The sequence below is a fragment of the Tamandua tetradactyla genome, chromosome 2 (assembly GCF_023851605.1).
Source record: "Tamandua tetradactyla isolate mTamTet1 chromosome 2, mTamTet1.pri, whole genome shotgun sequence".
Classification (NCBI taxonomy): domain Eukaryota; kingdom Metazoa; phylum Chordata; class Mammalia; order Pilosa; family Myrmecophagidae; genus Tamandua; species Tamandua tetradactyla.
Window position 1 is genome coordinate 3,888,616 of NC_135328.1, and position 144,179 is coordinate 4,032,794.

At 38.8% G+C, this 144,179-nt stretch overlaps 2 protein-coding genes across 6 annotated transcripts; one reads left to right on the top strand and one right to left on the bottom strand.

Moving 5' to 3' along the window:
• Nucleotides 1-10,299: 10,299 nt before the first annotated feature.
• On the bottom strand, nt 10,300-21,944 carry LOC143655434 (uncharacterized). The gene is made up of 3 exons (XM_077126732.1): nt 21,922-21,944; nt 18,558-19,210; nt 10,300-10,584 (listed from the first exon to the last, which is right to left on the bottom strand). Exons 1-3 carry the CDS (start codon nt 21,942-21,944, stop codon nt 10,559-10,561), a joined length of 702 nt encoding a protein of 233 aa, XP_076982847.1. The 3' UTR covers nt 10,300-10,558.
• Nucleotides 18,727-77,246, top strand: LOC143665532 (zinc finger protein 879-like). 5 transcript variants are annotated; one of them, XM_077139027.1, is made up of 7 exons: nt 18,729-19,272; nt 71,276-71,368; nt 71,865-71,951; nt 73,535-73,661; nt 74,392-74,487; nt 75,044-75,114; nt 75,557-77,246. In XM_077139027.1, the coding sequence occupies exons 3-7, from the start codon at nt 71,940-71,942 to the stop codon at nt 76,286-76,288; spliced, it is 1,038 nt and encodes a 345-aa protein (XP_076995142.1). In that variant the 5' UTR covers nt 18,729-19,272; nt 71,276-71,368; nt 71,865-71,939; the 3' UTR covers nt 76,289-77,246. The 5 variants fall into 5 exon arrangements, with proteins under 5 accessions (XP_076995175.1, XP_076995154.1, XP_076995142.1 ...); XM_077139060.1 differs by lacking the exon at nt 71,276-71,368 and having other exon boundaries at nt 18,727-19,272; nt 75,560-77,246; XM_077139039.1 differs by lacking the exon at nt 71,276-71,368 and having other exon boundaries at nt 18,728-21,849.
• Nucleotides 77,247-144,179: the final 66,933 nt, after the last annotated feature.

The following is a 144,179-nucleotide window of genomic DNA, read 5'->3' on the forward strand; positions in this document are numbered from 1 at the left end:
CTTAAGTCAATTTAGTTCATTAGAGAATTTCTAGGAGCATTTCTATTTCCTCTAAGTTATCTAATACATTGATATATGATTGATGGTTCATGGTCTCTTATGATGCTTGTTATTTCTGTGAAGTCAGTAATGATACCACCGTTTTCATTTTTTATTTTAGTTATTTGTTTCTTTTCTCTTTTTTTCCTTTGTTAGTTGATAAATGCTTTATTAATATTCTTGTTTTTTTTAAAGAATGAATCTTTTGTTTTGTTGATTCTCTCAACTTTTTCTACTCTCTATTTCATTTATCTCCACTCTAACCTTAATTATTTCATTTTTTGTACTATCTTTGGACTTAATTTGCTCTTCCGTTTCTAGTTCTTCAAAATGTGATATTAGGTTATTATTTGAGATCTTTCTTCCTTTATAATACAGTCATTTACAGCAATAAATTTCCTTTGAGCACTGCCTTCACTACATCCCATGCATTTTGCTATATTGCATCTCATTTCCATTCATCTCTAATCATTTTCAAATTTTCCTTTCAATTTCTTTAACCTGTTGGTTGTTTAAGTTTTCTATTTAATTTCCTTATGTTTGCATATTTCCAATTTTCCTTGTTACTAATTTCTAGAATTATTATATTTTGGTTGCCGAGGTTTCTTTGTATGATTTAAATATTTTAAAATTTATTAAGACTTCACTTGTGCCTGAACATATGCTCTATCCTGGAGCATGATCCACATGCACTTGAAAAGATGTGTATTCTTCTGTTGTTGGGTAAAATATTCTACATACTTCTGTTAGATAGAATTGTTTTACATGTTGTTCACGACCTGTGTTTTCTTGTTGATCTTCTAACCAGAGGTTTTATATGATGTTGAAAATGGTGTATTGAAATCTCCAACTATTATTGTAGAGCTGTCTATTTCATGCTTTCAATTCTGTCAATGTTCGCTTCAAATATTTTGGGGTTTTGTTTCAGGTGCATATATGTTTATAGTTGTTAAATCTTCAAAATGAATTTATCCTTTTATCAATATAAAATGTCCTTCTTTGCCTTTTTTAATAGTTTATGCCTGAAAGCCTATTTTTTTTTGCTGTTAGTATAGCCACCCCATTTCTCTTTTGTTTACTAGTTGAATGAAATATTATTTCAACCTGTTTGTATCGATGGATCTCTTGTAAGGAGTACATTGTTTAGGTGCTGTTTCTTTAACCATTCTGCAAATTTCTGTCTCTAGATTAGAGAGTTTAATCCAATAATAATTAAGGTAATTACTTATAAGGCAAGGATTGCATTGCCATTATGCTAAGTGACTTCTGAATGGCATCACTTCTCCCCTCTCTTTTCCTCCATCACTGCTTCCCTTTTTGTGTAGGTGATCTTTTATAATGAACCATTTTCAATAGATTTTCCTTTGCTTTTTGTAGCTTTTTAAAGATATTTTATTTGTGGTTGTGATGGAGATTGTGCTTAACATCCTAAATCTATTACTATTCACTTTGCGTTGATACCAAGTCAATAGCCTACACATACTGGTTCTTCCTTTTCATGAAGTGCTTGTCACAAATTACATCTTTATGAACTAGGTGACAAGTAACAAAGATTTATGCTTTTTTGCATTTGAATTTTAAGCCATACGAAAGGTGATAACAGCATTACAAACAAAGATGCAATAATGCTGGTATATAGTTATCTACACTGGGGATCTTTCTTTATTCTAAATAAAGTTTCCATCTAACGTCCTTTCCTTTCAAAATGATTGATTTCCTTCAGCAGTTTCTATAAGGCAGTACAGTGGTGAGGAACTCCCTCAGCATTTGTTTGTCCCCAAATTCCTTACTTTATCCCTCATTTTTGAAGAATAGATTTGCCAGGTATATATTTTTCCGTCCCATTTTCTCTGTTTCTTCTGGGATAATGATCATGCATATACATCCTTCAATAATCACAAAATCTATTTTTAAGTGAAGAAAATATGATGAAATAATTTATTTAAACTATTAAGATAAAATCATGAATCCATTCCAGATTTTTAAAAATTATAAAATATGTAAAATGCCCACTAGCAATGAAACATCTCCTAAAATTGAAAGCATAAATGAAAAAATAATGAAATATTTAAAAACTTGTAGGGGCAAATAAAAACTAACATTTATGATTATGTTAACCCCGTGAAATATATGTCCATCCGTGAAAATTTGGGCAACATTTTAAAAGACACAGAGAGCATCAAGAGGTCAGGTTCAGAGTTTTGGAAAAGGATTAGGTTCAGAAAATGTGAGAGATAAGGAGGGACTGCTTAGCATCTGACAGAAATTTTCTTTGTTACTCAGGGTTTCACACGTCTCTAATTATAAACTTATGATTATCTTCCCTGCTTGATCATAAGACTGGCTTCCTTTCAAAAGGGAAGTCCAGTCTCAGTGTTCCAAGCCTGAGAAGACTTTTTCTTCTTTCACTCTATTCCTAAATCTTCTCACCATTTGACACCAATGAATCTTGAAGATAGACTTTCTCCCTTGAGAAACCTCAGTGTTACTGAAATGGGGACTGGAAATTTTTGAATTGTATAGATTTGCAAACATCCGAAAGGAAAATGACAGCACTCTTCATATCTCTAGCATAAAAGCTCCTCAGTAATTGCTTGTAGGAAGCTCAAGAAGGTACAGTGGAAAATTTGGGAAGCAGGTAGGGATGAGAATTGGGGTGAGAGAACATATATTTCTTCATGATGTTGAGTCTATGTACCAATGAATAGCTATGAACTCTCAGATTTCTGTATGTGACTGACAAACAGAGACATATAGTAAATCCTGTGTTTTACTTAGAGAGCGAAGGAGGATATTGTGAATTGTCATGCTTCCAAGCTGGAAATGGAGCTACTTACTGAGAATATAGAAATTCTGGAGTCCTTTTCATGCAGGAGAACTTTCTGGCCCATTTGCCTCTGTGATAGGTCATGATGGGCTGTGCAAGGGTAGGGCAATATGGACTTTCCAAGGCCTCATTTTCTATATGGATCTTCTCTAAATCCTGCTCTAGGTACAGAGGACAAAGATGTTGTCTTATAAGGAATATACAATGAAAATAATGTAACATCAAAATTAAAATTACCTCATGCTATATGATCTCCCATTCCAACCTCTATCCTCCCATTCCAACTTCTATGAGATGATCTTTGGCAGACAATTTCACATGCAAACTTCTTGGAAAGTTCTAAGTAAATGATATGCACATATGTGTATCTCTATATTGATCTATAGAGGATTCTTGGTCTTCAATTATCTTATACCAGGTAAAGGTATTTATATTTAATATTAAAATTTTGATAGAACAAATATATAATTGACAAAATTATCAACCATTATAATACATATCTTTTTATAGATATGAGTTTGTGTAACAATGGCTCTGTAAAATAACCCATCTTACCAAAAATATAGGAACACAGAAAATCTATTTCCTGGGTCATCCTTCCACTTCATGTGGTCGCAAGAGCAGTCATACAATGGAATTCTGTTCAGCTTTTATAAGCCTTGAGTGGCTTCACTCACTTGCCTGGTGCCTTGGAAAGGATGACTGGAAGAATGGACTCCGATGATCCTGTAACCAAAGGACCATGGCCCCTCTAGCATGGTTGTCTCAGGGTGGAAAGAATTCTCACATGGTGGTTTAGAATCACAAATAGTGTATTCCAAGAGATAGGAAGTGGGAAATGACCATGTAAATCAAGTAGTTGATGATACAAAACTCTTGTTACTGAAATAAAAACTTTCCATTTATTTTAATTTCTGAAGAGTTAATTTAAAAAAATAAAATGACAAAATATTCCTAATGAATCTATTGCCTGTGCCTTGAATTAAAATATATTGCTTAATTTTTCTTCAGAAATTTTTTTATATCTGAAGTGATTCCACATTCTTGTTAATGTTTAATTTCTTTTTAAATGATTCATTAATCTGCATCTTATTTATAGGAAAATAAAAAATGAAACCACATAATTTATTCTGAGGATCCTTAATATTTTGAAACCTTTGTATTTGTTGGGTCTTACAATTCTTAATGTATCAACTAAACATGATATACTGAGAAACGTTAACTTATGCCAGATAGTCTTTCCCTTTTGGTGGTAGTAAAATATGCACGCTCTAGAACCCTAAAACATACTTGTTAGTTGAACGCAAATCTTCAGCACAAATGCCTCTACTTATACAGTCATATCATGCCCACAGACTTAGAGAAAGTTGGTAGATTGCAAGTGTTCTCAGAAATAAAAAGCATTAATAATTCTCTTGCTGTAGATTTTCTTTATCACTACCCAGAAAAACTAAAATCCACAAAACAATGAGGCTTCTGGACAAAGGAATAAAGATTACCTTTGAAACTTTCAGAAGTATTATACAATAAAGGAAATAGTCTGTTTTCCCTAATTGCATCCATGTGATTTACCTCTTTAGAGTGAAAATATTTTGTTAATGAAGCTTACCTTGAGTAGTTCTATCTTGATTGGCATCCAAGTTAATCAGTATGCATTCTTTAGATTTTATGATTTATGAAGTTATTAGCTGTGTAAAAAGAATTCACCATGAAAGAAGTGGGGATTTTTTCCTTAAAAAGTAGCGCTGAGATATTCTGTTTGGTGACAGCAACCTCACTAAAGAATTGGATTTTCTGGCTTTTCCAGTCTATTTTGGTGCTGATGAGTACTGGACAGAATTTTCACTAGAATGATGAAGAGCCTTCATTTTGTAAATGAATTTTTAATTAGAAAATAATGCTTCTGATGGAGGCATTTTGGCCAGGTCTTCTGAGGGTGGGTTAGGTAACTGCGAAGATGGCATTTCTCCAGATTTAAAATGCATAAGTAATGGTCAAAAGGAAAGTTGTCTCATCTAATTGTTCAGAGGTGTTTTTCTGCATGTAGACCACTGGTAGAGACAGATTATGAATACGTTAGTTAACTCAAGATACAATAACAAATTATGTGAGTGCCCTGAGGGAATATTAGGATTACAATTAAGTCAAGGTGTAGGGAACTGGATATCCTAACTTTGCTATGGAGTGAAGGGATCTCAAAGAAATCAGCATTTAAACTTACACTGAAAGAAAATGAGTTTGGGACAGAAGGGTGTTTTGGTGGATTGTGGAAATGAAAGACAGAGATAATGCTCGGTGTAGATATAATAGCAATTTTTAATTGTGTCTCTTGATTTTGAGAGGCATATAAAAGATCAATCTTTGGATGACTGGTGGAGTCACTAGTTAAGATTGGGGATTAGATAATAGTGAAATGTACAAGGTACAATTTTAAAAATGTTTTTGCATGAGGAAGAACAAAGGAATGTCATTATTGCAGGGTACTGAAAATAGAAGGTAATTAATATTTTAAAATGTCACCTTCTGGGCGGGCCGCGGTGGCTCAGCGGGCGGGAGTGCTTGCCTGCCATGCCGGGGGGCCCCGGTTCGATTCCCGGCCCCAGCCCATGTAGAAAGCAAACAAACGGACAAAATATAATAAAAAAAACAAGAAGGTGTTTAAAGATGTTTCCCTTTCTTTCTCCCTTCCTTCCTTCCATCCTTCCTTCCTTCTCTGTCTTTCCTTCCCTTCCTCCCTCTCTCTTTAAAAAAAAAAAAAAAAAAAAAATGTCACCTTCTGTTTGAGACTAAAGCAAAAAATGTTTATTAGTTACAAAATTTATATTTTGACTAGTGCATTTCCTAATATACCTTATGTAGATAGTTTGATTGAACGCCATAAGTACTTGGAATCTCAGGTAGGACATGAGATTTTGCTGGTTTGTTCAGAGTGATGCCCCGATGAATCCCAGAGTGATTCGATCAGTGAGTAGAAAAGTATCTGCAAAGCCCCCTTCGGGGAGTGGTGAGAACGGGGAGAAATTCAACTTCCCCAAGTTGAATTCTTGATATTCTCACAAGCAGTGTGGACAACCAAAGCTATAGGCTGAGCCCCCAGTCTTGGGGGTTGTTCATATGAAACTTAACCCTGCAAAGGATAGGTCAAGTCTACTTAAAATTTAGGCCTAAGAGTCACCCCCAAGAGAGCATCTTTTGTTGCTCAGATGTGGCCCCTCTCTCCAGCCAACACAACAAGCAGTCTCACTACCCTACCCCTCTCTACGTGGGACATGACTTCCAGGGGTGTGGACCTTCCTGGCAATGTGGGACAGAGATCTTGGAATGAACGGAGACTCAGCATCAAGGGATTGAGAAAAACCCTAGAATGAGCTGAGATTTAGCATCAAGGGATTGAGAAAACCTTCTTGACCAAAAGGGGGAAGAGGGAAATAAGACATAGTGTCAATGGCTGAGAGATTCCAAACAGAGTTGAGAGGTTATCCTGGAGGTTATTCTTATGCATCAAGTAGATATCATCTTGTTATTCAAGATGTAATGGAGAGGCTGGAGGAAACTGCCTGAAAATGTAGAGCTGTGTTCCAGTAGCCATGTTTCTTGAGGATGATTGAATAATGATACAGCTGTCACAATGTGACTGTGTGATTGTGAAAACCTTGTGTCTGATGCTCCTTTTATCTACCTTGTCAACAAAGGAGTAGAACATATGGAATAAAAATAAACAATAGGGGGAACAAAGGCTAAAATAAATTTAGTTTAAATGCTAGTGATTAATGAAAGCAAGGGGTAAGGGGTATGGTAGGTATAATCTTTTTTTTTCTTTCCTGTGTTTGTTTTATTACTTTTTCTATTGTATTTTTATTTCTTTTTCTGAATTAATGCAAATGTTCTAAGAAATGATGAATATGCAACTAAGTGATGATATTGTGAATTACTGATTATGTATGTTGTTTTATTTTGTTTTTTTTTAATTAATAAATAAAAAGATTGGGGATTAAAGGAGAAATAATATTTATATTTTTTGTGGGGAGAAGCAAAGTTCTAAAATATATTCCATGTTGGGTGCACATAATTAAGAAAAGTAGTGATGACAGCTCAGTTACGGAGTTCAGACAAGGAAGTTGTCACTTTCAATTTAGGGATAGCAATGGAAGAAATTAAAGGAGGTGAATAAATGTGAGTGTACCCAGAATAGAGCATACAAAAATGAGAGAAGAGGGCCTATGGCAGAGTTTGAGGAGGTATTTCCAGAGGACATGGGGAAGGAATTGCTGGACTAGTTTGAAGTTAGGAGAGTAAGCTCTCAGAGAAGGACAGGAAAAACTTCGCTCCTGTAAAGAGGCCATGTTTCCATTCTTCTTTGGTTCCAAGTAAGGATTTAATTGTGGGGAGATTGATGATGTCAGCAAGGTTTATTTCTGAGGAGATCTTTCTTGATCATCAAAGGGTGGGGGGTAACAGGTTGAGGAAATGGTAACTGCACTTTCAGTTTGATGTGAAGGAAGGAACAGAAGAGCAAGGAGTTGAGGGAAAAGAGCATCAGAGGAGGTTTTTATTTCAAGATGGGAGAGAGAAAATGAAATTAAATAACCAGGAGATGTATTGAGAAGAAAGGGAGAAGTTTGTGGTAAAGGAGATTTAATTTATAATGAATCATAAGACTCATCAACAAAACCAAAGAGGAAGAGTTGAATTGGAGACATTGAACTTAGGCAGAGACAATATGACTTTTCAATTACTAAGAGGGAAGAAGTAGTCAGTGGGTATGACCTCATGGATATTTTTAAAAATTATGGTTTTAAAGGGTAATTTGTGAAATTCTATAATCCATTTGCTTAGTAGGAGGTAATCCCATCTGCTGAAAATGAGGGAAAATTTAAGTGTGAAATTCAAAAGCCTTAGAGAAGATTTTAAATATTAATGGAGAATGAAGGCATGATTTGATTAGGAAGACCTAGTAGAGTTACCAGATATATTTGAAGGCCACCAGGAATTGTGATACTTATTTAGACTAGGGAAAAAAATACCCTAGTCATATGCTATGTCAAATGCATTCATGGAAAATTGCAGGTATTTGGAGGCATTTCCTACTTAGGTGATGATTGGTAGCTATGCTAAATAGTCACTGGGATATAGCAAAAAAATGTTGGTCTTGGTAAATATCTGGCAAGATAAAAGTGGATATTTGATAAAAGGGGTAAATGTGCTGGAGATCCCCATGTAACAGGAGAATCTGGGTGTGGGCAGTATTTGTGTGGACAAACCTGGAGAGGTGCTTTAATGATCACAGTGCAGTCTGAGAGTGGGATCTCTAACAATTGATGTGAGAAAGGTCACTCCCCACAACCTGCGAAAGTTGTGTAACTCTCAAGGAATTTGACTTTAGCAGAAAGGCAGTGAAGAATCTGAATTCCACCTGTCTCATATTCTAGCCATGTAATTTTGGTATTAAAGTTTTATGAACCTCTCATTATGTCATTTGTTAAGTTGGTAAATAAACCATGAACAGCGGGATTATTGTAAGGATAAAATAAATCAATATATGTAAATCTTTGTATGGGGTCTGTTTTAGTTTGCTAAAGCGGCCAGAATGCGACACACCAGAGATGGATTAGCTTTTAATATGGGGATTTATTTAGTTAAAAATTTATAGTTCTCCAGGGGAAAGGCAGCTGGCTTTCATCTGAGGTTCTCGTTACATGGGCAGGCACATTGTGATGTCTGCTGGCCCTCACTCCTGGCTTCTGGGTTCCAACGGCCTCCCCCAGGGTGATTCCTTTCTGCATCTCCAGACATCTGGGCTGAGCTGTGAGTGCTGAGATGAGGTATGCTAAGCTGCTGAGCTCTCCTCTGACCTCTCTTCCTTAAGCCTTCAGCCAATAAAATCAAACCTCACCCATTGTGTAAGGCACTCCCCCCAGCTGGCTGCAGATGTAATCAGCCATAGATGAATTTTACATACTGATGATTTAAGTCCACAGAACCAGAACAATGGGCCATTATCATCTGGCCAAGTTGACACATGACTAACTACCACAGAGTCACATTTCATACAGTTTTGTTTTCTTTCTTCTAGACCTGAGGTAGAAATGAATGCTTAGCCCTACTTCTATTTATGAAGTATTATCATAATTTTTCATGAAATATATTTAATAATCAATGATATTTTAGGTAAGAATTATAAATGATTATACACACACACACACACATAAATGCAGGGATTTTGCAGGCCATGACAATTAATATAGGACAGGATTTCAGCAACCATATCCCTAAAATATCAGAGGAGGCAATCAGAGATCCTCCTAAACCCCTTCATCCTAAATTTTATGACCCAAACCCATTTATGAAACTTTTGGGATATGGAAGAAACATTACGACCCATGTACTCTGCTACTTTCTTTGTGATACAGAGTATTTTTTGGGGGGGGAGTTGCAGAAATATATTAAAATGTTTTAATCTTATATCCAGAGTATCCATCCCCCTGCCTTTCAAATAGTTAAAAACTGCATGGTTGCTGCCATGAAAATCACTGAAGCCTTCAGGCAAATGAAAAGTCTACCTGTGTTCTCCATAAAGGTGAATTCCAAATCCCTGCTTTCTAAACCGTCCCATGCATTGCAGTCCGGGTGTCTCTAACACCTTGTAAAAAGTCCTCACAATCTGCACCCAAGAAAGCTGTTCACGGGTAAAAACATACCATGGAGCAAAATACAAAGCTTGTGCAAACATGTCAGAGTCAGACCCACCTCTGGTTCTGGCTCTATTAGTGCCACTTTGCCTGTGCCTAGACTAGAGTGAGGCCTCTTATTAGGGTCTGGGAAGAAACAGTTTCATGTGATTTATGTTCATTCTCTCCATCTTCCCAAAACCAGTTGATACAGGGTATTTTAAGTGCCAGATTTGGAGAACGGGTTCCCCATGGAGGCATGGCCTCAGTGGCTCCATGGTATGTTTTTATCCATGAACAGCTTGCTTGGGTGCAGATTGTGAGGACCTTTTACAGGTGATAGAGACACCCTGGCTGCAGTGTATGGGGCAGTTTAGAAACCCTCAAAATGATGTAACTCCAAGATAAAATTGATTAACTCCAACTGAACTGATTAACTCCAAGACCAAATAGACTTTTAAGTTGCATGAATGATATCCAAATCCATGGAGGAAAATCTCAATGTCAGGGTTGGGAGAGCAATATTTCTAGAAACCAGATGTGTTAAAACCAAGATGAGGGTATCCAGAAGGGCAGAGGCAGGGTAAAGCAAGAAGGGAGTGAGAATTCAGAGGGCTTGGATGGAGGTTAGAGAACCTGTGTTATTGTATAAAGCAAGAACAGTTAATCTGCAAGTGTTAACAGAAACTAAAATCCACATGTGCCATGAGTTAGGGATTCCTGTTTCAGAATCTGAAAGGGAATGAAAAACTCTGAAACCATGGATGAATTAATATAAAACTCAGTGGTTTTCATGTTCATTTCTGTAAGCTATCCATATTGATATTTTCCTTATTACCAATCACAGCCAGAGTTTCTTTTGACACTTAAAGATGAGAGCCCTCTGATTATTTCTCTTAGAGCATACTGCACGTTCCAGTTGGTTGGCCTTGGGGATGCGTCCAGATGAAGGATCTTGTGTTTATTAGAGGTGGGTCTGGACATTGTGGACAAGTCTTGAGTCTCATAGCTTCTTTCTCCATGCTCAGCATTTCCTGCTCAGTACTTGGCCTGTTTGAAAGTGAAGAACCAGAGGAAGATTGTTGATGGCTGAGTGACTGATTAAAAATGCAACCACTGGGAAGGAGGAATTGCTATTTCTACTGAAATCACAACCCAATACCAGTATATGCACACTTCTCCTTTTGGCCTGGCTCTTCTAAATGCACTAGGAGATATTCAGGGGTCTGAGATCTACATAAGTTTGCCCAGGACTCTGGTATAATTATGGTGGATCAGGGACTGAATAAGAAATAGTCTCCATTCTAACATTTACACGAATTTGTTACAGCTCTATTAAGGCTGTGTATTCACGGGAGAGATATGAGCAGATTTCTTTTCCCCATCAGGCATGGCCTCAGTGGCTCCATGGTATGTTTTTATCCATGAACAGCTCTATTTCATGAAAGAAAAATGTTCTTTCATGAAATAGAGCAAATGCATGTCACTATTACAAGGTATTAATAATAGAATTGTATATGGCAAAAATACCCCAACTGTAAACTATAGACTATACTGAATAATATGTTAATATTTTTTCATCAACAGTAAAAAATGTACCACACTAATACCAAGGATCAATAGTAGGGAGGATAAGGAGTAGAGGATATGTCGTTTTTTTTTTTCTGGGGTAATGAAAATGTTCTAAAATTGACTGTGGTGAAGAATGCACAATCATGTATAATATTGTGAATCATTCATTGTATACTTTGGATGGATTGTATGATATAGAAATATATCTCAATACAGTTCCTGGGGAAAAAGAAAGATGTAAAGTTAGAGACCTAACCCCCAAACTGGAAGAACTGTGAGAAAATAAAATAAAACCAGCAAACTAAACCCATAACAAGCAGAAGGAAGGAAATAACAAAGATTGATGCTGGAGATAAATGAAATAGAGAATTAAAAAAAATAGAATCAGTGCAACCAAAAATTGATTCTAGGTAAAGATCAATAAAATCGATCCTTTATCTAGACTGATGAAGAAAAAAGTAGGGAGGATACAAATAATTAAAATTACAAATGAAAGGGGGACATTACTACTCATCCCACTGAAATAAAAGGACAATACTTTGAAAAAATACCAAAAATTTGGTGACATAGTTGAAGTGGTCTAGTAGCTTTGTTGGGTATTTTTCCGAATTTTCAGAATATAGAATCATGTCATATGTGAATAGCAAAATTCAAGAAAGTGGTGGTGTTACAAGAGAATATACAAAAATGAGAGTTGTTTCCATGCATTGTAATGAACAATCTGAAGGGGAAATCAAGAAAAAAAATCCATTCACAATAGCAACAAAAATAATCAAATATCCAGGAATATATTTTAACAAGGATGAAATGGACTTGTTCACAGAAAACTACAAATCATTACTGGAATAAATGAAAGAGAGTATAAATAAATGTAAGGACATTACGCATTCATGTTTTAGAAGACTATGTATTGTTGAGATGCTAATTCTATACGAAGCGATTTCCAGATCAGCACAATCCCAATAAAAATTCCAGCAGCCTACTTGCAGAAATGGAAAACCAATCATCAAATTAATATGGAAGAATAAGGGACCTGAAGACACAGAATCATCATATTTAGAAAACCAAAATGAAGTTAGAGCACTCAAATATGCCAATTTTAAAGCTTATTACAAAGCAATTGCAATCAAAACAGCATGATATTGGTACAAGAACAGACATGTACACCAATGGAGTTGAACTGAGTGTTCAGAAGTAAGGCATTACATTTATGGGCAATTGATTTTTGACAAGGCTTCCAAGTCCACGAAATGGGGGAAAAATACTGTGTTCAACAAATGGTGCTGGGAAAACTGGATATCCATATGCAAAAGAATGAAGGTTGACCCCTAGTGGAAGCAATATACAAAAGAACCCAATCTCAAAGTAGGTTAAAGACCTAAATATAAGAATCAAGACTATAAAACTCCAAGAAGAAAATATAAAGAAGCATCTTCAGGACCTTGTATTAGGCAATGTTTTCTTGGACTTTACACCCAACCCACAAACAACAAAAGAAAAATAATTGAAAAAATAGGACCTCATCAAAATTGTGACTTTTGTGCATCAAAGGACTTTATCAACAAAGTAAAAACATAACCTACAGAATGAAAGAAAATATTTGGAAACCATATATCTGATAAGAGTTTAATATCCAGAATATATAAAGAACACCTACACCTAAAAACAAGAAGACAAATAAGGCAATTAAAAATGGGCAAAAATACCTGCACAGTACATTTTGCCAATGGCTAAAAAAGCACATGGAAAGATGCTCAATATCATTATCCATTAGAGAAATGCAAATCAAAGCAAATATGAGATACCACTTCATATCCAGTAGAATGTCTACTGTTAAAAACAAGAAAAGAACAAATGCTGCAGAGGATATACAGAAACAGGAACTCATTCTGTGTTAGCATGAATGTAAAATGGTACATCGATTGTGGAAGAGTTTGGTGGTTTATCAGAAAGTTAGGGACAGTATTTCCATATGACTTGGTAATCACACTGCTATGCATATACATGAATTTAAGGAAAGCAGGTCTCAAACAGATAGTGGCATACCAATGTTTATAGCAGCATTATTAACAATAATTTATGGAAGCAATCCAAGTGTCCATCAACAGATAACTGGATATATAAAATGGAAAATTATTTGGTTGTAAAAAAAATGAAACGCTGATGCAGACAACAACATAGTCAAACCTTGAAGACATGTTATGTGAAATAAGCTAGACAGAAAAAGACAAATAGTTCATGATCTCATTTATATGAAATAATGACAATAAGCAAATTCATAGAGTCTGAAAGTAGAATACACCATACCAATAGGTGGGCAGGCATGTGAAATGGGCAGTTCATGCTTAATTGGTACAGTTTCTGAGGTGATTGAAAAATTTGGCAATAGATGTTGGTAATTGTGGCACAACTTTGTGGATATACTTAAGACCCCTGAATTATATTGGATGTGTATAAAATGGAAAATTCTAGGTTGTAAACATGTTACCAGAATAATAGCGTTCCCCTCTAGAAAAAGTGAGATAAGACACAATATTTGATTTATGGTTTGGAGTTGACAAGAAGAGGAGCATATTTTTAAAATTCAACCAGGCAATGAAGGATGAAATGGCTGCATTCCAGTGTGTATCACTTTTAGGGTGTTTTTTTGAAGGTGATTCAGCTCTTGCCCAAAGGATCTATTTCGTCAATGGTTATTAGGCAATATTAGCAGGTGAAAGAAGAGGGAGTAAGTTTAAAGGAATATGGAGATTTGTGGATAGAGATGTTTGGGTTTCTGGGAAAATGATTTTATTAGATAAACATGGACATCTTGGTTTCTGGGCAAGTTTATTGTCCATTTGGTATGTATATAAATTTGAATTTATGGTGATACTCTTGGGTCTCTTTTTGATGTTTTCTCCAGCAGTGCTCAGCTTTGTATTGAAATCATGCCAATGTAAGGCAAATGCAGGGGCACATCCACTGAATTTTGCCAGAGAAAGGAGAGAGCAGTCAGGGAGTTTAAGGTATTTACGCAAGAGAGTATCTAAAGAGAATGAGGAATGGTCCCAAAGTGAATGGAATGACTGGGCTCACAGGAGACGGGTCCTTTCCTAATCTGTGAAGCTGTAATCTATGATCTTCTGTCAAAATTTATTTGAAAATTAATGAAGATAATATTAACAATCTAACACTCAAATGGAATATTCCAGGACTTGTTCTAAGCATGTTACAAAATTAAACTTCTTATAAACTCTCTAAGATAAACATTGTTTTCATCAATTCCACTCCAAAGGGCAAATGAAAGGACAGAGAGGATAAGCAAATTACCCAAAGTGGGCTTATTTAAGAAATGGCAGACCTGGGGTTTGAAATTCAGGCAATGCAGGTGCAAACACTGAATTTAACACTGTACCAGGAACTGCCTGCCCAGCTTTTTCTTTATTGCTGTATCAAGAAGATCCCTGAGAGAACAAGCTCCAGGTACGACATGAGTGGTCCACTTACAGATGGAGGGTTAAATTTTCAAATCTTCATTATATGAATGGAAATGGCCATTTTTACACTCTTCATCTTAAAGAGTTAACACTCCTGTTATAAAAATGATTCACTCTGTTTGATTCCAGAATACATACATATATAAATGCACATATATATTTATTTGCATGTGCAATAAACACATACATATATTCACACACATATATCTACAGATATATTTATTATTGTTTTCTTAGTGCCATCTCTCCGAAATACTCTGTAAAATGAGCTATGAAGTGTAATTAAGAACAAACCCGGATGTCTGAGAAGCACAGAGCTGGGCTCTGAGTTAAGTGCACATTGTCTCCTCTCAAGGTTAGTTTTTCTCCTGAAAACAGCTCTGAAAACAGCACTGGTGTCTTAAAAGTGCACACATATTGCCCTTTCAGTGTACTCTGTACATTATGGTACATGCAGCTGATCCTGTTTTGTAGAAAACATAAGTTTCTTTGGAATAAATTCCCTTTCTTTTTTTTTCCTGTTCAACAAATACCTTGATATTTATGTATATAAAGTCATAGCTAGTATCATCCTTCCTCTGACAAGGAGATTACAGAGACCAGGGTTTTGTGGCTTCCTGTCTGGCTTATTGGCACGGAAGGCTCCCACGCTCCAGATCATAAGAGTCCCATGCCCCCTCCCCGCCGCCACCTCTCAATCACCATTCTCAGGATCCCCTGCACTTTTCTCAAAGTCGGAGTAGAAAGATCCATAAATAGAACTATATGCAAATGCTGTCCCAGAATAATTTCATTCCCAAAGATGGTAGTTTGGAGCTGTTATGTACCCCAAAAAGGACATGCTCTTTTAATCCATCCCTGTGGGGGCAGACCTATTGTGGGTGGGACCTTTAGTTTCAATTGAGATGCATCCCATCCCACCCAAGGTGGGTCTTAGTCCCTTTCCTGGTCTACTTTATGAGGACAAGAGAGAGAAAACACTCAGAGACACTGGGAGGGAGCTTGGAGAGAAATGCTCTGGAAAAAACAAGCAAGGACCCACAGAAACTGAAAGAGCTACAACCGAAAGCACCAAAAACGGGGAGTGAAGCATGGCAGATGCTACCCACATGCCTTCCTATGTCACAGATTAACCCCGGATGCCAGTGGCCTTTCATCAGAGAAGGTATCGTCCTATTAATGCCCTAATTGGGACATTTTCATGGCCTTAAATTTGTAAACCAATAAATCCCCATAGTAAAAGCCAACCTGTTTCTGGTATATTGCATTCTAGGAGCTTTAGCAAACGGAAACACCAAATACGTCACCAACCTGGCTACTTTGCCTGAAGCACCAAATGAATTTCAGTCCTGAAATGTTTTAACCTTTAATAGGTTTCTATAAGCACGTACTGGGTGGAGGTCCTGTGGACACCACTTTGGAGAACCTCCATCCTCCTCCCTTGGTGAGATTTCTGGTGGGGACAGGCATCCACAAGTTCTGACAAAAGGAACCTAGCTGTTTAGGGAGATTCTTCAGGCTTTCCTTTCCTGTGGCCACAAAACAGAGACCATTTACCCACAGAGACCAGGTTATGATATTGTATTTATATTCCCTAAGAAGCTTCTGACCTCAGATGGAAGGTTACCAAGACACTTTAGTTCAGGTTACAGAACAGGCTCTAACAATGTTCTGGTAATCTCCAGTGGATGGTTTCCTGTGGAATGGGGGCCTAGTTCACCCAGTAAAGTGACATTGTTTGTCTTTGTTCTCAAATCCACTAACTGATTTTAATTCCTTTCTTCAACTACAGGAATTCTGAAAGCTAGAAGCTCTCCTAGAGTTGGAGCTTGTGATATTGCGATATATCTTCAGGTTCTTCCCCATTAAAGGGCTTTTCCCACTATCCTAGCCCTATATTGAAGGCTAACAACTATAGGGCACCTAAGAAAATGCAACCATTGGGCAAATCCAATCCCTCATTTTTCCTAATCCAGAAAATACCTTTAAACTACCTGAGAGTTCATAATGTAGAGGAGACATTTTACTTGCCTTTCTTGGGTGTGGCCAAGTCAATGTGATGCTAAGCAGGATTTCGTGGAACCCTAGAGTTCACTTAAAACACAGGAGTGGAAAAATGAGGACAAAGCCTAGCACTTTATGATGCTTCCCCTGCAGCCGTGGGTTATGGGCCCAGCAAACTCCCATTAAAACACTGCAATAAATGCAGGTGTTATTTTTTTAATGACTACTCTTCAAATTAAATGATTCATTCTCACACTCCCAGGGGTTTCACACTAGAAATCTTGTTTAATTTCTCACACTTACAGCAATAACATCGTCAAGTGATTTCATTTGATTTGTCACTACCACAAAGATACAGGTGGAAAAACATGAATGAACTGCAAAAAATGACCTCTGAAGTAAGAACTGTGGCAAAATAAATTGGTACAGGTGGGCTCTCATACGGCAAACCCTTACTCTGAGAATTTATCAAGGGTTTCTAAAAAACAGAAATAGACCACAAAAGAGTCAACATGGAGCACAGGTAATATTCTGAGGCTTTTCCTGGGTTCCCACATGAACCTCAACATAACCCTCTGAGTCAGGTTTTGTTTGCTCCTTGTTTTAGTTTGTTAAAGCTGCTGAAATGCAATATACCAGAAACTGAAGGGTTTTAAAAAGTGAATTTATTAAGTTGCAAGTTTACAATTCTAAGACCATGAAAATGTCCAAATTAAGGCACCAACAAGAGGTTACCTTTACTCACGAAAGGCTGATGCCATCCATAACACCTCTGTCAGCTGGAGAGGCACATTGTGATGTGCTAGCTTTCTCTCTAGCCTTCTTCAATAGCTCCTTGGGGGCATTTTCTTTCATCTCCAGGGGTCTCTGGCTGTGTGGCCTCTAATGCTTTTTCCAAAATGGTTCCCTCTTAAAGTACTCCAGTAAGTCACCCCACCTTGAATGGGTGGAGACACAACTCCATGGAAACTATCTAATCCTATCTAATCAAAAGTTACTGCCCACAATTGGATGGGTCACATCTCCACGGAAACAATCAAAGAGATCCCATCCATCAGTGTTAAATGAGGATTAAAGAACATGGCTTTTCTGGGAACACAACAGTTTCAGACCAGCACACTCCTCTTTATACGATGGTGACAGGGAGGCAGAGAAACTTCAAGACACACTCCAGACAGTGTCAAGTGGAGATCATTCCTCAGGCAGCCCAGCTCCTTCTTGATTATTCCTTACCGGGTGTGGACATTGTAAACTCCAAGGAGCTGGGACATGGACCAGATCCCATGATGGGAAGCTCTGCAGGAACATAATTCAATTTCTCAATGTAATAAAGCCTTGGAATTCCAATGAGTTTGTCAATTTTTCACTCCTTGGGAACAATGTTCATTTATCATAGAGTTAGAATGTGAAGTCTACAAGAATGAAAAACAAAAGAAGTTTCTTTATCTACTTAGTAGAGACCTTCCACAGTGAGCGCATGCAGGGATTCCCGGGGGTGGTTTCCACGGAGCCATCAAGCGAGAAGGGGCCCAACCTCAGCACCCCTGGGTAAGCAGCTAGGCTCTGCGGGCTCTGCAGCTCTCTTAGCCTGAGCCTGCATCACTTCCAGCCTGTGATATGGTCCTGGACCTCTCACCCCCCTTGAGCCCCAATAAATTCTTCTAAAATCTGTGGACCTCTCCTGTGCGAACAGAGCAGAGGGAGGTTGGGAGAGAGGTGGGAGGATTTGGGTGGGCGGGTCTCCGCGGGAGCCACGCGGGACGTCATGGGCACGCACTGTGACACGCCAGGTGCATTCCCCAGGGATTGTCCAGACGGGTGGCGGCGGGTTATGGGCCTGGGTCCCAGGCCTGAGGTGGACAGAGGAGCCTTTGGGACGAGAGGAGGCTCCCTCACTTCCGGTCCTGCCGCGAGCCCTGCCTTCCCCAGCCCTTCAACGGTGACCCCGCGCTGAGGGGTCCACTTCACCTGGCTCCATCCCGGGCAGTGAAGAACCTGGACACAAAGCCAGTGATGCGCTAGAGGGCGGGGAGCAAAACCCGCAGCTCGCCGCTCCTGCGCCGCGCACCGCCGGCCGGCAGGGGGCGCGCGAACCCGTCTGCTCGGACCAACCGCCCGGAAACGCCTCCCTGTGAGCCGGGCCGTGCGGGGTCTCCACGGTGAGGGCGGGAGCCTGCTTCCGGCTGGGCGCGCCAGGGAGTCGCAGCTTCTGCAGGAGGGAAGGGCGCGGGGTCTCGGCTGTCACCTGTGTGGACCCTGCGGTTGTGGCACGGCTCAGGGCTGCCTCCGCCGTGAGGGCGACATCTGCGGTCCCTCCGCCCGCTGGGCAGTCGGCGCCGCAGTGAGGACAGAAGCTTGGTCTCGGCGGGGCCCGCGCGGGCGGCTCCGCTGTTCCGGCCAGCTCGGCCGTGTGAGTAAGAAGCCGCGGCTCCTGCTGTCCAGGGCGCTGCTCGTGCGGCTTCTGCGAGGTGCTTTTCTTGTGATCGCTGCTCCCACGTGCTTTATTCCTAGTACTTATGAAGCCACGCTTGACCGGAGTATCCGTTCCTTGAGGGACTTCCCGGCTGGAAGGGATGGCAAGCTGCGGGGTCAGAAGCTCAGGCTTGTTTTTGGAAGCAGTCCTGATACAGGTGCAGAGAGAGGAGTAAAGTAGAATATGTCAAATACTGGAATCTTACACTTGGTAAGTTGGGCACAGTCCTGCCCTGACTGAACCGTATCGGAGCCCCAGGGGACAGGGAAAATGGTGCTCCAATGTGTGTTTTGTTGTTGTTGTTGTTTGCCCCTTGTATATTTTATGAACTTTTTAATGACTCAATATTTTGCAGCCGTAACAGTTGAAAAAATTTTAAGAGTATGTACATGTATGGCTATTGCAGCGCCCAACATTATTTGAATTTTAAAAGTGCCATTTACTTATAAAAATAAAAATTTTCACTTTCCTGGCTTTCATGGAAGCTAAGTTGTCAACATTTTAAAAATATGCTTCTTAATTTATCTTGTTTTAAATTGAGAAAATTGTCACTTTGCACAGTTTATGACGCTGATGTTCTTAAATGATTTACTTCTTTGTAAGAGAAATTGTGGGTTTACGGATCATCATGTGTATAACAGAGGATTACCATAAACCACTTGGGCCACGTTGAAGGGATTTATGTACCCTAGAAAATCCGTGTTGTAATCCTGATCCGGTCTTTTGGAGCAACCTCTTCTCTTAATCCCTGTTCAATAATGCAGGTTGGACTCTTTTGACTAGATTATCTCCATGGAGATGTGACACACCCAGTTGTGGGTATTAACTCGATTAGCTGGAGATGTGACTCCACCCATTCCAGATGGATCTTAATTAGTTTACTGGAATCCTTTAAAAGAGGAAGCATTTTGGGAAGGCTGGAGATTCCAAGAGCGCAGAGCCATGACAGATGCACAAAACAGAATCCACCAGCCAGAGACCTTGGAAATGAAGAAGGAATATGCTCCCAGGAGAGCTTCGTGAAACAAGAAGCCCAGAGAGAAAACTAGCAGATACTGCCATGTTCGCCATGTGCCTTTCCAATTGAGAAAGAAATTCTGAACTTCATTGGCTTTCTTGAACCAAGGTATCTTTCCCTGGATGCCTTATATTGGATGTTTCTATAGACTTGCTTTATTTGGACATTTTCACAGCCTTAGAACATGTAAACTTGCAACTTAATAAATTACCCTCCTTTTTTTCATGGGCAGGCACTGCGAATTGAACCTGGGTCTCTGGGAAATTCCCCCTTTTAAAAGCTGTTCTATTTCTGGTATATCGCATTCTGGCAGCTAGCATACTAGAACGCCACCCCACCACCAATCCTTGTATTGATTTAGAACATTTACTATAACTGATGATAGCACATTTTTATAGTTGTATTATTAACTAATGTCCATGGTTTAATTAAGAATCCACTGTGTAGCATAGTTTGATGGATTTTTTATAGTATTTGTTCTGTTACCATATATACACTCTAACATTTGTCTGTTTACCCACATTCATGTATCTGTTTCAGTGCTATTGTGTTCCCAATGTTTCGCTACCATCCCCACCAACCATTACCAAAACATCTCCATCGTTCCAAATAGGAACCCTGTAAGACTTAAAACCCTGTATCATTCCCTCTCCCTACCCTGTCCCCTGATAACCTATATTCTAGACTTATTCTATGACTTTGCTTATTCTAATTGTTCCAAATCAGTGAGATCATGCAGAACTTGTCTTTTTGGTCTGCCTTATTTCACGCAACATGATGTCTTCAAGTTAATCTATGTTATTACCCCCCTTTTTTTCATGGGCAGGCACTGCGAATTGAACCCGGGTCTCCGGGAAATTCCCCCTTTTAAAAGCTGTTCTATTTCTGTTATATCACATTCTGGCAGCTAGCAAACTGGGTTATTTCCATTTTTTGGCAATTGTGAATAATACTACATTGAACAACGCTCACAAGTGGGCATGCCACATTTCTGTGGAGATTATCTAATCAAGGTTTCCAACCCACAGTATTAAATCAGGCTTAAAAGAAGGATTGTTCTCACAAGATTGGATCAGGATTAAAACATAGCTTTTCTAGGGTACATAATACTTTCAAACCAGCACATAAGGGTTTTCCTTTTTTTTTTTCGAATGAAGATACAGTTTTCCCAGCATTATCAAACCAAAACAACATACAAACATGAACATTCTTAACATACAGACATTCCATGTGTGGTGTACAGTCAGTAGCTTACAGTATCATCACTTTTAGTGGTATATTCGTGACCATGAGCATTTTTCAGAACATTTGCATCACTGCAGAAAAAAAAAAAAAAAAGACTCACACATACCATACACCTTACCCCTCCACCTTGTTGACCACTAGTACTTCCATCTACTCAATAGATTTTAGCCTTTGTTCCCCCCATTTTTTCTATACCCTTTTATTGTTCACTAGTATTTCAATCTACTCAATTTATTTTAACATTTGTTCCTCCTATTATTTATTTTTAATCCATTTTTTTTTACTCATCTGTCAGTATTGTAGATAAAAGGAGCATCAGACACAAGGTTTTCACAATCACACTCTACCTTGCAAGAATTATGTCATATATTCATCTTCAAGAAACATGCCAGCACCATTTCTTAAAGAAACTATTCCTTCCCAATTCAGTGATCTTTGGCACCTTTGCCTTGAGCAAAGGGTAATCAGTCAAGCTTCAGGACATGGAGCAGAGGAAGAGGTTCCTGTGAAAAACTGGAGTACAGGTAGCTGTTTTCACAAAGCCCTTGAACTTTTTGGTATACCCAAGGTATAGTGCTATTATATAATATTCACACGTTTCCTCCTTAGTAACATCCATGCTCTCAGAAGTACAATTACTTTCACAACTTTGGTTGAACTGCATTTGGGTAGTTTTGAACTCTGAATGCTTGCCTTAAAGACATGGTGGTAATATCAACATTTTTAAAAGTAATTTGTTTTGAAATAATATCAGATATATAAAAATTTGCAAGACCTGATCCCTTCACTCAGATTCCCCAGTTATCACTACTATATTTGCCTTTTAGCAAATATTTCTTTAAAATTACTCTAGTGTATTTATCTCCAAAGCAAGGATACTCTCCTAGAAAACTCCAAATTAGGAAATCAGTATTGCTAAACAGAGCAGTCCTGTCCACAGACCCCTTCAGTTTTGACACACTGTCCTAACCATTGCAAGCTGTCTCATCAGCATCTGTTTTTCCATTGCCATCCAGTCTACTTCAGTCCGGAACTCTTCTTGAGATGTTCCCTCACTTTTATATCTTTGACAGATATAAGGAGCACACAGGCCCCAACTGGGGTTTGCCCATTGTTTTCTCAAGCAAATTCAGCCCCTGCATTTCCCTGTTTAACACCCCTGCCTGAAGCTGGGGTCTTCTCAGTGTAGCGCATCAGAAGGGCCATAGGAGTCACCCACCCCACGTACTATTGATGTGAACTTAGCAGTCAGGTGAAATACCTGCCAGGTTTCTCCACACACACAAAAACGTATCAACTTTATAATGAATGGCATTTTATGGGAACATATTCTGACATTATGTTTCAGGATCGTGGTCCCTATCCAGCCTCAATCCACAGCCTTGATATCCATTGACTATTCTTGCCTGAATCGACCATCACTGGGCTGGTTGCCAAATGGTGATTTTATTTATCCATTTCCATCACTGCTCTTGTATTTCTTATTTGGCTTTCTACCATACAAAGGGCTTGCTCTTCTTATTTATTTCTTATAGCATTATGGATTCTGGAGTCCTATTATTTAATTCAGTATTTGTCATCTATTACCATTATTTATTTTAATGCTCAAATTATCCTGTATTGGACTATTGGTATCCCCTTCAAGCTGATCCAGTCAGGCCCAAATAAATCATCTGTTGTAGCAGAGGTGCCATATCTTTGATAAGGTTTGTGGGTAACCATATGGGATATTTAAAATCCACCAGTACTCTATGTTTTCTCTTGGTGTGAATTTTCTAGTTCTTCCTTCAGTGCACGCTGCACCTAAAAGGCTCTCATGAAAGCAGAATTCTTATCATGTCACACTTTCCTACTTTTTTTGTCAGTGAGTTCCTATGCCTTAGGACAACTCTTACTGTGGCCTTTAGACCCTGAATACTTCTTTCTGCTGCCTTCCCCAGTCTAGCCAACCCAGTTGCCCACAGTTCATTCTGCTCTCACTTTCTGGAAAGAGCATGCTCTCAGTTGTCTCAGGCATTTTGTTACATATTCCCATTAAACCAATTCATATTCCATGCAATAAATCCTTAAGGTTTTAGCCAACATACCTGTGATTTTCAAGGGATTTTTCCTACAATGAAGTCTTTCAGTATTATGTAGACATGTTAACCTTGTCATTTTGCTTTAAATGATCTCTTCTGGTTTAAACTTAAACCCTGCAGTGCAGGTGATTGTTTTATTTACTAGTATACTCCTAACTCAGCAGCACTGCCCTGGCTGAAAGTGATCATCACTTTCCTTAAGAATGCTGCAGAATAGCCAAACTAGGAAGATAAAGAATGGTGTAAAAATGTGTCACATTAAAAATATAATAACTCGCTACCTAAAATACCTGCTATTAAAAAATAAATGTTACAACTGGTTTTTCAGAACAGTGAATTTTTAAGAGCAAATATTGTAAGGAAGGCGAGGTGTGTTTCTAGGAATTTGTCATTTAAAAGATCATCTCATCTGTTGGCATGCAGTTGTTTATTTTATTCTCAAATAACCCATTTTATTTCTCTAAGATTTTTAATGAGGTCATTGTTCGTTATTGATTTTAATCACTTTTCCTCCTTTAATCAGTCTAGCTAAAGGTTTTTCTGTTTTGTTGAAATTTTCAATTTTACTGATTTTCTACCTCATTTTCTGTTATAATCTTATTTCCTTCCATCTGCTAAATTTGAGTTTAGTTCGCACTTTTTCTAATTTCTTAAGGTGTAAAATTTTATTATTGGTTTGAGATAGTTATTTTCTAATGTAGATTTTTATGGTTATACATTTCTCTATGATAAATGTTTTCATTGCATCCTAGAAGTTTTGATATGTTGTATATTCATTGCTGTTAATTTCAAAGTGTTTTCTAATGTCCCTTGTGATTTTTCTTATGTGACCTATTGGTTGTTTGAGTGTGTTTTTCAATTTCCACATTTTTATACATTTTCTGATTTCCCTTCTGATACTGACTTTTAGTTTCATTCCACTTTGGTTGAGAAAATACTGTTATTTCAGTAATTTTGCATATGTTGTTGGTTAATATATGGCCTATCCTAGGAATAGTCCATGTGCCCTTGAGAAGAATATATCATCTGCTGTGTCTAGTTGGTTTATAGTGTTGTTCATATCCTCTGTTTCGTTTTTCATCATCTGTTTGCGTTTTTTTTTACCCATTTTTGTTTTTGTTTTTGTTTTTATTTTTTATTGTATTTTTAAAACTTTTTCGTTGTATAATAACATATATACAAAGCAAAGAAATAAAAAGCAAGAGTTTTCAAAGCACTCTTCAACTAGCAGTTACAGGACAGATCCCAGGGTTTGTCATGGGCTACCATGCCATCATCTCAGATTTTTCCTTCTAGTTCTCTAGAACATTGGAGGCTAGAAGGAATAAATTTTTTTTTATCATCACAATCAGCTTTTTTTCTTTGTTGTGAAAAATTGCATATACAAAAAAGCAATAAATTTCAAATCATAGTGCAACAGTTAGTTGTAGAACAGATTTCAGAGTTTGGTAGGGGATACAATTCCACAATTTTAGGGTTTTACTTCTAGGTGCTCTAAGATACTGGAGACTTAAAGAAATATCAGCATAATGATTCAGCAGTCATACTCATATGTTAAACCCTACCTTCTCTGTATAACTCCATCCTCACTTTTGATCTTTCTGTCACCCTAGAAATATCAGCCTAATGATTCAGCACTCATACTCATGTGTTAAATGCTCCCTTCTTGGTAGAACGCGATCATCACCTTTGCTCTTTCTGCCCCACTCTTTAGGGATATTAGGGCTATGGCCATTCTAAATTTTTCATGTTGGAAGGGACTATCAGTAATATGAGGTAGGGAGATGGAACTATCTGATGTTCTGGAGAGGCTGACCCCTCTAGGTTTTAGGACTTATCTGGTCCAGGGACCCATCTGAAGTTGTAGGTTGCTGGAAAGTTACCCTAGTGCATGGAACCTTCATAGAATAAAGAACACCTTAGGTGTTCTTTAGGTTTGGCTGGAATAGTTTTGGTTAGGGTTTGGCAAGTTATAATAGATAGCAATGTCTAACCGAAGCTTGCATTAGAGGGACCTCCAGAGTAGCATCTCGACTCTATTTGAACTCTCTCTGCCACTTACACTCTTTTTAGTTACACTTGTTTTCCCCCTTTTGGTCAGAATGGCGTTGTTGATCCCATGGTTCCAGGGCTGGACTCATCCCTGGGAGTCATCTCCCATGCTCCCAGAGAGACTTTTACCCTTGGATATCATGTTCCATAAAGTGGGGAAGGCAATGATTTCACTTGTGGAGTTGGGCTTAGAGAGAGTGAGGCCACATCTGAGCCACAAAAGAGGTCCTCCAGAATACTTTTTCTACCCATTTTTGAATGTGGGAAATTGAACTTTCCAACTGTTATGGTAGATCTATTTCTGCCTTCAATTCTGTCAATTTTGTTTCCTCCATATATTTTGGTGCTCTGCTGTCCTTGCAGACATGTTCATAATTAAATCTTCATGATAGATTGGCCTTTTAACATAATGTAGGTCTTTGTCTTTTGTTAACAGTTTTTGAATTAATTTTGTCCATTACCATTGCCAGCTCAGGTCTCTCTTTAAATTACTATTTGCATACAGTGTAGTGTCACAGTATTTTCCAGACTGTCACCATATTTGTGCCATTGGATCTGTTGTAGGTAAAATATGTTTTTTTCCATTAAGTACTAATTAATAATTATTTAACATTAAAATCAAGTAAACTAATTAAAACAAGATTGGCATAATGAATGAAACTACATATAAGAAAAGGACTTACATCATCCATTCTGCTATTTGTTTTCTGTATGTATTTTTGGTTACTTACTTTCCTCCATTACAGCCTTTTTTGTGTGTGTTAAATTGACAGTTTATGGTGTACCATTTTAATTCCCTTCTCAGTTCCTTTTTTTACTTAACTTCCTTTGAAATAATTTCATACTTAGAGGACAATTGCAGAAGTGAAGAATGCCAACATACACCCCTGCTTCCGATAGTCACATTCATCAATTTTAACATTTTGTTTCATTTACTATATCCTTCTACCCATCCATCAATCTATCTATCCATCTTTTTTCTATCTATTTTCTAAACATTTGAGAACAGATTGGATCTATAATGTTCCTTGAAGAGAATATTTCAATGTGCATTTCATATGAACAAGAATGTTCACTAATTTATCTATTTTCAAAACAGTTGAAACAGATGGATACATAATGTTCCTTGAAGAGAATACTTCCATGTACATTTCCTATGAACAAGAATATTCACTAATTTAATTGCCTTGAGTACACTTATCAAAGAAATTTAGTCTTGCTGTAAAGCATAGACTATATTCACATTTTTTCATATGCCCCTATAATGTCCTTTTTTTTCTTGTTGACTTTAAAAATCTTTTTTAATTAGAGTTGTAGATTTACAGAAAAATCACGTGGTAAATACAGTGTTTCCATATATTCCACCTTCCGTTCTTAACATTTTGCATTTAGTATGCTGTCTTCTTGTTATACCACCCCATTATTAGCATTTTGTATTAATGTAGTGCTTCTGTTACAATTGATAAAAGAATATTATGATTGTACTATTAACTATAGTCCATATTTACATTAGGGTATACATTTTTTTCCATATAGCACCCTATTATCAACAGTTTGCATTAGTATGGAACATTTATTATAATTCATGAAAGAACATTTTTATAATTGTACTATTGTTCACAATAGAGTTCACTTTATTGTGCAGTCCAATGTTTTATTTTTCTTTTAGTAACATATATGTAACCTAAAATGTCTCCATTTAAGCACATTCATATATAATTCATTGCTGTTAATTACATCACAGTTTTGTGCTACCATCACCATCATCCATTTCCAAAACTTTATTATCAGTCCAAATAGAAATTCTGTGCAATTTAAGCATTAAGTCCTCATTCCCAACCCCTAACGCAGCCCGTGGTGATATATTCTAGAGTCTTATTCTATGAGTTTGCTTATCCCAGTTGTTTCAATTCAGTGAGATCATACAGTATTTGTCTTTTTGTGTCTGGTGTATTTCACTCGACATAATGTCTTCAAGGTTCATGTAGTCGCATGAATTAGAACTTCATTCCTTTTTAATGCTGAATAATATTCCACTGTATGTACCAGATTTTATCCATACATCAGTTGATGGACATTTGGGTTGCTTCCATCTTTTGGCAGTTATGACTGATATCACACACTGAACTTGGTATGCAATTATGTGTTTGTGCCCCAGCTTTCAGTTCTTCTGTGTATATATCTTTAGTGGGATTGCCATGTCATGTTAGCTCTGTACTTAACTTTGAGGGACTGCCAAGCTGTCTTCAGTAGCAGTTGTACCATTTTACATTGCCATGGGCAATGAATGCTCCTATTTCTCCACATCCTCTACAACACCTACTATTTTCTGTTTTTTTAATAACCGTTCTAATGGGTGTGAAATGGTACTCATTGTGTTTTTCAATTTCATTTCCTTGCTGTGTAATGATGTTGAGCGTCTTTTGATGTGTTTTCTGGCCATTCGTTTATCTGCTTTGGAGGCATGTTTAGTCATGCCCATTTTTTTAAGTTGGGTTGTTTGTCTTTTTGTTATTGAGTTGGAGGATTTCTTTATATATTCTGGATATTAAACTTTTATTGAATAGCAGTTTCCAAATATTTTCCCCTATTGTGTAGTTTGCCATTTTACATTCATGATAAAGTTCTTTGATGAGGTCCCATTTATCTCGATTTTTTTTTCATTGTTTGTGCTTTGGATGTGATGTCCAAGAAACCATTACCTAATACAATGTCCTGAGGATGCTTCCTTTTGTTATCTAGGAGTTTCATATTCCTAGTTCCTATAAATAGGACTTGGATCCATTTTGAGTTAATTTTTGTATAGTGTGTGAGATAGTTTCCTCTTCCTTTTTAAAATTTTTTATCTTTTGCATATGGATATACAGTTCTCCCAACACCATTTGTTGTAGAGCGTCCTTGCCTGCTGAGCCACCCTGGCCCGCCCTGGTTTTTTTCATGTATGCCCTTTTCATGTTGAGGAAGTTCTCGTCTATTCCTGTTTTTATAAGGGCTTTTATAAAGAAAGAATGCAGGATTTTGTTAAGTGCCTTTTCTGAGTCAGTTGAGAACATGTAGCTTTTTTTCTCTTTATTTTCTTAAAGTGTTGTGTTACTTTGATTTCCTTATGTTGGACCCTTATATGCCTGGGATAAAACCCACTTGATCATATTTACAGATTTCCCTTTAATTTCTTCTTTAACCCATTATTATTATTATATTCTGAAAGTGTTTCTTTTTAAAACTCTGATCATGGTGTATAATTCTTTTACTGTGTTGTTGGATTCAGTTTGCTAGTATTTTGTTCAGGAGTTTTGCATCGATATTCCTAAGAGAAAATGGCTTGTAATTTTCTTTTCTTGTACTTCTTTATCTGGCTTTCATTGAAAATGAATTTTGTTCATTTTCATGCTGTTGGCCTCATAGAATAAATGAATTAGTGTTTATTCTTCTTCAGTTTTTTGGGAGAGTTTGAGCATGATTGGCATTAATTCTTGGAATAATTTATTGAATTCACCTGTGATGCTATCTCGTCCCGGGCTTTTCTGTGTCAGGAGATGTTTGATGACTCAGTTTTACTTATAATTTTGTTTAAATCTTCTGTTTCTTCTAGAGTTAAAGTAGATTGTATGCTTCTAGGAATTTGTCCATTTCATTCCAGGGTTTAATTTGTTGGCATACAGTTTTCATAGGATTTCTATATGATCTTTTTTATTTCTTTGGGATCATTAATACTCCCTTCCCATTTCTTTCATTGTCAGTATGCCTCCCAATTTTATTGATCTTTTCAAAAAATCAACTTTTGATTTTGTTAATACTCTCTACTGTTATTGTTGGTTTGGTTCTCTGTTTCATTTTTTCTTTCTCTACCTGCTTTGTTTAATTTGCTGTTTGTTTGTTTTTGTAGTTCCTCTAGGTGTGTGTTTAGGTCTTTGATTTTAGCACTTTCTCTTTTTTTAATGTTTGCATTTGGAGCGCTGCATTTCCCTTTCAGTACTGCATCCCATAAATTTTGATATGCTGTGTTCTTATTTTCATTAGTTTGAGGGTATTTACAGATTTCCCTTTCATTTCTTCTTTAACCCCTTAGTTTTTTCTTTACAGTGTTTCTTTTTTAAACTTTGATATATTTGTGGATTTTCCATTTCTCTGCTTGTTATTGATTTCCAGCTACATTGTCATGTGGTCAGAGAAAATGTTTTGCATACATAGAATCTCTTAAAATTTATTGAGACTTGTTTTGTGACCCAACATGTGGTCTGTCCTGGAGAATGATCCATGTGCACTTGAGAAGAATGTGTATCCTGCTGTTTTGGGATGCAGTGTTCTGTGTATGTCTCATAGGTCTAGTTCATATATCACATTATTTAGGTTCTCTGTTTCTTTATTGATCCCCTGTTTAGATGTTCTGTCTTATCGAAGAGAATGGTGCGTTAAAGTCTCCCGCTTTTTATTGTGGAGACATCTATTATTCCCTTAGGTTTTGCCAGTGTTTGCCTCATGTACATTGGGGCATCTCGATTAAAAGAATATTATTTATGATTGTTATTTCTTCTTGGTGAATTGTCCCTTTTATTAATATGTAGTGTCTTTGTCTCATAACAGTTTTGCGTTTAAAGTCTATTTTGTCTGGTATTTATATAGCCACCCCTGCTTTTTTTTTTTTATTACTCCTTGCATGGACTATATTTTTCCATCCTTTACTTTCAACCTGTTTATATCTTTGGATCTAAAACGAGTCTCTTGCAAACCGTATATGGATGTATCATACTTTTTTATCCATTTTGCTGATCTGTCTTTTGAGTGGGTGTTTAATCCATTAACGTTCAATGTTATTGCTGTAAAGGAAGTACTAAAATCTTTTTATCCTTTGGCTTTTTTTTTGTCAGACATATTTTCCCTCTTTTTTTATCCTTTTAGTTATCTTACTAATATTCTCATTTCTGTACCCCTCCTCCAACCCTTTCTCTCCTGTCATTTTCTTTTTAGTCAGCAGAACTCCGTTTAGTAGTTCTTGTAGGGCAAGTCTCTTGTTAGTGAACTCTCTCAGTTTCTGTTTATCTGTGAATATTTTAAACTCTCCCTTATTTTTTTAGGGACACCTTTGCTGGATAGAGGATTCTGGGCTGGCAATTTTTCTCTTTCAGTATCTTAAATATGTCATAACACTGCGTTCTCACTCATCTCTCTGGGGTCTGATGATAAATCAACATTTAGTCTTATTTGACTTCCCTTGTATGTGGTGAATTGATTTTCTCTTGCTGCTTTCAGAATATTCTCCTTCTCTTTGGCATTTAACAGTCTGATTAGTATGTGTGCCTATTAGTAGTGGGCCTATTTGGATTTATTTCTGTTTGTAGTACATTTGCCTTCTTGGATTTGCATATTTATGTCTTTTATAAGGGTTGGGAAATTTTCAGCCATTATGTCTTCAAATACGCCTCCTGGCCCTTTTCCCTTCTCTTCTCTTTCTGAGAAAACCTATGATGTATATGCTTGTGCACTTTATGTTGTCAATCCTTTCCCTGAGATTCTACTCAATTTTTTCCATGTTTTTTCTCCATTTTTGTTTGTTTGAAATTGGTTCTTCTGTCTTCTAATTCACTGGTTCTTTCTTCTAACTCTTCAACTCTGCTATCGTGTGTCTCTAGTACATATTTAATTTCATCTACAGTATCTTTCATTTCCATCAGGTCTGTTATTTTGCTACATATTCTTTCAAATTCTTCTTTATGCATATCTTCCTTCATCTCCTTGAATTGATTTAGGAGCTTTATTTTAACATCTTTGATTAGTTCTAAATTCTGTGTCTCTGATTTTGATTTGCTCCTTTGGGCCGTATCTCTCTGTGTTTTAGTATGCTTTGTGAGTTTTTGCTGAAATCTATTCATTTGATTATCGTGATGGTTCTATTTTGAAGGTTGGTTTCTCTCACTTGTCTAGGATTTAATTGTTGCTTGGGTTTGTATTAGGGCAATGCTTTTGATCATTGGATTGTCAGTGTTCCCCAACTAAAACCAGGCCAGGTAGCCATGCAGGGTCTAGAAAGACTTCCAAAAGCCCTGCTTCCCCCACCCTGTAGATGGCATTCTTCAGTTATTTTATCGTCCTTAAAGCTCTTTAACTTGTGGGGCTCAGAAGCATCTTACTGGGCATGTCTGAAACTACAGGGTTCCAGTACTTTCTCTTCACTGGTCAATGTCTGGCTGCATCCTCTTCTTTATTTGGACTCTTGTAGCCATCCTTCAGCAAGGATTGGGGTGCCTTCTGCTACTTCCTTCCATAGTGGGGGATGGATGCTAGGAGCCACTGCCAGAATTAAAGTCTGCCCACCTTCTCTCACATTCTTTGTCCCACACTGAACTGGACATTGAAATGTCCTCTTCTCTCCTTGGGTTCCCAAACCAGTTGATTAGGACAGTCTCTGTGACTACTTGCTGATTTAGGGAAAGAAGTCGGTTCTGCAGTTTCCTACCCAATCTTCCATTTTGGAAGCTTCTCCTAGTTATGCCGTCATCAGTGGCTTGTGTTCTGCCGTGGATCTCTGTGTACTTGGGTTATTTGTAATCTCACAGAATGAGATTTTATATTCTGTATCCCTGGTGGGAGGTGGGAGAGATTCCAGCTGCTGCCTCCCAAACTGCATGGAACTGAATAGGGGAGAGAGAGGTGAACTGACTGATTTGGGATGGAAATTTCCTACCTGATATTTTTCTCTTTTTGCAATTTAGTGTTTGTGGGCTCCTTCTCTTGTCTTTACCTTCTTTCAGAGTTCTGAGCAAGTGAGATTTGTGCTTTTTTCCCCATTAAATCTCTGGGGAGAGGTTTTCAGTAGATATCTTATTTTTCCATATTGATGATGTCATTTCCTAAAGGATTTTTTCACTATTGGTTTTTGCATTTATCCATTTAGTTACCTTTACTGAAGATCTTCTTTTCTTCATACTATTCCAAGCCAGTCTCTCCTTTTTCAAAGTTCCAACCTTCAAAACTCCCTTTAGTAATTCTTAATAGGCAGGTTTTTTGTTGACAAACTCTCTCAGTTTCTGTTTATTTATGGATGCCTTAAACACCTCTTATTTTTGAAGGACAGTTTTGCTGGGCAAAGTATATTTGCCTGGCAGTTTTTCTCTTTTGGTACCTTTGCCTTCTTGTCTCCATGATTTCTGATGAGAAATTGGTACTTAGGCTCATTGAGGATCCCTTGTATGTGATGAATTGCTTTCTTTTGCAATCCTCTCTTTATCTTTGGCATTTGACATTGTGATTAATATGTATTTCATAATAGATCTGTTAGTGTTTATTCTGTTTGTAGTAAGTTGTACTTGTTAGACGTGTATATTTATGTCTTTCACAAGAGTTGGGGAATTTTGGGCCATTATTTCTTCAAATAATCTTTCTGCCCCTTTTCCATCTTTTTTCCAAGATGTGTATGATTGTATGCTTCATGATTCACTGAACTTCCTGAGACGTGCTTAATTTTTTCTATTCTTTTCTCTACCTTCTTCTGATTGTATTTTGATTATCCTATTCCAGTTCACTGATTCTTTTGCCTATTGAAATCTGTTGTTATATACTTCTAGTGTATTTTTTTAATTGTGAGAAATAGCATATATACAAAAAAAGCAATACATTTCTAAGCACACTGCAGCAATTATACCACAGATTTCAGAGTTTGGTATAGGTACAGTTCCACAATTTTAGATTTTGCATTCTAGCTGTTAAAGGACATTGGCGACTAAAGGAAATATCAATACATTCAGCAGTAATACTCATTTGTTAAATCCAATCTTCTCTGTTATAACCCCACCTTCTCTTTTAATCTTTTTCCCAATCTCTAGGGGTATTTGGACTATGCACATTGTAACATTTTCATTTGGAAAGTGCCATCAATTACATGGGTTAGGGGGTTGGAACTAATTGATGTTCTGGAGAGGATGGTCCTTCTGAGTTTCAGGACTTATCTGGCTTAGGAACCCATCTGGAGGTTGTTGAGGTTTCTGGGTAGTAATCATAGTGCATAGAACCTTTTTAGAATCTCAGATAGAGCCCTAGGTGTTTTTAGGTTTGTCAGGAATGGGTTTGGCAAACCATGGTTAATAGCAGTATCTAGATGAAGCTTGTATAAGAGTAGCCTCCAGAATAGGCTCTTGATTCTATTTCACCTCTCTCAGCCACTAATATGTTTATTTTGTTACAATTCTTTTCCCTCTTTGGGTTAGGAAGGCATTGTTGATCCCATGATGTCAGGGCCAGTCTCATTCTTGGAAATCATATTCTGTCTTACCAACGAGGCTTTCACCCCTTGATGGCATGTCCCACGTAGTAGGAAGTATAATGATTTTACTTGCACAATTGAGCTTTGAGAGACACAGGCCACATCTGAGCAACAAAAGAGGTCCCCTGGAAGTAATTTGTAGGCATAACTATAGATAGGCTTAGCTGCTACACTTCATAAATAAGCTTCACAAGAGCAAGCCTCACGATTAAGGGCTTGGTCTATTGATTGTGAGTCCCAAATGTTTGAGACAGTATGGGGGGTTTCCCTAGTGGTAAAGTTTAATAATTCCATATTTTTCCCCCATCCCTCAAGGGACTTTGCCAATACTTTTTAATTATCTACTCAACATAGTCTGGGATATATCTGAGCATTACATTAATCTGTACAGAATTACAAGCTTTCATTCTCATTCTGTGTTTGGGTTGTTTAAATGATCTATCCAGATAGGTTGAGTTAGATTATATGCTACAGGTTGAATTAGATTATATGCTACAGAAAATTTAGATTTTGGACAAAATAAACCTATTTCCTTTGGTCTCATGGAGTAGGTGAAATTCTGAAATACAATGTCCTCCTTACCCCTGTATTCAGATTTATCTTAGTCTTGACCTGATTGGCTTTGGTTTTATCTCTACTTGATGCCTGATCTCGATGCCTGATCTCTTTTTCAATTTCTTTAAGAGTTCAGTGTTGTGATACTGACCTTCAGAACTTCAGGATTCCTATTCCTGCTCTTAGGTATCAAGCAGGTGCCCAAAGTTCCAGGGAAATACTAGGGTATGCATATGTAGCACAACCTCTCAGAATCTAGAAATGACAATTACAGCTGCAGATTAAATGTGACTACATTTAACTATAAGAGCTTACAATCGAGGCCCCAATTTTCTTATAAGTACTTTCTAAATGTGACCATATAATATTTCTTCTTTTGTTTTTGGCTTTTTTTGTATCACATAACATCTCCTGGGTTCATTTACTTCATTGCATGCCTCATGACTTCATTCCTTTCTGTAGCAGTACAATATTCAATCATATGTATGCACCACAGTTCCCTATTCTGCTTCTCAGTCAGTGTATCCTTCAGCTACCTCCATCCATTCAGCATTAGGTATATGTTCAAAGTCAACACTCCATGTCTCACATTATCCTCATTTAGTTGAATAATCATCAGCACTCAATTTTAAGCAATTTTCATTGCTCTCAAGAGAAAAAATAACCTCACCTCAAGTGTCTTCTTGATCTCCTTTGTGTCATTACCCAACTCATTGTGTTTGTTTAATAGAATTCTATGAACATTTCTCACCGAATAGAAAATCCAAATCTCCCCTTAACATTTGTCCTACCTCCCAATTATTTACCCCAGGTTGTGGTACTGTTGATGTCTTCCTGTTAAACATAGCCCATTGTGTGCAGTAGTTTCCCCCTTTATCCCTCTATTATTTATTCTTTGTACAAGATTCATACCTTTGAAATAGTTCATGCAAGAACTTATATTTGTAATGATAATTGGTGGGATAATCGCGCCATACAATCCCTTTCAATCATGTTCATCTTCAATATGGTAATATTAGTTTTACTCCCACTAATGAAGTGCCGTCACTTCTATCCATTCCCTTACATTTAAGTTCAACCTTATTAGTTAATTGTCAACCCATCTCTAGCTTCCATATATCTCTAGGTCCCCTATATTCTCTGTTATAAGCCTCTGAGTTTTCCTTTATCGAGGTCATAAAAATGAAATCATGCGTTATCTATCCTTTTGTGCCTGCCATATTTCACTCAGTATTATGCCCTCAAGGTTCATCCATGTTGTCATATGCTTCAGAACATTATTTCTTTCTGCTGCATATTATTCCATTGTATGTATATATCACATTTTGTTGATCCATTTGTATGTTGATGGGCATTTGCTTGTTTCCATCTTTTAGCAATTGTGAATAATGCTGCTAAGAACATTAGTGTGCAAATATGTGTCACTACTTTCACCTCTTCTGGGTGATGGTATTGCTAGGTCATAGGCCAACTCAATATTTAGTTTTCTAAGGAACTGCCAAACAGTCTTCTGTAGCAGCGGTACCATTATACAGTCCCACCCTCTGTGCGTTAGTGTCCCAGTTTTTACGTTTATAATCTATTTTTGCTGATGTTGGTATAGGTTCTCCTGTTTTCTTTTAGTTGCAGCTTGTATGGGACATCTTTTTTCATCCTTTCACTTTCAATTAATTGTATCCTTGGGTCTAAGATGAGTCTCTTGTAGGCAGCATATAGAGGGATCATATATCTTAAAGCATTCTGCCAATATGTATCTTATAATTGGTGAGTTTAGTCCATTATCATTCAAAGTTACTACTGTAAAGGTATTTCTTGAATCTAACATCTTATGCTCTGGATTTTATTTATCAGTTCCATATGCTCTTTTCCTTCCTTCTCTTTTTATTCTTTAAGTTACCCTTGCTGGTACTCTTCACTTTGTCCTCCTCCAGACCTTCTTCTCCTGCCTTTTTTTTTGTTTAGCCAACAGAACTCCCTTCAGAATTTCTGGTAGGGCTGGTCTCTTGTTGATAGATTCTCTCAGTTTTGTTTGTCTGTGAAAATTCTAATCTCTCCTTCAGTTTTGAAGGACGGTTTGTCTGGTGTGGTAGTTAGATTCAGTTGTCAACTTGGCCAGGTGAAGGCACCCAGTTCTGTTGCTGTGTACATGAGCCAATGGTATGTGAAACTCATTTGTTGCTGATTACATCTGCAGTTGGCTAGGAGGCGTGCCTGCTGCAGTGAATGACATTTGACTTAATTGGCTGGTGCTTAAATGAGAGAGCACATCGTAGCACAGCCCAGGCTGCTCAGCATACCTCATCTCAGCACTCGCAGCTCAGCCCAGGCCTTTGGAGATGCAGAAAGAAAACACCCCAGGGAAAGTTGATGGAACCCAGAGGCCTGGAGAGAAGGCCAGCAGAGACCATCCTGTGCCTTCCCACATAAGAAAGAACCTCAGTTGAAAGTTAACTGCCTTTCCTCTGAAGAACTAACAAAATAAATCCCCTTTTATTAAAACCCAATCCATCTCTGGTGTGTTGCATTCCAGCAGCTAGCAAACTAGAACAGCTGGGTAAAAAATTCTTGGCTGGAAAACTTTCTCTTTCAGGATCTTAGATATATCATACCACTGCCTTCTCACCTCCATAATGTCAGTTGAGTAGTCTGAACTCGGTCTTATGTGGTTTCCCTTGTATGTAGTAGATTGTTTTTCTCTTGCCGCTTGCAGTATTTTCTGCTGCTCTTCAAAATTTGACAGACTGATTTGTATGTATCTTGGGGAAGGCCAGTTTGGATTTATTCTATTTGGAATTCATTGGGCTTCTTTGCTTTGCATATTTATGTATGTCTTTTATAAGTGTTGGGAAGTTTTCCCCCATTATCTCCCCAGCTACTCTTCCTAGCCCTTTACTCTTCTCCTGGGACACCTATGATTGTTTCACTTGTGCTGTTCATGTTGTCCATCATTTCCCTGAGTCCAGTTCACTTTTTCTTTTTGTTTATCTTTTTTGTCATTTATTTTGTGCACTTAAAATCAGTTGTTCTGGGCAGTGCGACAGTGGCTCAGTGACAGAATACTCACTTGTCTTGCCGGAGACCCAGGTTCGATTCCTGGTGCCTGCCCATGTGAAAAAACATCAGTTGTCCTTTCCTCTAGTTCGCTTAATCTTTCATTTGCCTCTTCAGATCTGCTATTAAGTATCTCTAGTATATATTTTTATTTAGTCTACAGTATCTGTCATCTCTGTGATTTCTGCTATTTTTCTATTCTTTCAAATTCTTCTTTATGTTCTTCTACTGCCTTCTTTTTGAACTTTTTTTATTGTTAAATATAGCATATATACAAACAAAAGAAAGAAAAAGCAGTAATTTTCAAAGTATATTTTCTGTTGTCTTCTTGATCTCCCTTATGTCATTAACCACCCTATTTTGCTTATTTAGTAGAGTTCTATGAACATCTTCATCAGTTGTTCCAAACACTGTCTTTTCTAGTATTTTAGTCTGTCTTCATCTTCTTATAGTTTGTGATTTTCTCTTGATTTTGAAGCATTTAATTATCTTGGTAGAATTTCTTTTAAAGTTGATTTCCCTCAGTTGTCTAAGGTTTTCTATTTGTGGGATGGGCATCAGGTGGGGTGTGGGCCCGGGTGAAGCAATGCAGTGGTGGAACATGGTGCAGGGCTAGGCATGGGGCAGGGGCATCATTCTGGCATCCGTGAGCATGTGGGGTTCAGGGCACAGGGTTGTGTGGGGGCAAGGTGCGGCTCAGGCAGGCCTTGGAGCACAGGGGTAGGATGCAGTGTTGGAGACAGAGGCAGGGTGCGGAGGGAGGTGTATTATGGGGTCTGTGCAGGTACGCGTGGCATGGGGGGGCTTGATGTGTGTGCCTGGGATCAGAGGCACATGCACGTGGAATGTGGGGTCCATGGAGTTCGTGGCACAGGTCACAGGGAGGGAAGAGGGTAGCGTGGGCAAGGTTCGGGGTGCTGGGAGGTGGGGCCAGGGCATGTTTGTGCATGGCATGCAGAGCTGGGGTGTGCATGCTCAGTATGGGGGCAGGGTTTGGATGCCCATGTGATGTCCATGAATGCTTGCAGGGGTGGTGGGGGACGGGTGTGACGGGGGACCAGGTCTTAGTGGTATGGATTGCAGGGTGGAACTTGAGGGCATAGATTGCAGGGGAACACTGAGCATGTGGGTGTAGTGCACTCAAGGAGCGGGTCTTGGCTTACTTCCCTATCCCTGCCTCCATGTCCATATATTCCTCGGGGTTCTGTGCTTTATTTTGAATGATGTGATAAGTTCTTTGCACTAACTGTATGTTCTCAGGTCTCTGCATCTCAGTTCCTTAGCTTTGTTATCCAGGACCTCCACATGTAGTGTAGGCAACCCTCCCAGGTTACTCACACCCTGGAACCACTGTCCTTACTCATGTTCTGCCACTTCTCTATGTATCCTCTAGTGTGTATATATATATATATATATATATATATATATATATATATATATATATAGTGTGTGTGTGTGTGTGTGTATACTTTTTTTTTTTAAATGTGCAAATTGAACCCGGGTCTCCGGCATGGCAGACGAGAACTCTGCCACTGTGGCCTGCCCTCTAGTATATTTTTAATGTTCATTATTGTGCCCTTCATCCAATTCCTGTTTTTTGTTAAACTTTGAATTTTTTTCTATGCTCACACATTGTCTTTTTAATATCCTTTAGCACTGTAATCTGCCATTAGTTTATTTGTAGCCATACTTTCCTTCATCTTCTTGAACTGATTTAGGAGATGTGTTTGAATTTGTTTGATTAGTTATTCCAAATTCTATGTCTCTGGAGTTTTAGTTTGTTCCTTTTACTGAGTTAAATCTAACTTTTTTTTGTATAGCTTGTAATATTTTATTGATATCTTGGAATCTTATTATTTACATGTGTTAATGTTGAACATTTTCTCCCTCTTGCCTAGTGTTTTATTGCTGATTGGCTTTGTATTAAGCCTCTTTTATAATTGTTCCAACTTATTCTGAAACTTTAGAGTAACCTTTGTTAAACTGTTCAGATTTTCTCAGCTTTTCTTCTCTTCATTCTTGCTCTAGCTGTGTGTTATCCATTTTTTTTACTTATATACAATTTTTTTATTAATTAAAGAAAAAAAGAATTTAACACATTTAGAAATCATTCCATTCTACATATGCAATCAGTAATTCCTAACATCATCGCATAGATGCATGATCATCATTTCTTAGTACATTTGCATCGATTTAGGAAAAGAACTAGCAAAACAACAGAAAAAGATATAGAATGTTAATATAGAGAAAAAGTAAAAATAATAATAATAATAAAAAAGAAAAGGAAAAAGAAAAAAACAAAAGACACAAACAAACAAACAAAAAAACTATAGCTCAGATGCAGCTTCATTCAGTGTTTTAACATAATTACATTACAATTAGGTATTATTGTGCTGTCCATTTTTGAGTTTTTGTATCTAGTCCTGTTGCACAGTCTGTATCCCTTCAGCTCCAATTACCCATTATCTTATCCTGTTTCTAACTCCTGCTGAACTCTGTTACCAATGACATATTCCAAGTTTATTCTCGAATGTCAGTTCACATCAGTGGGACCACACAGTATTTGTCCTTTAGTTTTTGGCTAGACTCACTCAGCATAATGTTCTCTAGGTCCATCCATGTTATTACATGCTTCATAAGTTTATTCTGTCTTAAAGCTGCATAATATTACATCGTAGTATATACCACAGTTTGTTTAGCCACTCGTCTGTTGATGGACATTTTGGCTGTTTCCATCTCTTTGCAATTGTAAATAATGCTGCTATAAACATTGGTGTGCAAATGTCCGTTTGTGTCTTTGCCCTTAAGTCCTTTGAGTAGATACCTAGCAATGGTATTGCTGGGTCATATGGCAATTCTATATTCAGTTTTTTGAGGAACCGCCAAACTGCCTTCCACAGTGGTTGCACCATTTGACATTCCCACCAACAGTGGATAAGTGTGCCTCTTTCTCCGCATCCTGTCCAGCACTTGTCATTTTCTGTTTTGTTGATAATGGCCATTCTGGTGGGTGTGAGATGATATCTCATTGTGGTTTTGATTTGCATTTCTCTAATGGCCAGGGACATTGAGCATCTCTTCATGTGCCTTTTGGCCATTTGTATTTCCTCTTCTGAGAGGTGTCTGTTCAAGTCTTTTTCCCATTTTGTAATTGGGTTGGCTGTCTTTTTGTTGTTGAGTTGAACAATCTCTTTATAAATTCTGGGTACTAGACCTTTATCTGATATGTCGTTTCCAAATATTGTCTCCCATTGTGTAGGCTGTCTTTCTACTTTCTTGATAAAGTTCTTTGATGCACGAAAGTGTTTAATTTTGAGGAGCTCCCATTTATTTATTTCTTTCAGTGCTCTTGCTTTAGGTTTAAGGTCCATAAAACCGCCTCCAATTGTAAGTTTCATAAGATATCTCCCTACATTTTCCTCTAACTGTTTTATGGTCTTAGACCTAATGTTTAGATCTTTGATCCATTTTGAGTTAACTTTTGTATAGTGTGTGAGATACGGGTCTTCTTTCATTGTTTTGCATATGGATATCCAGTTCTCTAGGCACCATTTATTGAAGAGACTGTTCTGTCCCAGGTGAGTTGGCTTGACTGCCTTATCAAAGATCAAATGTCCATAGATGAGAGGGTCTATATCTGAGCACTCCACTCGATTCCATTGGTCGATATATCTATCTTTATGCCAATACCATGCTGCTTTGACCACTGTGGCTTCATAATATGCCTTAAAGTCCGGCAGCGTGAGACCTCCAGCTTCGTTTTTTTTCCTCAAGATACTTTTAGCCATTCGGGGCACCCTGCCCTTCCAGATAAATTTGCTTATTGGTTTTTCTATTTCTGAAAAGTAAGTTGTTGGGATTTTGATTGGTATTGCATTGAATCTGTAAATCAATTTAGGTAGGATTGACATCTTAACTAGATTTAGTCTTCCAATCCATGAACATGGTATGCCCTTCCATCTATTTAGGTCTTCTGTGATTTCTTTTTTTTTTTTTATTATTAATTAAAAAAAGAATTAACAAAACAATTAGAAATCATTCCAATCTACATGTACAATCAGTAATTCTTAATAACATCAAATAGTTGCATATTCATCATTTCTTAGTACATTTGCATCAATTTAGAAAAAGAAATAAAAAGACAACAGAATAAGAATTAAAACAATAATAGAAAGAAAAAAAAACAAAAAAAAACAAAAACAAAAAACCTATACCTCACATGCAGCTTCATTCAGTGTTTTAATATAATTGCATTACAATTGGGTAGTATTGTGCTGTCCATTTCTGAGTTTTTATATCCAGTCCTGTTGTACAGTCTGTATCCCTTCATCTCCAATTATCCCTTCTCTTTTTTTTTTTTTTTTTAATTAACGGAAAAAAAGAAATTAACCCAACATTTAGAGATCATACCATTCTACACATGCAATCATTAATTCTTAACATCATCACATAGATGCATGATCATCATTTCTTAGTACATTTGCATTGGTTTAGAAGAACTAGCAACATAACCGAAAAAGATATAGAATGTTAATATAGAGAAAAAAATAAAAGTAATAATAGTAAAATCAAAACAAAACAAAACAAAACAAAACAAAAACCTATAGCTCAGATGCAGCTTCATTCAGTGTTTTAACATGATTACTTTACAATTAGGTATTATTGTGCTGTCCATTTTTGAGTTTTTGTATCTAGTCCTGTTGCACAGTCTGTATCCCTTCAGCTTCAATTACCCATTGTCTTACCCTGTTTCTAACTCCTGCTGAACTCTGTTACCAATGACATATTTCAAGTTTATTCTCGAATGTCCGTTCACATCAGTGGGACCATACAGTATTTGTCCTTTAGTTTTTGGCTGGATTCACTCAGCATAATATTCTCTAGGTCCATCCATGTTATTACATGGTTCATAAGTTTATCTTGTCTTAAAGCTGAATCCATTCTGCCATTCTATGTCTTTTGATTGGGAAATTCAGTCCATTAACTTTTAGTGTTATTACTGTTTGGATAATATTTTCCTCTACCATTTTTGCTTTTGTATTATATATATCATATCTGATTTTCCTTCTTTCTACACTTTACTCCATACCTCTCTCTTCTGTCTTTTCGTATCTGACTCTAGTGCTCCCTTTAGTATTTCTTGCAGAGCTGGTCTCTTGGTCACAAATTCTCTCAGTGACTTTTTGTCTATAAATGTTTTAATTTCTCCTTCATTTTTGAAGGACAATTTTGCTGGATATAGGAGTCTTGGTTGGCAGTTTTTCTCTTTTAGTGATTTAAATATATCATCCCACTGTCTTCTAGCTTCCATGGTTTCTGCTGAGAAATCTACACATAGTCTTATTGGGTTTCCCTTGTATGTGACAGATTGTTTTTCTCTTGCTGCTTTCAAGATCCTCTCTTTCTCTTTGACCTCTGACATTCTAACTAGTAAATGTCTTGGAGAACGCCTATTTGGGTCTATTCTCTTTGGGGTGCGCTGCACTTCTTGGATCTGTATATTTAGGTCTTTCATAAGAGTTGGGAAATTTTCAGTGATAATTTCTTCCATTAGTTTTTCTCCTCCTTTTCCCTTCTCTTCTCCTTCTGGGACACCCACAACACGTATATTTGTGCGCTTCATATTGTCATTCAGTTCCCTGATTCCCTGCTCAAGTTTTTCCATTCTTTTCCCTATAGTTTCTGTTTCTTTTTGGAATTCAGTTGTTCCATCCTCCAGTTCACTAATTGTAGCTTCTGTCTCTTTAGATCTACCATTGTAGGTATCCACTGTTTTTTCCATTTTTTCTTCTTTGTCCTTCACTCCCACAAGTTCTGTGATTTGTTTTTTCAGATTTTCTATTTCTTCTTTTTGTTCAGCCCATATCTTCTTCATGTCCTCCCTCAATTTATTGATTTGGTTTTTGAAGAGTTTTTCCATTTCTGTTCGTATATTCAGCATTAGTTGTCTCAGCTCCTGTATCTCATTTGAACTATTGGTTTGTTCCTTTGATTGGGCCATATCTTCAATTTTCCGAGCGTCATCCATTATTTTCTGCTGGTGTCTGGGCATTTGATCAGATCTCCCTGGGTGTGGGACCCAGCTGGTTGAAAGGTTTTTCTGTGGAATCTCTGGGCTCTGTTTTTCTTTTCCTGCCCAGTAGGTGGCGCTCGTGGCGGTCGTTTGTCTGCGGGGCAGTCGGCCCGGGAAACCGCGCGTGGAGGCGGGGATCGCTGGCCGCCGTGGCTTGGGGGAGTGCCGGTCCAAATTGCCCAGCTGGCCCGAGACGCCAAGTGTGACGGGAGGGCCCCGCTATCCAATGTTCCCAGTCAGACCGGGGAGCCACGTGCGTGGAGGGGACCCCAGACGCCAGCCACCCCAGCCGGGAAAACGTGCACCCCTCGGGTATCTCACAGCAGTGGATTCTCCCTACCCGTTCAGCCGTTCCAGAATGGGGTACGCTGTCTTTTTTGGTCTCTGTCGTGACTCCGGGAGCTGTTTTGTATTGTTTCTGTTTCTTTAGTTGCTTTTCTGGAGGAGGAACTAAGACCCGCGCGTCTTACTAAGCCGCCATCTTCTCCCTTCTGTGATTTCTTTTAACAGTTTTTTGTAGTTTTCTTTGTATAGGTTTTTTGTCTCTTTAGTTAAATTTATTCCTAGGTATTTTATTCTTTTAATTGCAATTGTAAATGGGATTCATTTCTTGATTTCCCCCTCAGCTTGTTCATTGCTAGTGTATAGAAATGCTACAGATTTTTGAATGTTGATCTTGTAACCTGCTACTTTGCTGTACTCATTTATTAGCTCTAGTAGTTTTGTTGTGGATTTTTCCGGGTTTTCGACGTATAATATCATATCGTCTGCAAACAGTGATAGTTTTACTTCTTCCTTTCCTATTTTGATGCCTTGTATTTCTTTTTCTTGTCTAATTGCTCTGGCTAGAACCTCCAACACGATGTTGATTAATAGTGGTGATAATGGACATCCTTGTCTTGTTCCTGATCTTAGGGGGAAAGTTTTCAATTTTTCCCTATTGAGGATGATATCAGCTGTGGGTTTTTCATATATCCCCTCTATCATTTTAAGGAAGTTCCCTTGTATTCCTATCTTTTGAAGTGTTTTCAGCAGGAAAGGATGTTGAATCTTGTCAAATGCCTTCTCTGCATCAATTGAGATGATCATGTGATTTTTCTGCTTTGATTTGTTGATATGGTGTATTACATTAATTGATTTTCTTATGTTGAACCATCCTTGCATACCTGGGATGAATCCTACTTGGTCATGATGTATAATTCTTTTAATGTATTGCTGGATTCGATTTGCTAGAATTTTGTTGAGGATTTTTGCATCTATATTCATTAGAGAGATTGGTCTGTAGTTTTCTTTTTTTGTAATATCTTTGCCTGGTTTTGGTATGAGGGTGATGTTGGCTTCATAGAATGAATTAGGTAGCTTTCCCTCCACTTCAATTTTTTTGAAGAGTTTGAGCAGAGTTGGTACTAATTCTTTCTGGAATGTTTGGTAGAATTCACATGTGAAGCCGTCTGCTCCTGGACTTTTCTTTTGGGAAGCTTTTGAATGACTGATTCAATTTCTTTACTTGTGATTGGTTTATTGAGGTCATCTATTTCTTCTTGAGTCAAAGTTGGTTGTTCATGCCTTTCTAGGAACTTGTCCATTTCATCTACATTGTTGTATTTATTAGCATAAAGTTGTTCATAGTATCCTGTTATTACCTCCTTTATTTCTGTGAGGTCAGTGATTATGTCTCCCCTTCCATTTCTGATCTTATTTATTTGCGTCCTCTCTCTTCTTCTTTTTCTCAGTCTTGCTAAGGGGCCCATCAATCTTGTTGATTTTCTCATAGAACCAACTTCTGGTCTTATTGATTTTCTCTATTGTTTTCATGCTCTCAATTTCATTTATTTCTGCTCTAATCTTTGTTATTTCTTTCCTTTTGCTTGCTTTGGGGTTAGTTTGCTGTTCTTTCTCCAGTTCTTCCAAGTGGACAGTTAATTCCTGAATTTTTGCCCTGTCTTCTTTTTTGATATAGGCATTTAGGGCGATAAATTTCCCTCTTAGCACTGCCTTTGCTGCGTCCCATAAGTTTTGATATGTTGTGTTTTCGTTTTCATTCGCCTCGAGATATTTACTGATTTCTCTTGTAATTTCTTCCTTGACCCACTCGTTGTTTAAGAGTGTGTTGTTGAGCCTCCACGTATTTGTGAATTTTCTGGCACTCCGCCTATTATTGATTTCCAACTTCATTCCTTTATGATCTGAGAAAGTGTTGTGTATGATTTCAATCTTTTTAAATTTGTTGAGACTTGCTTTGTGATCCAGCATATGGTCTATCTTTGAGAATGATCCATGAGCACTTGAGAAAAAGGTGTATCCTGCTGTTGTGGGATGTAATGTCCTATAAATGTCAGTTAAGTCTAGCTCATTTATTGTAATATTCAAATTCTCTGTTTCTTTATTGATCCTCTGTCTAGATGTTCTATCCATTGATGAGAGTGGGGAATTGAAGTCTCCAACTGTTATGGTAGATGTGTCTATTTCCCTTTTCAGTATTTGCTGTGTATTCCTCACGTATTTTGGGGCATTCTGGTTTGGTGCACAAATATTTATGATTGTTATTTCTTCTTGTTTAATTGTTCCTTTTATTAGTAGATAGTGTCCTTCTTTGTCTCTTTTAACTGTTTTACATTTGAAGTCTAATTTGTTGGATATTAGTATAGCTACTCCTGCTCTTTTCTGGTTGTTATTTGCATGAAATATCTTTTCCCAAGCTTTCACTTTCAACCTATGTATATCTTTGGGTCTAAGATGTGTTTCCTGTAGACAGCATGTAGAAGGATCCTGTTTTTTAATCCATTCTGCCAGTCTATGTCTTTTGATTGGGGAGTTCAGTCCATTAACATTAAGTGTTATTATTGTTTGGGTAGTACTTTCCTCTACCATTTTGCCTTTGTATTTTATATATCATATCTGACTTTCTTTCTACATTCTTCTCCATACCTCTCTCTTCTGTCTTTTCGTATCTGACTCTAGTGTTCCCTTTAGTATTTCTTGCAGAGCTGGTCTCTTGGTCACAAATTCTCTCAGTGACTTTTTGTCTGAAAATGTTTTAATTTCTCCCTCATTTTTGAAGGACATATTTGCTGGATATAGAATTCTTAGTTGGCAGTTTTTCTCTTTTAGTAATTTAAATATATCATCCCACTGTCTTCTTGCCTCCATGGTTTCTGCTGAGAAATCTACACATAGTCTTATTGGGTTTCCCTTGTATGTGATGAATTGCTTTTCTCTTGCTGCTTTCACGATCCTCTCTTTCTCTTTGACCTCTGACATTCTAACTAGTAAGTGTCTTGGAGAACATCTATTTGGATCTATTCTCTTTGGGGTGCGCTGCACTTCTTGGATCTGTAATTTTAGCTCTTTCCTAAGAGTTGGGAAATTTTCAGTGATAATTTCTTCCGTTAGTTTTTCTCCTCCTTTTCCCTTCTCTTCTCCTTCCGGGACACCCACAACATGTATATTTGTGCGCTTCATATTATCATTCAGTTCCCTGAGCCCCTGCTCATATTTTTCCATTCTTTTCCCTATAGTTTCTGTTTCTTTTTGGATTTCAGTTGTTCATTCCTCCAGTTCACTAATTCTAACTTCTACCTCTTGAAATCTACCATTGTAGGTTTCCATTGTTTTTTTCATCTCTTCTACTGTATCTTTCATTCCCATAAGTTCTGTGATTTGTTTTTTCAGACTTTCCATTTCTTCTTTTTGTTCATTCCTTGCCTTCTTCATGTCCTCCCTCAATTCATTGATTTGGTTTTTGAAGAGGTTTTCCATTTCTGCTCGTATATTCAGAATTAGTTGTTTCAGCTCCTGTATCTCATTTGAACTATTGGTTTGTTCCTTTGACTGGGCCATATCTCCCATTTTCCTGGTGTGATTTGTTATTTTTTGCTGAAATCTGGACATTTAATTACCTTAATTAGTTTATTCTGGAGATTGCTTTCTCTTATCTTACCTAGGGTTTTCTTGCTGGATGAGTTTGTTGTCTATCTGTTCTTTGACCTTCAGTTCAGCTTTTTCTGGGCCTCTAGCCTAAGTTTTGTTACACAGAGGGTAATTTTTCAGTTCTTGTTTTCTTGTTTCTTGTCCTGCTTGTAAGGTGCGTTTTCCCTCCCCACCCTTAGGAGGGCCTACATAGGTATTACAGACTCCAGCTGGGTTTTCCCGGACTAAACTGGCTTCCTTTTGGGGGGAAAGAGTCACTTGCGTCAGTTTTCCCTGAGGGTGAGACCCAGCAGGTTGAAAGACTTTCCTGTGAAGTCTCTGGGCTCTGTTTTTCTTATCCTGCCCAGTATGTGGCGCTTGTCTGTCTGTGGGTCCCACCAGCAAAAGATGTTGTGGCTCCTTTAACTTTGGAAGACTCTCCCTGCTGGGGGTGTGGTGGAGACAGAGGAGAGGTTGTAGGCTGGTTTTAATGGCTTCAAATTGCCAAGCCCTGGGATCTGAATTCCTTGAGAGAGAGATTCCACCTGTATTGCATTTCACCCCTCCCCTGGGGAAGGCTCAGGCGGGAGACACCCCTGAAAGCAGCCTGTTTCTGCGTATGCCTGGGGCAGTTGCAGCCTGTGTAATCCCACCGCTGAATCCAGAGGCCGCCAAGCTTCTGTAGAAACAGCCACAAAAGCCTCCGTTTCATCCTCTTTCCTCTTTTTCGGTTAGCCCAATAGACAACCTCCGCCTTAACCAGTTTCGCCTAAGCTGGGGGCCTATTTTTAGTAGTCAGAATTTGTTTATTAATACCACAATTGGTGTTTGTTTGGACTCAGTCCCTGCTACTGTTAGAGTCTCTTTCCTTTCCCTCCGGGAAGCCGCCTGTGAGGGAGGGGCGCCAGGCACCGGCCCCCGGCCGCCGTGGCTTGGGGAACTCACTGTTCCGGAGACTCGCAGCCGGTCCAGCTGGTCCAGATTGGGGTACGTTGTGTGTCTGGTCACTGTCGTGGCTCCGGGAGCTGTTCTGAACTGTTTCTGGTTATTTAGTAGTTGTTCTGGAGGACGCACTAAAACGCGCACATTACTAAGCCGCCATCTTGGCCCCTCCTCCTTTCTTGTTCTTTTTCCCTTCTAATATTCCTTTTAACTGTTTTTCTCTTTCTTCTCCTTCTGTGACTTCCATAACGTATCTTGTTGTGCTTGATGGTGTCCCAGAGGTTTCTTATGCTTGTTCACCTTTCTTTCTTCTTTCTGTTCTACCACTGAATCATTTCAGTTACTTTATCATTCTGTTCATAGATTCTTTCTTCTGCCATCTCCAATCTGCTATTAAACCTTTTTGGAATTTTGAATTTCAGTTACCGTGGTCATCATCTCTGTTTCTTTCCAAAATTTTCATATCTGTCTTTGCTGATATTCTCATTTTGTTCATATATAATTTTTTTATATCCTTTAGTTCTTTTTCCAAGTTTTGTTTTATCTTTTTGAGCATATCTAATATAATTTTTTAAAAGTTTTGTCTGATATGTCTGAAGTCTGTTTTTCTTTTTTTCCCCATGTTGTCTACCTGTGGACGGGCCACCATTTCCTGTTTCTTTGTTTTGTAATCTTTTGTTACATGCTGTGCATTTGAATATTTTAATGTGTTGTATGTATCTGGAATTTAGTTCCTGAGCTGTGTGTTCTTTAAGATTGTGTCTGGCAGAATTTTCCTTGTAACTGGCAGAGATTTTAGAGAGAAAAGCTATGTGGCACTATCATCTGTTGGAGTAGTTCCAATAAATCAAGTATAGGATTAAATTCCCTTTCAGTGATGCTAGACATGTTATAAATAGCCTCTTGCTTTTCATTTATCCTGATTCAGGGGATCAGGATCCACACTGCCTCATCGAAGGCACAGCTGTGTTGCAAGAAGCAATTACCTCTTATGTGATGGCTATGATGTACAAAAGAGGCCATGTTGGGGATTTTAGAGAATGATATGTTTTGTTTCTTTCTTGAGTGGTGTTAAGAGCTACATATCCTAAACTGCATTGCCTCCACTAGTATGGAAGGAAGATGTTATACAAGTGATTCCCACATGCACTAAGAATCAGACTTTTCTTAATGCCAGTGTTATTGTAGTCACCCTTGACCTACCAGTTGGTGACAAACAGGTATCTTTCTTTCTTTTTCATTAGCTGAGCATCAGCACTTTGCCATTATCCATAACATTCAGTAAAAGCCCATTTAACCACCTTGTTTGAACAGTACATGTTGATGTTGGTGATGTCTACTACCCCTTCTTCCTGACAGTGCAGCTAAATAGGGAGCTAACATTGCCAGGCAAGGTGAGCCCAGACTTAATGTCTGCCCAAGCAACTTTACAGTGCTGTGGCCCAGGGAGACACGTATAGATTTCTAGACCTTTGTTATGGTCAACATACTTGATTCTCCAGTGTCCCATCTGTAGGTTCCAGTTTTTGTACATTGGGTTACTTTTTCATATAGTGCAGTAGTGTTGCTTCCCATAGTAACATTAAAATTGGGCTCAAAGCTACCATCCTTGGAATCAAACCATACCATTTGGCTACAGTAGTAATTAGGAGCTTCTCCCAGGTATGGCCCAGTGCCATTTATGTTTTCATTGCATAGGGAACTGTTCTCCTCCAAGCTTGTGGTGCTCTTCATGGGAAATCCTTTGACTGCAAAAAAACAACTCCATTTCCAGTGGATTCTATCATACTCATCTAGAGAATGGTTTCTTTGAGACACTGAATTGTACATCCACTAGGCTTGTGTGATATACCACATTGAAAGTTTGGCTGGAATGAGGTGGAGAGAAAGCCCAATGTCTCACTTCAAATTCTGGCAAGAGGCAACAGTTGGTTTGGTTGGTGGCTCTAACAAATGCCTTTATCATTGGGACCCATGGGTGAGGAGTTGACCATTACTGTTAGCTAATTGGGAGGAGAAAGGGACAGTACATGCCCCTATCCCATCCCCACTCATACATAGATTCAAAGGTAAAGTTACTCTTGCCAGATGACTTGAGATGAGGATTGCCCAGGCTGTATGTCATGTCAAAGTCCCAAAGCAGCACTTCTGTGAAGATCCACTGCCTATGTTGTTTACTAAAGCTACTCTTGCCAGATGACTTGAGATGAGAATTGCCCAGGCTGTATGTCATGTCAAAGTCCCAAAGCAGCACTTCTGTGAAGATATACTGCCTATGTTGTTTAATCCATACTTTCCAGCCCTGATCATTTAATTCAGGAAGTGAAATCACCCACTGAACAAGTTTGGCAGAGCCTGTGATATTGCCTACCAGAACTGAAAAGTTGGTGTGTTATAGATGTAACCAGAGGAACCTTAGTACCTTGCCATTCTGTTGCTACCTCCTCTTGGAGTCCAGGAGTCCAGGATTGGAATCTGGGGTCCTTTACAGTAACACCCTTCAACCCAGACCACAAACCACCCTGGGGGAGCGCATGCCAGCAGGAAAAAGAAGAAAGAGTTGTAGCATATACTAAGATTGTGATTGCACAGGCATAGCCTATTCAAGCCACTCCCTGGATCTCCATTCTGTCCAGTTTCCCTATTTGCAGTGCAGTGTTTCTCTTCCACTGTGCTGTGTGTTTAATATCCAAGACTTTTTGATGGCCTTTGAATAATTGTAAGTTAAGTTTTCCATTCCATTCCAAGCAAATGACCCATTTTTGGGGGGGTTCGTAAGGATAATGAAATGTCCATGTTATGCCATGGGAATGTGGCCATTGCTGGGTTGCTTATGCTGGAAATTAGTATCTTTTTTTTTTTTTTTTTGCATGGGCAGGCACTGAGAATTTAACCTGGGTCTCTGGCATGGCAGGCAAGAACTTTCTTGCTCAGCCACCGTGGCCCACCTTGTAAATTAGTGTCTTGATTGACTGGTGTCTAGTTGGATATCCAAACACATAGCAGAGGTTTGCTATCCAAACCTAGGCTTTTCCGAGGTAGTCCTAGCAACCAAATATGGGATTGATGTCTCATATTCAGAGTATGTGTGTCTGGCAGTGAGACACTTCTGCAATGCGTGACCACAAATGAGTCCAGGTCACAAATGAGTTCAGGTCAAGTTGCCACACTCATTCAGGGAATAAGCCTTGACTGACAGGGCCCACTTTGTCAGGTTGTGTGTCCTGCACTCATTGGTAAGAGTCATAAGACTATGTTGTTTCTTGGGCCTCTATTTCTTCTAGAGTGAATCCTCATAATTTCCTTGCCCTCTTTTATAGTAGGTACAGCAGGCAATAATGGCAGCACAGAAACTTAATTCATTTTCTCCTTCAAATGGCTGTCAACATGGATGTCAAATAGCTCTCTTCCCAGTTGCAAGCTGTTGCAGTCCTTCCATTCCTCACATAGGGGAGTATCTGAAAGTATAATAATTGTTTTCTTGGTGACTGGACCATATGGCTAGCCCATTTGCAACAGCCCATGAGCCTGTAATTGTGCATCAGGAAGTGTTTTAGTCTGCCAAAGCTGCCAGAATGAAACACCAGAGATTGGATTGGCTTTTAATAAAAGGGGATTTATTTAGTTAAAAACTTGATAGTTCTTCAGAGGATAGGCAGCTAACTTTCATCTGAGTTTCTCTCTTACACAGGAAGGCATAGGGTGATGTCTGCTGGCCTTCTCTCCTAGCTTCTGGGTTCCAGCAGCTTTCCCTGGGGCAATTCCGTTCTGATTCTCCCAATGTCTGAGCTGAGCTGAGTGCTGAGATGAGGAATGCTGAGCTCTTGGGCTTTACTGGGTTGAGCACTCTTCTGACCTCTTTTATACCTCCAGCAAATTAAATTAAACATCATTCATTGAGGAAGGCACTCCAGTTAGTGGACTGCACATGTAATCAGCCATAGATGAGTTTCACATGCTAATGGTTCAAGTCCACAGCAGCAGAACTAGGCACCATCACCTGGCCAAGTTGACACCTGAGCCTAACTACCACAGGAAGTTTGTTGGAGTGTCCTGCACAGCCATCACTACTGCCATTGGGCAGAACATCCTTTTCTAGTCTCAGTCAGAAGGTGACCATCCTTGGAATGGATGGCTGTAGCATTCCACTGAACTCAAAACTCAGTTTTGAGTTTTCCAGTTTCCTACATGAATCAAGCCATAGCATCAGAAGAAATGTCCTCAGACTGTGGACTCCACTTAGCCAGGTGAGAGGCAGAACCATCCCCTGCAGTTTTATCATACCCCTCCAGTAAACCAGCTTTTTGTTCTTAGAGCCAGTTGCCTGCACTAGTGAGGACTGGCCTTGGATGAATGATTTCATGTAATGATGGAGCTTTGTTGAGCCTGTCCTGCTTTATTTGTAAGGTTAGTGAGTTCCCATGTGAGGATAGGCAGTTCTGGCTTTCATCCACATTGGCCACATCATTGGGTAAACAGTCTCCACTAAGACCCAGCAATACTTAAAAGCTACCGTTTGAAGGGGGGTGTACCTAGTGACCATCTTGCCGAATGTGTATCTCCAAAACCTGAGAGGTAGGTGCACTCTAGTAGTGGTTTCTTCTTCTACAGACTGCAGTCTACGTGGGTAGGAATTGCACAGACTGTAGAACATGCTATTGTTGGGGCCCAGTTAAAGGTAACTGCCTTTCTGACCTCAACTAAAAGAATGTCCAGATGTGGCACAAGTTGTCTCCATTAGCCAGACAGGCCTATTAGCTGTTGGTCCATGTTCTTGGTAGCGTGAGCTTCCAGTGACTGTAACTTCTGCTTGACTCTGTCTGGTATCCTTCTCTGAGTACTGGCCCAAGTGAACCCTAAAAGGTACATCTGTCCAGCAGACCTCTGGCCTGTCAGAATTGATTGCCCAATCTGCAATTGTCATAATATCTATGACTGTATATGGGACCTGCTCAACCAGTTCCTTAGTGGTACCTGCAAGGGGGATGTTATTGTTATAGTAGGTAACAAGTACTTATTGGGGTAATTGGGTTTATTGCAAGTCTGGCCCTACACGCTGGTGACATATTGCAGGAGAACTGAGATATCTCTGAGGAAAAACATTAAATGTATACTGCAGGCTGTTTCACATGAATAGAAATTGGCTCTGAGTTTTGTCCAGCCGAGGGATTGAAGAAAAGGTATCCACCAGGTCAGTAACAACATAGCTGTCCCCTGTGTAGGCTTCTACCACCTTGGTAGGCTTCTACCACCTTGGTGACAGCAGTGATATTGGGTACCCCAGAGGCCAAGGATGAACATCTCAGCATTTAATTAGCTGAAAATCTGTTGTCAGCCTTCAGGCTCTGAGGCCATTTTTCAGGCCAGAGTGGGCGGTTAAACTGTGACGAAATGTTTCTTAACACTCCTGCCTGCAGCACATGCTGAACCAGTATGGTAAATGTTCTTTTCCCCACCTTGTGTTCTGTATTACTTATGTTAAATAACCCAGTGGGGCTTGAGGAACACTACCTCCTCTGAGGGGTAATGCTCACTCACAACAAAGAATTCAAGACTAAGTATAGGGCATGTCCATTCCCATCTGCCACCCAAATTACTCAGGCAGCCAAGATGTTAATACGTATCATACATTCATTGGTAGTAACTGTGATCATCAGTGCCAGAAATGGCCCATTGGCCCCCACCCAAACCCTGCCATGTGCCACCATGTCTTGGCCCACATTCACTAATGCCACCAGTCTGTCTTTACCCCTGCAGGAGCACAACATTACTGTCACTTTGGCACATGTATCTAAGGGTTCCTTGAAGGTGTGGATTCTCCTCCCCCTTCCCTCTTCTACTGTAATGGGGCACAGGACCACCAAACCCCAGTTGGGACCTGGAGAACTAGGCCCCACCCATAACCATTTTTTTTTAAGGAAGTAAGAAGCGGTGTGGCTGAGGGAGATCAATGTCCTGTCCAACTCTTTATGTCCCCGCTTCGTATTGTCTTCCTCGTGGTCCCAGGTCAGAACACAGGAAAACCTTAGCAAACAATGTGTCCAACTTCTATGGGCTGTTTCTGTGGACGCAGGAGGCAACTATGCCAGATTCTAAGTCTTTCCAAACCTCTGAGTCCTCTTCTTCCTGCTCCTTTATGGCTCATATCAGGACCTTAACCTCTAATTTAAGAGGGACCCCTTCTGCCCGATAGCACAGGTGAGTTGTTCTGCAGGGATCCCATCAGTTTCCGCTTTGTCTTTCCCATTTTAGTAATCCACTGTGCCCCCTCCCAGGTCTTACCCTTGTCATTTTTGTTTTACCCTATGGTCCTCTTGCCTTCTTCCTCTGGGCTTCTGTCCATCTCAGCTGCCTCAGCTGTGAAAACAGCTGACACCATGCTGCTGTTTCTCCTTTGAAGCAGGACATTGCAGTGAAGCTGTACTACCAGATTCCTCGCTGTCAGCCTCAGAGACAACAAAAGGGAGCAGGGGTATCTTTTACTGGGGAACCCCTTGTTTCATGAACATCTGCAATGATGTCCAAGACTAGACCATATCATCTATATCCTACCCAAGGATGGGGTTATATATCCATAACTTTCACTTTTACCCTAAGGATAGTTATTGCCTCAGAAACAGTCTTCCTGGTGGGTTTACTATTTAGGATGTCCTCTGTGGTTCTGAATGCCACTGTCATGCTTCCATTAATCCAGACTGAGGCATGGATTTGTGTCTATTCCTGTTCTTTTGGTTTTCCTGCTAAAAGTGGGCAAAAATCACAGTAGGAGATCAGTGATTAGCTTCCCCAGGAGACATCTGTGTCTTTAATGCGCCCTCGTATAACACAGATACATTAACATAGCTGCATGGAAATCCCCTCGTTTTCACCCCATCTTTCTTTTAACTTTTGTATTTCCTTTTGTAAAAAAGATCTCATTTCAACAGCTGATTTATTTATTTATTTATATTTTTTTGTACGGGTAGGTACCGGGAATCAAACCTGGGTCTCTGGCATAGCAGGCAAGAACTCTGCCTGTTGAGCCTCCACGGCCCACCCAACAGTTAAATTTTAAATATTACCATGGATAGTATTGCCTTGAGTGAAAAACGTGTCTCACTAACAGCTACAAGCAGCCTAGTTTGGGCACAGTTCCCTGCATGGGACCCCAGCCTTCCCCTCAGGAGTCTTTACAAACTTTGAGATACTTTGGAGGTTGTTGGGTAGAGTAGGCGCACAGGTGGCCAGGAGTCAGGGTGTAGTTTTCCTGTTTGGCTCCCATCTCCCACATCTCTGTTCTCTTCCATAGCACCATTCCTTCTTGTTAACACTTGTTCCCATCTGGCTAGAGGGAGGTCAGCATCTCAGCCTGCCCACCATCCCTTAGTTATCTGACACAACACTGGGTTGACGAAACTGCCAATCCCTTGTCCTTCTACCATGCCTTGAGTGTTTGTTGGTGAACTAGTTTGCTGTCCCGTACTGCCAGGGGATGACACCAACTACCACTTTCAGAGAAGGATGGCAAAGAAGAGTCAACCTAGACCATGCAGGTGTCATGGTCACCAATGAAAGATGACTCATACAGGTATCAGAAAGATAAATATCTGCTCATATAGCTTTCTAGTGGGTATAAGGTGGTATCTCATTGTGGTTTGATTTACATTTCCCTAATGACTAAGAAAGTAGAGCTTATTGCCCATTTGTATGTCTTTTTTGGAGAAATATTTAATAATGTCCTTTGTTCATTTTTAATTTGTCTATTTGGTTATTGAGTTGTAGCAGTTCTACATTTATTCCTGGTCTTAAACCCTTATTCAATATTTGATTTGCAGCTATTTTCTCCCTTCTGTAGCTTAGGTTTTCATTTTCTTTGCAATGTCCTTTGATGAACAGTAGTTTTTTTTTTTTTTTTTGCTGATTTTATTGAGATATATTTATCATCTATTCCATCCAAAATATACACTCAGTATCTTACAGTATCATCACTTTGTTGTACAGTCATCATCACAGTCACTTTTAGACCATTTTCTTTACCCTGAGAAGAAAATTATGAATAGACACAAAGAAAGAAAACCAAACACCCCATAACATATAAGGCCACTATTAAACAGCAAATTATAAGTGTTGGAGAGGACATGGAGAAACAAGAACGCTTATTCACTGCTGGTGGGAATATAAAAAGGTACAGCCATTGTGGAAGACAGTTTGGCAGTTCCTCAGAAAACTAAATATTGAGTTGCCCTGTGACCCGGCAATTCTGCTACTCAGCATATACCCAGAAGATCTGAAAGCAGGGATGTGAACAGACATTTGCACACGATGTTCATAGTAGCATTATTCACAATTGCCAAAAGTTGGAAACAATCCAAATGCCATCAACAGATGAATGGATAAACAAAATGTGGTATATACCTCCGATTGCTAAGTCCTGAAGATGTTTTCCTGTATTTGCTTCTTAGGAGTTTTATGGTACTGGCTCTTACATTTAGGTTTTTGATCCACTTTGAGTTAATTTTTGCCTAGGGTGTGAAGTAGGAGTTCTCATTCATTCCTTTGAATATGGATATCCAGTTAGCCCAGCACCATTTATTAAAGAGACTTTTCAGTCCCTGCTCAGTGAATATGGAGGCCTTGTCAAAAATCAAATGATCAGGGCGGGCCGCGGTGGCTCAGCGGGCAAAGTGCTTGCCTGCTATGCCGGAGGACCTCGGTTCGATTCCCGGCCCCAGCCCATGTAACAAAAAACGGAAAAACAAAATACAATAAAACAAGAAAATGTTTAAAGATGTTTCCCTTCCTTCCTTCTATCCTTCCTTCCTTCTCTCTGTCTTTCCTTTAAAAAAAAAAAAAAAAAAAAAAAATCAAATGATCATAGATCTGAAAAATCTATTTCTGAACACTGAATTCAATTCCATTGATCATTATGTCTCTCTTTGTGCCAGTACCATGATGTTTTGACCACTGTGGCTTTATAATAAGCTTTAAAGTCAGGAATTGTAAGTCCTCCCACATCATCATTCTTCTTAGGGAGTTTTTATCTTTTCAAGACCCCTTCCCTTTCAAATAAATTTGATAACTAAATTGTTCAATTCTACAAAATAGATTGTTGGAATTTTGCTTGGTATTTTGTTGAATCTGCAGGCCAATTTTGGTACAATTAACATCTTAATGACATTTAGCAATAACTCTTTATACCTATTTAGGTTTATACCTATTTAGGTTTTCTTTGATTTCTTTAAGCAATGTTTTGTAGTTTTCTAAGTACAAGTCCTTTATATCCTTGGTTAAGTTTATTCTTAGGTACTTGATTCTTTTAATTGCTATTGGGAATGAAATGTTTTTTCTTAATTGCCTCCTCAGTTAGCCCACTCCTTGTGTATAGAAACACTACTGATTTTTGCATGTTGATCTTGCATCCCACCACTTTACTGAATGTGTTTGTTATCAAGTAGCTTTGTTGATTTCTTAGGATTTTCCAAATATAGGATCATGTCATCTGCAAATAATGAGTTTTACCTCTTCTCCTTTTTGGATGCCTTTTCTTTTTCTTGCCTGACTGTTCTCAATAGAACCTCTAACACAATGTTGAATAACAGAGGTGACAGTGAACATCCTTGTCTCGTTCCACATCTCAGAGGAAAGGCTTTCAGTCTCTCCCCATTGAGTACAATGTTTGTTGTGGGTTTTTCATATATGCCCTTTATTATATTGAGGAAATTTCCTTCAATACCTACCTTTTGAATTGTTTTTATCAAGAAATGAGGCTGAATTTTGTTGAATGCCTTTTAGTATCAATCGAGTTGATCATGTGATTTTATCCTTTCGATTCATTAATGTGGTATGTTATATTAATTAATTTTCTTGTGTTGAACCACTGTTGCATGCCTGGAATAAACCCCACTTGATCGTGGTGTGTATTTTTTTTTAATGTGCTGTTGAATTCAATTTGGAAGTATTTTGTTGAGAATTTTTGCATCTATATTCAATTAGGAGATTGGCCTTCAGTTTTCCTTTCTTGTAATCTCTATTAGGTTTTGGTATTAGAGTGATATTAGTATCATAGAATGAGTTAGATTTCCCTTTTTCTCCATTTTTTTGGAAGAATTTGAGCAGAAATAGTGTTAATGCTTCTTGTAATGTTGCTAAAATTCCCCTGTGAAGCCATCTGGTTCTGGGCTTTTCTTTGTAGGAAAGTTTATGATGACTGATTGAATCTCTTTACTTGTGATTGGTTTGTTGAGGTCTTCTGTTTCTTCTTGAGTCAGTATGGGATGTTTGTGTGTTTCTAAGAAGTTTTCCATTTCTTCTAGGTTGTTGGCATACAATTGTATTTTATTTTATTCATTTATTTTTGATTTTATTCATTTGCATCGTCTTTGTTTTAGACTTTGTTGATCTAGCTGTGCTGGTTCGAAAGGATGTATGAACCCTAGAAAAGCCATGTTTTAATCAAAATCCCATTTTGTAATGGCAGAATAATCCTTATTTAATACTGTATGTTTGAATCTGGATGATATTTGGATCATCTCCCTGGAGATGTAACCCAATCAAGAGTGGTTGTTAAGATGGATTAGGGGAGATGTGCCGCCACACATTTGGGTGGGTTTTGATTGGTTTACTGGAGTCCTATAAAAGAGGAAACATTTTAGAGAATAGGTGATTCAGAGAGAGTAGAGCAGAATGACATAGCCACGAGAAGCAGAGTCCACCAGCCAGTGACCCTTAGGAGATTAAGAAGGAAAATGCCTCCTGGGGAGCTTCATGAAACACGAAGCCAGGAGAAGAAGCTAGCAGGTGATGCCGTGTTTGCCATGTGCCCTTCCAGGTGAGAGAAAAACTCTGACTGTTTGCCATGTGCCCTTCCACTTGAGAGAGAAACCCTGAACTTCATCAGCCTTCATGAATCAAGGTATCTTTCCCTGGATGCCTGTTATTGTACATTTCTATAGACTTGCTTTAATTGGGACATTTTCTCGGCTTTAGAACTGTATACTAGCAACTTATTAAATTCCTCTTTTTAAAAGCCATTCGTTTCTGGTATATTGCATTCCGGCAGCTAGCAAACTAGAATACTAGCCTAAGGGTTTGACAGTCTTATTGATCTTCTCAAAGAACTAACTTTGGGTTTTACTCTGTTTTTTTTTGTTGTTGTTGTTCTCCAGTTATTTCCACTTTAATCTTACTTAATTTTTTTTTTACTTGTTTTAGGGTTAGATTGCAGCTCTTTGTCTAGTTTCTTGAGCTGGTCAGTTAGGCTTTTGGTTTTTGCTCTTTCTTCCTTTTTAATGTAGGTGTTGAGAGGTATAAATTTCCCTCTCCACTGCTGCATTCCGTAAGTTTTGATATGTTGTATTCTCGTTTTCTTTAATCTCCAGATACTTACTGATATCTCTCACTACTTCTTCTTTGACCTGCAGGTTGTTTAAGAATGTTGTTTAACCTCTATATATTTGTGAAAGTTTCGGTTCTTAGGTGATTATTGATTTCCAGCTTCATACTATTGTGATTGGAGAATGCGTTTTGAATAATTTCATTGTTTTTAAAATTATTAAGACCTGTTTTATGCTCCACTATATATATGATCTATCCTGGAGAATGTTCCATGAGGGCTTGGTAAGAATATATCCTGCTATTTGGGCATACAGTGATTTATATATGTCTGTTAGGTGTAATTCATTTTCATATTATTTAGGTTCACTATTTCCTTATTCTCTATTTCTGTCTATTGAAAAGAGTGGTGTGTTGAAATCTCCCACTTTTAATGTAAAGTCTCTAGTGCTTCCTTCAATTTTGCCAGTGTTTACTTGCCTCATGTACTTTGGAGCACCTTGATTGGGTGCATAAACATTTATGATGGTCATTTCTTCTTGGTGGGTTGCCCCTTTTATTAATTATATAGAGCCTTTCCTTGCCTTTGATAACATCTTTGCATTTAAAGTCTGTTTTTTGTGGTATTAGTGTAGCTACTCCTGCTTTTTAAAATGCAGTTATTGCTTGCGTGGAATATCTTTTTCCATCCATTCACTTTCGACTTATTTGTATCTTTGTGTCTAAAGTGAGCCTCTTGTAAACAGCATATGGATGGATCATATTTTTTTATCTGTTCTGTCAGTCTGTGTCCTTTTGTTGAGGAGTTTAATCCATTAACATTCAGTGTTATTACTGTAAAAGCTGTCCTTCAGCCATTTTATTCCTTGGCTTTTATTTATCAGATCTAATATTTTTCTGCCTTTCTGTCCTTTCGGTTACCCTTACCGATAATCATCATTTCTATATTGGCCTCCAAATCTCTCTCTCTTGTCTTTTTTTGTTGTTGTTCAGCTGACAGAATGCCCCTTAGTATTTCTTGTGGGTCATGTCTTTTCTTAACAGATTCTCTTAGCCTTTGTTTATCTGTGAAAATTTTAAACTCTCCCCCCTCACCTTTGGAGGTCAGCTTTGCAGGATAAAGAATTTTTGGCTTGCAATTTTTCTCTTTCAGAAATTTACATGTATCATATTACTGCTTTCTTGCCTCCATCTTGCCCTTACAAGTAGTCACCACTACTTAGTCTCATGTAGCTTCTTCCCTTGTATGTGGTGAATCATTTTCCTCTTCATGCTCTTGAGACACTCTCCTTCTCTTCAGTCAATTTGACAGCAGTTGATTAGTATGTATCTTGGAGTGGATCTTTATGGACTTACTCTGTTTGAAGTTTATTTGGCTTTTTTGACTTGCATATTTATGTCTTTTATAAGAGTTCAGGAATTTCCTCCAATTTTCTCCTCAAATAATCTTCCCAGCCCGTAAGTCTTCTTTTCTCTTAGAGCACCAACGATTCTTATATTTGTGCACTTCATATTGTCCATCATTTCCCTGAGATCTAATTCAAGTTTTTCCATCTTTTTCACCATTTGTTCTTTTTTGCATTTGGATTCAGTTGTTCAATCCTGTAGTTCACTTATTCTTTGTTCTGCCTCCTCAAATCTGTTGTGTGTTTCTGGTATATTTTTAATTTGTGAGCTACAGTGCCTTTCATTTTCATAAAATTTGTTTTTCTCTTTATTCTTTCATATTCTTCTTTACGCTCTTCTGTATGTTCTTGATATCCTCTATTTCTTTAGTCAACCCATTTAAGTTGTTTAAGAGGTTTGTTCGAACATCTTTGATTAGTTCCAAATTCTGTCTCCTCCAGTTTTTAAATTTGATCATTTGGCTTGGCCATATCTTCTTGTTTCTTCATATGACTTGTGATCTTCTGCTGTTTTCTTGGCATTTGATTATCTTTTTTTTTTTTTAGGTGCATGGTTCGGCAATCAAACCCAGGACATTTGATTATCTTGATAACGTTATTTTGAAAGTTGATTTCCCTCACTCACCTAATATTTTGTTTTTGCTCTGGTTGATTTGTCAGTAATTCCCAGTCAAATCCAGCCAGGTCCTCATTCAAGGGGTGCAGCCCTTTTCAGTAGTTTGTTGGAAGCTAGGCAGAGAAGCAGCTTGCCAGTTTGCACTTTCGCAGACTTCTCAGCAGATGGTGCTCTTGTGCTGCCTTATCTCCCCAGCTGTACCTTTCTCTGACTATGGCAGCCTGCTAGGCAGGGTCCAGACCAGGTGAAAATCCAGTCTGAATCTTGGACCCCCAGCTGTCCTGGAGGATGGGCACTGTGCACTGTGGCAAAGCCTCTGGCTTGTAGGTGCGATGAGTCTGGTGATTTCCAGACTCCTGTGTGGGAAGACTCTAGGCTGCAGGACTGGGAGGTTCAACTTCACTAGCTAGTAACCGTCCCAGGAGTGCTCTTCACCTGACAGCAAGACTGCCTCAGGGGTGGGTGGAAGGGTGCCTGGCATTGCAATGCAGCTCCCTCACCCCCAATTTCCTTCTCATGTACACAGCACCCTGAGCTCATGTGTATAAAGGATCAAGGCAGCAGGACCCAAAATGTCTCTCTTGCTTGCCAAATTGTCAGATCAGCTCTACTCTGCATCTCCCTCTGCTTCTGAGAGGTGAGCGTCCCAGATTCCTCCTCCCCCCACCCCCAGTACAGGTGCCTACAGCGGTCTGTGTCAGGGATGAGGGATAGAACTGGACACCACAGCTGGGTCTCTGTATATGGCTAAAATGAGTCTACTGTCTCCGGGTTCCCACACTAGAATTCTAGGCTGCAAGATTGAGGATTGCCTCCCCAGCCTCTTTGAAGCAGGGGTGTGTCACTTTTCAGCTGCTTGATCTGGCCATTGTATGGCAGTGGACCTTAGGGATGGTTACCACCTCAATTTGTCACTCATAGTTTCTCCACTTTTCCATCCAGGTTTCCTTATATAATGCAGAGGTCTTTCACTGGTTACCCAGTTTTGGGAACTGCTGCTTTGGACCTTTTCTGCCTGTTCTCTAGTTGTTTTGTGGTGGAGTATGTTTTGCCTGTTTATTCCGTTGTTTCCCAGAAGTTTACAGTTTTTAGTTTTAATGAAATCCAATTTGTTTACTTTTTCTTTTCTTACTCCTGATTCTGTCATATCTAAGCATCCATTGCTTAATAGTAGTTCTTAAATATTGTTTTCCTGGTATTTTCTTGTTAGAGTTTTATCATTTTAGCTCTTACATTTAGATCATTGATCTCTTTTAATTAATTTTTTTGTTGGCCATAGAGGTGTGGGTTATTTTTGGATTCTCATTTCTGTTCCATTGGTCTAAATGTCTGTCGTTAAGCCAGTACAATATTGTTTTGAATAATGTTGCTTTGAAATAAGTTTGGAAATTATAGTGTTAATCCTCCAACTTTGTCCTTTTTCAGGATGATTTTGGCTATTTGGGGCCATCTGCAATTCCATCTGAATTTGATGATAGTTTACCATTTTTGCAAAAAGGGTTCTGGAATGTTTATTGAGATTATGTTGAATATGTAAATTTGGGGGGGTAGTATAGACCTCTTAACAATATTAAATCTCCCAATCCATGAACATGGGTGTCTTTCCTTTTATTTAGTCTTCTTTAATTTCTTCCAACAACCTTTTTTTTTTTAATTTTTTTAAAGCTATTTTTATTTATTTTTTTATTTTTTTACATGGGCAGGCACCGGGAATCGGACCCAAGTCCTCTGGCATGGCAGGCATTCTTACCTGCTGAGCCACCGTGGCCTACCCTCTTCCAACAACCTTTTACAGTTTTCAGTGTGGAAGTCTTTCACGTCTTTAATGCCATGTTGTAAATAGAACTTTTCCTGGTTTCCATTTCCAGTCATTCTTGCTGGCATACAGAAATACAGCTGTTGTATCTGTTGGCTCTAAAGTTTTTTCCAAAATGGTTCCCTCCTAAAGGACTCCAGTAAGCAACACCACCTTGGATGCGTGGAGACACATCTCCATGGAAACCACCTAATCAAAAGTTACTACCCACAATTGGGTGGATCACATCTCCATGGAAACAATAAGAAAGATCCCACCCAGCAATATTGAATAAGGATTAAAGAGCATGGTTTATCTGGGGAACATGACAGTTTCAAATTGTCATAACAGGTTAGAAAACTTAAGTCTGCCATTTTATTTATTTATTTATTTTCCTGTTCTCTGTTTTTCCAGCCTTCTGTGAGTTACATTAAAATTTTTTTTTCAATTTTTTGAATTTCAGTTTTAGTGGTTTTGAATATACTTCTTTATTTAGCTATTTTAAAGTTTGCTCTGGATGGAACATTATACATGGGCAGCATATCACAGCTTACTGGTATCAGCATTTTATCATTTTAAGTAAAGTGTAGGAAACTTTCCTCATTTATTTCCCTTTGCTCTCCCCATTTATTATATATTTGTCTTAATATTTCCTCTGTAGACATCAATAACTACATTAGATAGTACTATAATTTTGTCTCAGTGGTCAAACATGAAGAAAATTCTGCCTCGTTCCTTTGCCCTCCCCATTTATTATATAATTGTCTTAATATTTCCTCTACAGACTTTGATAAAAGTATGCACTAGTACTGTAATTTTGCCTCAGTAGTCAAACATGAAGAAAACTCAAGAGAAAAAGAAAAAAGCTAATGTAATTGCATATATGTTATGTCTTCCTATTCTTTACTCAAAGCAAAGAAGTTTAAATTCCAATTAAGAAATTGAATATTCTGAAGTGTAAGATATATATATGGATTTTCTCTTTGGAAGAATTGAGTAAATATACTTTTTTGCTACTATATTTGTATTTGTAAAGAGTCATGTGATACCCACAGCCTTAGAAAATGTTGATAGGTCAGAAGTATTCTTAGCAGTAAAGAATATTAAGGATCCTCTTGCTGCATATTCTCTACACTACTGCTCAGAACAACCCAAATCCATAAAATAGTGAGACTTCTGAGCAAAGGTACAAGGGCTGAAATAAGGACATAGTTTGTTTTTCCCTCATTGTATCTGCATAATTTATCTAATTAGAGGGAAATTATTTTGTTAAAGAGACATTTTTATTAACCTTGTCTTAATTGATATCCAAGCTAATCAGGATATATTCTTTGGATTACATGAGTCATGAGGTTTATCAAAATGCATAAAAAAAGTTCACCAAGAAATTGTTTGTTTTCCTAGAAAGAGAAGTTCTGAGATCTCAGGTGTTGTGACAGCATCCTCAATAAAGACTTCTTGGCTTCTCAGCCTTTTCCAGTCTATTTTAGTTCTGGAGAGTACTGGAGAGAATTTTCACAGGATGAATGAGCCTCCTTCAGTTTGTAAATTAATTTCTAATCAGAAGATAACTGTGCAGACTGACTAGAGGCATTTGGAGTAGGTTTTTTGAAGGTACCAAGGTCATTGTGAACATGGCCTTCCTCCATATTTAAAATGAAAAAGTAGTAATCAAAAGAAACTTGGCTCATGTAATCATTCAGGGATTGATTTCCTGCATTTAGACCCGTGGAGGATCATAAGTAAATTACATAAGTAAAGGTGTAATGCCAAATTGGATGAGTGACCCAAAGAAATATTAGATATATGATTAAATCAAGAGGTAGGGGAATGGAAAGTCTAATGGTAGAGTTCAATGAAAGGATCTCTGAGGAAATGACATTTATATATAGAGCCCAAGTAAATGAGTATGACATGGTGTTTTACTTTGCTAATGCTGCTGGAGTGCAATAAACCAGAAATGGACTGATTTTTATAGGGGTATTTGTTTAGTTACCAGTTTATGGTTCCTCACAGGAAAGGCAGCTAACTTTCATCTGCCTTCTCACATCTGGGTGTGAGCCACCGAGCTCTCTTCTGACCTCTCCGTTTAAGCCTGGCTCATTGTTCTAGTTTGCAAGCTGCCAGAATGCGATATACCAGGAATGGAATGGCATTTACAAAGGGGAATTTAGTAAGTTGCAAGTTTACATGTTCATGAACATGTGCCAATTAAAGCAAGTCTATAAAAATGTCCAAATTAAGGCACCAACAAGAGGTTACCTTCATTCAAGAAAGGCCAATGACATTCAGGATTTCTCTGTCAACTGGAAAGGCATGTAGTGAACATGGTGATATTGCTAACTTCCTCTCCAGGCTTCTTGTCTCATGATGCTTCCATGGGGATGTTTTCCTTCTTCATCTCAGTGGTGTATGGCTTCATGGGCTCTGGTAGTTCTCGTGGCTATCTCATCATTCTGAAAAGGAACTCTCTCTAAAATGTCTCCTCTTTTAAAGACTTCTAGTAAACTAATGAAGATCCATCTGGAATGGGGGGGGGGTCACATCTCCCTCTATTCAGAAGTCAGTATCCACAGTTGGGCGAGCCACCACTCCATGGGGATAAACTAATCAAGCTTCCGACAGATAGCACTGAGTAGAGTTTAAAAGAAACTTCTTTCCTCCAAATTGGATTAAGGTAGGCTTTTCTGGGTTGTGTAAATCCTTTCAAACCAGCCCACTCATTGTGAGGAAGGCACTTCCCTTTGCCAGCTGCAAATGTTATCAGCCATAGATGGAATTCACATGCTGATGATTTAAGTCCTCAAGAACAGAATAACTGGGTACCAGAACCTGGCCAAGTTGACACTATCACATCTCCACCCCTTGGTAACTTGGCAACTATACACATCACCTTAAATCGTACTTAATCTTTAAATAGAAAACAATAGATATATTTTTTCATGTAGCAATGCTCATCTGTCCTGTATACAACATACTATGTCTTTCCATATTCAAAATGCATTCGTTTCATCACAATATCAAAAAATCCTTAAATAGATTCAGTAATACAGTACCAACTTAAAAATAGTACACAGTCTCATCAAAGTCAGTTACAGGCATTGTTTGTGTTATGGCATATTCCCTTCTGACTGTTGACCTCTGGACTTCGAGCATGTTTTCTGTTTCCAATATATAAAGAAGAAATAACCATAAGATAAACAATCCCATTGCCATTGGGAGAAATTGGAAGGAAAACAGGGGTCACTGGATCGACACAATTTTGAAAACCTGAAGGGTAAACTCCATTAGATTTCAAAGTCAGATAGTCATTCTTCCTCAGGGTTTTAGAAAGTGGCAGTCCCACCCTTTCCAAAAACCTGTGCAGTGGCCCTGTTTTTTCCAAACACTGGGATGAGGGTTGCAGTGTTGCAAAGACCATCTTTTTCTTGGCATCACCCTCCTCAAGTATCTGGGTAGCACCTGTATTTTCTGCCATCTCCAGGGCACATGTTCAACACCTTCAGAACAGTGAGGTGGCAGCAGGCTCACCCCAGTCCTCAGGAAATGTGCCTTACCCTCTCCAAGACCTGAGACACCAGAACTTTTCCTGAGCATCGAGGCAGAAGGTCTGCTCTCTGTCTCTGGAGCAAACTCACTCCCTCTAACAGGTGGATCTGCTCTCATGGCCCAAGGTTTATTGGCTTCAGACCTTAGTTTCCATGGTTCTGCCTCTGAGGCCAGTCTTCCTTCATCTGTCCCTTTTAGTCCAGATTGGCGGTGGTTCTGTTTATACAGGTCTTGCAAAAATTTATTGACTTGGCATGCAGTATATATGGTATCGATGGCAACAGGCAATAGGACTTTGTACAAGTCTTTTATGGATAATCCCATATCCAAACCTGGCTTGCCTTGTAATGACTGACTGTTCAATGTTTGATTAAATTCTCACATGGGACACTGTTCTCTGGGGTCTCAGTTTTGGGAAGCCCAGAATTTTCCAGACCATTGATTTCTGGTTTCTTTGCCCCCAAAAGTTCAGTCCTCAGCTTCTCCCTTTCTTGTGGCATTTTACTATAAACTGCAAAGAAAAACCAGGCTGCATCCTCCATATTTAGCTTAGATTTTCCTCAGCCAAATATCCCAGATCATCACATTCAGATTCAACATACAGCACCAGGAATCAATTTTGCCAAACTTTCTGCTGCTCCAAAACAAGGATCATCCTCCTTCTAATCTGCAACAACACATTCCTTAAAGTTTCATATTTCTACCAATAGTCTCTTCAGAGCAATCTAGGCTTTCTCTAACAAGCACCTCACCATTCTCCCAGAATCTTACCCTCAGCCATTTAAAAAGTCATTCCAGCATGTTTTTATATTTGCTAATGCTGCTGGAATGCAACACACCAGAAATGGACTGGCTTTTATAGGAGTATTTGTTTAGTTAGAAATTTACAGTTCCTCCGAGGAAAGGCAGCCAACTTTCATCTGGGTCTCTCTGTCACATGGGAAGGCACTCGGTTACAACTGTTGGCCCTCTCTCCTGGCTTCTGGGTTCAAACAGCTTTTACTAGAGTGTGTCCGTTCTGCATCTCCAAACATCTGGGTCTGAACTGCTGAGCTGTCTTTTGACCTCTTCATTTAAGCCTCACTCATTAAGGAAGGTGTGCCCCTTAGCCAACTGCACATGTATCAGCCGTAGATGAAATTCACATGATGATGATTTAAGTCCACAACAGCAGAAAACTAACTTGGCCAATTTAACATCTGAACCTAACTATCACAGGCGGAGAGATGTGTTTATAGATTGTGGTACAAATGAATGATGGAAATATGTTCAGTGAAGAGATAATAACAATGTTTAATTATATTTCTTAGTTTGCAGAGGTCATGTAAAAGATCAATCTCTGTATGGCCTAGTGTCACCCATTAACTAGGATTGGAGACTGGAGGAGTAGTAATGTTTGTATTTTGTGGGGCAGAGCTAATGTTCTGAAATATATTCCATTTTAGGTGCATGTAATTAAGTAATATTGATGATAGCCCAATAATGAATTCCAGACAACTGTTTTGTCACTTTCTATTTAGAAATAGCAGTGGAAGAAATTAAAGCAATCATTATATGTGTTTGCCTATTTGGATAGTTGTAAGAAAGAGAGAAAAGATGCTATGATGTAATTTGAGATACTCCTATTGTGCCAGTTTGAATCTGTTGTGTACCCCAGAATTTTAATTCTTTTGATTCAAGCTCTTTAATCTTCATTCAGTATTGCTGGGTGGGAGCTTTTTGATTATCTCGGGAGATCTGATCCACTCAATTGTGGGTGGTAGCTTTTGATTAGATGGTTTCCATAGATGTGTCTCCACCCATTCAAGGTGGGGTTTGCTTACTGGGACCCTTTAAGAGGGAACCATTTTGTAAAAAGTTTTAGAGCCACACACAGCCAGAGACCTTTGGAGATGAAGAAGGAAAATAACCCCAGGGTTGCTTAATGAAACAAGAAGCCTGGTGTATTAGTTAGGGTTCTATAGAGAAACAAAATCAACAGGGAACACTCACAAATATAAAATTTATTAAAGTGTCTCATGTGACTGTGGGAATGCAGAGTCCAAAATCCGCAGGGCAGGCTGTGAAGCCAATGATTCCAATGGAGGGTCTGGATGAACTCCACAGGAGAGGCTCGCCAGCCAGAGCAGGAAGAGAGCCTGTCTCTTCTGAATCCTCCTTAAAAGGCTTCCAGTGATTAGACTGAACATCATTCATTGCAGAATACACTCCCCTTGGCTGAATACAAATGGAATCAGCTGTGGATGCAGCTGACATGCTCGTGATCTAATTCTATGAAATGTCCTCATTGCAACAGACAGGACAGCACTTGCCCAACCAGGCAAACAGGTACCACCATTTGGCCAAGTTGACACATGAGCCTGTGTCAACTTGACATCTGGAGAGAAAACCAGCAAATACCACCATGTTCACCATGTGCCCTTCCAGCTGAGAGAAACACTGAATGTCATTGACCTTCTTGAACCAAAGTATCTATTCTCCGGATGCCTAAGATTAGACATTTCTATAACCTTGCTTTATTTTGGACATTTTCACAGCATTAGAACATAGAAACTTGCAACTTAATAAATTCCCCATTTTAAAAGCCATTCTGTTTCTGGTATATCGCATTCCGGCAGTTTGCAAACTAGAACACCCCTAGTGTTGTTTGAGGAAGTGTTTCCAGAGGACTCAAGCAAGGAATGACTAGAGTAGTTTGAAGACAGTCAGAAGACTGAAATTTCAGAGAAGCCCAGGAAAATTAGCTCCATAAAGTTGGTCATGTTTCTTTGGTTCAAACCAGAATATAATTATGAGGAGATAATTGCTAATGCTTGTAGGATTTGTTTATGAGGAAATCATTGTTGAGCTCTGTAAGTCAAAGGGTGAGAAGTTTTTGAAGAAATGTAACTGCATTTTCAGTTTGAGTGTGAGAGGAGGAAGAGCAGGAGAGTAGGGACTTGAAGGAAAAGAGCTTAAGGAGAGGTTTTGTTTCAAGTTGGAATATACAAATTAAGTGATCTGAAGATGGACTGAAGAGGGAGGGAGAGGTTTCTCGTAAGGAGATTTATAGTTTCTGGTAAAAGATTTATAACCAAATACATAAGTTTCCAACAAAACAGGAAAAAAAGATTTCAGTTCGATACATTGGACTTAGCCAGAGGTAACGTGACTTTTCAGTTTAATAGGAGAGAAGGAATTATCAATGGATATGAATCCAGGAATATTTTAAAATATATTAAACAGTAATTTATGAAATTGTATAATACATCTAGTTAGAGGTAAGCCCATCTGTTAAAAATGAGGGGAGATATGAGAATGTACGATTCAAAAGGCTTAAAGAAGATTGGAAGTATTTGTGGAGAATGGAAGAATGATTTAATTAGGAAGACCTCATAGAGTTACCCAATATATTTGAAGGCCACTAGGAATTGAGTTTCTGTTTTAGACCAGAAGCTATATCTTAGTCATGGGATGTTTGAGATTCAGAATTGTGAAAATGCAGATATTTTAAATCACCTCACATGGGGGATTCTTTCATACAAGAATCTGGATATGGGAAATATTTCTGTGAACAAACCACAAAGAGAGGAAGTTTTAGTCACAGAGTGGGACTTTTGATGATTGATAAAGAACGGTCAATTCATGCACAGCCTAGGAATGGTATATAATGCTCAAGGAATTTGAGCTTGACAGAAAGGCATGACAAAATTTGAATTCTAGTTGCGTCATATCCTAGCCCTGTAATTTTGTCATGTTATTAAACTTTTGTGAACCTCTGAGCATGTCATTTGTTAAATTGGTAAATAAACCATGATTATCAGGCTTATTGTGAAGATAAAATAAGTGAATGTATGTAAATCTCCAAGCACGAGGTCTCATTTAATATAACATTTTCTTTTCCTAGACTTCAGTAGAAATGGGTGAGTTAACTCTACTTCCTTTGTTTATGAAACATTGTCATTTATTGAAGACATTTAAATGTATATTTAAATGTTGATGGCTTTTGGTAGAATTCACAGTTTATAAACAATTGTTTGATACATGCACACATGTATATAAATAAATGCAGGGGTGTTGGTGTTCCTGATGATTATTTTAGGATAGGATTTGAGTAACCAGAGATCCTCCTAGACAGGATCTGAGCAACCAGAGAACTGCCTAAACCCCTTTATTCTGTATTTTCTGAGCCAAACCTCTTTGCCTTATGAGGGTTGTGAGATATGGTGGAAACATTATGACTCATATGTTCCTGCTACTTTGCAATGACTGGGTACTTTTAGGGCTATATTTGGCGGATAGGTGCTGTTTATCTTTCCAAATAAAGGTAAGTCCTTGAATTTACTCCATCATGAAATAGATTCCTCAATTACAGGAACAATAGCCAGATCTGTGGACAGAAGATATAAAAGAGTGGAAGAAGTGATATTTCTAGAAATTCCATGCTGGGAAACCAATATGATTTAGGGTAAGAGTATTCAGAAGGGCAGGGGCAGAATAGAGGGAAAAGGGAATGGGGGTTCAGAGGGTTGGAATGGATTGTAGAGAACTAGTGCTAACGCATGAACCAAAAATAGTTACTCTGAAAAATTCCAGAATGTTTACCTGCAAGCAGAGACCAACATCCATGTGTGCCATGAATTAGGGATTTCTGTGGTTTGGAACCAGAGAGGGAATGTAAACTCTGAAACTGTGGCTAATTAACTTACAAAACGCAATGGTTTTCATTTTCATTTCTGTAAGATATCCATATTGATATTTTCTTTATTAGCAGTAATAGCCATAGTTTTTTACATTTGACACAGGAAGATGTGGATCCTCCCCATATTTCTTTTAGTGCACACTATATGCTTTTCTTGGTTGACCTAGGGCATACTCCCAGGTGAATGTTTAGGTATTTAGGAGAGGTAGGTCTGGACAAGGGGGCAGGACTTCAGTCTCATTGTTTCTTTCTCCATCCTCAGCATTGACTACTTTGTGCTTGGCCTGTCTGAGTGTGAAAAACCAGAGGAAGACCCTTTACGGCTGAAATATTGACAATGCAACAACTGGTGAGAAAGGAATTGCTATGTCTACTGAAAAACATCCCCTGCCAGCATATGGGCAGATTTCTCCCCTTGGCCTAGATATTCTGTGTACACTCAGAAGATAGTCACTGATTTGAGATCCACTTAAGTTTCTGTAGGACCTTGGGATAGATAAATATGGTGGCCAGGGACTGACCAAGAAATAATCTCCTTTCCAACATTTACCCTAATTTGTTCCAGTCTCCATTAAGCCTGTGTATTCACAGAAGACATGAGAGAATTTAATTTCCTTAAGTAGCCCATGTCAGGGATTGAGAAGAGATTCACTCATTTACCATGTTAGTGATTTATGTGCATAGTCCTGTTGTGCATGTAGTGATGGAAATGAGTAAAAGCACAATTTGACAGTCCAAGTTTTATCATGTTTCAACATGCACGTTTCATCAGGTAAGTTCAATCAGTCCATTGTTAGAGGTGCTGGGGTAAGGGACATGCTTTGTTCAAGAAAGCTCAAGAAATGGACAGGCCAGAAAAGGCAATGAAAAAATAATTTTTCTCCACTAATAAATTTGGTGGAATATATTTGCATGTTTTGAAAAAAATTTTAACATTCTCACTAACACGTAGTCCTCAGTCACCAATTTTCTCTTTTTAAAAAAGCTTTGTATAATTTAAGTGGAAGCAATGAATAGGGAGTATTGTTTCCTTAATTTAGACAGCACATATAGGAGAAGGAATATAGCAAAGAGTAAAATTTATGGCCCTGTGAAAAGTTTTGAAGAACTGGAGAAACCAGAACCAGTTAAGAGGTTAATTTTATTCTTGAACAGAGATACAAGAGAGACAGTGAAAACTGGCATTTGGAGGTGCAAGAGAAAATTTAGTAAAGGAGGAAGAGTCTGTGTGGGACTATACTTCAGTATGACATTCTCAGGGCCCCCCAGCTTGTACTGTTGAACTATCTTCATGACTTATAATGAACACTTGAGATTTGTAGAGTTTAAAGAATAAGAACCTCTTGATCCCAGCTTCTGTGTAAAGGTGATCTGCAGAATGTTGTGTTAAGTTTTTATTTCTGCTTTTTAAATAATAGACTAATCACTTTGTACCACAGTTTATTGTAACTTTCAGAAGGCTGGACAGTTTCTTAAATGATTTCATAGTTGAAGAAACTGAAGACATTAAATTGAGAGGCAGACTCTAACCACAGTCATGGTTAAAAATGTCAGATTACATTTATTGCTTGCATTGGGATGGGTCTATAGATATACTTTAAATTGGTGAAGAGAATTTTAGTTCTGAATACTCAGGTGCAAATTTAGTAGTTCCCATCTGGAATAATTACCAGTATGTTGAGAATTTTCAATGTTATATCACACCACAACTCTTGTGATTGTGCCTTAATAATGAAATTTTATGTTCAGAGTTTGTGTTTCTCTGTAAAGAGAGATGCTTGGTTAGCATTGAAAACGATGTTACTGAAACCTCAAACATAGTTTGAGCATTCTATATAAGCAGCCTTCCCTTCAGTGTGTCATTTCAACTATGCTATTCTGGACATAAGTAGGGATGGCCTAGTCCCAACCAGAATATCCATGTTGTTTTAGGAATCAATGACCTTCAAAGATTTAGCTATAGACTTCACACCTGAAGAGTGGTCCCTGCTGGACACAACCCAGAGAAAGCTGTTCAGAGATGTCATGCTAGAGAATATCAATCATCTTGTTTCCCTGGGTAAGTCTATCAGAATTCTGTCTATCTATCTGTCTGTCTATCTAATCTATCCATCATCTATTCAAGAAGTATCTAGAATAGCTTTCACATTTACCACTCCATCTCCACCTGAAGTCTTTTGTTACATTTACAATTACCTGAAAGAAATGTTTCTTCAGTTATTACTTACATCTCATTTGTCATACCAGCATAATGTAATCTTCCTGACAAAAAATGTCGTGTCTTTCTTGCTACGTAATCTCACCAATCACAACAGTGCTGAATACTTCATGAAGAGTATTGATAAACCAATGAATTAAATATTCTCTAATTAATTAGTATGCTCTAGGGACTATGGTGAGGTTTTAGAACCCAATAGTACAATAATAGATATATCTTTTTCTGTATAGAACTTATGTTGTTCTAGAGGAGCTTAAGTTTTATTGGATTTTTTTTAAAAATAGTATTTAACCAATATGGAAGCCTCATTTCTCCTACTCTATGAAGACTGTGGTTACTGCATATTTTGACCTTGGGCATGGGCATAACAACCAGAGGACTCTAATGGCTTTTGGCACAAGGTTAGGTGTCATCCCTTTGTTGGTGAAGGATTGTCAGTATCCTCTGTTCAAAGCATGTTTCCCAGTGCTACCCTTCAGTGTTTATTTTATTCCACTTGCACTGGACTTGGTGATCATTGACTGCTGTTAGTCTGGAACTCAAAATCTGTGTTTCTCTTTCCCATAAACAGGGTATCAGCTCTGTGAGTCAGATGTGACTTCCCAGTTGGAGCAAGGAGAGGAACTGTGGAGAGAAGTGTTAGGATTTCTCCAGGGCCAGAGTCCAGGTGAGTTCCATGAACCTGTGCCCAAGTATGACAAGGAGACCTGGTCAGTGAATGAGCAGATCCTTGAAATATCATCTGAAGAACTCCTTAAATGAGTAATAGATATTCTCTGAAATGTAGACAGACACATCAAGGAAACATTTCCTCAGATGGTTTCATTATTCCATACGTGTATCTATCTTTACTTAAGTATTCATCTGTCATTGTCTTTGGCTTAGGGTAAAGACATATTAATTTACTTATTCAAATTAACGTACACATAATTTCCCTTGTTTAGGTCCTTCTCTTAAGGACTTTACTACTCTTTACCTTCTTAATATCCAATCTTCATTTTAACTCTATACTTTAAAAGTGAGTGGTACTGTAGTTCTTAATATCCTGAGAAGTTTCCACATCTTAGAGCATACCTTAATTTTCCCTTCCCTCCCCACCCCCCCACCCCCCATAAAGTGACAGTATTTGAAATATATGATCATTGGGGCTTATTTTTCATTTTCATTCTGTTGATTCCACTGTAGCAATGTTTTTTATTTTTTTATTTTTTTTTATTTTTTAGGTATGGAAAGTGACTTTAAACAACAAGAACTGCAACATATCTATAAGAAGGATGCATGCACCATGTCAGAGGTAAGCATCATGTGATGAACCCTTGTCATCCAAATATAAACCTTGGATGAAATAAGTTAGAAATTCAGCATAGTCACTGGACTGTAATTAAAGTTGTAGTTAAGAACTATCCCAGCATAAAGTTTTGGATAGTTTCACTTTAGGGAAAAAGTGACTGAGGTCAAAAACATAACCTGAGGTTTATAAAAGGATAATTGTATAAACATGGCTTATGTCTTGTGTTTGAAAGATAATGAAGTAGTCAAAATAATTTAGTTCTACAGTTGTGATAATATGAAAGAAAATCTCTATGCATGCAAGACAATAACAGTCCATGTTTTTGTAATGTGAAAATATTTAAGTAGAAATTCACCCAATAATTAGTCTGTATTCATATGTAGAAAAATAATGGATAAAACTAATTAGGAAAACTTTTAACAGTTTCTTCTCTCCTTCCCAACAGCAGATTTCTTGCACTCAAAAGGATCAATTTCAATGTAATGATTTGGAAGAGAATTTCGTTCACAGCTCTGCACTGGCTCAGTATGTGTCAACTCACACAGGAGAGAAACCCTGTGTCAGCAGACAGTTTCAAAAAGCCCTCAGTGACCATTCATCCTTTATTCGACATAAGCACATCCACACCAAAAATAAATCATTTGACTGTCATATATGTGGGAAAGACTTCACTAGAAGTTATGCGCTCAGGCAGCATGAGCGAACTCACACTGGAGAGAAGCCATATGCCTGCCATATATGTGGGAAAGCCTTCAGTCAGTCTTCAAAGCTCAGGCAACATGAGAGAATTCACACTGGACAGAAACCATATGCCTGCCACATATGTGGGAAAGCCTTCAGTCAATCTTCCAACCTTAGACGACATGACAGAACTCACACTGGAGAGAAACCTTATGGCTGCCGTCTATGTGGAAAAGCATTCAGTCAGTGTTCTACACTTAGAAAGCATGAGAGAACTCACTGTGGAGAGAAAACAAATAAATGTCATCTCTGTGGGAAAGCCTTCAGTCGGTATTCTGCCCTTAGACAACGTAAGAGTACTCTCATCGGAGAGAAACCATATGAATATCATGTATGTGGAAGAAACTTCACTTATAAGGGTTCTCATATAAGAAGACATGAGAAAACTACACTAGAGAATACCTGTGTGGCTGCTTTTATGTGGAAGAGCCTTTAGTCAGTCTTCCAATTTTAGACAGTATGAGAGAATGCACACTGGAGAGAAAACATGAATGTCATCCATGTGGGAAAACCTTTTACTCACTAATTATTCTGCCCATAAATGACAAGGGCATTTCACACTAAAAACTATTAAGAATATGAAGAGGTCTTCAGCCACAGCTCTAACCTTTTAAATAAATGAAAGAGCCCACATAGGGTGTTAATTCTGTGTGAGCATAATCCATTTGAAAATGAATAAAGGAACGTTTTCAATTATTCTGAATTCCTTCATCAGTAAAGTTTTCAAATGGAGAAAATGCCAGTCCTAAAATCAAACTGAACAAGCCTTCAGCTGTAGCTCACATCAGGAATATCAGAATGAGAAAATACATAAGGAGACATCTTTACCACAGAATTTAATCATGAATTCAAAATTTTTCCTTATGACCTGTATTAGAGTTCTCTAGAGAAACAAACTCAACAGGAAATTTTTGTAAATATAAAATTTATAAAAGTGTCTCACGTAACCATGGGAACATAGAGTCAAATATCTGTTTGGTAGGCCATGAGGCTGACAATTCTGATGGAAGGTTTGGATGAACTCCACAGGAGAAGCTCATTGGCTGAAGCAGGAAGAGACCCTCTCTCTTCTGAATACTCCTTAAAAGCCTTCCAGTGATTAGATTAAGCATCACTCATTGCAGAAGACACACCCCTTGGCTGAAATGGAATCAGCTGTGGATGCAGCTGTTGTGATCATGATTTAATTTTATGAAATGTCCTCATAGCCACAGGCAGACCAGTACTTGCCCAACCAGACAAACAGGTACCACCACTTGGTCAAATTGACGCATGAACCTGACCCTGGCAGTCCACCCCTTGTCAACTTGGCAGTTATACCCATCACCATAAACCATACCTAATTTCTAAATAAAAAACAATAAAGCACACAGTTTTTCTTTCACCTAACAATATTCAACTGTCCTGCATATGACTGGAAGCAACATTAAATCTCTCCAGAATAGGGTGCAAGTCTTTGGAATTATTCATTCTTAAACTTGATGTCTTACAACTTAAATAGTATAACTGGAACAAAACAGCATTACAGTCCTCTTCTGTAACTGATCACGTGGTCGTAATTCATATTTATCACTACCTTCTCCCCCTACCCATTCCATGTTTCCTTTGCCCTCAGCGAGCACCTCAGCTGGCTGTGGTTCTTTGGCTGGTGGGGTGACCGAAACCTTCATTCCTGAAATTTCAGACCCATTGGTAATCCTGCCTGGATTGGGATGTTGCAGTTTTCCATTGATTTTAATCACAGGGCATGGTAATACTAAAAAAACGCCCTAGAGGATCTCCTTTATTCCAGGGAAACTCTTCTTTACCTCCATTGTGTAATTGCAGTCCTATTTCTCCCTGATAGTCAGGGTCAATCACCCCAGACAATAATGTAATCCTCTTCTTGCTTTGTTGATCCAGGGGCGTGAGTAGCCCAAAGTGACCAGGTGGCAGTCTTAGATTCCAGTTCAGTGGAACCGTTTCTCCTGGTGGAAGCACTCCCCCTTTGGGAACTAAACCCTATAGACCAGCAGAGCTCAGGGTTGCAGGGATGGGAAGCAAAAATTTTCCTAGTGGATCACAACGGGTAATAGTAAGTGGTGCCACTCCCATTTCCACCCCTTGGTTCCTGGACTCATGGATCCTGGCTATGGTAGAAACAGCGCCATACAGTGGATGCTGATTCAGAGCATACATAACTTCTTGGAGAGCATTACCGCAGCCCTTCAAGGTATTGCCACCTAGTTGGCACTGTAATTGAGTTTTCAAAAGGCCATTCCACCATTCTATCAATCCAGCTGCTTCTGGATGATGGGGAACATGGTAAGACTAGAAAATTACATGAGCATGTGCCCATTCCCACACTTCATTTACTGTGAAGTGTGTTCCTTGATCAGAAGTAATGCTGTGTAGAATACCATGGCGATAGAAAAGACATTCTGTAAGCCCACAAATGGTAGTTTTGGCAGAAGCATTGGTGCAGGGAAAGCAAACCTGTATCCACAGTATGTGTCCATTCCAGTTAGAACAAATTGCTGCTGCTTCCATGAAGGGAGTGGTCCGATGTAATCAGCCTGCCCCCATGTAGCCAGCTGGTCACCTTGGGGAATGGTGCCATATTGGGGACTGAATGTGGGTCTCTGCTGCTGACAGATTAGGCACTCAGCAGTGGCTGTAGGCAAGTCAACCTTGGTGAGTTGAAGTCCATGTTGCTGAGCCCATGCATAACCTCCATCCCTACTGTTCTGGTTTGCTAGCTGCCGGAATGCAACACACCAGAGATGGATTGACTTTTACTAAAAGGGGATTTATTTTGTTGGTTCTTCAGAGGAAAGGCAGCTAACTTTCCACTGAGGTTCTTTCTTACGTGGAAGGCACAGGATGGTCTCTGCTGGTCTTCTCTCCAGGCCCCTGGGTTCCAACAACTTTCCCTGGGGTGACTTCTTTCTGCATCTCCAAAGGCCTGGGCTGAGCTGCAAGTGCTGAGATGAGGAATGCCAAGCTGCTTAGGCTGGGCTAAATTGCTCTCTCTCATTTAAGCACCAGCCAATTAAGTCAAACATCACTCACTGCAGCAGACACGCCTCCTAGCTGACTGCAGATGTAATTGGCAACAGATGAGGTTCACGTACCACTGGCTTATGTCCGCAGCAATAAGACTAGGTATGCTCACCTGGGCAAGTTGACAACTGAATCTAACACACCTACCATCATGACCACTTTGTTCATGAGCTCATTGGGCCAATGACAGAAGTTGCTGGCGAAAGAGGCTGACTGGTATCTACAGAATGGGTCATCTTACCCACTTGATGATTAAAACCTTCCTCTGCTGAAGTTACCTGCTGGTGCACTTTCACATGGGACACAAATATCTTCATGTTTTTAGCCCACTCAGAAAGGTCTATCCACATACTTCTTCCCAGACCTCTTTGTCACCAGTTTTCCAATTATGGTCTCTCCAAGTCCCTGACCATCCAGTCAAACTATTAACGGCTGCCTGTGAGTCAGTATACAAATGCCACCTATGGCCAGTTCTTCTGTTCTAGTTTGCTAGCTGCCAGAAAGCAATATACCAGAAATGGAATGGCTTTTAAAAAGGGGAATTTAGGGCGGGCCACAGTGGCTCAGCAGGTAAGAATGTTTGCCTGCCAAACCCGAGGACCCGGGTTCGATTCCTGGTGCCTGCCCATGTGAAAAAAAAAAAAAGGAATTTAATAAGTTTCAAATTTACAGTTCTAAGGCCGAGAAAATGTCCCAATATGTCCAATCAAAGGCAGCCAGGGAAAGATACCTTGGTTCAAGAAGGCTGATGAAGTTCAGGGTTTCTCTCTTAAGTAAGAAGGTACATGGCAAACACGGAGTCGTCTGCTAGCTTTTTCTCCTGGCTTCTGGTTTCATGAAGGTTCCCGGGAGGTGTTTTCCTTCTTAATCTCCAAAGGTCGCTGGCTCGTGGCCTCTCTGCTTCGTGGTGCTGCAGTATTCTCGGCTCTCTCCAAATCTCTTTCATTCTCCAAAATGTTTCCTCTTTTATACGACTCCAGAAACTTATCAAGACCCACCAAATGGGTGGAGACATGTCTCCACCTAATCCAGCTTAACAACCATTCTTGATTAAATCACATCTCCAGGGAGATGATCTGATTACTTTCAAACATGCAGTATTGAATAGGGATTATTCTGTCTTTATGAAATGGGGTTTTGATTAAAATATGGCTTTTCTAGGGAACATACATCATTTCAAACCAGCACACCTACCAAGTAAAATGAGCAACCAGGTGCCCTGCTCGAACTTCTGCCTGCAGGGAGAATTTCCCCTCACCACTGTCCTTTAAGAACACCCCAGAAAGGGTTTGGAGTGTTGCAGCTGTCCACTATTGGGTGGTACCAGCATATTGTGCTGAACCATCTGTAAACCAGGCCTGAGTTTTCTCTTCCTCAGTCAATTCACTGTAAGGAAGTCCCCAAGAAGCCATTGCTCTGGGATGGGAAAGAGAAGGTAATGGGGCAGGAGTGGAGACCATGGGCATTAGGGCCACTTCCTTATGTAACTTACTTGTGCCTTCAGGACCTGCTCTGGACCTCTGTTACTTATACCATTTCCATTTAATGATGGAGTGCTGCTTTGTACACCCAACTTTATGGCTTGATTGGTCAGACAACACTCAGCTCATGATAGGCAACTCAGGTCTCATGGTAACTTGGTGGCCAATGGTTAAGCGTTCAGTCTCTACTAAGGCCCAGTAGCAGGCCAAAAGCTGTTTCTCAAAGGAGAGTAGTTATCTGCAGCAGATGGTAAGGCTTTGCTCAAAATCCTAAGGATCTGCGTTGTGATTCTTCTATAGGGGCCTGCCAGAGACTCCAAACAGCATCTCTGTTTGCGACTGACACTTCCAGCACCATTGGATCTGCTGGATCATATGGCCCAAGTGGCAGAGCAGCTTGTACAGCAGCCTGGACCTGTCACAGTGCCTCCTCTTGTTCAGGTCCCCACTTAAAATTAGTAGCTTTTCTGGTCACTCGATAAACGGGCCCAAGTAGCGCACTCAAATGAGGAATATGTTGTTGCCAAAATCCAAAGAGACCAATTAGGTGTTGTGCCTGATTTTTGGTGGTAGGAGGGGCCAGATATAGCAACTTATCCTACACCTTAGAAGGGATATCTCGACATGCCCCTCACCACTGGACACCTAGAAATTTCACAGAGGTGGAAAGCCCCTGTATTTTTGTTGGATTTTTCTCCCATCCTCTGAAATGCAAATGCCTTACCAGTAAGTCTATAGTAGTTGCTACTTCTTGCTCATTAGGTTCAATCAACATGATATCATGAATATAATGGACCAGTGTGATGTCTTGTGGGAGGGAGAAACAATCAAGATCACTGCGGACAAGATTATGACATAGGGCAGGAGAGTTGATATACCCCTGAGGTAGGACAGTGAAAGTATATTGTTGAGCTTGCCAGCTGAAAGCAAACTGTTTCTGGTGATCCTTCCTAACAGCCATTGAGAAAAAAGGATTTGCCAGATCAATAGCTGCTTACCAGATACCAGGGGATGTACTGATATGCTCAAGCAATTGATACCACATCTGGAACAGCAGCTGCAATTGGGTTACCACCTGGTTGAGTTTACAATAATCCACTGTCATCCTCCGAGACCCATCCATTTTCTGCACAGTCCAAATAGGAGAGTTGAATGGGGATATGGTGAGAATCACCATCTCTGCATCCTCCAAGTCCTTAAGAATGGCAGTAATCTCTGCAATCCCTCCAGGAATCCGGTATTGCTTCTGATTTACTATTTTGCTAGGTAGGGGCAATTCTAGTGGCTTCCACTTGACCTTTCCCACCATAATAGCCCTCACTGCATGAATTAATGAGCCAGTGTAGGGATTCTGCCAGTTGCTCAGTGTGTCTGTTCCAATTATACATTCTGGAACTGGGGAAATAACTACAGAATGAGTCTGGGGCCCACTGTACCCACTGTGAGACAGACCTGCGCTAGAAGTCCATTGATCACCTGGCCTCCATAAGCCCCCACTCTGACTGGTGGACCAGAGTGATGTTTTGGGTCCCCTGGAATTAATGTCACTTCTGAACCAGTGTCTAATAATCTCCAAAATGTCTGCTCATTTCCTTTTCCCCAATACACAGTTACCCTGGTAAAAGGCCGTTAATCTCCTTGGGGAAAACAGCTTTTGAAAAATGATATTCAGTGTGCTCACGGTGATGAAGGAAAATACTGGGAAAGAAATAAAGGATACTAGGGAACAAATGACATTACTTGAGTCAAGAAACTCAATAAAGAGAAATTTTTGAAAGGACCCAAATGACTACTGGAGTTAAAGACCACATTAGACAATTGAAATGTGTCAGGCTGAGAAGTAAAAAGGAAAAAGAATCACAAAATGCAAAACTAGCCTAAGAAACCTGTGGCACACCACCAAGCAAACCAGTATACACATTATGGGAATCTAAGAAGGAAAAGGAAGAGAAAAAGTGGTAGATGAATTATTTAAAAAATGATGGCAGAAAACTTCCCAATCTAGGCAAAAGACAAACATGCAAGAAGCTCATAAATACTATATAGGATAACTATGTAGAGCAATATGCCCAAACACATAGTCAAACTATCAAATGCAAAAGACAAGGAGAGATTTCTAAAACTGCAATAGCAAAACAGTTGTGTACAAGGGAGTCCCAATAAGATTATGATTATATGCCAATTTCATATCAGAAGCCATAGAGACAAGAAGACAGTGAGATGAAATATTTGATGTTCTGTGCTAGTTTGAAACTGTTATGTACCCCAGAAAAGCCATGTTTTTTAAAATATTGAGTCAATTGTGCTTGGTGGGATCTTTTTGACTAAGTTTTTTTCCATGGAGATGTGACCCACCCAGTTGTGAGTGGGACCTTTTGATTAGGTAGTTTTCATGGAGTTGTGTCTCCTCCCATTTAAGATGGGTCACTTACTGAAGTCTTCTAAGAAAGAGCCATTTTTAGAAAAAGCTTTAGAGCCAACAGGGCCCACACAGCTAGAGACGTTTGGAGATGAAGAAGGAAAATGACCCCGAGGAAGCCTCATGAAATAAGAAGCCTGGAGAGAATGCTAACCAGTGTCACTATGTGCTTTCCCAGCTGACCGAGGTGTTCCAGACAGCATCAGCCTTTCCTGAGTGAAGGTAACCTCTTGTTAGTGCCTTAATTTGGACATTTTCATGGCCTTAGAATTGTAAACATGCAACTTGATAAATTCCCTTTTTAAAAGCCATTCTATTACTGGCATATTGCATTCTGGCAGCTTAACAAATGAAAACATGTGCTGAAAGAAAGCAATTGCCAATGAAGTATTTTATTTCTAGGGAAGCTTTCTTTAGAAACTGAGGGAGAACCAAAAAATTAAAAAATAATAAAAAATAAACTGAGGGAGAGATTAAGACATTCCTAGATAAACAAAAGCACTTTAGAACCTATAAGAAGTAGGCAAGGACTTACATACCAAAAAACTGCAATGCAGTATTACTGGCATTTATAAGAACCCATATGTTTACCTTTAGTAGGTGACATTCTCCTCCCTCTTTGAGCAACTGTCTAGTGTCCTTTCCTTTCAGTTTGAAGAACTCCTATTAGCATTGCTTGTAGGGCACGTCTAGTTGTAATAAACTCCCATGGTTGCATGAGACACTTTTATAGAGACTCATATTTACAGATATCTTCTGTTAGTTTCCGGAGAGAACCCTGACTACTACAAGTTTGGTTCCAGGAGTGGTTCTTGAAAAACAAAATCTTGAAAATAGGCTTTTGCAATTGGTTTTCTACTCTGAGTGGACTCAAAAGTGCTAATGAATCTATTTCAAACAGTCAAGATGGCACTGACATTCCATAGTGCAAGTTGGCAGTGACACAAAATATCCCCCCATTTGATTCTGCTAATTGGATGCTTATATGAGGCAAGGTCCTGGGTGATAATGTTTTTGATAATTTAGCAGAGTTTTTGGAGTTAAAATGTATAATGATATTCGCTGGTTGCTCCTAAATATGCTGGATACAGTTATAAAAGAAAGGGATGACCTGAAGGCTTCAAATTTGCAGCTTAAGTGCTGCATGAAAGATGTAAAATTTCTATGTGTGCCCTGAAAGAAAATCGTGTTTCTTGTGGGTGCAGACTTGACATCTCTGAAAACAAGACCCCAGAATCTCATTGTGTGAGTAGCAGGTTTATAACGTAAGCTGAAATCTTAACCTGGCAGGGTGTTTACTGTTAAAGTGAGGGCGTTGATTGAAAAGGAATGTGATCCTGAAAATTGGAATGGACACATAGGTTGATAATGATGGCAATGGGTATATTTAAACCCTAGATTCTCCTGAGTCTTTACTAGATGAAACTATAGTCATCTGCCCTGAGGAAATAGCCATCTAATCTTGAGACAGCCTACCTTGAGGAAACATCTTCCTGCCATGTCTGCCCTGAGGTATTATTAGCTAACCTCCACGTGAGGAATTAACCCTTCAGTGCCTCCCAAATCTGTAAGCATCTCCCCTGGGGAGGTGTGCTATACTCCGAAAGAGCTGCATTAGTTTTCCAATTTATATAGACAGAAATCAGGGGAATATGTGTGGGAATGGATATTAAGGGTGTTGGATAATGGTGGAAGGAATATAAAGCTGGATCAAGCTGAATTATTGATATGGGCTGTTCTAGTTTGTTAGCTGCCAGAATGCAATATACCAGAAATGGAATGGCTTTAAAAAATTTAATAAGTTGCCGAGAAAATGTTCCAATTAAAACAAGTCTATAGAAATGTCCAATCTAAGGCATCTGGGGAAAGATACCTATGTTCAAGAAAGCTGATGAGGTTCAGGGTTTCTCTCTCAGCTGGAAGGGCAAGGTGAAGTCTTCTAGCTTTCTTTTCTGGCTTCTTGTTTCATGAAGCTCCCCGGGAGGCATTTTCCTTCTTCATCTTCAAGGGTCACTGACTGGTGGACTCTCTGCTTCGTGGTTCTACGGTATTCTCATGGCTGTCTTTATTCTCTACTCTCTCAGAATCTTGTGGCTTTCTCTCATTCTCTAGCTTTTTTCTATGTGCTTTCTTCTTTTAAAGGATTCCAGTAAAACCAATCAAGACCCACCTGGAATGGGTGGAGACATGACCCCACCTAATCAAGTTTAATGCCCACATTTGATTGAGTCACATCTCCATGGAGATAAGCTAATTAAAGTTTCCAAAATGCAGAACTGAATAGGGATTAGAAGAAACCGTTGCTCCCACAAAGTTGATTAGGATTAAAACATGGCTTTTATAGGGTATATAAACCTTTTCAAACTGACACATGGGACCACTAAGCAAAGATTCGGGATTCAGTGTTGTATCTCAAGGCAGTAGAAAGGGCATTAACATTTTGTATAGGTGATTGACTGAAACATGGATTAAAAGATGACTGACATTACCTGAAGTTGAAATGCCAGAACTGCTCTGGTATAATGTAGTTGAGGGGATTCAAGGTCTTAGAGAGATTGGAATGACAGGGTGGATTTATAATGAAGACCTGCTCAAATGACTTCTGCCAGCTAGCTCAAATACCCAGAAGTGTCCAGAAAACACACCTTTTACTAGGAGTATGAGGAATAAATTTGTGAAACTAGCTCCATTATCCCTGAACAGCTCTGTACTCACTCTTCCTTGTTGGTGAGATATTACTCTGGGAACTGCTGTCACTGAGCTGCAGTCTTTAAACACAATGGCAATGATAAGATCCAGAGTTGGCAGGTCACAAAGCAACATTTAATTGCCAGACAAGATGGGCATGGCTACCATAATAGCAGACTCAAAGTAACCGTCAAAACACTATGACTCACAAAGACCCATGGTGTTCACGAGTAAATCATGGCCTACCTAGAAGTATAATAGATGGGTAATCTACCAAATTCTTGTTTGAGCTGTATTAGCAGAAGGGTTCTATGTCAAGTGAGTACAAGTCTAATTTGAGTTGCAGAAATAGAGTCACAGCCCCCACACTTAAGACACTTTAAAGACACAGAATCCCTTGAATGAGGGGAGGGCCAGGTCCCTTTGGGGAAGGGCCCCTTGAATGGGGGAGGACTCAGTATCCTTGGAGAAGGATTCTTTTGCACTGCCAAATATTTATACTGTTAATCTTCCCCCACAGGCTTCCCCAAGGAGACCTATGGCATTTTACCACAGTAACTGCATTGGGGAAAAGGAAATGATCAGATATTTCAGGGATAATTAGACACTGGCTCAGAAGGAACATTAATTTTAGGAGACCCAAAACACCACTCTGGTTCATTAATTAAAGTGGGGGCTTATGGGAGTCAGGTCATCAATGGAGTTGTAGCTCAAGTCCATCACATAGTGGGACCATTGGTCTCCAGATCCATTCTGTAGTTATTTTGCCAGTTCCAGGATGCATAATTGGAATAGACATACTCAGCAACTGGCAGAATCACCACATTCATTCCATGACTCATGGAGTAAGGGCTATTATGGTAGGAAAAGCCGAATGGAATTCACTAGAACTGCTGCTACCTAGCAAAATAGTAAATCAAAAGCAATAACAGATTTCTGGAGGGATTGCAGAGATTAGTACCTCTCCTAAGGAATTGAAGTTTGCAGGGGTGGTGAGTCTGACCAAATCCCAGTCAACTCTCCTATTTGTCCTGTGCAGAAAACAGAAGGGTCTTGGAGGATGACTGTGGTTTACTGTTAACCCAGTAGTGACTCCAATTGCAGCTGCTGTCCCAAGCTGCTGTTCCAGTTGTGGTGTCATTGCTTGAGCAAATCAACACATCCCCTGGTATCGGGTATGCTAATGATCTGGAAAGTGTTGGTTTTTTTGTTTGTTTGTTTGTTTTCTCAATAGTTGTTAATAGGGACCACCAGAAACAGTTTGATTTCAGCTGGCAAAGCCAGCAGTATACCTTCCCTGTCCTACCTCAGGGGTATATCAACTCCCCAGCTCTATTTCATAATTTTATCTGCAGGCATCTTGATCATTTCTCCTTTGCACAAGACATCATACTATCGTGATTGGAACTGGGGAGCAAAAAGTAGCAATTACTATAGGTTTATTGATAAAGCATTAGTGTGTCAGAGGATGACAGATAATTCCAACAATAATACAAGGGACTTCCACATCAGTGAAATTTCTAGGTGTCCAGTAGTTTTGAGCATGTTGAAATATTCCTTCTAAGTTAAAGGATAAACTATTGCATCTGGCCTGTCCTATGTCCAAAACAGAGGCAAAACTCCTAATTGGTCTCTTTGGATATTAGAGACAACATATTCCTCATTTGGGTGCACTGCATGGCCCATTTATCTAGTGACCAAAACACTGCTAGTTTTGAGGGGGACTGGTACAAGAGGAAGTTTTGCAACAGGTCCAGACTGCTGTAACAGCTGCTCTGCCATTTGGGCTATATGATCCAGTAGATCTAATGGTGCTGAAGTGTCAGTGGCAAATAGAGATGCTGTCTGGAGCTTTTGGCCAGCTCCTGTAGGAAAATCACAATGCAGGCCATTAGGATTTTGGAGGAAAGTCTTGCCATCCTCTATAGATTACTTTCCTTTTGGGAAACAGTTCTTGGCTTGTTCCTGGACCTTAGTCGAGACTGAATACTTAACCATGGGTCATGGTTGTCTATCATGATCTGGGTGTAGTCTGACCCACCAAGCCATACAGTTGGGTATTCATGGCAGCACTCCATCATAAAATTGAAATGGTGTATATGAGATAGAGCCTGGGCAGGTCCTGAAGGCACAAGTAACTTAAATGAGGAAGTGGCCCTTATGCCCATGGCCCCTGCTCTTGCCACATTACCTTCTCTTTCCCATCCCACAGCTATGACCTCTTGGGGAAATCCCTTATAGTCAGCTAAGTGATGAAGAGAAAACTTGGGACTGGTTTACTGATATTTCTGCACGATGTGCAGGTGCCACCCAAAAGTAGACAGGTACAGCACTGCAGCCCCTCTCTGGGATGTCACTAAAGGACAGTGATGACAGGAAATTCCCCTGGTTGGAAGAACTTCAGGCAGTGCACCTAGTTGTTTATTTTGCTTGGAAGGAGAACTGGCAGATGTGCTTATATACTGTTGCATACTGTTTCATGGGTTTGGCTGAATGGCCAGGGACTTGGAAGGAGCACGATTGGAAGATTGGTGACAAGAAAACTTAGGGAAGAGGTATGTGACTTTTCTGAGTTGGTAAAAATGAAGGTAATTGTGTCCCATGTCAGTGCACACCAGAGGATGACTTCAGCAAAGGAAGGTTTTAATAACTAAGTGGATAAATGTCCCATTCTGTGGAAGCCAATCAGTCTCTTTCCCCAGATACTCCTGTCATTGTCCAATGGGTGCATGAACAAAATGGTTATGGGGTAAGGATGCAAGTTATATATGAGCTTAGGAATATGAAGTTTCACTTTCCAAGGCTCACCCAGCCACAGTCATTGCTGACTGCTCAATCTGCCAGCAGCAGAAAACAACACTCAGCCCCTGAGATGGCACCACTCCCCTAGGTGATCAACTTGTTACCTGGTGGCAGGTTGATTATTTTGGACCACTTTCATCATGGAAGGGCAGCAGTTTGTTCTAACTGGAATAGACACATCCTCTGAATATGGGTTTGCCTTCTGTGAATGCAGTGCTTCGGTAAAAACTACCATCCATGGACTTACAGAATGCCTTCTCCACCATCATGGTGTTCCATACAGCATTGCTTCTGCTCAAGGAATCCACTTAATAGCAAATGAATTTCTGAAATGGGCACATGTTCATGGAATTCTCTGGTTTTACCATGTTCCCCATCATCCTGAAGTAGCTGGATTTACAGAATGATGGAATGGCCTTTTGAAGGTTCAAGTATGGTGACAGTCAGGAGGCAATACATTGCAGGGATGAGGCAATATTCTCTGGGAGGCTTTGTATGCTCTGAATCAGCATCAACTGTATGGTCCTGTTTCTCCCATTGCCAGGATTCTCGGGTCCCGGAATCAAGCGCTGGAAATGGGAGTGGTACCACTCTTACTCCTAGTGATCCATTAGGAAAATTTTTGTTTCCTGTCCCTGCAACCTTGAGATCTTCTGGTCTACAGATCTTAGTTCCAGAAGGAGGAGTGCTTCTGGACAATAATGATTCCATTGAACTGGAAGGTATGACTTCCATCTAGCCACTTTGGGCTTCTTGTGCCTCTGAATCAACAGGGGAAAAAAGGAATTAAGTGTGTTGCTGGTGTGATTAATCATGACTGTTACGGGGAACTAGGACTGAAACTACACAATGGAAGTAAAGAAGAGTTTTCTTGGAATACAGGAGATTCCCTAGGACATCTTTTAGTACTAACATGCCCTGTGATTATCGTCAATGGACAATCACAACTACCCAATCCAAGCAGGACTACCAGTGGCCCAGAAATTTCAGGAATGAAGGTTTGGTCACCCTTCTAGGCAAAGAACCATGGCCAGCTGCAGTGCTTGCTGAGACTAAAGGGAACATGGAATGAATACTGGAAGAAGGCAGTGATAAATATGAACTACAAGCACATGACCAGCTACAGAAATGAAGACTAATAGTATAAATATTTCTCCCTTCTTTTGTTATAAGTATATTTGTATTTGCACATAAAGCAAATATCTTCTCTCCATCTTATCCCCTTTATCTTATGACATAAAAAGTATTATTCACGTTATAACATTTAAGTTATAAGATATCAAGTTTGAGTGAATATTACCCAAGGACTTTCACCCTATTCTGGACATATCTAGTGTTCAGAATAGACACTAAATCTATTTAGCAGTATAGTCAGCATTGTTAGATGAGAAATATGTTTGGCTTTTTTTTGTTTTATATTTAGAAATTAAGTATGGTTTAAGGTGATGCATAAAGTTGCCTAGTTGACAAGGGGTGGACACTGTGATAGTTAGGTTTGGTGTCAACTTGGCCAGGGGATGGTGTTCAGTTGTTCTGTTGCTGTGGACTTAAAGGCTCGGTATGTGAATTTTATCTATGGCTGACTGCATCTATGGTCGGCTAAGGGGAGTGCCTTCCTCGATGAGTGACATTTAATTTAATCAGCTGGAGGCTAAAAAGGAGAAATCAGGAGAGAGTCTCTCTCTACACTTCAGCTGGCCAGCTTCTCCTGGAAAATTCATCAAAGACTTTTATCAGATTTGTTGGGTCACCGACTGCCCTGTGGAGTTTGGACTCATGCATCCCCATGGTTGCATGAGACACTTTTATAGAGACTCATTGTATTAGCTGAGGCTCTCTAGAGAAACAGAATCAACAGGAAATAGCCGTAGATATAAAATTTATAAAAGTGTCTCACGTAACTGTGGGAATGTAGAGTTCAAGGTCTGTAAGGAAGGCTGCAAGCTGGTAGTTATGATGAACTTCCTTAATGAACTCTCAGGAGAGGCTGTCTGGACAACTGTAGGAATGGAAGAGTCCAAAATCCGTAGGACAGGCTGTGAAGCTGACGACTTCAGTGAAGGGTCTGGATGAACTCCACAGGAGAGCATTGCTGGCTGAAGCAAGAAGAGAGACAGTCTCTTCTGTGTCCTCCATAAAAGCCTTCCAGTGATTAGATTAAGCATCACTCATTGCAGAAGACACTCCCCTTAGCTGATTACAAATGCAATCAGCTATGGATACAGCTGATGTAATCATGATTTAATAATGATTTAAGTCCATGAAATGTCCCCATAGCAACAGACAAGCCAGCACTTGCCCAACCAGACAAACAGGCACCAACACCTGACCAAGTTGACACATGAACCTGACCATGAAAGTCCACCCCCTGTCAATTTGGCAGCTATATACATCACCTTAAACCATACTTAATCTCTAAATAGAAAATAATAACAGATACATTTTTTCCTCACCCAACAATACTCAACTGTACAACTGGAAATGCATTAAATCTCCCCAGAATAGGGTGCAAGTCCTTGGGTAATATTCATTCTCAAACTTGATATCTTGCAAGAAACTTCCATGAGTGACTCACTTGACTATGGTTCCTGGTGTCCATCCCCCACCCTTGAGACTGATAGCTCCCTGTCAGCCCAGTTATGGACTGGCTGGTTGCTATGGGCTGGGAGAGTAAGGGATGTGCACTAAACTGGGAAACAATGGAGACACAGCACAATTCTGATTCAACTGTTGGTCAACAAAATTGTACCACTGGGTCCCATGGCTTTGGTTCTTCCCAAACAAGCATCCACAGCACCACATTGCCATTATTTCCACCCACCTCAGAAGCAGAGGGGAGAGAGAATTTAAAAATAACTTACCTTTATAGGGCCATGGGGAATAGGTTGCAAAAGAGAGTCATCTGCTATGAGGGCTGGGACAGTGCAGTTCTGGGAAGTTGCTTTCCTGATCTTCTTTACAGGCCCTTTGGAACTGGTCTGCAACTCCTGCATGAGACCTTGTCCCTGTCTTGCTGGGAAATACTAACAGACCAAATGCCAAAGACAAGCTTAAACACAAACCCAAATAACAAAATCTTAGACAAGAGAAGGAAACTTTCAGAATAACCCTATCAAGATAATCAGATGCCCAGATGCCAGTAAAAAATTACAAGGCATTCTAAGATATGAAAAGATATAGCCAAGAAAAAAGGTGAAATTTAAAAATCAAAAGACATAAAATTTGAAACAACTAATCAAAGTTTTTCAAACAAATCTCTAAGCCAATTCAACAAGATGGCTAGAGAGATAAAGGATATTAAGAAGACACTGTGTGAGCATAAAGTAGAATTTTAAAATATACAAAAAATAATTTATAGGAAAGAAAGACACAAGAGATGAAATTTAAAATACAATAGAGACATACAACAGCTGATTTGAAGGGGCAGAAGAAAGGATCAGCAAGCCAGAAGACAGAGCAACAAAATTTGAACAAAGAACAGATGGAGAAAAGAAGGTAAAAATGTGAGCAGGGTCTCAGGGAAATGAAGGAAGACACTAAGTATGTAAGCATGTGAATTATGAGTGTCTCAGAAGGAGAAGAGAAAGGAAAAGGGCCAGAAAGAATATTTGAAGAAATGATGGCCAAATATTTCCTAACACTTCTGAAAGATATGCAGATGCATATCCAAGAAGCCCAACATACTCCAAAAAGAATAAACCATAATAGACCCATTCCAAGACACATTCTAATCAGAATGCCACTGCCAAAGAATTCTGAAAGAATAAAGAGAAAAGCCGTTCATAATTACAAGGGAATTACAATAAGGTTAAATGCAAATTTCTCATCAGAAACCATGGAGATGAGAAGGCAGTAATAAAATCTACTTAAAGTCCTAAAAGGGAAAATCTGCCAGCCAAGAATTATTTATCTGGCACAAATGCCCTTCAAAATTGAGGGTGAGGTTAAAATATTTACATATAAACAGGAAGTAAGTTCATTAACAAGAGTCCTGCCCTATAGGTAATACAAAAAAGAGTTCTGCAGGCTGAAAAGAAAAGACAAAAGAGAGGAGTTTGAAGGATTTTTCAGAAATTAAGATTGTTAATAAGGGTTTACAGACTCATTGTAAACCCAAGGACACAAATAGGTGAAAAGTGAGAGGCTGGAAAATGAAATTTCATGCACCCCATAACCAAAAACATTTGGGGCAGTTATACTAATATTGGACAAAATACCCTTTAAATTCAAAAATGTTGTAAGAGAAAAAGAAGGACATTACATAGTAATGTAAGGGGGCAATCCAACAAGATGAAATAACAATCATAAATATTATTTGCCTCAGGTATTTTGCTGCAAAAAACCTAAAATGCAAATACCAAAATACCAAAATGCACCTAACAGTGCAGCAAAATACCTGAGGCAAACAATGGAAAAACAGAGGGAGAAATTATGTTGCATAAAATAAATCAGGTGCAAAAGGGCAAATATTGTATGATATCACTAACATGAGCCAATTATAATTAAAAAAAACTCTTAAAGTTAAAATCTCAAGTATACGTTAACAGAAAATAGAATGTTGGTAGAGAGTGGGGAGCAGATACTTAAATGTGTGCAGAATTTTTAATTGGGTGTAATTAAATGCTTAAAAGGGGATATGGGTGATGGTACCACAAAATGGTGAGCTTAATTGACAGCACCGAGTGATGTGTGTGATTGAAGTTAAAGAGGGAGGTTTAAAGTAGATATGTCACTAGAAGGAAAGCTAGAGGATAAAACAGGGTACTTTATAAAACGGTAAATCCTGTGGTGGATGATGACTGTGGTTAATAGTACAAATATAAACATGTTCTTTCATGAACTAAAACAAATGCGTCACTGTTACAAGGTGCTAATAATAGAATGGTATATGGGGAAAGATTAATCTACTGTAAACTACGGGCTATAGCTAATAATATATTAATTTTCTTTTCATTAATAGTGCCAGATGTACCACACTAATTCTAGGAACTTATCTTCTAGGGAAGATAAAAGGTAGAGAATATGTTGGGTTTTTTTTTTCTGGAGTAATCAAAATGTTCTAAAATTGTGGTGAAGAATGCACAACTATGTGATACTATGAATCATTCATTGTATACTTTGGAAAGATAGCATGATATGTGAATATATCTCAATACAACCCCTGGGAAAAAAGAAAAATTTAAAGTCAGAGATCTAAGCCCAAAACTGGAACAACTACAAAGAAGATGAGCAAACTAAACCCATAACAATCAGAAGGAAGGAAATAACAAAGATTAATGTTGGAGATAAATGAAATAGAGAATTAAAAAAAAAAATGGAATCAACAAAACCAAAATCTGATTCTATAGAAAGATCAATGAAATTAATCCTTCATGTATACTGATGAAGGAAAATAGGGGGGACTCAAATAACTAAAATCAGAAATGGAAAGGGGGATATTACTACTCATCCCACTGAAATAAAAGGACAGAAGATGCTATGAAAAATATGGCGACATAGTTCAACTGGTGTACCAGCTTTTTTTGTGAAATTTTCAGGATTTTTTTATATAGGATCATGTCATATGTAAGCAGCAAAATTCAAGAAAGTGGTGGCGTTACAAGATAACATGCAAAAATTAGTGTTGTTTCTATGCATGTGTAATGAACAATCTGAAGGGGAAATCAAGAAAAAACTCCATTCACAATAGCAACAAAATAATCAAATATCCAGGAATATATTTTAACAAAGATGAAAAGAACTTGTTCACAAAAAACTAAAATCATTACTGCAATTAATTAAAGAAGGTACAAAAATGTAAGGACATTATGATTTCATGTTTTGGAAAACTATGTATTGTTGAGATGTCGGTTCCATCCAAAGTGATTTCCAGATCAGTACAATCCAAATAAAAATTCCAGCAGCCTCTTTGTAGAAATGGAAAACCAATCATCAAATAATTATGGAAGAATAAGGGACCTGAAGACACAAAATCATTGTAACAGAAAAAAAAATGAAGTTAAAGGACTCAAATTTTTCAATTTTAACCTTATTGCAAAGCAACTGCAATCAGAACAGCATGGTATTGATATATTGATATAACACCAATGGAGTTGAATTGAGTCTTCAGAAGTAAGCCATTATATCTATGGGTAATTGATTTTTGGCAAGGGTACCAAGTCCTCCAAATGGGGGGAAAATACTATGTTCAACAAATGGTGCTGGAAAAACTAGATATCCAAATGCAAAAGAATGAGGGTTGACCCCTTCTGGACATAATATACAAAAATTAACTGAAAATCTCAAAATGGGTCAAAAACCTAAATATTAGAACCAAGAATATAAAACTCCTAGAAGAAAATAGAAAGAAGCATGTTAGGATCTTGTATTAGGCGATGTTTTCTTAGACTTTATATCTAAAGCACAAACAACAAAAGAAAAAATTGAAAAAACATGAAATCATCAAAATTAAAACTTTTGTGCATCAAAGGACTTTGTCAAAAAGTAAAAAGATAATCTACAGAATGAAAGAAAATATCTGGAAACCATATGTGCTGGTTTGAAAGGAAGTATGCCCCCTAGAAAAGCCATGTTTTAATCAAAATCCCATTTCATAAAGGTAGAATAATTCCTATTCAATACTGTATGTTTGAAACTGTAATCAGATCATCTCCCTGGATGATGTGATTTAGTCAAGAGTGCTTGTTAAGATGGATTAGGGGAGATGTGTCTCCACCCATTTGGGTGAGTCTTGATAAGTTTTGGAGTCCTATAAAAGAGAAAACATTTTGGAGAATAAGAGATTAGAGAGAGCAGAGCAGAATGACATAGCCATGAGAAACAGAGTCCACCAGCCAGTGACTTTTGGAGATGAAGAAGGAAAATACCTCCTGGGGTGCTTCATGAAACAGAAGCCAGGAGAAGAAGCTAGCAGATGATGTCATGTTCACCATGTGCCCTTCCAGATGAGAGAGGAACCCTGACTGTGTTCACCATGTACCTTTCCGGATGAGAGAAAGAAATTGTGACTGTGTTCACCACATGCCCTTCTACTTGAAAGAGAAACCCTGAACTTCACTGGCCTTCTTGAACCAAGGTATCTTTCCCTGGATGCCTTAGATTGGACATTTCTATAGACTTGTTTAATTGGGACATTTTCTCGGCCTTAGAACTATAAACTAGCAACTTATTAAATTCCCCTTTCAAAAGCCATTCCATTTCTGGTATATTGCATTCTGGCAAGTAGCAAACTAGAACAACATGCAATAAGCACATACACATATTCACAAATATATATCTACAAATATATTTATTAATTTTTTCTCAGTACCATTTCTATCCGATGTTTTGTAATCTCAGTGCCGTCTCTACCCAAGGCTCTGTAAAATGAACTATAAAGTATAATTAAGAACAGTCCTGATTTTTGAGGGGCAAGAGGGCAGCATAATAAGGTATGGAATTTAGTTAATTCTCCAGAGCACTAAATAATCAGGAACAGTACAGAACAACTTCTAGGGGAACATCAGTGTTCTAGTTTGCTAGCTGCCAGAATGCAACACACCAGAGATGGATTGGCTTTTAATAAAAGGGTGTTTATTTTGTTAGTTCTTCAGAGGAAAGGCAGCTAACTTTCCACTGAGGTTCTTTCTCACATGGAAGGCACAGAATGGTCTCTGCTGGTCTTCTCTCCAGGCCCCTGGGTTCCAACAACTTTCCCTGGGGTGACTTCTTTCTGCATCTCCAAAGGCTGGGCTGAGCTGCGAGTGCTGAGATGAAGAATGCCAAGCTGCTAGGCTGTGCTACATTGCGTTCTCTCATTTAAGCACCAGCCAGTTAATTCAAACATCACTCATTACAGCAGACATGCCTCCTAGCCAACTGCAGATGTAATTAGCAACAGATGAGGTTCACGTACCATTGGCTTGTGTCCGCAGCAACAGAACTAGGTATGCTCACCTGGCCAAGTTGACAACTGAATCTAGCTAACACAATCAGTGACTGGACACACAGTATATACTAGTCTGTGACCATGTGGAATGGTTGAGAGCCCACACAGAACTGTAAATTCCCCAAGCCACAGAGGCTTGTGTACCTCACCCACAGGTACAGCAGGTTGGTTCTCTAAGGGGAATGGAAATAGATGTTACTAGAAGGAAGGGCTTAGCTCAACCAAGCCCAATTGCAGAATTAATTAACAAATTCTGACTACTGAAAGCAGGCCCTCAGCACAAATAAACCTGGAATAAGCACTAAATGAACTAGAAGATTTTGTCCCCACAGAAAGGGGGCTGACAGAAAAAATCAGAGACTTTTTTAGTTGGATAGTACAAAATACATGAAAAGGGCTGGATCCCAAGAAAATGGAGCACATAGAGCCTGGATATACATAGAGCCACATACCAACTTAAGCCTTTTATTGACAGACCCAAGGAGCAGGGGTCTGGCTTTGAAAAGGTTTTTCTGCTTTTCTGTTTTATTTTGTTTTTAACTCAACAGCTCATTAGATAGAACTGGAAGTGCTCTTAGGCTCCAGCACTGCCCAAGGCTTGGGCAGAATTATGCTTGTCTGAGAGACAAAGTAACTAGTCAGATGATAGCAGTTGATTCACTAAAGAGTGTTGTTCTGGTTGGCTAGCTGCCAGAATGCAACACACCAGAGATGGATTGGCTTTTAATAAAAGGGGATTTATTTTGTTAGTTCTTCAGAGGAAAGGCAGCTAACTTTCAACTGATGTTCTTCCTTACATGGGAAGGCACAGGATGGTCTCTGCTGGCCTTCTCCCCAGGCCTCTCAGTTCCAACAACTTTCCCCAGGGTGATTCCTTTCATGGAGTCTAGAGGCTTCATAGGAAAGTCTGACAACATGCTGAGTCTCACATTCAGGGAAATTTATGCTGACTACACTTTCCTCTGAAGATGTGGGTCTATCTGGCCTGGGAAAATCTGCCTGGGGTCTATAATATCTGAGGAGACCCTCCTCAAAAAAAGACTCCATATGTACAGGGCAAGAAACAGAAAAACAAGAATTGAAAAATTCTGATCAGTTAAACAGAACCTATGCTAGAGGTCTAGAATAAGTTGAACTGAATGTCAAAGAACAGATAGAGAATAAAGCCATCCAGCAAGAAAATCCTAGGTAAAAGAGTGAACAACCTCCAAAATAAACCAGTTAAGGAAATCAAATGCTTAGATACCAGCAAAAAAAAAGAGTCATTCTAGGAAAATTTCAAATATGGCCCAGTCAAAGAACAAGCCAACATTTCAAATGAGATACAGGAGTTGAAACAAAGGATTCAGGATGTTCAAATGGACATGGAAAATCTCATCAAATCAATGAGTTGAGGGAGAATATAAAGAAGACTGGGTGGACAAAATAAACTCTTACCCACATGATTATTAAAACCTTCCTCTATTGAAGTCACCTGGGTGTGCATTCACATGGCGCACACATATCTTCATGTTTTTAGCCCACTCAGAAAGGTCTATCCACACACTTCTTCCCCAGACCTCTTTGTCACCAATTTTCCAATTATGGTCTTTCCAAGTCCCTGACCATCCAGCCAAACCATTAGCAACAGCCCATGAGTCAGAATACAAATGCACCTCTGGCCAGTTCTCCTTCCATGCAAAATGAGCAACCAGGTGCACTGCTCAAAGTTCTGCCTACTGGGAGGATTTCTTCTCACCACTGTCCTTCAAGAACATACCAGAAAGGGGTTGTAGTGTTGCAGCTGTCCACTTCTTGGTGGTACCTGCATATTGTGCTGAACCATTTGTAAACCAGGCCCGAGTTTTCCCTTCCTCAGTCAATTCACTGTAAGGAACTCCCCAAGAGGGATAGCTCTGGTCTGGGAAAGAGAAGGTAATGTGGCAGGAGTAGAGACCGTGGGCATTTGGGCCACTTCTTCATGTAACTTACCTGTGCCTTCAGACCTGCTCTGGCCCTATCTCGTATATACCATTTCCATTTTACAATAGAGTGCTGCTGTGCACGCCCAACTTTATGGCTTGGTGGGTCAAACAACACCCATGTCATGATAGGCAACTCAGGTCTCATGGTAACTTGGTGGCCAATGGTTAAACATTCAGTCTCTACTAGGGCCCAGTAGCAGTTCAAAAGCTGTTTCTCAAAAGAAGAGTAGTTATCTGCAGCAGATGGTAAGGCTTTGCTCCAAAATCCTAAGGGTCTGCATTGTGATTCTCCTATAGGGGCCTGCCAAAGGCATCTCTATTTGCAACTAACACTTCTAGCACCATTGGATCTGCTGGATCATATGGCCCAAGTGACAGAGCATCTTGTACAGCAGCCTGGACCTTTTGCAGAGCCTCCTGTTGTTCAGGTCCCCACTCAAAATTAGCAGCTTTTCTGGTCACTCAATAAATGGGCTGGAGTAGCACACCCAAATGAGGAATATGCTTTTGCTGAAATCCGAAGAGACCAACTAGGTGTTGTGCCTCTTTTTTGGTGGTAGGAGGGGCCAGATGCAGCAACTTATCCTTCACCTTAGAAGGGATATCTCTGTATGTCCACACCACTGGACACCTAGAAATTTCATTGAGGTGGAAGGCCCCTGTATTTTTGTTGAATTTATCTCCCATTCTCTGAAATGCAAATGCCTTACCAGTAAGTCTAGAGTTGTTGCTATTCTTGCTCACTAGGTCCAATCAACATGATATCATCAATATAATGGACCAGTGTGATGTCTTGTGGGAGGGAGAAACGATTAAGTTCCCTGCAGACAAGATTATGACATAGTACTGGAGAGTTGATATACCCCTGAGGTAGGACTGTGAAAGTATATTGCTGACCTTGCCTGATGAAAGCAAACTTTCTGGTGAGCAAACTTTCTGATGATCCTTCCTAACAGCCATTGAGAAAAAAACATTTGCCAGATCAATAGCTGTATATTGATCATCCCAGGGGATGTATTGATTTTCTCAAGCAATGATACTATATCTGGAACAGCAGCTGCAATTGGGGTTACCACCTGGTTGAGCTTACAATAGTCCACTGTCATCCTCCAAGACCCATCTCTTTTCTGCACAGGCCAAATAGGAGAGTTGAATGGGGATGTGGTGGGAAGCACCACCCCTGCATCCTTCAAGTCTTTAAGAGTGGCAGTAATTTCTGCAACCCCTACAGGAATCTGGTATTGCTTCTGATTTACTATTTTGCTAGGTAGGGGCAGTTCTAGTAGCTTCCACTTGACCTTTCCCACCAGAGTAGCCCTCACTGCATGAGTTACAGAGCCAATGTAGGGATTCTGCCGGTTGCTCAGTATGTCTGTTCCAATTACACATTCTGGAACTGGGAAAATAACTACAGAATGGGTCTGGGGACCCAGTGGACCAACTGTGAGATGGATCTGAGCTAAAACTCCATTGATCACCTGACCTCCATAAGCCCTTACTCTGACTGGGGAACCAGATTGATGTTTTGGGTCCCCTGGAATTAATGTCACTTCTGAACCAGTGTCAAATAATCCCCCAAAATATTTTATCATTTCCTTTTCCCCAATGCACAGTTACCCTGGTAAAAGGCCATCAGTCTCCTTGGGGAAGACTTGGAGGAAGATTAGTAGTATAAAGTTGTGACAGTGTAACAGTGTTCTCCCTCAAAGGGACATGACCTCCCCTTCATTCAAGGGGCTCTGGGTCTGTAACTGTCTCATGTCTTGATATTGATTAAGGGGCCAAGACTCTGTGCTTTTATAATTCAGGTCAGACTTCTGTTCACTTGACCTAGAACCCTTTTGTTTATATAGCTCGAACAAGAATTTAGTAGACTGCCCTTCTATTGTATTTCTGGATACCCCGTGATTTACTAGCCAATGCCACAAATCTTTGAGAGTCATATAATTTTGACTCCTGCTTTGAGTTTGCTGTCTACTATAATAGCCACGTCTACCCTGTCTTTGGTGATTAAGTGCTGCCACCTGGCTTCTGCCAACTCGGGATCCTGTCATCCCCATTGTGTTTAAGGATTCCGGCTAAGTGACAGCAGTTCCTACAGTAATATCTGACCTACAGAGAAGTACAACTACAGAGCTCTTCAGGGATAATGGTGCTAATCTCACAAATTTATTTCTCACTGTTCTGGTAAAAGGTGCATCCTCTGGACATTCCTGGGGTGTAAGAGCAGGCTTTGCATGATAAATCCACTCTAACATTCCGATCTCTAAGCCTCTGAATCCCCTTGTCTGCATTATACCAGGGCAGTTCCGGCATTTCAACCTCAGGTAATTTTGCTCACCTTTTGATCCATGTTTCAACCAACCATCCAAACAAACTGTTAATACCTTTTCTAATCCCTCAAACTATAACATTGAATACAGAATCTCTGCTTAGTGGGCCCATATCAATAAATTCAGCCTGATCTAGACTTATATTCCTCCTACCATTATCCCACACCCTTAAAATCCATTGCCACTCATATTCCTCTGATTTCTGTCTATATAAATTGGAAAACTCACACAGTTCTTTTGGAGTATAATGTACCTCCTCATGTGTGATACTTTGTACCTCACCTTTAGGGACCTGTTGGATTTTAGTCTAGTTATAGGTCTGGAAGAAATGAGGGATGATGGGGGTGGGTCATGGAAAGAATTAAAAATATCTTCCAAGCCACTAGCTTCAGGCATTCATTTCCAGCTTCATCTGGTGAAACAGGATTAATTGCCCTTGAACTAATCCCTTTAGGAGGAAGTTGGGTGGCCAACTCTTCAAGGCAGGTTGGAGGTGGGGTGGCTATGTCTTCAGGGCAAACTATTACAGGGTTATCTAGGGAAGACTAAGCGTGACCTAAGATTTCAACCTCACCCCCAACATCATCGTTGATCCATATGTCACCATCCCATTTTTCAGGGTCCCACTCCTTCCAATCAATGCCCTCACTTTAATGGCAGACACCACGTAACATTGAGATTTCAGTTTGTGTTGTAAAGTTGCTACTCTAACAATAAGATTCTGAGTCTGATTTTCAAATCTCAAGTCTACAGCTACAGGAAATAAGAATTTCCTTCAGGATACTCATGGCAACTTCTACATCTGTCAAATGGCACTTAAACTTCTCGTTTGAAGCCTTAAGCCCATCCCTTTCACTCCTTAATGTAGCCAGTGTATCTAAGAACAACCAGCCAACATCTCTATACCTCTTATTTCCACAAAAATCCATAAAGGTGTCAAAAACATTATCCCCCAGAGCGTGACTTCATACTAGCAAAGCATTAGGAGAATCAAATGGGAATATTCTATCTCTTTTGCCAACTCCCTCCATGGACTGGGAGTGTCATTCTGATTGTTGTGGGGCACACAGAAAGAGAGACCACACAATTCAAAACTGCAAGCCAATTTGGAGTCTTTATTAGCCAGCCGGCGTCAGAAACCTCCAAGAAAGAGGATTCGGAGAGCAGCACCTAGAGGTTTTCAAGGTGTGCTTATAAAGGCTAAAATCATGCTGTGGTTTGTTGTTTTGCAGTTGCTAGCAAGCAAGTGGATCACAGAAGCAGAAGAATGCTGTTAGCCATTGCCAAATCATACCCCATTCCCACAGTTTCTTAACATTGGTTATTGTTTGACTCTCGGAGACATTCCGCCCCAATGGTGGGGGGACTTTCCCTGCTTGGGCCTGATTGCTCCTGACCCTCCACATTCCCCACTGGTTTTATGAGAGAACCAAATCATTGTTTCTTTATTTTGATTATAAATTTGCTGATATTGGGTTCCAAGGACTAATAATTTAACAGTTTGTATTTTTTTTTTTTGCACGTACGAGGTTAGACAGTTGATTATACAGGGTCCAAACATTAAGCTTAATATGAGAATTAGGGGCCCTGGTACAGTGGACAAGAGCATGGTCAGCCATGGGGACCAGGAAAATAAGTTTTCATATCACTGGCAGGGGTTCCGTCCACTGGGTCTCCAAGGTGGCTGGCTAATGTTTCTTTATCCAGACCAGGTCTCCAGGCAGCACCTGAAATAAATCTCTTTTAGGGGCAGGATTTGTTGGTCCCAGATGGGCTGCCTTCACCAGTTCCTGAGTTTTCTGGGTGGTAGGTTACAGGGCTTGTAATGATTTTAGAAGAGAACGGTTATTTAATTCAGCTTTTTTTTTTTTTTTTTTTTTTGCAGTAGGCGCATTGGTTTGCACCTAGGTCCAACCTTTTTTCTTGGTTTCCTTTTCTTTTTTAATGGTTTTAGGTTTATCTTTTTGTTTTTCCTGTTCAGCCATTGCGGATACTAAAATTTTGGCTGTTTTTTTTGGGCTGCATGGTCCTGGGGTCATCTCTGTTATTAAAAGTTTTTTGGGCAATTTCTATCAGTTCAGCCAGTACTTTACCCTTAAATCCTTCTAATTTCTGTAATTTTTTTTCTTATATCTGGGGCCAACTGGGTGACAAATGCTATATTTATGGCTCGCCTATTTTCGGGCACCTCTGGATCTATAGGGGTGTATAAGTGGTATGCCTCAAGGAAGCACTCAAGGAAAGCGGCCGGAGATTCATCTGGCTTTTGTATGGTTTCACTCACCCGAGACAAGTTGGTCGTCTTCTTGGCCGCCGCTTGTATCCCCCAGAGCAGAGTCTGGCGATACCGATCGAGAGCCTCCTTACCTCTATCAGTGTTGGGGTCCCATCCGGGGCCTCTAATCGGATTGATTCAGTAGTAGGCTGTCTATCAGGTCCAAGAATTAACTTCCTCGCCTCTCTCCTGACTTGATCCCATTCTTCAGAGGTGAAGAGGGCCTGGAGGAGCTGTTGGCAGTCATCCCAGGTGGGCTGGTGGGTAAAAAAGACAGTCTCCAAGAGGGAGATGAGCCCTTGGGGCTTTTCAGAGAAAGAGGGATTCTGGGTTTTTTTTGTTTGTTTGTTTGTTTTCTTTTCTTTTTTTGAGAGGTGTTTATTAAGAGGGCCATTTTGGCTCTGGGAGGTTTTTCTTTTTGAGACTCCAGGCAAGACCATAAGCACTTGGGCTATTTGGTCAGGGTGGCCTGGATTACCAAAAACTGCTCTTTGGACTTTACAAGCTATAGATAGGTCTGTGGTTCCCTCAGGAGTCCACCCAGAACCAAAAGTTGGCCACACCATTGAGCAAAATTTTTTCAAGTCAGAGGCGCTGACAGAGGCTCCGTAGTCTCCGGCCTTCTGCTGAAATTCCTGGAAAATTTTCAGAAAACATTGAAGGGGAGTATAGACAGATAAGCTTGACTGACCCATGGCAATTATGACAAGAATGACACAGAATGCGACAGAACAACACAGAATGCAACGAGACCAACAGATGAGAGAAGGGACAAACTAAACCAAGACACACGATAGCCTAATCCTTAATTGATTCCTAACCAGAAGCCCTGGGCAATGTCTTGCTCCAGACCTGTCCTTGGAAGTAATGCTGCATCCAGCCTTCCAGAGGTCCCTGACCTGGATCCAGTAACAGACCTGTACTCACTGGTGAGGTTCCCAGAAACAGATGACTCCACCAGATTTTGTATAATTTCGGAGGGTACTGTAGAACTAGCCCGGTTCCTGGTCCTTGCCTGGGGTAGAGGAACGTCTCTGCAAGGCCTTTCCCTAGGCTGGACCTCAGTTCCAGGGGCAGTCCCCAGGACCTGTGGTTACCAGATGTCCCATTAGGGATGATCTCACTGGGACCTCCAAATGTTGTGGGGCACACCGAAAGAGAGACCACACAATTCAAAACTGCAAGCCAATTTGGAGTCTTTATGAGCCGGCCAGCGACTGCCTCAGAAACCTCCAAGAAAGAGGATTCAGAGAGCAGCACCTAGAGGTTTTCAAGGTGTGCTTATAAAGGCTAAAATCATGCTGTGGTTTGTTGTTGTTGTTTTGCAGTTGCTAGCAAACAAATGGATCATAGAAGCAGAAGAATGCTGTTAGCCATTGCCAAATCATACACCATTCCCACAGTTTCTTAACATTGGTTATTTTTGAGTCTCGGGGACATTCCGCCCCAATGGTGGGGGGACTTTCCCTGCTTGGGTCTGATTGATTGCTTCTGGCCCTCCATACTGATTATGGGAATCAGAGTCCTTAGTGCCTTTGAGTTCAGTCAGAGTAGAAAACCATTCATACAAACCCATTTTTAAGATCCTGTTTCTTAAGAACCACTCCTGGTATCAAGCTGTATTAGTTAGGGCTCTCTAGAGAAACAATCAACAGGAAACGCTCGCAAATATAAAATTTACAAAAGTGTCTCATGTAACCATATGAATGCAGAGTCAAAAATCTGCAGGGGAGGCTGTGAAGCTGATGATTCCAATGGAGGGTCTGGACAAACTCCACAGGAGAGGCTCACCAGCCAAAGCAAGAAGAGAGCCTATTTCTTCTGAATCCCCCTTAAAAGGCTTCCAGTGATGTTCTAGTCTGCTATCTGCCCGAATGCAATATAATAGAAATGGAATGGCTTTTGAAAGGGGAATTTAATAAGTTGCTAGTTTATAGTTCTAAGGCCGAGAAAATGTCCCAATTAAAGAAGTCTGTAGAAATGTTCAATCAAAGACATCCAGGGAAAAATACCTTGGTTCAAGAAGGCTGATGAACTTCAGGGTTTCTCTCTCAAGTGAGAGGGCACAGAGCAATCAGTCAGAGTTTCTCTCGCATCTTGAAAGGCACATGGTGGACATGGTCAGGGTTCCTCTCTCATCTGGAAGAGCACATGGCAAACACGGTATCATCTGCTAGCTTCTTCTCCTGGCTTCCTGTTTTTTGAAGCTCCACAGGAGGCATTTTCCTTCTTTATCTCCAAAGTTCGCTAGCTGGTGGACTGTGCTTCTCATGGCTATGTTATGCTGCTGTGCTCTCTCTGAATCACTCTCTTTCTCCAAAATGTTTCCTCTTTTATAGGACTTCAGAAACTAATCAAGACCCACCCAAATGCATGGAGACATATCACCTAATCCAGTTTAACAACCACTCTTGATTAAATCACACCTCCAGGGAGATGATCTAATTACAGATTCAAACATACAGTATTGACTAGGGATTATTCTGCCATTGTGAAATGGAATTTTGATTAAAACATGGCTTTTCTAGGGTCCATACATCCTTTCAAACCAGCACAAGTGATTAGATTAAGCATCACTCATTGCAGAAGACACTCTCCTTGGCTGATTAAAAATGGAATCAGCTGTGGATTCAGCTGAGGTGATCATGATTTAATTCTATGAATTGTCCTCACAGCAACAGACAGGCCAGCACTTGCCCAACCAGACAAACAGGTACCACTACTTGGCCAAGTTGACACATGAACCTGACCATGACAATCACCAAGTTTCTCTTTCTAATTAAGTTTTGTATAATTTGGTAAGTAGAAGCAATGAATAGGAGTATTTCTTAATTTAGACAATGCATATAAGTGGAGTAGTATAGCAATAAAATTTATGGCCATGTGAAAAGTTTTGAAGAACTGGAGAAACCAGAACCAATAAAGAGAGACAATGAAACCTGGTATTTGAAGGTCCAAGAGAACTTAGTATAGGAGGAAAAGTGGCTAAGACCCTACTTCTTTATAACATTCTCAGGCCCTTGGTTGTACTGTTGAGCTATCTTCATATCTTATAATGAACACTTGAGATTTATAGAGTCGATAGAGGAAGAACCTCCTGATCCCAACTTCTCTGTGAAGTTGATCTGCAGAAATTAGCTTCAAGTTTTTGTTTTGTTTTGTTTGCATAGGCAGGTGTTGGGAATTGAACCCAGGTCTCTGGTATGGTAGGCGAGAATTCTGCCACTGCACCACTGTCACAACACCCTGCACTAAGTTTTTATTTATGCTTTTTAAATACTAGACTTATCACTTGTACTTAATGAGTGTTGGTTACTTAGGAAGCACTTTATACCACAGCTCATTGGAACTCTCAGAAGCCTTCAGTTTGTTGAATGATTTCATAGTTAAGGAAACTATGAATACATTGAGGGGAGTAATCAACCACGGTCATGGTTAAAAATGTCAGGTCACAGATATTGCTTGCTTTGGGATGAGTCTGTATATATACTTGAAATTGGTTAAGAAAGTTTTAGTTCATAATTACCAGGATGCTGGGAACTTTCAGTGTTATATCACACCATAACTCTTGTGATTGTGCCTTATAACAAAATTTTGTGTTCACAGTATGTTTCTATATAAGAGAGATGCTTGGTTAGCATTGAGAATGATCTTACTGGAACTTCAAACATCGTTTCTACACAAGCAGCCCTCCCTTCTTCAGTGTGTCATCTCAACCATGCTACTCTGGACATTGGTAGGGTTGGCCTTGCCTGAACCAGAATATCCATGTTGTTTTATGAATCAGTGGCCTTCAAAGATTTAGTTATAGACTTCACACCTAAAGAGTCAGCCCTGCTAGACACAACCCAGAAAAAGCTGTTCAGAGATGTCATGCTGGAGAATATCAATCATCTTGTTTCCCTGGGTAAGTCTATCAGAATTCTGTCTATCTATCTATCTACCTATCTATCTATCTATCTATCTATCTATCTATCTATCTATCTATCTATCTATCATCTATCTATCTATCTATTTATCTAATCTATCCAGCATCTATTCAAGAAGTAGCTAGCATAGCTTTCCCAATCAACACTCCAATCTCCACCCCAAGTCTTTTATTACATTTACAATTACCTGAAGGAAATTTGTTTCTTCAGGTTCTACTTACATCTCATTTGTCATACCAGCATAATGTAATCTTCCTGACAAAATTTCACGGCTTTCTTGCTACTTAATCTCACCAATCACAACAGTGCTGACTAATTCATGAAGAGTATTGCAATTGATTAACCAATAGATTAAATATTCTCTAATTATTATGCTCTGTGTTGGTTTGAAAGGATGTATGTACCCTAGAAAAGCCATGTTTTAATCTTAATCCCATTTTGTAAAGGCAGCCATTTCTTCTAATCCCTATTCGCATTGTATGTTTGAAACTGTAATTAGATCATCCCCCTGGAGATGTGATTTGATCAAGAGTGGTTGTTAAAATGGGTTAGGTGGATACATGTCTCCACCCTTCAGGTGGGTCTTGATTAGTTTACTGGAATCCTATAAAAGAGGAAATATTTTGGAGAAAGAGAGATTCAAAGAGAGCAGAGGATGCTGCAGCACCACAAAGCAGAGTCCACGAGCCAGTGACCTTTGGAGATGAAGGAAAATGCTGGTGATCAGTGACCGCTGTCAGCCTGGAACTCAAAATCTGTTTTTTCTCTTTCCCATAAGCAGGGTTTCAGCTCTGTAAATCAGATGTGACTTCCCAGTTGGAGCAAGAAGAGAAACTGTGATGAGAAGTGTTAGGATTTCTCCACAGCCAGAGCCCAGATGAGTTCCATGCACCTGTGCCTGAATATGACAAGGGAACTGGACAGTGAATGACCAGATCCTTGAAATAACTTCTGAAGAATTCCTTAGATGAGTGATAGACATTCTCTGAAATGTAGGTGTGGACATCAAGGAAATATTTCTAAAAATGGTTTCATTATTCCATGGACATATCTATTTCTTTTCAAGTATTCATCTGTCAGTGTCTTTGGCTTAGTATAAAGACGATTCAATGTATACTCAAGTTCATTCACATATGCCCTTTGTCCTGGTCTTCCTCTTGAGGAGTTTCCCACTCTTTACCTTCCCATCACCCAACCTTCATCTTTCCTCCTTACTTTAAAAGTGAAAATACTATAGTTGCCAATATCCTAAAGTGTTCTACATCTTAGAGCATACCTTAATTTTACATTCCCCCACCCCCTTAAGTGACAATATTTGAAATAAACTCCCATGATCATTGGGGCATGCTTTTCATTTTTTCTGCTGATTCCATTGTAGCAATGAGTATCTTTAAAAAAATTATTTTTAAGTATGGAAAGTTATCTTAAAAAACAAGAACTGATATCCATGCAACACATCTACAGGAAGGATACATCCACCAACCTGTCAAAGGTAAGCTTCATGTGATGAACCCTGGTCATCCAAATATAAACCTTGAATGGCATAAGTTAGGAATTCAGCACAATTGTTGGACTGTGATTAAAATTGTGGTTAAGAACTGCCCCAGCATAAAATTTTGGATAGTTTCACTTTAGGGAAAAATTAACTGAGCTCAGAAACATAACCTGAGGTTTATAAAAGGACAAATGCATAAACATGGCTTATAAATCTCGTCTTTGAAACATAATGAAATGTTCAAAATATGTTAGCTCTACAGTTTTGGTAATATGATAGAGAAAATCTCTATGCATGCAAAATAGTACATGCCATGTTTTGTAATTAACGTGAAAGTATTTAAGCAGGAACTCAATAATTAGTCCATATTCATATGTAGAGGAATAGTAAAATTATGAAGGAGAACTTTTAGCAGTTTCTTTTCTTCTTCCCAACAGCAGATATATCTCACACTCAAAAGGATCAATTTAAATATAATTACTTGGAAGAGAATTTCATTCACTGCTCTACACTGACTCAGTACGTATCAAGTGCACATGGGGAAAAAACCCTGTGTCAGCAAACAGTTTCGGAAAGCCTTCAAAGACCACACATCCTTTACTTGACATACATATATTTACACCAGAAATAAATCATTTGTCTAGGAAAAACTTCAAAAGAAGTTTTGCCCTTAGGTAGCATGAGAGAACTCACACTGGAGAGAAGCCATATGCCTGCCATATATGTTGGAAAGCCTTCAGTCAGTCTTCAAAGCTCAGGCAACATGAGAGAATACACATTGAACAGAAAACATATGCCTGCCTTATATGTGGGAGCGCCTTCAGTCAATCTCCCAGCCTTAGACGACATGACAGAACTCACACTGGAGAGAAACCTTATGGCTTTCTATATGGAAAAGCATTCAGTCATTTTTCTGCACTTATAAAATGAGAGAACTCACTGCAGAAAGAAAACATGTGAATGTCGTCTCTGTGGGAAAGATTTCAGTCAATATTCCACCCTTAAACAATATAAGAGTACCCTCATTGGAGTGAAACCATATGAATGTGAGAAAGACTTCACTAATAGTTCTCATATAAGAAGACATGAGAAAACTACACTAGAGAAAAACAACATGGCTTCCATTTATGTGCGAGACCCTTTAGTCAGTCTTCCAACGTTAGACAACATGAGAGAATTCACACTGGAGAGAAAACATATGAATGTTGTGTGAGTGGGAATACCTTTATTCACTCATTTTTCTGCTCATAGATGACATGCAAGAACTCATACTAAAAATGTTATGACTGTGGAGGGATCTTCAGTCACAGCTCTAACCTATAAATAAATGAAACAGCCCACATAAGGGTTTAATTCTATATAAGTGTAATCCATGTAAAAATATGTTTATTTAAAATTTATCCTAAAACAACATGATTATACTAAACAAGGAACTCTGTGTGGTTAACTGTAGGATATTTTAGCTAAGCTCCAGCCTTGGTGTGCAAAAGAAAAAGTTAAAATAGAAATAACTCCTAAAACATGAAATCAGAAGGAATGTCTTTACAAGGAAGAGATGCTAACGAAACAACCAATAATTTTTGCTGGGGAAATTATTCAGTGGAATAAATGTGAAAAGCCATTCACTTACATAGCAACACTTGTAATGTATGTGAGGTTTTACATGTATAAAATATTTTCTTTGTACTGAATAAAAATTTCAATGATTCCAAATTCCTTCATCAGTAAAATTCTTATATGGAAGAAGTGCCAATCCTATAATCAAAGTGCCTTCATCTGTAGCCCACATTGGGAATATCAGAATAGGGAAAAATAACCAATGAGAAGTCTACCACACAATTGAACATGAATTCAGAATTTTTCCTAATGACGTATTATTTAAAATTTAGGATAAAAATCTACTATTTTCAAATTATTTGGGAATACTGAAGCAAAATTGTGTAAGGAGTAGTAATCCAAGCTATTCTGTTATTTTAGGATAAATGAAAGGCATTTTCACATGGATTACATTTATATGTAATTAAATCCCTATGTGGGTTCTTTTTGTTCAATACGTTAATAATTGAAAATATTTATGAAGTAAAAGTTTTTGCTGGAAATTTATTTCAGTTTCTATTTTTTATGAGACTGAACATAATTTTGATGATTTGGAGGAATCAAAATAATTTAGAATGTTGACTTAAAAGTATATTATGTACGGGCGGGCCGCGGTGGCTCAGCGGGCAAAGTGCTTGCCTGCTATGCCGGAGGACCTCGGTTCGATTCCCGGCCCCAGCCCATGTAACAAAAACGGAGAAACAGAATACAATAAAACAAGAAAATGTTTAAAAATGTTTCCCTTTCTTCCTTCCTTCCTTCCTTCTATCCTTCCTTCCTTCTCTCTGTCTTTCCTTAAAAAAAAAAAAAAAAAAAAAAAAAAAAAAAAAAAAAAGTATATTATGTAAACTGCTGTGTCATAACTTATATACTCTTAATAAGTATGACATGGCAAAGTTGAGTCAAGCATGGACAGATTACATGGAGATAATTTTTGGTGATACATAAGTTTTCCACTTGAAATACCATACTTTTAACTTAAAGTGGAATTGAAATTAATTTCAAATCTAAAAAGAAAGATAAGATTTACAGCCTTGAAGGATTTTGGACGGACGTGGAGATGAAAAATTTCCACAATCCTAAGTCAGTGAGTGGGTCATATCTTGCATTAAAACTGTGTTGCCAGGTGGCTTTTGTCACAAACTAGAGATCTCTTAGGGGATGAGGAGTTGGAAGGTCATTGCAGATGCGAGGTGGGCCATATTTTTCTGTGCTATATAACAGACATAGAGTACATACACTTAACTCAGGTCTTTACTTAACCATTGACCTTTACTGATCCATTCTGTATATTTCCACTGTAAATTCCCCCTCTTTATCTGGATTAAATGGTACCAATCTAGGAAAACCTGGGCGAAACAAACAGCTACCAAGGGAGATACCCATTTTGGAAATAAAACCTTCATGAGGGCTGGCTAGGAAAAAGACAGGAGCTACATGATCAATTCTGTCCTTCTTCAGGTCGATTACTTTTCCTTTCCTGCTCCCCAGAATTCACTATAAGCCTGAACTCTAGAAAACGCTTATAGGTTGAACCATGAAACTCAGGGGGGAAACAAAGCACCTCAGGTTGGCTGTGGCATATCTTTGTTTACATATTTGCATCAGTAGGGAGAGGGTCCATAACATCCACCTGATCTTTAAGCAAAAATATGACTCACAATTGTTTAGGAGTCAGTGCCATAAGTCTTCAGTGTAAATGAACTTATTCTACCACCCCAAAACATTAAATTAGTTGGCAGATATTTATGAAGGTCTCCAATGTTCTTGATATTGGGTTTTTCTGGGTCTAAATGATAAAATCTCCTAAGCTTCTACCTTCATAGAATTAACATCATAGTGGAAATGTTAAAAAATTAAAATAAAATGTGTGATATTCAATCTGACTCAGAATTATAGGAATTCCCCCACTGATGGCCCACAATATTCCAGTATTTATACCCACATTGACACCAGCACTGGTAACACTGATTAGACTGAACTCACCTACCAAGGCAGCTGACTCCCAGACTGAACTGTGATGTATGCTTTCCTACTTTTGTCTAACTCCTGTTTTCACGACATGGCTGAGCTTATTCTTGCCACTTACTTGATGAGTCTATCTTGTAACCTCCAAGTCCAAGCATTTTCTGAGAAAATGGACCATTTCTTCTGTGAATACCCGAGCCTATGGAAGCTTAATTAAATTAGTAACAAATGTGAGGACATTATTTATTGTTCATTCACTGACCCATACTCCAGACCATGGAGATGGGAGGGAGACAGCAACAATGGAAAATCAGTCATAGACTTGTTTGGGTCAGGAGCTTCTGGGTCATGTGAGAAAACCACTGTCTCTTCCTAGAACAGACTTCTGGTTCAGCCAATGGTCAATAATCCCATTTCTGCTGGATATTTCCACTGCTAACCAAAAACTTAAGAAATAACAAGCATATATTAAAACTGAAAGGTGGAAATAATGTGGACTCCTTAGGAGCTGGAGCAATTACACTTAGTGAGTTCCCTGAATTTCCTTATTGGTTGCCATTTATCCTGGACAGGGAACTGCAGAAATCTGTATCTCCATACTCCCAACATGCACCGAAATAAATGGCATGGCTTCCATTCTCCAGGTGGTGATCTCATTTTCTGCTGTGATAGTGATTGAGCAGCTGTGTGGGACCTGATCTTCTATCTCTTCTGACAAAGCCACTTTCCCTGCTATGGGAGGGAAGGGGGTCCTGAGTACAAAGCTGACCTTTCACTCCACCCAGTATCCATGAGACTCAGCAAGGTGATGCATGGTGGGGCTGATAACATTCCACTTTCTTGCCACCTTGTTATAAATGAACTTCCACCCCCATCTGGCAACAATGAATCTCATTGAGGCAGTGTGATGCATGGTGGTCAGCAGTCTTTCCCAACCCTTTTCTCCCCCATGTCCCATGGCCTTATTGGTATCAGAATTCCAAACCAACCTGTATCCACCCCCACACTGATGAAAAAAATATTTTTCTAAATGGTGTTAATGTTAAGGACACTAGAAGCCACTCTGTTACAAAGTATGCATATTATTTTGGTGTCAAAAAGGCAAGCATTCACCATTTTGGTCAAGTGAAAGCACCCTCGAATAATTATATTTAATAACCAGACTGGTGTGAGAACACAGAGTATATTACAGTTTCAGGTAGCAGAAAAAATTAAATAATGCAGGAAGATTTTTTTACCAAGTTTCAAAATTTTTCTGATGATATTAAAGTAAGAAGGAATATGAGAAATATGAGGATTAAAAGCATCTCAGAGAACGAGGTCTTCGCAATCACTGTGCTTACAGAAACACATAGTTTGAAAATGGAGCATTTCCACAGTGAGCTAGGTAAGTGGATTTCCAGAAACAAACTCTTAATGGGAAAAGGGCAACATGGAGGGGCTGAGGCAGCTAGGTGGACAGTGTTTTGTCTTGACTCTACTCACAGCTCCTCTACCTTTGGAAATTTACATATGAGATTTCAATCACTTAAAAGCCACAGTCTTATTTTTAAAATAGTTTAAAAACTACTGATAAGGACAGTGCAATGGGGGCTCAGTGGCAGAATTCTCACCTGCCATGCCAGAGACCCAAATTTGATTCCTGGTGCCTGCCCATGCAAACAAACAAACAAAAAACTACTGATTAGGGAGGACTGTGGGAAGATGGCAGAATAAGAGTCTCCAGAAATCAGACCCTCCCCCAGGACATGTGCTATTTTGAAACTCCAGAATCTAGTATTCAGTACCCAGGGAAAAGCAGGAGGAAGAGGCTGATAAATTGTCATAAATATCAGTGAATATCACTCTGCAACCCACCCCACAGCCTTGCAATAGGCAGTAGTGAAGTCCTGAATCTTGACTTCTGTGGCATGTTGCAGGTGCCAGGGTGGAATGTAAAAGTCTAGTTCCACAAGATCTGGGGTTGTGTTGTCTGATCACTGAGCACTAACGTCAGTTAATGTCAAGCTTAATTGCGGCAAAGTGAAAGACTGACCTCTATTATACGAGGATCCACTGTGACCTTTGCTATTCAGCAAAGTAATGGAAGCACAAGCCACAGCAACTAAGCAAGAAAAAGAAATTAAAAGTGTCTAAATTGGCAAGGAAGAAGTAAAAAATTACCCATTTGCAGATGACATGATCCTATAACAACAACAACAACAGAAACTTGAAAAACCCTCACCAAAGCTCCTAGAGCTAATAAATGAATTCAACAAATGGTGGGATGCAAGATCAACATGGTAAAATCAGTAGTGTTTCTATGCATTATCAATGGACATTGGAAGAAATTTTAAAAAATCCCTTTACAATAGCAACTAAAAGAATCATACATCTAGGAATAAATCTAAACAAGGATGTAAAGGACTTGTTTACAGAAGACTACGAAATACTTTTAAAAGATATCAGAGGACCTAAATAAATGTAAGGGCATTCCAGGCTAATAGATTGGAAAGTGAAATATTGTTAAGATGTAATTCTACCCAAAGTGACTTACAGATTTAACACAATCCCCATCAAAATTCCAATAGCCTTTGCAGAAATGGAAAAGCCAATCTTCAAATTCATATGGGGGGTGGGGTTAAGGGGTCCTGAATAGCAAAATCATTCTTGAAAAGGAATATGAAGTTGGAAGCCTTGCACTTCCTGATCTTAAAACTTACTACAAAGCCACAGCAAAAAGCACTCTTGGCTGCAAGCCATGTACCACAGGTATCCCTGCAGAGATCCAAACAGATTTTGATGAAGACAGGGAAACCAAAAGAACATATTCCCTTTTTACCCACAGCATCCTTAAGCTGCAGAAGATGGAAGACGCTTGTGGAACTATAGCAGTCTATCAAGGACCACAGAAAGAGTCTGATGATTATTCTAACTTTGTAATTGAGGATTCTGTAAGAATCTTTAAGACAATTCAGCAAATAAATGCATCATAGAGAAGCTGAGTGAGCCTCACGAAAAGTATAGAAAGAGAACATCAAGTAGTAGGAGATATGGGAGCAAGGAAAATCCAATTGTTGGGAAAGCATCTTAGAGTTTGAACAATTGATTCAGAAGAACCGGAAAGTACTAGTTTTGTTGCAGTTTTTAAATTAATCATATCTTTTGTCCATAGCATTTAATAATGAACATTGGCTTCAGGGTGACCTGTGTTCACATTGTATTTAATGTATAATAATTGAAATTAACTGTCTGGGAATCTTGTTATTGATGTAGTACTAGAGAATTTGAAAGCCAAGATGCCTTTCATATCTTATGTGTCCAAAGCCATGTTTCTGCAACTTCTTTTTTTAATAAAAGGAATCTTCCTATTCTAAAGAAGCTTTGTAAAAAGGGAGAATGCCTCAAAAACCATCTCTTCTGGTGACACTCCATGATGTGGACTTGTTTTCACTACCATTAGTGCCTGCTCTATACTGCCAACAGTGCTTTTTTTTTTTTTTTTAGAAAATCCCAATCCATGACAATTCAGAACTTTTAATTTAGTTCATCTAGACCCTCCTTTTTAAAAAACAACTGGAAAAAAAATATTTTCCTTTGGTACAGTAGGGACAGTGAAAGAACCTTTAGAAAGCTGCCAGAGTATCCTCAAAAGTCAATAGATCCTTTTGCCTATTGAAAGGTGTAAACAGAACGCAGGAAGAATCCTGGAATATGTGCTGCCTTGTGCATCTTGTGCACATTTGGAATGAGCAGTGGCAGATGAAATAAAATAAGACCACTAAATTTTTTCATTGTTTTCACTATCAGGTACTCAGTTTCTTGATTTGAGAGTTCAGATTGATATGATTCTGAGGACATCTCTTCTGAAAAAGAAAAGAAAGTAAGCAGTGAGAGAAGGTGGTGAGAAAACCCCTCCACATCCTACTGTGTCATGGCACAATGCAGCTGCTGGGAGGAGGCCCTCACAGTGTTAGGTTGTGATCTAACGTGACAGTCAGTGCACTTTAACAATCTGGACTGCCCAGATGACACTTTAGATATCCTGTAGTGTTAATCTTGACGATCAGCTGAATGATCAATATTTAATGGTCTAAAAATAATGCTTTCCTGAAAATGTTTATATTTCATTGCTGTTTCCTTATTGCCTGCTAGCCAAATGGAATTTGGGCAAGCAACTGGTTGAATCCTTTTTTTCTGCCTTAATGATGTACTTTTGGCCTAAAAACGGTAACTGTAAATAAGCAGTTGAAGCAAGAGGGATACGCTCTGCTTCATCAGTATTAAAAACCAGGGTCCTCTTGTTTTGTCTTTTTTTTTTTAATTCAAAACATTTTCTGGGCGGGCCGCGGTGGCTCAGCGGGCAAAGTGCTTGCCTGCTATGCCGGAGGACCTCGGTTCGATTCCCAGCCCCAGCCCATGTAACAAAAACGGAGAAACAGAATACAATAAAACAAGAAAATGTTTAAAAGATGTTTCCCTTTCTTCCTTCCTTCCTTCCTTCTATCCTTCCTTCCTTCTCTCTGTCTTTCCTTTAAAAAAAAAAAAAAACATTTTCTACATGTGGCACTTTGATCCTGGAGTATTTACACGCTTATGAAAGCCTAGCTAGTAAGGTTTTTTGTTGTTGTTTCCCTGAGATAAGATATCTTTTAAGATACACTTTGGCAATTATGTGGTTAATTGTTTTTAAATTATATTGTTAACAGCTAATTATTTTCAAAGACTATTTGGCACACAAAGTTTTTCTGTAAATGATCACAACTAAGCAATGTATTTCTCTAAATGACTTATGAAAATCAACTGGTTATATTTAAGAATCAGTACTAGTTTGTGTTATGGTTATTACTCCTGGCCCATTTTAAAGATGGATTTGAAAAAGTCATTTAAATGGTATGAATTTGTAGAATCTGTAAATGTTAATGATTTACAAATGTGAAAGACTTTAATTATTTAATAAATTTCTGATCTTGACTTTCATTCGGATTGAAATTTCCTTTGATAGTCTTTGATACCTTCTGCCTGAAAAGGAAATGTTTTCATTACCAGCTATCACTCTTAGCTCTTTAGTGGCTTTTAGCCCTCTGCTGTTCTATTAAGGCAAAGTAAATAATCTTCTAATATCTAACCCTCAATTATGATTTTTTAAATCACAAGACTATCAAAGGGACTTAGACCATGTGTTTACATAGCTCTTGATGTGAAGGGAAGAGTTCAAGAGTCTAGTTATTTTCCTCACTTGATATATTGAAACAGCCAGTTTGACTGGAATTATCCAGTATGGCACAGCCTAAAAAGAAGTAATGTGAAATTATTTTTCTTTGAAAGTATTCTGAAATGAGAGACTACATTATTAGGATCCTAAGCTGATAACCAAGTAATTGTTTCCAGGGACCTTGCTCCTGTGCCATTACTTATGGGTACTTTGATTTTTTTCTACCTGATCTGCTTTTTCTGCTCTTTCCTCACTTGAAACAATACATGGCAGCTTACTTCACCCTAAAAAACCCAAGAAGGAAAGAAAAGGATGATGTAGGGAAACACTTGTCATAAAAGCCAGTTCTGGGTCTTAGTTTTGCCATTTCCATCAGTTGAGAATGTGGCGATCTGTTACTTGTTTTGCTGCTGCTGTTTGTTTTGCTTAGCTTTGTTTTTATATAACCTTTTAAAAAGAAAATGGGCAATAGCAAAGATTTTTACTCCCAGGAATAAAAATTATCAAATTGAACTATTTTATTTGCCAAAGAGAAATGTTTTTGGTATCACAGGTAATGGTTGTGTCAAAATCAGACTTATGCAAAAGGCAATGATGTGGATTTTGTTTCTGAAGCCTGATTTCATTCTATTAGAAAGGTGCACTCATACCATGTTTTTAAAAACCAAGGTTTTTTTTTTTAGTGAAAGCACATTTAATCTGTTCTAACAGTACATTCCTGTAAAGACAGAATTCTGCAAACCCTTTAGATGTCTGTACAGTCTTTGAAAACTACAAGGACTCATTCTAAAGTTAAATTACCAGTCTAGATTGATACTATCTACTTCCATTTTCATTAACTTAGAAATTAATATGTTGCCAGCAAATATTGGTTTTTACAGTGTCCAGTTTGAAAAATGTAAGTTATCAAAACTTAAAGTAGTGAATTTGTTGAGAATGTATTTTTATTTTAATTTTATTTTCTTATCAAGAGTATTATATAAATTAAAAACTTTTGTAACTGTTGCTTGAAAATAACTCAGATAAATTATAAAAAGTAAAAAAAAAAAAAAACCAGCCACAGCAATCAGCATTGTATTGACATGAAGAAATATAGACCAATGAAACTTACTTCAGATCTCAGAAATCAACCCTCACATTTATGGCCAAGTAAATTTTGACAAGGGCACAAAGACCATTCAGTGGAAAAAAAAATCTCTTCAACAAGTGGTCCTGGGAAAACTGGATCTGCACTTGAAAAAGAATGAAGGAGGACCCCTCCATCACACCTTATACAAAAATCAACTCTAAATCTATGAAAGACCTAAATATATGTGCTAGAAGTATAAAAATCCTTGAACAAAACTTATGGAAGAATCACCAATATCCTGTGTTAGGCAATGGTTTCTTAGACTTTACATCCAAACAATGATCATCAAAAGATAAAATAAATGAATATAAACTTATCGAAATTAAAAAATTTGCACCTCAAAGGGTTTTATCACGAAAGCAAAATGACAGCCTACAGAATGCGAGACTGTGCTGGTTTGAAATTATCATGTACCTCAGAAAAGCCATGTTGTTTAATCCTCATTCAGTATTGCTGGGTGGGATCTCTTTTATTGTTTCCATGGAGAAGTGACCCACTCAATTGTAGATGGTAAGTTTTGATTAGCTGGTTTCCATGGAGATATGTCTCTAAGCCATTCAAAGTGAGGTTGCTTACCGGAGTCCTTTAAGAGGGAAACATTTCAGAAAAAGCTTTGGTGCTGACAGAGCCCACAAAGCCAGAAATCTTTGAAGATACATAAGAGTAACACCACAGAGGAGGCCTTATGAAGTGAAATAGAAAGCTAGCAGATGTCATGATGTGCCTTCCCAGCTGACAGAGGTATTGTGACTCATCAGCTTTTCTTGAATCAACAATGCCTTAATTTGGACATTTTCATGGCCTTAGAACTATAAATTAGCAATGTAATAAATTCCCCCTTTTAAAAACCATTCCATTTCTGATATATTGCATTCTGGAAGCTTTGACAAACTAAAACAAGGGTAATATTTGGAATATACATATCTGATGAATGTTTAATGTCTAGAATAAATAAATAAAGAAATTCATCAACTTAAGAACAAAAATACCAGTTACCCAATTTAAAAATAGAACAAAGATTTTAATAGACATGTCTGCAAAGAAGATATGCAAATGGCCATAAAGTGCATGAGAAGATACTCGACATCATTAGCCATTAGGGAAGTTCAAATTTAAACCACAATACTGAGATACCATTCACACACACTAGAATGCTAATAGTAAAAAACAAATTAATTAATTAATTAAATTAAAACCACAAGTGTTGGTGGTGGCAATGTAAAATGGCCTGCCACTGTGGAAGACTCTTTGGTGGAGCCTCAGAAATTTAAGTATAGAGATACCATATGGCTTAGCAATTCCATGTCTGGGTATATAACCCAAAGTAATTGAAGGCAGGAACTTCAATAAGTATTTTCTTATTGATGTTCATGTAGACATTATTCACAAATTCAAAAAGATGGAAGCCATCAAAGTGTCCATCAATCTATGAATGGATAAACAAGATGTATGTATAAACATACAATGGGATATTATACAGGTCTAAAAAACATGAAGCACTGATAACATGGGATGACAAGGGTGAGTCTTTAAGACATCATGTTGAGTGAAATAATCCAGATGCCAAAGAACAAATATCAGGTGATCTCATTTACATGAAATAATTAGAATAAACAAACTCTTAGAGTCAGAACTCAGAATATAGGTTGCTAGGAGATGGGTTGGGGTTAAGAAATAGGGATGTGTATTAACCAGGGTTCTTGAGAGAAATGAAATCAGCAGGAAATATCCATGGATATTAAATTTATAAGAATGTCTCACATAACTGTGGGAATGTAGAGTTAAAGGGTTGTAGGGCAGGCCACAAGCTGGTAACTTCAATTAAGTTCCTCAATGAACTCTCAGGAGAGGCTGGCTAGACAACTGTAGAAAAAGTCCAAAAGCTATAGGGCAGACTGTGAAGCTGATGACTCCAATGAAGGGTCTGGACTCCACAGGAGAGGCTCACCAGTTGAAGCAGAAGAAACTCTCTCTTCTGAATCCTCCTTTAAAGCCTTCCAGTAATTAAGCACCACTCATTGTAGAAGACACTCCGTTTGGCTAATTACAAATGCAATGAACTGTGAATGCAGCCAACCTCATCATGATTTAAGTCTATGAAATGTCTTCATAGCAACAGACAGGCCAACACTTGCCCAGTTAGACAAACAGGCACCACAACCTGGCCAAGTTGACACATGAACTTGACCATGACAGGAAGTAAGGCTTAAAATGTACAGAATTCTTATTTTGAATGATGGATATATTTTGGTAATAGATGGTGGTAAGGAGAGCACAACCTTATGAACAATAGTAACAGCACTGAAATATACATCTCAATGTGGTTTAAGGTGAAATGTTAGGTTGTAAATATGGTAACAATAATTTTTTTAAATATTCATATACAGTGAACAATTAAACATAGACTATAGTTAACACAATTATAAAGGTGTGTTTTCATCAACTGTAACAAATGCACCACGCAAATGTGAAGTGTTAATATTATGTGGTATAATGTAATCTTCTGTTTTATACATGATTGTTCTGTAAACCCACAATTTCTCTAATAAAAATGAATCAGGTGAGTGGCCTGAATTAATTGTAGGGAGTAATTTAACCAATGGAGTGGAGAAACAGAAAGTAACTTATGTTAAAGATCAGAGAAGGGACCTCTGAAGAACTGTCATTTAACATGAAAATGTAGAAAAATGAGCGTGTAGTTGTTCTAGTTTGCTAACTGCTAGAATGCAATATATCAGAAACGGAATGGTTTCTAAAAAGGGGGATTTAATAAGTTGCTAGTTTACAGTTCTAAGGTCAAGAAAATGTCCCAATTAAAGCAAGTCTATAGAAATGTCCCATCAAAGGCATCCAGGGAAGTATACCTTGGTTCAAGAAGGCCAATGAAGTTCAGGGTCTCTCTCTCAAGTGAGAAGGCACATGGTGAACACAGTCAGAATTCCTCTCTCATCTGGAAGGGTACATGGCGAACACGGTGTCATCTGCTAGCTTCTTCTGGCTTCTTGTTTCATGAAGCTCCCCAGGAGGCATTTTCCTTCTTCATCTCCAAAGCGCTGGCTGATGGACTCTCTGCTTCATGGTGCTGCAGCATTCTCTGCTCTCTCTGAATCTCTCATTCCCTAAAATGTTTCCTCTTTTATAGGACTCCAGTAAAAACAATCAAGACCCACCCAAATGGGTGGAGACACGCCTCTACCTAATCCATCTTAACAACCACTCTTGATTAAGTCACATCTCTGGGGAGATGATCTAATTACAGTTTCAAACATACAGTGCTGAATAGGGATTACAAAAAGCGGCTGCCTTTACAAAATGGGATTAGGATTAAAACATGACTTTTCTAGGGTACATACATCATTTCAAACCAGCACAGTAGTAAAATGTGTGAGTAGAGATTGGAACAGGAATGAAAATTGACAACAGTACTCAATGTAGAAATAGCATTGTGCTGGTTTGAAGTAGTTATGTATCCCAGAGAAGCTATGTTTTTTTTGATCCAATATTGAGAGGGCAGTCATGTTTCTTTTAATCCTGATTCAATAATGTAGGGTGGAAACCCTTTGATTGGATTGCTTCCATGGAGTCATGGCACACTCAATTGTGGGTGTGAACTTTTGATTAGATGGAGATGTGAATCCATCCATTAAACATGGGTCTTGATTAGTTTACTGAGGTTCTTTAAAAGAAGAAACATTTGGAGATGCAATTGCAGACACAGAAGTCTGGAAAGGCAGAAGCCCCAGTAGATGCCAGAAGCTAAGAAAGCTGATAGAAGCTAGAGAGTTACTCCAGAGCCAACATGGACAGGGATGTTTAGAAATCATCATGTGTCTTCCCATGAGATGTTAAGCAAGCCAGAACCCAGAGTTGTGTCCTAGAGAAGCTAAATGAAGGCCCACGGATGCTTAGAGAGGAAACCACTGACATCAAAAGCCAGAAGCAACAGAACCAGAACAACGACCAGCAGATGCCAGCTACATGCTTTCCCCTGTGAAAGTCATCAGCCATTCTTGAGTCAAGGTTTCTTTTGGATGCATTAGTGTGGACAATTTATGGCCTTAGAACTGTAAGCTTGTAACTTAATAAATTCTCTTTTTAAAAGCTATTCCATTTCTGGTATATTGTGTTCTGAAAGTCTTTAACAAACTAATACAAACATCAATGCTTTTTTGTGTTTAGGTGCTTCTGAAAATCTTTATTAAAGATAAATCTCTGGATTTTTTTGAGGTGATATTAATTGCTTTTGAAGATTTGAGGAAGAACTTTTTTCCTTGTGTGGGGAAAATTGATTATTTCAGTTTGATATATATTTCAGTTTAGATGTCTGTGAAACACACAAATAGAGTTTAAAGCTTAGATGTAAAATCCAGACAATAATTTTGATATGTATGTGGAAGGTATGATAAATGTGGAAGAAATTTAAAAATGTGTAGTTTTTACACAGTGTATTTAAAGGAGAGGAGGGGGCTAGCATTTAGTTTACAGATGTTCCAGTACTGCTGCCTCTGGAACTCTTTTTTTTATTATATTTAAAATTTTTTTTAATTTTATTTTTTTAAATACCAAAAAAAACCCACCAAATAAACACAAACATCCTTATTTTGATCATTCCGTTCTACATCTATAATCAGTAATTCACAATATCATCACATAGTTGCATATTCATCATCATGATAATTTCTTGGAACGTTTACCTCTATTCAGAAAAAGAAATAAAACAAAAACAGGAAAAAAATTATGCATACCATACCCCTTACCTCTCCCTTTCATTGATCACTAGCATTTTAAAATAAATTTATTTTAACATTTGTTCCCCCTATTTTTTATTTTTATTCCATATGTTCTACTCTTCTGTTGACAAGGTAGATAAAAGGAGCATCAGACATAAGGTTTTCACAATCACACAGTCACATTGTGAAAGCTATATCATTATACAATCATCTTCAAGAAACCTGGCTACCGAAACACAGCTCTACATTTTTAGGCAGTTCCCTCCAGCCTCTCCATTACATCTTGAAAAACAAGGTGATATCTACTTAATGAGTAAGAATAACCTCTAGGATAACCTCTCGACTCTGTTTGGAATCTCTCAGCCACTGACACTTTGTCTCATTTCACTCTTTCCCGTTTTGGTCGAGAAGGTTTTCTCAATCCCTTGATGCTGAGTCTCAGCTCATTCTAGGATTTCTGACCCACATTGCCAGGAAGGTCCTCACCCATGGGAATCATGTCCCATGTAGACAGGGGGAGAGTGGTGAGTTTGCTTGTGTTGGCTGGAGAGAGAGGCCACATCTGAATAACAAAAGAGGTTCTCTTGGGAGTGACTCTTAGGCCTAATTTTAAGTAGGCTTGACCTATCCTTTGTGGGGTTAAGTTTCATATGAACAAACCCCAAGACTGGGGGCTCAGCCTACAGCTTTGGTTGTCCACGCTGTTTGTGAGAATATCAAGAATTCAACTTGGGGAAGTTGAATTTTCCCCCATTCTCACCATTCCCTGGAGGGAACTTTGCAAAAACTTTTTTATTCACTGATCGTGTCACTCCAGGATTTATCAGGGCATCACTCTGGACAAATCAACAAATCTCATGTCCTACTCAAGGTTCCTTTGGAACTCTTTGTGAGTACAGTGGGTCTCTACTACTAGAGTTGTTTGTCAGGACAGTGGGCCTCTACTACTAAGTAATATGAAGACAACAAAGAGTTTCAGAAAATTTAAGGAAAGCAAAACTCCCCAAAAGAGGTGATGGTCCAATTCTAGTTTGATTCCAAGTAAAAGACAGACAAACTCATGGGATTTAATTTTGAAGTGATCATTGGTGATCTTAGTAGTATTTATTTATGTTGAAATCATCTGTTAAAAGTGAAGGGAGAAGGCAGGGCAAAATGGCAGCATAGTGGGGTGTGGAATTTAGTCGTCTTTCAGATCAGCTAGTAAATAGCCAGAACTGTATGGAACAATTTCTGGGGGGCATCAGAGACCAGACCCACAAAGTACACCAGGTTGAGATCCCACACAGAACTGTAAGTCTCCCAAGCATGGAGGCCAGTGCCTCTCCCTCATGAACATGGAAGGCTGATTCCCCCAAGGAGAAAGGAAGTAGACTTTACTAGTAGCAAGAAGTTAGCTACAGAAAACTCCAACTGCAGAATTAATTAACAAATTCTGACTACTGAAAACAGGTTCCAGCACAGATAAACCTGGAGTAAGCACTAAAGGAACAAGTTTTTACCCCAGAAGAAAGGAGGCAAGGCTGATGGAAAAAAATAATTAAAAAAAAGAAAGATGATTTTAGAGTTCAACAGCACAAAATACTGGAAAAAGACTGGACCCCAAGAAAAAGGGTCACATAGAGCCTGGGTACACATAGAGCCATGTACCCAGTCAAGTTCTTGATTGGCAAACCCAGGGAGCAGGGGTCTGGCTCTAAATAGGCTTTTTGCTTTTTTGTTTGTTTACTTCTTAACAGCTCATTAGATATAACTGCAAACACTCTCAGACTCTTGCACTGCCCAGCCAAGGGCAGAATTAAGGCATGTCTGAGAAAGAAAGTGACTGGTCAGGTGAAAGAAATTAATTTCCTAAAGGCCATATCTTCTCCAAGAAAAGGGGTATGGGGCCCAACTCAAGTGGTGGCCCTCCTTCAGGGAACTCAGGCCCCAGGGGCTGAAAAACAGGGAACTAAAGCCTGCCCACTACCCCAGCCTCTGTCTCAACCACACCACTGTTAGAGATAGGCTGCTAAAATTAGAGGCACCACATCACCTTACACAAGTGGGGGGTTGCAGGCTGACAAACACCACATGCTGAGCAGGATTGGAAAAGCACCGAGTCTAGAGGTTACAAAGGGAAGTCTGAAAGCCAGTTAAGTCTCATTGTCAGGGAAAACTGATGCTGGCTATTCTCTCCTCCTGAGACATGGGCCTGTCTGGCCTGGGTAAATATGACTGGGGTACATCATATTGGAGGAGAGCTTCCTTAAAAAAAAAAAGGCTTCATATAGGCAGGACCATAAACAGAACAAGAAGAAAATTTTTGAGCAGTTAAACAGAACCCGATGCTAGATGTCAGGAATAAGTTGATCTGAATATCAAAGAAAAGATAAAGAGTGAAGCCATCCAGCAAGAAAACCCTAGGTAAAAGTCTGGAAACAATTTCCAGAATAAATTGATTAAGGAAATCAAGTGCCTAGACACCAGCAAAAAAATAATGAATCGTACTGAGAAAATCAAAGATATGGCCCAGTTAAAGGAAGAAATCAACAGTTCAAATGAGATACAGGAATTTAAAAAACCAATTCAGAATGTTCAACAGACATGCAAAATTTCATCAAAAATCAAATCAATGAATAGAGGGAGGATATTAAGAAGACATTGGGTGAACTTAAGGAATTTTAAGTTTGAAAAGACAAATTGCAGAATTTATGGGAATGAAAAGCACAATAGAAGAGATGAAAAAAATAATGAAGACCTATGTGGTAGCTATGTTCAGGTGTCAACTCGGCCAGGTGAAGGTGCCTAGTTCTATTGCTGTGGACATGAGCCAATTGCATGTGAGCCTCATCTGTTGCTGATTACATCTGCAGTTGGCTAGAAGGTATGCCTGCTGCAGTGAATGGTGTTTGATTTAATTGGTTGGAAACTCAAATGAGAGAGCTCAATGTAGCACAGCCCAAGCAGCCCAGCATACTTCATCTCAGCACTCGCAGCTCAGCCCAGGCCTTTGGAGATGCAGAAAGAAATCACCCCAGGGAAAGTTGTTGGAACCCAGAGGTCTGGAAAGAAGGCCAGCAGAGATCACCCTGTGCCTTTCTGTGTAAGAAAGAACCTCAGTTGAAAGTTAGCTGCCTTTCCTCTGAAGAACTATACATTTTTTACTAAATAAGTCCCCTTTTATTAAAAGCCAATCCTCTGGTGTGTTGTATTCTGGCAGCTAGCAAACTAGAATGACCTACAATAATAGATTTGGAGAGGGAGAAGAAAGGATTTGTGAACTAGAGGACTGGACATCTGAAATCCAGCACACAAAAGAAAATATAGGGGAAAGAAAAGAAAAATATGAGCAAGGTCTCAGGAAATTCATGAAGCACATAAATGTTTCAGTTGTCCCACAAGGAGAAGAGAGAGGAAAAGGAGCACAAAGACTAATGGAGGAAAAGTCAACTGAAAATTTCTTCATCTCTTGTGAGGGAATTAAATTACAGATCCAAAAAATTCAGTGTACCCCAAACAGAATAGATCCAAAAAGACCTACTTCAAGACACTTACTAATCAGATTGTCAAATGTCAAAGACAAAGGGAGAATTTTGAAAGCAGCAAGATAAAAGCAATCCATCACATAAAAGAGAAGCTGAATAAAACTATGTGTGGATTTCTCAGCAGAAAAAGAGGGAGGTGAGTAGGTAGTGGTATGATATATTTAACATTCTGAAAGAGAAAAACTGCCAGCCAAGAATTCTATACCCAGCAAAACTGCCCTTCCAAAATGAGGGGGAGATTAAAATATTTTCAAGCAGTCACTGAGAGAATTTGTGGCTAAGTGGATCTACAAGAAATACTAATGGGAGTACTACAGAAAGATGGAAAAAGACAGGAGAAAGGGGTCGGGAGAAAAGTGTGGAAATGGAGATTTTCAGTAAAGGTGAAAAGAGAAAAAATTAGATATGATGTAAAATATGAAAGACAATTTGATAGACAAAAGTACTGCCTTTACAATAATAATATTAAATGTTAATGGCTTAGGACTTTGGGGAAGATGGCCAAGTAGGGTAGGTTGTGTTTAGCCCTGCTCCAAGGAAAAGTTAGAGAAGGGATGGGAGGGCTACTGAGATGGTGATTCAAGAGTGAAATTGACTCTTGGGAGAGCCTTCTGCACCATGTAGTGTTGCCCTGGTTGCAGGGGCTGAGGAGCTGGTAACAGAAAACTGGGGCCTAATGTGGAAGCATGGAGCTCACAGGAGTACACGGATGGGGAGATAGGGATTAGGAAGTAAGCTAAGTTGCATTCCTTCAACATGCTACCCTCACCAGTGCAGCCCCATGAACTGAAATTCACCCCACACCCCATGCACTTGAACCTTGTCACCACCAGCACACATACTCCAAGCACCCCTACCCCACCAACCCCCAGCACACATATCCACCCCAAACCTCCACCTCAAGTGCAGCCCAATCCACCTTTTCTGAACCCTCCCAAGCACTACCTCCCCCTCCCTGCTTCCTGCAGGCCTGTCACCAGCACATAAGGCACTAACCTCCATACCTAGGCTACACCTGCCCCGTACGCATAGTGTTGCATAGCCTCAGCCTGCCCCCCAAGCTCTGGGAACATCAGTTTATGGCACTCATAGACCTGTGCATGTGCATGGGCCCCAATCATTTCCTTCAGCTCTGGGAACATCAGTTTATGGCACTACTATACCCATGCATATGCACAGCCCTCGGCTACACTTCACAACTCTGAGAAAGTGCTGACCTGCCCTGAAATGCACAGCCAGGATACATCTGCTGACAGCCCAGGAAAGTATAATGCCAACCTGCTTCCATAGCTTTGTGAATGTGCACAAAGGGCCCCATGCCCTAAACCAATGCACACTAGGGTTATGTCCTCCTGATCTGTGTACCCACATAGCTGCATCCTTCCTGGCCACTGGGCACCCACATTCACAAGCACCAGTGTAACATCCCCAATCTGCACCTATACCTACGCTGCAATGCATCACCACACTGTTGTGCCCCATCCTGTGCTCTGCATCCTGCTACACACCCACCCTGCAAACACATGGCTTTAGACTACTGAAGGAAATCAACTCCCAAAGTAAATCAATCAAGATATTTATATATGATGAAAACAACAGAAGATCACTAAGCATATCACAATGCAGACAGATATAGCCCAGTCAAATGACCAAAATAAAACACCAGAGGAGACACAGACACTGGAAAAACTAATCAAAGATGTTCATATAATTCCACTTTATAAAATAAATGGGATGGCCAGCGACAAAAAAGGAGATCAAGAAGACAGTAGAACATAAAGAGGAATTTGAAGGAATAAATAGAAAAATAGCAGACATCACAGAGATTAAAGATTCTGCTGACAAAATAAGAAAACTTACTAGAGGCACACAACAGCAGCTTTGAAGAGACAGAAGAAAGAATAAATGATATAGAGGACAAAATAACTGATTTCAAACCCTCAAAAGAGCAAATGGTAAAAAGATGGAAAAATTAGAGTTGGATCTCAGGGAAATGATGGACAAAAAAAAGCACACAAATACAAGAATCATTGGTGTCCCAGAAGGATAACAGAGGAGTAAAGGACTAGGAAGAGTAGCTGAGGATATAATAAGGGAAAACTTATTATATTATGTTAATAAAGGACATAAATATACAAGTCAAAGAATCCCAACAAACTCCAAACAGAAAAAGTCAAATAGGCCTTTCCCAAGACACATACTGATCAGTCTTTCAAATGCTGAAGAGAAACATAAAATTCTGAAAGCAGCAAGAGAAACACAATCTACCACATACAAGGGAAACTTAAGACTGAATTCAGACTACTCAACTGGCACTATGGAGGCAAGAAGGCAGTGGTATGATATATTTAAGATCTCGAAAGAGAAAGACTTCCAGCCAAGAAAGATTTCCAGCCAAACTGTCCTTCAAAACTGAGAGAGAGGGCAGGCCCCAGTGGCTCAGGAGGCAGAGTTCTCACCTGCCATGTCAGAGACACAAGTTCAATTTCCAGTGCCTGCCCATGCAAAACAAAACAAAACAAAAAACTGAGAGATTAAAAATTTCAAAGACAAACAAATCTTGAAAGAATTTGTCCACAAGAGACAAGCCCTAAAAGAAAAATTAAAGAGAGTTATGCCAGTTGAACAAAAAAAGACAGAGGAGGGAGTTCTGGAGGAGGGCACAGAATTGAAGAGTACCAATAAGGCTAACTTAAAGGACAAGAAGGAAAAGAATATATAGATCTGACAAATAAAATAAAAGAGATAAAATGGTGGATTCAAGAAATGCTTTTTCAGTAATAACTTTGAACGTTAACAGACTAAACATGCCAATTAAAAGATTCAGATTGGCAGAATGGATTAAGAAATACAATCCAGCTATATACTGCTTACAAGAGATTCATCTTAGATACAAGGATGCAAATAGATTGAAAGTGAAAGGATGGAAAAAGAATTTCCATGCAAGCTGTAACCAAAAGAAAGCAGGAATAGCTATACTAATATCGGACAAAATAGACTTTGAGTGTAAAGACATCATAAGAGATGAAGAAGGACACTATGTATTAATAAAAGGGACAATTCACCAAGAAGATATAACAATCATAAACGTATATGCTCCCAATCAAGGAGTTTCAAAGTATATGGGACTTTTTTTTTATTTTGCCAGATGGCAAAACTGAAGGGAGTGATAGATGGTTCAACAATAATAGTAAAATACTTTAATACAGCACTCTCCTCTACAGATAGAACAACCAGATATAAGATCAACAAGGAAACAAAGAATTTAAACAACTTGATAAATGAATTAGACCTAACAGAGATACATAGATCATTGCACCCCAAAACACAAGGATATACACTCTTTTCTACTGCTCATGAGAACAGGATAGATCATATGCTGGAGCACAAAACATGCCTATTATAAATTTTAAAACATTGAAATTATTCAAGCCACTTTCTCTGATCACAATGGAATGAAGCTGGTAATCAATCACCACCAAAGAATGAGATAATTCACAATATATGGAGATCAAATAATGCAATCTTAAGTAACCAGTGGGTCAAAGAAGAAATTGCTAGAGAATTCAGTAGCTATCTGGAAATGAATGAAAATGAGAACACAACACATCAAAACTAATGGGATGTGGCAAAGGTTGTGCTGAGGGAGAAATTTATTGCCTTCAATGCTTATATTAAAAAACAAGAAAGAGCAAAAGTCAAGGACTTAACTGCCTACCTGGAGGAACTTGAGAAAGAACAGCAAACTAACCCCAAAGCAAGTAGAAGAAGAGAAATAACAAAGATTAAAGCAGAGTCAAATGAATGGGAGAACAAAAGAGCAATAGAAAGAATCAATAAAATCAAAAGCTGGTTCTTTGAGAAAATCAGTAAAATTGATGACCCACTAGCAAAACTGACAAACAAAAAAAGAGAGAGAATACAAATAAACAAAATCAGAAATGAGAAGGAGTGTGTTACCAGAGACCCTGAAGGAATAAAAGAAATCATGAGAGGATACTATTAACAACTATATGCCAAGAAACTGGACAACGTAGATGAAATGGGCAAATTCCTGGAAAGACACAAGCTATTTCAGGAAGAAATAGAAGATCTCATACACACACACAAAAAAAAAACAATCAAGAAAAGAGGTTCAATCAGTCATCAAAAATCTTCCTACAAAGAAAAGCCCAGGGCCAGATGTCTTCACAGGGGAATTTTATCAAACATTTCAAAAGAATCAACACCAATCCTGCTCAAATTTTTCCAAAAATTTGAGGAAAAAGGAACTCTACCCAATTCATTTTATGAAGCTAATATCATTTTAATACTAACACCAGGTAAAGATGCTATAAGAAAGGAAAACTACAGGCCAATCTTCCTGAAGAATATATATGCAAAAATTCTCAACAAAATATTAGCAAATTGAATCCAAGAACACATTAAAAGAATTAAACACCATGACCAAGTGGGGTTTATACCAGGAATGCAAGGATGGGTCAACACAAGAAAACCAATTAATGTAATACAGCACATTAACAAATCGAAAGGGAAAAATCACATGATCATCTCGATTGATACTGAAAAAGTGTTCAACAAAATTCAGCACCCTTTTCTGATAAAAACACTCCAAAGGATAGGAATCAAAGGTAACTACCTCAATATGATAGAGGGAATATATGAAAAACTGATAGCCAGCATCATACTCAATGGAGAGAGACTGAAAGCTTTCCCTCTAAAATGAGGTACAAGACAAGGATGCCCACTGTCACCACTATTATTTGACATTCTGGTAGAAGTTCTAGGTAGAGCAATCAGGCAGGCAAAGAAATAAAAGGCATCCAAATTGGAAAGGAAAGAGTAAAACTCTCATTATTTGCAGATGATATGATATTATACTTGGAAGATCCTGAGAAATCTACAGCAAACTTACTTGAGCTAATCAACAAATTCAGCAAGGTGGCAGGACATAAAATTAACATGCAAAAATCAGTAACATTTCTATACACAAACAATGACCTAGTTCAGGAATCAAATAAGGAAAAAATTCCAATCAAAATAGCAACTAAAAGAATCAAATACTTAGGAATGAACTTAACTAGGGACATAAAGGACTTGTACACAGAAAACTACATAATATTGCTAAAAGAAATCAAAGGAGATCTAAATAGGTGGAAAGACATTCCCTGCTCATGGGTAAGAAGGCTAAATATACTTAAGATGTCAGTTCTCCCAAATTGATCTACAGATTCAATACAGTACCAATCAAAATTCCAACAACTTACTTTGAAGATTTGGAAAAGCTAACTACCAAATTCATCTGGAAGTGAAAAAAACCCTGAATAGCTAAAAGCATCTAAAAAAGAAGAATGAAGTGGGAGGATTAACACTCACTGACTTTAAAACCTATTATAAAGCCACAGTAGTCAAAACAGTGGTAATGGCACAAAGACAGAAGCATTGACCAATGGAATTGAATCGAGAGTGTAGAAATAGACCACCAAATCTATGGTTAACTGATTTTTGACAAGGCCCCCAAATCCTCTGAACTGGGACAAAATAGTGTTTTCAATAATTGGGCATGGAAGAATAGGATATCAATAGCCAAGAGAATGAAAGAGGAGCCTTATCTTAAATCCTACACAAAAATTAAGTCAAAGGGGGATCAAACACCTAAATATAAGAACTAGCACCATAAAGCTTCTAGAAGAAAATGTAGGGAAACATATTCAAGACCTAGTAATAAGAGGTAGCTTCCTAAATTTAACACCCAAAACACAAGCAACAACAACAACAAAAAACAGGTAAATTGGAACTCCTCAAAACCAAATGCTTCTGCACCTCAAAAGATTTTGACAAAAAGGTGAAGAGGCAGCCAACTCAATGGGAGAAAATATTTGAAAAACACATATCAGACATGTGTTTGATTCCCTGTGTATACAAAGCAATCATACAACTCAACAACAGAAGAACAACCCAATTATAAAATGGGCTAAAGGTATGAGTAGGTATTTTTCTGAAGACCAAATACAGTTGGCTAGAAAGCACATGAAGAGATGCTCACTTTCATTGGCTATAAGGAAAATACAGATCAAGACTACAATGAGTTACCATGTCACACCTAAAAGAATGGCCACTATTAAACAAACAGGAAACTATAAATGTTGGAGAGGACGTGGAGAAACTGGGACACTTATCCACTGCTGATGGGAAATTATAACGGTGCAGCTACTATGGAAGACTGTTGGTGGTTCCTTAGGAAGCTAAATATTGGGTTGCCCTATGACCCAGCAATAGCACTACTTGGTATATACCCAGAAAAGCTGAAGCAATGATGAGAAAAGAAATTTTCACATCAATGTTTATAGCAGTACTATTCTCAATTGCCAAAAGATGGAAATAAACCAAATGTCCGTCAACAGATGAATGGATCAACAAAATGTCGTATATACATATGATGGAATATTATGCAACAGTAAGACAAAATGATATTCTGAAACACATGACAAAATGGATGAGCCTTGAGGACATAATGCTGAGTAAAATTAGCCAGACAAAGAAGGATAGATACTGTATGATTTGACTTTTATGACCTGCATGCAGGTATAATCAGTGGCATATAGTACAGAATATAGGGGACTTAGAGATACATAGATGCTAGAGATGGTGAACCATTAGCTAATGAAGTTGAACTCCAATGTAAGGGAATAGATAGGAGTGAAGGTGGTTCTCTAGTGGGTCTATAAGCAATATTACCATATTGAAGATGAACAAGATTGAAAGGGGTTGTATAGACCTACGTGTCCCACTGATTAACACTAGAAATATGAATTAGTTCTTGCAAGAATTACTTCAAAGATGTGATTCTTATATAAAGAGCGTTTAAGTCCAGGGTACAGGAGAAAACTGCTATTGCATGCTATGAGCTATGTTCAAAAGGAAACCATCAGCACTACCACAGCAACAGCAGAAGCAAATAGTGGGGGGAAGGACAAGAGTTAAGAGCAGGTTTAGATTTCCTATTTCGCGAGGGTGTGTTTGTTGGTTTCTTTTTCTTGGGAACAATGAAATTATCCAAAATTGAGAATGTAGATGGATTGTGGACTTTGGGCCTTCTACATTATGCCCAATGAGTGCATGTGGCTGCAGGATGGACTGACGGAGGAGTAGGTTGGTGAACGATGAAGATTTGCCCTGCTACAAAAAAGAACAAAATCATGAGGCATGCAATGATGTGAGTGAACTTGTGGGACATTTGGTGAGATAAAATAAGCCAGAAACAAAAGAAGAAGAATGATACAGTCACCTTTAGAAAATGCTTGTAGAAAGATGGGGGCCTAGAGTGCAAGCTTTTAGAGGAGACACATTAAGTCCGGAGTTGTGATTATTATTTGTAGGAGTAAGGGTTAAAACAAGACCTGCGGAATTTGTTGAGAACAGCTGGTATCAGAGTGGTGGCAGTGGTAATCTGTGGATTACTACTAGTTTGTTATTTGCTTAATGGAGAATAGTCTGGGAGAGAAAGGATGTTTGTTTTGTCTTAGCCCCAGGTTCTTTACTGTCATCTTAAGAAAAAAGCACTCTGTATTCTCGCCAGGTGCATGCTTTGTCACATGGGCCCTACAGTATATAAGCAGGAACTAGTTAAGAATAAAGTTGTCTGTTGTCACTGAGCTTCAGACCCCCGATCCCATCTGTCTTGCTCATCATTCCTTAACATCCTTCATGCTCTGCTCTGCTCCAACATGGAAGCAACAATTATTTCTGGTTTTTGAGAGGCTATTTTATGTATATAACCTGATATTTGGAGATGGGAAGAAGCCAAAAAGGTTGGGGTTAAAGTAATTCAATACGTAGGGGTAGGGAAAACAGTGTCTATGTTTTAGAACCACACATACTCTTTGAGACCAGTGGAAGAAAGGTTTATTTGATCTGGAATTGAAATTTTCTGTAGTGCGTAATCTAATTCAACCAATCTGTATGGCTCATTTGAACAATTGAAACACAGGGAGCACAGAATAAGAAAGAGGTCCTTCAATCCTGTATAGATTATTGCAGTGTCGGAAACATCATACAGTATATTAAGCAGATAATCATAAGGTATTGGCAAAGTTCCATGAAGGATGGGAGAAAGAATATGGAACTATTAAACCTTACCATCAGGGAATCCCCTGATACTGTGTTGAACTTTAGGGATACCCAAATCAATAGGCCATGCCTTTAATCATGAGGCTTATTCTTATGAAGCTTATGTAGGCAGAGCTTAGACTACCTGTGGGTATGCCTAAGAGTTACTTCAGGACTACCTCTTTTGTTGCTCAGATGTGGCCTTAGTCTCTTTAGGCCCAACTCTGTGAGTGAGGTCGTTGCCTAGTGAGACTAGATGGGACAGTCTCACTGATGACATGGGAGATGACTCCCAGAGATGAATTCAGACCTGGCACTGTGGGGTCAACAATTCTATCCTGACCAAAAGAGAGAAAACAAGTGTAATTAATAAAAGTATCAGTGGCAGAGAGAGTTCAAATAGAGTTGAGAGGCTACTCTGGGGGTTGCTTTTATGCAAGCTTCAGTTAGACCTTGCTACCTATCATAACTTGCCAAACCCCAACCAGGACAATTCCAGCCAATCCTAAAGAACACCTAGAGCAATATATAAGATTCCACAAGGGTTCCATGCACTAGAGTAACTTTCCAGAGACCTGCAACCTCCAGATGAGTCCCTGATCCAGATTAGTCCTTAAACCTAGACCAGCTTCTAAAGAAAATCAGATAATTCCATCTCCCTACCCCATATTAGCGACAGACCCTTCCAATATGAAAAATTTGAATTTCCATAGCCCAAACATCCCTAAAGAGAGGTATGGAAAGATCAAAGGTGATGGTGGGGTTATACATAGAAGAAAGAATTTAATGAATGAATATGATTGCTGAATCATTAAATTGACATCTCTTTTAGTCTTCAGTATTTTAGAGCAGCTATAAGTAAAAACCTTGTTTTTTGAAACCTTGTTACATGAAATTGTAACCCATGTCAAACTCTGAAATATGTTCTACAACTAATTGTGGGGCTGTGCTTTGAAATTCATAGCTTTTTTGTATATACTTTTTTTTTTTCACAAAAATAGAAGGAAGAAAAGTCGATTGTGATGATAAAAAATATTTAATTCCTCTCGACTCCTATATTCTGGAGCAGCTAGAAGGGAAAATGTGAGAGGATCATATGGTAGCCCATGAGAAATCTGGGATCTGTCCTGTAACCACTTGTTGAAGAGTGCTTTGAAAACTGTTGCTTCTTTATTTCTTTACCTTGTATATATGTTATACTATACAATAAAAAAAGTTTAAAAGAAGTTTGCTTCCTGTTGCCCTGATCCTTTGTTATGCTAGTTTAGAGGTCTAAGTTCTAAGGGGCAGAGCACTTCCACCAGGAGACTCAACAATAATTACGTTGAAATAGAATTTATGAATACCACCCAAGCACTTTGGGTTCCTCATCCTTCTGAATCAAAAGGCAATGAATGAAGTTACTGTATTGCTGGGGTGACTGATCCTGGTTCCCAAAAGGACATTGAACTGCTACTACATAATGGGTGTAAAGAACAGTATGTCTCAAATAATGGTGATTCCTTAGGGCATTTCTTACTACTATCCTGTCCTTTGATTTAAATGATGGAAAATACGACACAATCCAGGCAGGACTACTGGTGTACTAGGCCCTTCAGCAATGAAGGTTTTGGTCACCCAATAAGAAAAAGCACAATGACCAACTGAGATGCTTCCTAAGGGCAAAAGACATATGGAGTGGGTAGCAGAAGAAGGAAGTTATAAACATGAACTATTTGTCTGCTTTAGTTTGCTAAAGCTGCCATAATGCAATATACCAGAAATGGATTAGCTGTTTCAAAGGGGATTTATTAAGTTACAAATTTACCCTCCTAAAACCATGAAAATGTCTGAATTAAGGCATCCAGAGAAAGATACCTTCACTCTGAAGAAAGACTTATGGTGTCCAGCGTTTCTCTCTCATATGGGAAGGCACATGGTGACAACTGCTGTCCTTCCTTCCTGACTTCTGGTTCCAAATAGGCCCTTTTAGCTCCTGTTTCCAGTGACTTTCTCTCTAAGAATCTGTGGTTCGTCACTTAACTTGTCCAGGGAAGACTCTGGGTTTCATCTCTTTGCTTAGCATCTCTAAACATCTGTGTCTTGGTTCATCTCTCTGCTCTCTGTGTCAGCTCCGAGCTCTTTTAAGGATTCCAGTAAACTAATTAACACTCACCTTGAATGAGTGGAGTCACATTTCCATGAAAATAATCTAGTCAATAAGTCCCACCCACAACTGGGTGAGTCACATCTCCATGGAAACAACCTAATCAAAAGTTCTCACCCAAACAATAGGTCTGTCCCTACAAGATTGGGTTAGAAGAATATGGATTTTCTGGGGTACAATATAGTTTCAAACCAGCACAGTGACCAATTGCAGAATTTAGGACTGTTATGGTTACGAATATTTCTATCTTGTTTTTTTATGTTTGTTTTTGTAAATATCTATTTATCCAAATTTCTTTGTTTACTTCCTTCTCTTAAACACTTATCATATAATACATTTTACATTAAACTTACATTATAGTATTTAAGTTACAGAATAACAATGATAAGAATGAATATCGGGGCGGGCCGCGGTGGCTCAGCGGGCAAGAGTGCTTGCCTGCCATGCCGGAGGACCCCGGTTCGATTCCCGGCCCCAGCCCATGTAAAAAACAAACAAACAAACAAAATATAATAAAATAAGAAAATGTTTAAAGATGTTTCCCTTTCTTCCTCCCTTCCTTCCTTCTCTGTCTTTCTTTCTTTCCTTCCCTTCCTCCCTCTCTCTTTAAAAAAAAAAAAAAAAAAAAAAAAAAAAAAAAAAGAATGAATATCATCCAAGGGCTTTTATCCTCTTCTAGGGAAAATTTTAGTTGTGTTTTCCACTTACATAGGAAAGATGCATCATGTTAGGCAGAAGTATGGCTATGTTATTGCCTTTATTTGGAGTTTAAACATGGTTTAAGGAGATGTGTGTGGTGTGAAATTAACAGAGTATACTGTGACAGTTAATTTCATGTGTCAGCCTGACAATATTATTGTGTCCAGTTATTTGGTCAAACATTAGTTTTGTTACTGGGAAGGTATTTGTTATCTTCTACTTGTTACTGGGAAGGTATTTCATAGATGAGATTTGCATCCATAATCACTTGATTGATCTACAATCAACAAAGGAAAGTGGCTTCTGAAATGTGTGCAATATCCCCCTCCAATCAGTTGGAGATCTTAAAAACATGAACTGAGGATTTCAGAGCCAGTAAAAGCATTTCTGCCTAAACTTCAATTTTGATTCTCGTTGGAATTTCCAGGCAGCCAGTCTCCTTTGGATAATTCAGACTAAGGATTACAGTATCATATTTATAGGGATTTTCATTTTGTGGCGTGCACCACAATGTTCATATTTTCCAACCCCTATAGTCACATGAGCTGATTCTTTGGAAAACCCTGATTAATACAGCTTCTGTGATGTCCTAAAACCCTTAGAGGGCTAAAACTTATAATGAAGGGATTTAGGGGGAAGTATAATTGCTTCCTATGATATAAGACTTAATGTTTTCCCTTTAAGGCCTGGAACAAGACAAGAATGCCCACTGTCACCATTTTTATTTAATATTTTGCTGGAACTTCTAGCTAGAGAAATTAGGCAAGAAAAGTAAATAAAAGGCATCCAAATGGAAAGGAAGAAATTCAACCTTCTCTGTTTGTAGAAGCATGACCCTATATTTTGAAAGTTCTGAAAAGTCTATAACAAAGCTATTAGAGTTAAAAAGGTTCAGTGAATGGGGGGATACAAGATCAAAACCTAAAAATTAGTAGTGTTTCTATACATTAATAAGGAGCAATCTGTGGAAAAAGTCAAGAAAAAAGTTTCATTTACAAGAGCAACTAAACGAATCAAATATCTAAGACAAAATTTAACCAAGGATATAAAGGACCTAACACTGGTACCTGATCTGTGGTCACTACTATGGAAATTGCATTTTTATTGATATTTGTTACTAAAGACAAGAAGAAACACTTTCTTTTCAGTTGGTGTCATGGCCAGGTTCATGTGTCAACTAGGCCAGGTGGTGGTGCCTGATCATCTGGTCAGGCAAGTGCTGGCCTGTCTGTTGCTATGATATTTCATGGACTTAAATCATGATTACATCGGCTGTATCCACAGCTGATTGCATTTGTAATCAGCTAAGGGGAGTGTCTTCTGCAATGAGTATTGCTTAACTTAATCACTGGAAGGCTTTAAGGAGGATTCAGAAGAAACAGTCATTCTTCCTGTTTCAGCCAGTGAGCCTCTCCTGTGGAGTTCATCCAGACCCTTCATCAGAGTCACCAGCTTCACAGCCTGCCCTATGGATTTTGAACTGTTCCGTTCCCATGACTGTCCAGCCAGCCTCTCCTGAGAGTTTGCTGAGGAACTTCATTGGAGTTACCAGCTTGCAACCTGCCCTACAGATCTTGGGCCCTTACATTTCTACGGTTGCTTAGCCAGCCTCTCCTGAGAGTTCACTGCCCTATGAATTTTGAACTCTTCCATTGCCATGGTTGTCCAGCCAGCCTCTCCTGAGAGTTCATTGAGGAATTTCATCAGTTACCAGCTTGCGACCTACCCTCCAGACCTTGGACTCTACATTCCCATGATTATGTGAGGCACTTTTATAAATTTTATATCTATGGATATCTCCTGCTGATTCTGTTTCTCTAGAGAACCCTAGCTAATACAGCTGGCAAGGGCAACAATAAACCATTCTCTTCCTAACTGATGAGTATATAAACTCACTAGCCCTATGTTATAATTTTGTCTGTAGACACCTTGATTGACTTTCCCTACTACAAGACATCACATTAGCTTACAACATTCATGAAATTATGGTAATTAGGCCTAGTGAGCAAGAAGTAACAAAACAGCTGATATACTTATTGATAAGGCATTTCATGTCAAGGATGGGTGATAAATCCAACAAAAATTTCCCCAATTGTGATATTTCCGGGCATCCAGTAGTGTGGGGCAGTGTGGTAGTTAGATTCAGTTGTCAACTTGGCTAGGTGAAGGTGCCTAGCTCTACTGCTGTGGACATAAGCCAGTAGCATATGAACCTCATCTGTTGCTGATTACATCTGCAGTTGGCTAGGAGGCGTGCCTGCTACAATGAATAACGTTTGATTTCATTGGCTGGTGCTTAAATGAGAGAGCTCAAGGTAGCATAGCCAAAGCAGCTCAGCATACCTCATCTCAGCACTTGCAGCTCAGCCCAGGTCTTTGGAGATGCAGAAAGAAATCACCCCAGGGAAAGTTGTGGGGACCCAGAGGCCTGGAGAGAAGGCCTGCAGAGATCACCCTGTGTCTTCCCACATAAGAAAGAACTTCAGTTGAAAGTTTGCTGCCTTTCCTCTGAAGAGCTTTAAATAAATCCCCTATTATTGAGGGCCAATCTATCTCTGGTGTGTTGCATTCTGGCAGCTAGCAAACTAGAACAGGGATGTTGAGACCACCCTTATGAAGTAAAGGATAAGCTGTTGTTTCTAACTGCATTTATCAAGAAAGGACACTGAATTTATTCAGATGCATTTCCCATGTCAATCAAGATGATCATATGCTTTTTCCCTTTTGATTTCTTAAGCAAATATATTACATTAATTAATTTTCTTATGTTGAACCATGCTGACATACCCGAGATTAATTCCACCTGATCATGGTGTATAGTTCTTTTAATGTGACATTGGATTCAATTTGCAAGCAGTTTTTGAGGTTTTTTGCATCTATATTCATTAGAAAGATTGGTCTGAAATTTTCCCTCTTGTAGTATCTTTATCTGGTTTTCATGTTGGCACAGTGTCAGTTTCATAGAATGATTTAGGTAGTTTTCATTCCTTTGAGTGTTTTGGAAAAGTTTGAGCAAGATCAGTATTAATTCTTCTTGCAATGATATAATTGATCTGTAAAGTCATCTAATCATTGGCTTTTCTTTGTTGAGATTTTTTTGATGACTGGTTGTTTCTCTTTACTTGTGTTTGGGAGGTCTTCTATTTCTTCTGGAGTCAGTGTAGGATGTTCGTATGTTTCTAGAACATCTTCCACTGGGTATAAGTTGACTAGTGTGTTGGTGTACAGTTGTTCACAGCATTCCCTAATGACCTCTTATTTCTGTGGTGTCAGTAGTAATGCCCCTCTTCACATTTCTGATTTACTTGCACCCTCTTTTTTTTCTGTCAGTCTAGCTAAGGGTCCATCGATTTAATTGATTTTCCTCAAAGAACTCATTTCTTTTTTTATTCTCTTTATTGTTTTATTTTTTCTTCTCTAATATCATTTATTTCTGTCTAATCTTTTTTTTTTCTTCTGTTTTCTTTGGGGTTAGTTTGCTGTTCTATTTCTAGCTTCTTTATGGGTGCAGTTAGGTCTTCAATGTCAGCTTTCTTCCCTCTTTTTGAGTATATGCTGTTTCAGCTTGCTAAAGCTGCCAGAACGAAATATACCAGAAATTAGTTCTATGGCCATGAAAATATCCAAATTAAGATATCAAGAGGAAGCTATATCTTCTGAGGAAAGGCTGCTTACATCTGGGGTTCCTCTGTCACATAGGAAGACACATGGTGATGTCTCCTGGTCTTTCGCTCATGGATTCTTGTTTCAATGACTTTCTCTCGCAACTCCTGCGGGTCTTTGCTTGTTTCCCCTGGGTATTTTTCTCTAAACTCTCTAGGCTTTTTCTGTCTTTTAACTTTTCCAGAAAGGACTCCAGTAAAGGATTAAGACCCACCTTGAATGGGCTGGGTCATATCTCAATTGAAATAGCTTTAACCAAAACGTTCTTCCCATATTAGAACTGCCTTCACACGGATGGATTAAAAAAACATGGCCTTTTGTGGGGTACATAGCAGATTCAAGCCAGCATATGCACAATTATGGAAATAAATTTCCTGCTCAGTGCTTCCTTTGCTGCATCCCATAAGTTTAAATATGTTGTGTTCTCATATTCATTTTCTCGAGATATTTACTGGTTTGTCCTGTAATTTCTTCTTTGACCTATTAGATGTTTGAATGTGTTGTTTTACCTCCATAGTTTTGGTAATTTTCCAGTATTCCCCTGTCACTGATTTCCACCTTCATTCCATTACGATTGTGGAAAGTGCTTTGCAAAATTTAAGTCATTTTAAATTTGTTGAGACCTGTTTTGTGACCCAATGTGTGGTCTGTCTTGGAGAATAATCCATGATCACTTGAGAAAAATGTATATCTTGATGTTGTGGGATGCAATGTTCTGTAAATAACTTTTAGCTCTAGTATATCATATTATTCAAGTTCTTTGTTCCCTTATTGATTGTTTGTCTAGATATTCTATCTATTGATGAGAGTAGTGTATTGACGTCTCCAATTATTTTGTAGAAACCTCTATTTCTCCCTTCATTGCTGCTAAGATTTTCCCCATCTATTTTGGGGCATCCTTGTTAGGTACATGAACATTTATGATTGTTATCTCTTCCTGATGAATTGCTATATATGTATAGCAATTTAATAGTTTTGGACTTGAAGTGCATTTAATACAGCTACCCCCACTCTTTTATGTTATTGTTTGCATAGAATATCTTTTTCCAACCTCTCACTTGAATCTATATGTGTCTTTGGGTCTGAAGTGAGTATCTTTTGTTTATTTATTTATTATTGTTTTTCTGGACATTATTTTGTTTAAGTATACATATCATCAATTTATAATGACATCAATGAAAACAGGTAAATTTTTTTAAATTTCAAAATTAAGAAATGTAAATAAAATAAAAGAGTAACAGAAACTCATCTTCATGAAGTCATGTTTTATGCACGGTGGAATTGATTTTCCAAAATTTTCTTTTGAAGTCATAAGGTCAGGATATAATAGCCAAACTCATGCAGCTCTGACTGATACCAAAGCATGTACTTTTAATAATGATGCATTCAGCTATTCAACAAATATATATTGGCCAATGCACAATACTTTAAGGGCAGTATATTCTTGAATCATTTTATACTTTGGTTTTCATATGTTATATCTTATTTTTATCTCTCATTTTACCATTTTAGATACACTTACTAATATTCTTCATATCTACACTCCCATCCAAGCCTCTCTCTTTTTGTATCACTTGTACAACTCCCCTTAGTATTTCTTATAGGCTAGGTCTCTTTTTTTTTTTTTTTTTTTTTTTAAAGGAAAGACAGAGAGAAGGAAGGAAGGAAGGAAGAAAGGGAAACATTTTCTTGTTTTTATTGTATTCTGTTTCTCGGTTTTTGTTACATGGGCTGGGGCCGGGAATCGAACCGAGGTCCTCCGGCATAGCAGGCAAGCACTTTGCCCGCTGAGCCACCGCGGCCCGCCTGCTAGGTCTCTTTTTAACAAGCCCTCTCTTTTTCTGTATATTTGTGAATATTTTGAATTGTCCATTTTTGAAGGGCAGTTTTGTCACATACAGAATTTTTGGCTGGCAGTTTTTCTCTTTAAGTATCTTAAACATATTATACCACTGCCTTCTCGCCTCCATGGTTTGTGATGAGAAATCCACATCTAATCTTACTGAGCTTCCTTTTTATGTCATGAATCACTTTTCTTTTGCTGCTTTCAGAATACTCTCTTTGTCTTTGGAATTTGGCAGTCTTGGAGTAGATCTATTTGTATTTATTCTGTTTGGAATATGTTGCACTTCTTGGATATTTTTGTCTTTTGTAAGAATTGGGAGGTTTTCAACCATTATTTTCTCAAATGTTTTTTTCTGAACTTTGCCCTCTCTCTTCTCTTTCTGGGGCATCCATGAAACATATATTTGTGTGCTTCATGCTGTCATTAAATTCCCTACTCAAACTTTTCCATTCTTTTTCCTATCCTTTTAAGTGTTCAATTTTGGATGTCCTCTCTTCTATTTCACTGATCCTTTTCTCTGTCTCTTCAAATATGTTGTTTTATGTTTCTATTGTATTATTCATCTTTTCAATTTTGTCTTTCATTCCCGTGAGTTCTGTTAATTTTTGCATGCCTTTGAATTCTTTTTTTTTATCATTCAGTTTCTTCTTTATATCCCTCATATCTTTTGCCACATTTTCCTTCATTTCCTTAAACTGATTTAGGAGACTTTTTTGAATATCATTAATTAATTGCTTCAACTCCTTTATCTCCTCTGAATTGTTTGTTTCTTTGACTGAGAAATATCTTCATGTTTCTTAATGTGCCTTGCAATTTTTTGCATGTATCTCTGCATCTGATTTTCTTATGTTTTTTCCTGCAGGTCTCTCTTGCCAAAGGTTTTCTTATTCATTGGCTTTTAGCTATAACTCTTCTTTGACACTTGGTTCTACATGTATTTAATTGATCAGAATTTTTTTTCATCTCTTATTTATCTGATTCTTGTGTACATATGTGGCATTATTTTTGTGATTGCAGTATTTGTGCAATTGTTTCAACCCCAGGGAAAAATCTTTCTTTTCCTTCTTCCTTCTTCGGAATGTTAATTTATTCTGTTTGTCTCTGATTTGCCTTCCTATGTTTTTAATGCTTCTTTCATTATGTTTAGCTACTTTTACTAGGAAGGCTGATTTTTGGGAGCCGGTTCCTCCTGGGAAGGACCTTCCAAAGTCAGTTTTCCCCAAACAAAACAGGTGCAGGATCCACAAAAGGGATGTACTTCAATTCCAAAGTGTCCTGGAAAGGAGATACAGAAAGATGTCAATCATCTCTAGGATGTCTCCTTGAATCTGCGCTTTTCCTGTCCTGCCCAACAGATGGCGCTCT

Coding starts and splice junctions, on each gene's coding strand:
- LOC143655434 (XM_077126732.1), bottom strand. CDS start 21,944: ATGGATGTTACTAAGGAGGAAAC. Junction 19,211..21,921: donor GATGTTACTAAGGAGGAAAC/GTGTGAATATTA, acceptor CACCTGTATCAG/GACTGCTTCCAAAAACAAGC. Junction 10,585..18,557: donor ACTGCCCGGGATGGAGCCAG/GTGAAGTGGACC, acceptor ACTTTCAAACAG/GCCAAGTACTGAGCAGGAAA.
- LOC143665532 (XM_077139039.1), top strand. Junction 74,488..75,043: donor TCTCCAGGGCCAGAGTCCAG/GTGAGTTCCATG, acceptor TTTATTTTTTAG/GTATGGAAAGTGACTTTAAA. Junction 75,115..75,556: donor ATGCATGCACCATGTCAGAG/GTAAGCATCATG, acceptor CCTTCCCAACAG/CAGATTTCTTGCACTCAAAA.